General features: G+C 36.1%; 1 long non-coding RNA gene across 2 annotated transcripts; it reads right to left on the reverse strand.

Annotated features, from left to right (window-relative positions):
- Positions 1–48555: 48555 nt before the first annotated feature.
- Positions 48556–88538, reverse strand: LOC122215088. 2 transcript variants are annotated; one of them, XR_006200233.1, is made up of 4 exons: positions 88294–88538; positions 62082–62202; positions 52033–52157; positions 48556–48759 (listed from the first exon to the last, which is right to left on the reverse strand). It is a non-coding gene; the product is annotated as an uncharacterized LOC122215088 (long non-coding RNA). The 2 variants fall into 2 exon arrangements; XR_006200232.1 differs by lacking the exon at positions 52033–52157 and having other exon boundaries at positions 88294–88498.
- Between the last annotated feature and the right edge of the window lie 55641 nt (positions 88539–144179).

The raw sequence follows: 144179 nt of genomic DNA on the forward strand, positions 1-144179 counted from the left end.
TGAAAATTCTTATAGCTCTGGACTCAGGAAAAGACAAAAATAGAACAAAGCAGAATACTGCCAGTTGGTCTCACAAAATAACCTAACGTGAACTAAGAAGAAATAACTAAAATATAAGCTTTATAAAGAAGGGAACTTTTATTTTTTTACTTTGTTTTATGCTAGATCTCCAACCCCAAGAGGAATATCTGGCACGTTTTAAACAATAAGTATATCACAACTGAAGGAGTAAAATGAATGAACTTAATTATTACGACATATAGTTAGAAATTGAACATATTATTATAGATGAAACAGAAAATATAATTTAATGAAAAGAAAGTTACCAAATTCATATCACTTTGGGTTTTTATTTTTGCTTTTGTTCTGTAAGGTTGATTATACTTTCCTGAAGGTCTATATTCTTACATATTTGAAGGGAGAAAAAGAAAATCTGGACTGACATCATCCTGATTTAGAGGAATGAACTGCTCATTTATAATGTCAACTGTGACTATTAATGCATTCTGACAAATGAATTGGTTAAAATTCTACTTATACATTCCTGTTTCTCTCATCCTTTGTTAGAATCAACTATTTCCTCATTTTAGTAACTCAATAATCTACCTAATTCTTACAGAAATCCTGAACATAAATATGTATTAGCAGATTTAGTGGCATAAGCAACTTTGGCATATGGATAGAAAATCCTTTATATGGTCTCTATAACTTAAAGCTGGAAGTGTTTAGTGGTTAAAAACATGAATCTTCATGTTGAGTATATATGGGTTTGAGTCAGTATTCTCCTATAATGTGACCTGAGGCAAATAACTTAAAAACATTAAATAACAATATTTTCAAATATTAAAAATATGGATATCACCTTAAGAATGTTTTGCAAAAATTAAGTAAAAGTATGCAGTAAAAGTATAAGCATCTACCATATACTATTTAGGTGTTACAGATACAACTATGAACAAAACAGATTAAAATTTCTATTCTTGTAGAGCATTTGTTTACACTCTCATAGAAGATAAACAGATAAAAATGAGCAAAAACAATATGTAGTGCGTTAGATGGTGGTGAGTACTATGGTAAAAATAAAACAGGAATGGTAGACGAGATTTAAGGAGAGAAAGAGAATGATCACAGTTAATAACATGGATAGGAAGGCTTCACTGAGAATGTAATACTTATAAATATTTATCTTCCCAAATTTGTATGTGTGTCAAAACACAAAATTTCTGATATAAAGGATTTCCATGCTATTTTATGTTTTAATTTGGTATGGAGAAATATATGTCTAATGTGAATTATTTCTTTTCATATATATTTAGGAAAACTTCAATATATTTTCATGTTTATGTGTTAACACTTTTTATGTCATTATACATAATTTCAGACATTTGTGTATATTTTATACTTTTATTTTTATATATGTTTAATATTTTTCACAGCATTTGCACAAACATTATCTAATGTTGCATTAGGAGTGGACAACCTGATTTTACAGTTTAGTTTTTGTTAGTCATAGTTGTTTTCAAAATGTAAGTATCAGCATTTTCCCATTAGCATTAAGGAAGTTGTAGATGTGTAATGGTGCATGTAGTAGGTACAGTGAGGCCTAGGACTGTTATTATTTGAGAAGCAAAAGTGCCCTGGGTTTCGAACATTGGTGAAATGGAAGCTTCCGATGGAAATCTTCGTGAAATGGAAGGATGGAAATCTATCTGAACCAATTACTGGAGATCTAAGACAAAAGTAAGAACAAGTCATTGGAAAATCCAGAGAACATCAAGTAAAGTATTCTGAAGAAATTAAGTGCCAAGCCAGTCTAATTCAGGATAATGCTCATGGTGTTAGAAGCAGGGAGAGTAAGAGAAAGTCAAGAAGACTTTTTTAGAGTGTTGAGCCTTATCTCAAGAGAGTCTCTTTTTTTCAGTTTATTTATTTTGAGAGAGAGATAGAGCACATGTGTGGGTGCTCACACAAGCAGGGGAAGGGCAGAGAGAGGGAGAGAAAGAATCCCAAGCAGGCTCCCCACTCTTAGCAGTGAACCCTACGTGGAGCTCAATCCCACGAACTGTGAGATCATAACCTGAGTTGAAATCAAGAGTCAGAAGCTCAACCACCTGAGCCACTCAGCTGTCCTTAGGTGGTCTTTTGTATGACTTTCGCTGAGTTCAAAACCAAGGACTGACTAGGTCACATCCTAGGAGGCTAACACTCACCACAGCTCAGCCAGTTCCATGCCTGACAGGTAGAGGTGGGAGAAGTCTTGAGATCAGCATCAAATGCAAAAGTATATTGGTTAATTGTTTTTATTTTCAATACAAGGAAAATATCTTTTAAATTAATGAAAATGGAAAAAGAAAAGGAAATCCAGATGAAGCACTTTGCCACCAGAAAGAGGTAATCAGCATTTTGCTTAGCAAGGCAGGTTTAATTATGTTAGTCAATGTAGGAGATGAAACAGGGGACTGAGGTCTTATGTTGAATTAAAATTGATTGACTCTAGAATACGTCCTTAAGTTGAAGAGAAGAAATAAGTTGACCTTTGAAGCCATCAAAGTTATAAAACTTCCTTTAAAAATACAATTTTCTCTTGGGGAAATTTGATTGATCATTTCTAAGCAGGCTGTCAGCAAATGTTATAATTTTCCAATAATTTGGACAGGCCTCATCTAAAGATGAAGATTGTTGTTCAGACACAAGCAGAGGAAACATTATTTGTGACCCCATGTAGGGGGAAGAAATAATTTCCAATTTATATGCAAAACAACAAATATGTATGTATAATCCAGTCCTTCTGGCTCAATTAGTTAAAAAATAGAGTAAGACACACAGAGTTAGCAACACTAGATTCTGAGTATAATATGGGTGTTTCCAGAGGGAGCCAGCTAATTGGTAATAACCGTACTTTGCCAGCCTAGCAAGTCACACTCGAACTGTGCCATATCTCTTACTGAAAAGTGAACAAGGGAAAGCTCATGGAAGACAATGAGAGTGGAACATTGCAATACATTCCTAAATGTGTACTTGAAGCCTTACCAGACATAGGACTTAATCAAATGTTGGGTTGGCAGTAAAGGAGAATGTAGATTTCTAGTTACATTTTTATTGTATTTCTTGGAAGAGAATATGTATCACCTCTTTAATTTTTAATTCTCAATGAAGCTGTGTCCTACTTCTTTACACTTGCTGTCTCACCCCCCATTGTCTGTGTCTCTCTCTCTCTCTCTCTCTCTCTCTCTCTCTCTCTCTCTCTCACTCTCACACACACACACACACACACACACACTAAACATTAAATTTGTGCTTAAACTTAGTAGAGAAATTAAATAAAAGAAACATGACGTTCTAGTATTCATACATCTGAAAGTTAGCTTATAACGCAATCTCATTTACTTATCATATGCAAACATCCTGTGTTTAAAATTATTGCAGAAAGAGAGCATCTTTACATTTTAATGCAAGGAATATACTTAACTATACTGAGATCAATTGGAAAAAGAAAGTAGGACATCTGCAGTTGGGAAAGTAAAAGTCTCAACTAAATAGACATCTTGAAATATATTTGCATTGGCTCCAAAAGTCTACCAAAAAGTCTTCACAATTGTGTTGATGAAACTGGCTTAAGTCAGTTCCAATACTCTAAAATCTAGCATTGTCTTTTTGTTTTGATGTCAATCCTTTTTTAATATCTGGTCTCCCCTAACAGATAGGTACATACCACAATGCCAAGCTTATATCTTTTTCTGCATCTATTATATGTGTATGACTGTTTATATGTGTGTGTGAGTGACTGTGTGGAGTAGGTTAGTGGATGAGTACAATGATAAAAAATTTATTGCAGCAAACCTGGCTGACATGTAATATCTATACCCGGCAGTTGGCTTATCCTCCTCTGTAGTTTTATTTATCTATCTTGTATGTTATTAATATTTCTTACACTTGCTTGTAAGCTCTCTGCAGTATTTTGCCATTGTTTATGCTCTCAAAACACCAGCTAAAAATCCAAGAAATGCATTCCTTGTGTAATGGAAATAACAATGAACTTTGAGTATTAATATCATTAAGGTGATGTTACAGTTTAAGAAAACAAAAGTTCATATAATCATAAAACTTGGAGTTGGATTTCTTCTTGTGACAACTACTTGGGGGAAATAATTTAACCTCTCCTCACCTATAAAATGAAAACTTTTTATTAATTATTGAAGTAATTTACTTAAAATATATTTAATGTGTAAAGAGCATGATATTAAATTCATTAAGTGGAAGAAAGTTGCAGAAAACATGCCCTTTCATTTGGCAATTTTTTAAAACCCTTAGAAAATTCAAATATACAATAACATCAAGATGCATTTTACTTGCAAGTTTTAACTATTAGATCATATCCACAGTGCGCTCAATAACAATACAAGAAAAACTTAACGCATTAAAAAGTCTTGTATATTTTGATGTTCTTCAGCAGTAAAGCGAGATATTTAAGGTGTTTTTTTCATTTAATACTAATCTGTTGCCCTTGGTATTAAATGTATTATATGATTAAGATCTTATAATGTTATTCAGTTGTGCTTCTGTCATACCTTCTTCTGGCTTAGTCTTTTTAAGAGCTATCAGTCCTTGGAAGATAGCTAGAGATTTGCAGAGAAGCGGCATGCATTCCGAAATGGAATGTATTAAATACATTTGTATTTGCTGTAAAGCAAGTACAGTTTCAAGTGTTTGCATATTAGGGGTATATTTCTAGGAGCAATATTATTATTTCCTCATAGCAGTGTTAAGGTAAACGGTTATATCTGTAAACAGTTATCTGAGTGCTTCCACAAGCATCATACCATGTAATCATAGGAAGTCAGTAGGGAAACCATGACTGCTCCCATTGAATGTGTAAAGAAAATAGTGTAGTTTCATTTGTGTAAATAATCATTTGCTAAATGCTTACTCTATGTAAGGCATTATAATGGGCACTGGGAAAGGAAAATGCAGTGGTAACAAAGCCCCCAGGCTTTCAAGAAATTCAAAATCAAAATAGGGAACATATTTATGAAAATTGTTTCTATTAGGGGTGAATAAAGGCCACCTTCCTCCAGATGACTTCATATGCATAGCGTTTTGTGACAGCAAAGCTATCTTCATCCAATGCCTTTTTGCTGAGAAATTCCCCTCACCTTCTGTTTGGGATTTTTTTCCCTTTGTTTCTTTTTTCTGTTCTATTTTTTCCTTTCCCCCTACCCCTCTGTTTTCTTTCTGGCATTCCCTAGTTTCTATCCTTTCATTTCTTACCAAGATTCTCTCACTTTCTTACAACAGGGCCTATATTGAGTAGTGTTATATTTTCCATAATAACATTCTGGCTTTAAAAATTCATTTGTATATATAATGTACCATCATATGCATCTCAAATATTTTGCTTGAGGGCAGTTTGCATGCAAAGTATTTACATCAGGTATTAATATTTCAGAAGTCTATTCACCTATTAAAATTCTTTAATAAGTATACAGTTGATACTTGAGCAACATGGGTTAAACTGTGCATATCCACTTATATACAGATTATATATATATATATATATATATATATATATATATATATATAGTACAGTACTGTAAATATGTTCCTTCTTCCTCCTGATTGTCTTAAAACATTTTCTTTTTCTCTTTTTGTAAGAATACAGTATATAATACATATAACATACAAAATATGTATTTATTGACCATGTTAACAGTAAGGCTTCTAGTCAACAGTAGGCTATTAGTAGTTAAGCTTTGGGGGCATCAGAAGTTTTAGGTGGATTTTCAACTGGTGTCCCTCACCCCTCACATGAGTTGGCATCCCTCACCCCTCATGTGGTTCAAGGGTCAGCTGGATAACAGAAGTTTTGTTAATTAACATAACTAATTTTTAAATAACGTGTGTGAAATGAGCAATGCTTAAGGAGTGTTTGGTTAGAAATAGGAGGGTCTCTACCACTTTTCATGAACTAGGTATGGAAGTCTTGCAAGCACAAAAACTTCCTGCCATTGGGCAGTCATACTGGCTCTTCAGTCTTAGAGGAGACTTTCCTTTGACCCACAGGTGAAACTTGCTGCTCCCACCATAAGAATATTGTTGTGTTTTCTCAGGAATGAGCCTTTCAAATTGTATGCTCTTTTCAATGTCTAATGTTGTATTCCCTGTGATGGCAGCAGGTAACGAACTTTTTAATGTGGCCACTTGCCCATTTGCTAGAGTTTGGTCTAAGAATCACTGCCATTGTTGCTTATCCATAATGAGATTGAACAAGAAGAGGAGATTTTATGGACTTCAACTACCTGCAAACATATGTGCTAATAATATTTATGAAATTATTGGTATTTCCTAATAACCAAAGGAGATTAGTTACAGATGGTCTACCAGTTTTTAAATGAATATTTTCTTGGATGTCATCCCTCCACTCTACCTCTTCCCTCCGAAAGTGAAGGGGCTGCCCTTATCTGGTATCTTGATCTGTACTCATCATTTCAGGACTTCACTTGCCTGGTGAGAGAAAATGTACAATAAGTGCTATATGGAACTAACTATACACAATGTGCTTTTGAAGTGAAAATGTAAGAAGGATTAATGAGAAGCTATAAACAGCTTCACAGATAAGTTTATTTGAGATGGGCCTTAAATAATGAATGTGATTGCTATAAGAGTAACAGTAAAGATCATTCTGGGCAGAGAGACCAGCTTGAATGTACATGATTATTTCTAAATTCTGATTAACACAAGCTTGCAGATATTAAAAGATATGCTTGGAATCTTGTTACATTAAGTGGCGTTTCATCTCTTAAGTACAACCAGACCAAAAATTTTCCTATCTCTATAAAAATATATAATAAAATTAACTATTTTTTTAGTGTTCTCTCACATAGGGAATTGGTGTTTAGGATTGTAAGGAACTGAAGGTAGTAGACAGGATCAGTGAGGATTTTAAATGATAAGAAACAAAGGAGAGGTTTCAGAGACCTTATAAATTGTTAATACATAGGAAGCCTACCCATTCAATGATAGAAAATGGCATGGAGGAACCCACTCAGATGTGGCTCATGCTGTGCTATACATTACTAAGACCCTAAATATCTCCTGTTTTCATTTAAGTTTTACCCATCTCTCAAGGGCCCATCCAATCCTACTTTTTCTAAGCGTAATGCACTTTTTAATATTATCATCATTGCCCTTCAAATTAGTTTTAGTACCCCTAATGTATCTGTTTAATACATAATACCATGCTTTATCACTTAAGAATTTCAGAGAACTTTTATAAACACACCCTAAACTATGAAGGAGGTATGGGCAATGGTTCCTGTGAGTATATCCTTGTAGGATAATAAGACTTCATCGAATATTTGTCTATTAACAATGATTACAGAGAATCTAGAAAGTCATATTATAGTTCTTTGCCTATTGCATCTTTAAAGTGCAGATAATTTTACAATGCAATGATACCTACTGCAAATTGGTACCAATTAGAAGGGACCCTTAATTGGAATTTAATTTTAGGAAGAGAGATAAAACATAAGAAAATATTCTGAATATTTTGGGGTTTTATTCAGGAAAACAGTCTCTTAGAACTGACTGAATAACACCCCCTTTCTGTTCAGGATCACAGCCTTCTCTTATCTATTCTCAGCCCACCATCAATTAGAATGATGGATTTCTAGTGTTTCCTTCTTTTCATTGTGTGGATCCCGGTTGTGTAGGTTATTTTATTTGATGCATATAGTCACCTTTAGAAGTCAGGTGGTTCCATTATTGGAATTTTTTAATATGAGAAAAATCAGTTATTTAAATCCATATCCATAAGAAGAATGGAAGATTGCATAATTTGTACTTTAATAGAAAATAGACTTAGCATTTTATATAGATTTGCTCACAAGAAAAATGATTTTGAACTGTCAGTTAGCCTGACCTTTGATTAATCACAACTCCCCACTCATTAAAGCAGTTCTTTGAATGTACATGTTTTTCTGTAAGAGGTATGAGACTAATTTGTTCTTTAAAAAATATTCTTTAAAAAGACATGGAACTTTTATGCCCTGTCCCCTCCACAAATTTTGTTTTACATATTGTTTTTTGAATAGGGAGTATTTACAAAATAGTTACACAGAACTTTCAGAAAGAATCTCACACTTCTGTTTGTCTGTTTGATTGATGCCATGATCAAGAAGTGTGCGTTTTATTTCCTAGTGTGATGAAATTCTATCTTACTGTGATATTAATCATAGTAGCTCAGTGTTTCCCAATTTTAATGGCTAGGAAAGTTCATTTCTGAAGAACGACATAGGCAAGTTGTTAGAAACATACATACATCATTTCAGCAATTCTTTGTTCAAATCATATTTAGTGAATACCTAACAGGAAAGAGGCACTCTACTATGCATGTGTAATGCAAGGAAAAATAAAGCTCAGATGGTCCCAACCCTCATGGAACTTTGTTTCCTACCACTTGACGGTGCTTTGCAACAACTGTCTTAATTGCCTGAAAAAAATTGCATGTACAAATTTAGGAACAAAGACCAATTTGGCAAACTAATTGTTATGCTTGTGAGTATAAACCATGTATCCCTAAATAAATTGCGTACATGCAGTTCTCCTACATGGTAATAGTTTAAAAAATTTGAGGGAATTTGTTGTGTATGTTAAAGTAGCTATTGGTTGATCAAAACATTAATCCATGTAGTATTAATTCAAAGCCACCTCAGAGTTCATGTAGTCCAAACCCCAATTTTACTATAAAATTATTGCCCAGAGAAGCAAAGTGAATCATTAAACTTCATAAACCAGATTATTTGTGACTAAATGTGGCCACTTTGATGCATTACAGTGGAATGCAGTGAGAACTAATTACATCCATAATATTTGAATGACACATGATATCAGTTTATATTCCTGCCATTATGTATCTTAGCCCTCAAGTAGATAATGCAGAATTTAGTATCATTTTAAGAAGCTTGTTTTTAGCACTGATGACTTGACTCAGCAATTTGTGTTAAACAATATTTATTTAAATATATAACATTGATAATGTGCAATAAAAAATTTACTTTTTAATTTGTTTGAAAGTTCTAAATACAGATTTTTACAAATTCTACACCAGCATATTCCTCAAAGAGAAAGGAAATTCAGCCCTTATGTGCATGTATTTTCCAAGTAGAACACCAGATAACATATTTTTGTGACTTCTTAGCTCTGTAGACTCCTGATATTAAAGGAATGTGACTCTTCTATGAGCCTGCTGTGATATTACTATGAGGTTTCTATGATGGCAGGTAAGAAGTATACACACTTTTACTTCCCTGAACAATGTCTAAGTCAGAGATACCACAGTCATCGTTGTTCTCTCCACTGCTTGGTCAACCTAAAGACTCTTGAGACTTTTGCAATAGAGTGGGCTTGGCAGCCATTGTTAATGAATCATTTTAATGATAGTTTTAACATAAATTACTTGTTTTCCTCTTTTCTTTCTGATTTTTCAGAATTTAGCACTTAAGTGTGTGTGTGTGTGTGTGTGTGTGTGTGTGTGTGTTTTATGGCACTTATGTTTTCAATAGTTATTCAATGGATTTCAGTAGTGATTCAATAGCAACTCACATGCCATTTTTGTGGCCACCATGGTGCAATATATGCAGTAATTTATGTTCTAGATTGATATAAAAATCAGGTTAGCAGGTTGTTTTGTGTGCACTTAGTATCTATAAATTATTGTGTATGTTTTTTTTAACATGAGAGATCTGAGTTTGGGCTGAATGTGGGGAATAGACTTAGAGTCTACAACAGCGTAATATGTGAATATACATTGAGTTAAACGCTAAAATTAATTTCAAGGTGTGTAAATTTTGTAAAAGTTCGAAGGTGGGATCAAACACATTGGCTTTAGCAACTTCAAAGACTTTATAGAAGATATGGCACTTACATTAGGGAAGGTTGACACATTTTTAATTTTCTAAAAAGATGATAAGAAAGCGTTGATGGTTGAGAGAATACTGTAACTTTTTTTTTTTTAATATAAAGTAACTATATTCTTCTAGTAGGTGATTTTGGATATATATATATATATATATATATATATATATATATATATATATATATAAAATTTAATTTTTTCAAAAACAACAGGAGATGAAAAAAGGCATTTATTGCATCTTCACATGTGATGACCTCATTTATAATAAATTTAGAAAAACTAGAAAAATCGTAAGCACTTTTTTGAGTGTAAAGCTGTTTGTTCCTATATTATACACTTCTTCCTAACCTTTATGTACCCCCAAATATGAATTTAGGTAAAACTAGATTAAATAAATGGTAGATATGAATAATGGAAATAAAAGCAAAATATTTTGAGCAATTACTCTTGGCTAGATACTGTTAAGTAATTTCATGCACATCTCCATCTTCATAGCAGCTGAAAAATTTGAGAATTAGAGATTAAATGGCATGACCAAAATCACAAACTTAGTAATTGCCAAACCTGGGCTGGATTTCATGTTTTAGTAATTACAAAAGTATCATGGGGCTAGATACTGAATTAAGGAGGTCTGGTCTTGTTTTGTTTTGTTTTTTTTAATTTTTATTTATTTATTTATTTTTTTAATATATGAAATTTACTGTCAGATTGGTTTCCATACAACACCCAGTGCTCATCCCAAAAGGTGCCCTCCTCAATACCCATCACCCACCCTACCCTCCCTCCCACCCCCCATCAACCCTCAGTTTGTTCTCAGTTTTTAACAGTCTCTTATGCTTTGGCTCTCTCCCACTCTAACCTCTTTTTTTTTTTTTCCTTCCCCTCCCCCGTGGGTTTCTGTTACGTTTCTCAGGATCCACATAAGAGTGATGGTATGGTATCTGTCTTTCTCTGTATGGCTTATTTCACTTAGCATCACACTCTCCAGTTCCATCCACGTTGCTACAAAAGGCCATATTTCATTTTTTCTCATTGCCACATAGTATTCCATTGTGTATATAAACCACAATTTCTTTATCCATTCATCAGTTGATGGACATTTAGGCTCTTTCCATAATTTGGCTATTGTTGAGAGTGCTGCTATAAACATTGGGGTACAAGTGCCTCTATGCATCAATACTCCTGTATCCCTTGGATAAATTCCTAGCAGTGCTATTGCTGGGTCATAGGGTAGGTCTATTTTTAATTTTCTGAGGAACCTCCACACTGCTTTCCAGAGCGGCTGCACCAATTTGCATTCCCACCAACAGTGCAAGAGGGTTCCCGTTTCTCCACATCCTCTCCAGCATCTATAGTCTTCTGATTTCTTCATTTTGGCCACTCTGACTGGAGTGAGGTGATATCTGAGTGTGGTTTTGATTTGTATTTCCCTGATAAGGAGCGACGTTGAACATCTTTTCATGTGCCTGTTGGCCATCCGGATGTCTTCTTTAGAGAAGTGTCTATTCATGTTTTCTGCCCATTTCTTCACTGGGTTATTTGTTTTTCGGGTGTGGAGTTTGGTGAGCTCTTTATAGATTTTGGATACTAGCCCTTTGTCCGATATGTCATTTGCAAATATCTTTTCCCATTCCGTTGGTTGCCTTTTAGTTTTGTTGGTTGTTTCCTTTGCTGTGCAGAAGCTTTTTATCTTCATAAGGTCCCAGTAATTCACTTTTGCTTTTAATTCCCTTGCCTTTGGGGATGTGTCGAGTAAGAGATTGCTACGGCTGAGGTCAGAGAGGTCTTTTCCTGCTTTCTCCTCTAAGGTTTTGATGGTTTCCTGTCTCACATTCAGGTCCTTGATCCATTTTGAGTTTATTTTTGTGAATGGTGTGAGAAAGTGGTCTAGTTTCAACCTTCTGCATGTTGCTGTCCAGTTCTCCCAGCACCATTTGTTAAAGAGACTGTCTTTTTTCCATTGGATGTTCTTTCCTGCTTTGTCAAAGATGAGTTGGCCATACGTTTGTGGGTCTAGTTCTGGGGTTTCTATTCTATTCCATTGGTCTATGTGTCTGTTTTTATGCCAATACCATGCTGTCTTGATGATGACAGCTTTGTAGTAGAGGCTAAAGTCTGGGATTGTGATGCCTCCTGCTTTGGTCTTCTTCTTCAAAATTACTTTGGCTATTCGGGGCCTTTTGTGGTTCCATATGAATTTTAGGATTGCTTGTTCTAGTTTCGAGAAGAATGCTGGTGCAATTTTGATTGGGATTGCATTGAATGTGTAGATAGCTTTGGGTAGTATTGACATTTTGACAATATTTATTCTTCCAATCCATGAGCAGGGAATGTCTTTCCATTTCTTTATATCTTCTTCAATTACCTGCATAAGCTTTCTATAGTTTTCAGCATACAGATCTTTTACATCTTTGGTTAGATTTATTCCTAGGTATTTTATGCTTCTTGGTGCAATTGTGAACGGGATCAGTTTCTTTATTTGTCTTTCTGTTGCTTCATTGTTAGTGTATAAGAATGCAACTGATTTCTGTACATTGATTTTGTATCCTGCAACTTTGCTGAATTCATGTATCAGTTCTAGCAGACTTTTGGTGGAGTCTATCGGATTTTCCATGTATAATATCATGTCATCTGCAAAAAGCGAAAGCTTGACTTCATCTTTGCCAATTTTGATGCCTTTGATTTCCTTTTGTTGTCTGATTGCTGATGCTAGAACTTCCAGCACTATGTTAAACAACAGCGGTGAGAGTGGGCATCCCTGTCGTGTTCCTGATCTCAGGGAAAAAGCTCTCAGTTTTTCCCCGTTGAGGATGATGTTAGCTGTGGGCTTTTCATAAATGGCTTTTATGATCTTTAAGTATGTTCCTTCTATCCCGAGTTTCTCAAGGGCTTTTATTAAGAAAGGGTGCTGGATTTTGTCAAAGGCCTTTTCTGCATCGATTGACAGGATCATATGGTTCTTCTCTTTTTTTTTTTTTGTTAATGTGATGTATCACGTTGATCGATTTGTGAATGTTGAACCAGCCCTGCATCCCAGGAATGAATCCCACTTGATCATGGTGAATAATTCTTTTTATATGCTGTTGAATTCGATTTGCTAGTATCTTATTGAGAATTTTTGCATCCATATTCATCAGGGATATTGGCCTGTAGTTCTCTTTTTTTTACTGGGTCTCTGTCTGGTTTAGGAATCAAAGTAATACTGGCTTCATAGAATGAGTCTGGAAGTTTTCCTTCCCTTTCTATTTCTTGGAATAGCTTGAGAAGGATAGGTATTATCTCTGCTTTAAATGTCTGGTAGAACTCCCCTGGGAAGCCATCTGGTCCTGGACTCTTATTTGTTGGGAGATTTTTGATAACCGATTCAATTTCTTCGCTGGTTATGGGTCTGTTCAAGCTTTCGATTTCCTCCTGATTGAGTTTTGGAAGAGTGTGGGTGTTTAGGAATTTGTCCATTTCTTCCAGGTGGTCCAATTTGTTGGCATATAATTTTTCATAGTATTCCCTGATAATTGTTTGTATCTCTGAGGGATTGGTTGTAATCATTCCATTTTCATTCATGATTTTATCTATTTGGGTCATCTCCCTTTTCTTTTTGAGAAGCCTGGCTAGAGGTTTGTCAATTTTGTTTATTTTTTCAAAAAACCAACTCTTGGTTTTGTTGATCTGCTCTACCATTTTTTTAGATTCTATATTGTTTATTTCTGCTCTTCTCATGCCCAGTCTCACTGCTGTTGTTTATTTCTCTTCTTCTGCTGGGTTTAGGCTGCCTTTGCTGTTCTGCTACTATCTCCTTTAGGTGTGCTGTTAGATTATGTATTTGGGATTTTTCTTGTTTCTTGAGATAGGCCTGGATTGCAATGTATTTTCCTCTCAGGACTGCCTTCGCTGCGTCCCAAAGCGTTTGGATTGTTGTATTTTCATTTTCGTTTGTTTCCATATATTTTTTAATTTCTTCTCTAATTGCCTGGTTGACCCACTCATTCTTTAGTAGGGTGTTCTTTAACCTCCATGCTTTTGGAGGTTTTCCAGACTTTTTCCTGTGGTTGATTTCAAGTTTCATAGCATTATGGTCTGGAGGTGTGCATGGTGTGAGCTCAATTCTTTTATACTTATTAAAGGCTGTTTTTTGACCCAGTATGTGATGTATCATGGAGAATGTTCCATGTGCACTCGAGAAGAAAGTATATTCTGTTGCTTTGGGATGCAGAGTTCTAAATATATCTGTCAAGTCCATCTGATCCAATGTATCATTCAGGGCCCTTGTTTCTTTATTGACCCTGTGTCTAGATGATCTATCCATTGTTGTAAGTGGGGCATTTAAGTCCCCTGCAATTACCACATTCTTATTAATAAGGTTACTTATGTTTGTGAATAATTGATTTATATATTTGGGGGAACCTGTATTGGGCTCATAGACATTTATAATTGTTAGCTCTTCCTGATGGATAGACCCTGTAATTATTACATAATACCCTTCTTCATCTCTTGTTACAGTCTTTAATTTAAAGTCTAGTTTGTCTGATATAAGTATGGCTACTCCAGCTTTCTTTTGACTTCCAGTAACATGATAGATAGTTCTCCATCCCCTCACTTTCAATCTGAAGGTGTCCTCAGGTCTAAAATGAGTCTCTTGTAGATAGCAAATAGATGGGTCTTGTTTTTTTATCCATTCTGATACCCTATATCTTTTGGTTGGAGCATTTAGTCCATTTACATTCAGTGTCATTATTGAAAGATCATGGGTTTAGAGTCATTGTGATGTCTGTAGGTTTCATGCTTGTAGTGATGTCTCTGGTACTTTGTGGTCCTTGCAACATTTCACTAACAGAGTCCCTTTTAGGATCTCTTGTAGGGCTGGTTTAGTGGTGATGAATTCCTTCAGTTTTTGTTTGTTTGGGAAAACCTTTATCTCTCCTTCTATTCTGAATGACAGATTTTCTGGATATAGGATTCTTGGCTGCATATTTTTCCTGTTTATCACATTAAAGATTTCCTGCCATTCCTTTCTGGCCTGCCAAGCTTTAGTAGATAGGTCTGCTACTACCCTTATGTGTCTACCTTTGTAAGTTAGGGCCTGTTTATCCCTAGCTGCTTTCAAAATTCTCTCTTTATGCTTGTACTTTTCCAGTTATACTATGATATGCTGTGCAGAAGAGCAATTCAAGTTACATCTGAAGGGAGTTCTCTGTACCTCTTGGATTTCATTGCCTGTTTCCTTCCCCAGATCAGAGAAGTTATCAGCTATGATTTGTTCAAGTACACCTTCAGCCCCTTTCTCTCTCTTCTTCTTTTTCTGGAATTCCTATGTTATGGATATTGTTCCGTTTGATTGCATCACTTACTTCTCTAATGCTCCCTTCATACTCCTGGATTTTTTTCTCTCTCATTTTCTCAGCTTACTCTTTTTCAATAATTTTATCTTCTAATTCACCTATTCTCTCCTCTGCCTTTTCAATCTGTGCTATGGCTGCCTCCATTTTATTTTGCACCTCATTTATAGCATTTTTTAATTCCTCATGACTATTTTTTAGTCCCTTGATCTCTGTAGCAATAGATTCTCTGCTGTCCTCTATGCTTTTTTCAAGCCCAGCGATTAATTTTATGACTATTAGTGTAAATTCTTGTTCCATTATATTGCTTATATCAGTTTTGATCAATTCGTTAGCTGTTGCTACTTCCTGGAGTTTCTTTTGAGGAGAATTCTTCCGTTTTGTCATTTTGGGTAGTCCCTGCGGTGGCTCCAAACTGCAGGGGACTTTCCCTGTGCTGTCCGGAGAAACTTGCATTGGTGGGTGGGACCTCAATCAGACCCGATGTCTGCCCCCAGCCCACTGCTGGGGCCACAGTCAGACTAGTGTATACCTTTATCTTCCCCTCTCCCAGGGGCAGGACTCACTATGGAGTGGTGTGGCCCCTGTCTGGGCTACATGCCCACTGCCAGGCTTTTGGTGCCGCTTTGATGGGATCTGTTCAAGGTCGTATTAGAGGGGTAGATCTGCAAGGTGCACAGGGACGGGAGGGGCAGGCTTAGCTAGCTTGGCTATCAGTGGTCCCCTATGGGAGGGGCCCTGTAACACCAGGAGGGAGGCAGGCCCATCGGAGGGATGGATCCACAGAAGCACAGCGTTGGGTGTTTGTGCAGTGCAAGCAAGTTTGGTGATGGGAACTGGTTCCCTTTGGAATTTCAGCTGGGGGATGGGAGAGGGAAATGGCGCTTGCCAGCGCCTTTGTTCCCCTGCTGAGCTCTGTCCTTCCTTCCTTCCGGAGCTCAATAACTCTCCTTCCCGGTGTCCCAGAGCAGAGCTGTTGACTTTTAACATTCCAGATGTTAAGTCCCACTGGCTGTCAGAACTCACGCAGTCCAGCCCCTCTGCTTTTGCAAGCCAGACTTTGGGGGTTCTCCCTTGCCCCGCAGGCTGCCCCTCCACTGCCCTGTCTCCCTCCCGCCAGTCCGTGTAGCACGCACCACCTCTCTGCCCTTCCTATCCTCCTCCATGGGCCTCTTGTCATGCTTGGCTCCAGAGAGTCTGTTCTGCTAGTCTTCTGGTGGTTTTCTGGGTTATTTAGGCTGATGTGTGTGGAAACTAAGCAATCAGCAGGACGAGGTGAGCCCAGCGTCCTCCTATGCTGCCATCATTTTCTTTAATTTCTTAATTTGTGGACATCATTTTAATTTGAAACTTTTTTTTATAATTTCGGCTCTTAACACTTCTTGAGATGATGAATTCAATAAGGCTATACTCCTTGCTATGTAAATGTTTGTTTAGTTATACTCTCAGTCTTCTAGATGCTTGAGGTAGAGGTCTATGTAAGGTTTGCTCTGATAGGACATGAAATCATGTGTAATTTGGTGAATGTCAAATGAATGGCAAAGATACTAAGAGGTATAGAATGTCTGATGTTGTATATTAGCAAGAACTTTCATCTCAGTAATAGACTGTGATAAATTAGGTCTTGTTTACCAACTACTTTTCCCCATTATTTATCTTTTAAATGAGGAGTCTGCCTATCTTCAAAAGATAGATAAGTGAAATTATCTAGTTTAAATTATTTCTGTATAAACTTAAACACTAATGTTGAGATTTACTAAATGGGTAATACCATATCACAGCAAGGTTATGGCAATGCCTAGACTCCAAAGATTCTATCTTAATTTTATACTTTCCTGGAAAACCAAAGATTCTTAATTATTTAGTCTGTGCTTAGAGAGCAGCATATATTTGCTCACAACTCAGGTCAATTTAGTTATTTAATTGTGTGTGTGTATGTGTGTGTATGCATATAATTGTATTTCACCTTTATTTTTCCAACAGAACTCTCTTGATATCAGGGCACAAGAACTGAATAACATTCAAGATAGGAAATCTCATAATGTATTCTCATCCATAACATCCTGCATAACATATAATAGATATTTAATCAATATGTATATCATTATTTTAAAAAGGATGGCAATTTATTTACTTGCATTTTCCTTTGTTCTGTTTGAAGATGTAAAAGGAACTAGAATGCAAGATTCCTTGTGAGCAGCCTTCTCAGAAAACAGTATGCTTGTTTCATCCAGAGAGACATAAAGTGGGCTACTTTAAGCTGATAGGATCCGTGATCCTATAAAAGGAAATGTCCTTTTAAAACTCCAAGATTGATTTTATTTGTTCTAATTATAATTAAAAATAATCAATTCACAAGAGTGGCAGGTTTATTACATATTTTGTAGTCCCAGGCACTACTTATTAAGCATTCCATTTTGTAGTGCCATTTAAAAATTCTTAGGTTAGATATGTACATAGTTGCTTTGTATTAAATGATGTTGGTATTTTAAATCTATAATTTTGAGTTAAGAATTAATCCATTGAAATGATAGTTGAGAAAAATCCAATAGTAATTCCCTTAAAATAAAAAGAAGAAAACAAACTCAAGCATTTTGTTTCATCTCTTCTGTGGGCTCTATGATAAAGTAATTATGCAATCGGTAATTAATCACTTCTAGCCAACAAAAAGGGCATTGTAATTCTGGAAAATAATGCATTCTGCTAAAATGGTTGGATAATAACCAACTAAGCTTAACACAAACATGAGATAATAGAAAAGAAACAATGAAAATAAGTTGTGCTCCTCTGGGAAAACAAAAACAAATAAATTAATATGAAAATATGCAAATTAGAATATGTGACTCCTGGATGTACCTTAAAATATAGAGAGACCTGGATAAAAATGTTTAACTTGAGTATCCATTGGGAAACCACTTTCCCTTCTCCTGTTATGGATTATTATTGTTTAATAAATTAAATCTCTCAGTAATATTTTAGATGACAAAACACCATCAGCTAAAAGAAAACAAAACTGTATAGACAAAATTAAATGAACTTATGTCCTACAGTGATTTTATTTTTTTTAACAATTTTTTTTAACGTTTATTTATTTTTGAGACAGAGACAGAGCATGAACGGGGGAGGGTCAGAGAGAGGGAGACACAGAATCTGAAACAGGCTCCAGGCTCTGAGCTGTCAGCACAGAGCCCGACGTGGGGCTCGAACTCACGGACCGCAGGATCGTGACCTGAGCCGAAGTCGGCCGCTTAACCGACTGAGCCACCCAGGTGCCCCAAGTGATTTTATAATAAAATAAAACATTACCCCATATACGAAAACAATTTTCATTTTTCTACCTACCTACCAATTTTGAAAGGATAACTTCATTTAATTTCTGCATATCCCGTTTTATAAACATACAGGAAATAACAAAAGAATAAAAGAACCTACCTCAATTCTACCTTTACCCATTACTTGGTATCATGCACAGTTTACTAAAACCTTCATCATTTTAGAAGATATCCCACAGTGTTTTTGTTTGGATCAAGTGTGATCATTTGTATGTTGAACCTCAAGATTAGGTGATAGATAATGGATAGATAGATAGATAGGTAGGTAGATAGATATGTTTATTTTCCTCATTTATTTCTTCTACCCCAAAACTAAGAACCTTCCTGTCTACCATATTTGCCTTAGCATAAGAGCTTATAATTTTGGTGGGCACTGAGTAAGAATTTCTTTAGGATCAGAAATCTTGACAACAACAGACAAAGGCCAGGGAAATAACATTCCATATAAGAGGTACTAAATTAATTGATTTTTGATTGGAAATAACTATAGTTTAATATATGTACATTTTTTTCTGGTGAAAAAGTCCTTATTAATTGATCCAAGGTTCCTAGTTCATGAGAATGTTAATTTTCATGAAACATGAAATATTGAACAAGAAGAAAAATATTTTTTATATCCACTAGAATTCCTCCTCTTTTCTCCTATCACTGTCACTCCTATAAGAAGGTGTGGTGAGAGTCCATTGAAATAGAAGAAATGGTTGATTTCTCTCTACATCATGTATATGTTCTGAGAAAAATCACTTGGCCTGAATACTTATCTATAAACATTTGTGGGGAAAAGTAGCAAAAATAAATTTTTACTGTTCAAGCTGTTAATATTACTCGTAGATAGGTAGGTGGATTGGATCAAAACTCTTTCAGTACTAGACCACAGTGAAAAAAAGTTGAAAGGGTTCGTACACCAATTAATACCAGAAAGAGATCAATATTAGGCAGCCTGTGTCCTTGTTGGTAGGTTAGAGGACCATGGTAGAATTTAAAGATTAGGTAGCCCGGTCTTAAAGCAGTTTCTAAAAGATGATATAGAACTAAACTTTTGTAAGAGAGAATTTGATATGATATGACCTCATTGAAAATCAGTCAGCCGTTCATGTAACAAACATTCCTGAGCACTTAACTTTCTAGCTAGGTGTGCTGATACAAATGACTGTTATCTGAATTTCTTTGGAACTGGAGTCCAAACATGTTCCCATTATTGTACTTCTGAAGACATGTGCTCTTGCCTGATCATAAAGAGAGATTCCTGATTAGGAGCCTATGATTAATGAGATTTGGTTGAGTGTCACTTTTTGCATTTTAAAGTTTTGAAAATGCCATTAAGTCTGGTTGTAAGTTGAATGGTGAGGAAACTGATGATGTGGTAAGGAACTTAGTTAAAAATTTGAATTTCTTTTTCTTGTAAGACTTTATTTAAATTCAGGTTAATTAACGTATAATGCAATGTTGGTTTCAGGAGTAGAATTTGGTGATTCATCACACTTATGTATAACACATATAACAGTGCTCATCACAACAAGTGCCATCTTTCATGTCTATCACACACTTAGCCCATCTTCCCACCCAATACCCCTCCAGCAACGCTCAATGTGTTATTTATAGTTAAGGGTCTCTTATGGTTTGCTTCCCTCACTGTTTTAATGTTATTTTATTTTTCCTTCCCTTTCATTACATTCACCTCTTTTGTTTCTTAAATTCCACATGAGTGAAATTATGTGTTACTTGTCTTTCTCTGAATCATTTATTTCACTTAGCTTAAGACACTCTAGCTCCATCTGTGTTGTTGCAAATGGCAAGATTCCATTCCTTTTGATGGCTAAGTTATATTTCATTGTGTATGTGTATATATATATATATATAGATATATATATATAGATATATATATGTATTTATATATCCATTCATCAGTCAATGGACATTTGGGCTCTTTCCATAATTTGGCTATTATTGATAGCTCTATAAACATTGGGATGCATGTGTTCCTTCAAATCAGTATTTTTGTATCTTTTGGATAAATACCTGGTAGTACAATTGCTGGGTTGTAGGGTAGTTCCATTTTTAACTTTTTGAGGAAAGTTGAGTTTGTAATTGGATAATTGGTTGATCACATTTGTGTTCTGGTAGAGTAATGGAAGTATTCAGATTCCACTCCAACTTCTGGAATGCCTAGAGTCTTATAAATATCCCTGGATAGTTTCATATGCAATGCAACCTCTGAAAAAGTTATTATGGCCTGTACTTTTGCAAAAATAATAGTAATAACAATAATATTCAGTGAATTTACTTTCCCAAATAAAATGCACCAAATAATGGCAGAGCTATGAGTTAAACAGTTGCCTTTCTAATTCAGGTACACAACTAAGACTACTTTCAGGGAAGGACTAAAAGAAGGGTTGATTAGTCAAGAGATTTTCAATAGGACAAAGCTTGGAATAAGTCTGAGGATGTAAACTAATAGCAACATTTCAATGATTTGTGGTGAGGATATTTGATTAATTAATTACTGAATGTAAGGGTGAGAGAGCAGGAACAATTAATGATCATTACAAGCTCTATGAGTTGGAAGACTGGGGAGTGAATGAAGGAACATAGAAAAACATGTTTACTAAATGCAAAAATACAGAGATTCATTTGGGACAGGATAAATGGCCTGTGGAAAATTCAGTTGGAGGTCATATAAACCTGTCAAGTCCATGTTGCTGGATGCTTATAATAAATAAAAATCATTTGAGGATTTAATCTCACTCGGACCTAACACCAATGAAACCCTAATTGATACCAAGGATATTTGGTGTTCATTCTGTTAGTCATTGGAGTTGTGAAATAGTTTCATCTTCAGCTGTCTGGTTCCTATGGTCTGGGTGCTTTGAAATAAACAGAAACCCAATTTAAGTAATAACATTGTATAGTAACCCTCTTACTTAGAATCTGCTTGACAGATTAGCCTAGCTTGCTTTTATGTCTGTAGCCCAAGTAGTTTAAATCCTCTAAATTCCATCACTTTGGTTCCTCTGGATGCTCTTGCCCTCCCTGGGGTAGGCTTGAAATGTCATGCGGTTTCAGACACTTCTTTCAAACTATTAGTTCCTCCTTGAAAGTTAGTGTATTTCCCTCCAGTATTTTAATCTTACTTTCTTGGAGTCCTTACTTTGTCCCATGCCCACTTATTTAGGCATAGGGCATTACTCAGGAAATCTGTATGCTTATAACAAAAAGTTGCAGAAGTCAGTGAGTGATACAGATTTTGCCTTTCAGAAAAGAGGTAGCACAATTTAGAGGTGGTGGACTAGGAGCTGGTACAAGTCATAAGAGGACTCCAAATTATGACAACAGACTAAAAGAAACTAACTGAAAATCCATAAAGTCAGAAATTGCTCTTTAAAAAATTAGATCATTTTTATATTAAAGTGGCACAAAAATATCTTGAATGTTGTGATTGTTATATTCTCACTTAACTAAAAAGCTGAACTGCTTAGCAACCCTTTTCTTTTTTCATAATGGATCATACATGGAATACAAACCTTCAAAACCCATTCCCAGAGTGACTATAAGTACATGTCAAGCAAGTAGGAAATAATGTTTATTTTATTAGCATTACTTTATATTTTAATAGTAATATTTTCAAATATTTTCAACTCTACTATTTTATACTATAGTATATTCCATGGTCCTGAATATTTTCTATTGGTCATAATACAGGGAGTCGCTAAGTTTTTATCAATGTCCTTTATGGATTAGAGCAGTGAATCCTCACGTAACAAAGCAATTACATAATTTGGGTAAGTTATCACATTTCCCTGCCAATATCATAGACTGATACTGATGCAGGAGAAAGTTATCACATGAAAAAAGTATTCCCAAGAAAATTGTACATAGATATAGGTAGATTTTAATTACTATTATGCAAATGGAGTGAGGGTCACAAGTTTCAGATACTGTGGAATAAAGGAAAGCAGTGACTCCTGGGGAATAAGAAAGTATAATTTTGGAGCTCAACAAATTTGCATTCTCATTCTGGCTTTGCCACTTTCTACTTGGGTGATCTTAGACAAGCACCTTAATCTCTTTGAATCACAATATCACTGTCTTTAAAATTGGGGTAGTAATATGTATTATTATATATAGTATGAATATATATGTTTTTCAATTTTCATATTGACTTTAGAAAATATATATTATATATACATTATAATATAATATATAATATATTATAATATATATAATATAATATATATAGCTGTATATATTATATAAGCTATAAAGCTTAATTCTGTTTCTGACTTAAAATGCTTAATAAATGGCTATTTCATATTATCTTTACTTTCTCTGGAATGATGTTTTAACATGTGAGTCTAGAAAAATAGGAAGATAACCACTGAGTGGATAAAGTAAACTGGAGAGGATGTGGGAGGGAGACTAATAGGAATATACAAAATAAGCCACACCCATTTCACAGTGCTACCTGGGGCTGCCCTTGCCTATAGAAATTCTAATTGCATCTTTTCAAAAAGTTGTCTAATATACTGATTCAATTTTGGTCATTTATATAAAAATATATTTCTTCAGACTGTTAGTGTACAGTTAATTAAAAATGCAATAAGCTGACTTCTTCCTCATTGTCTTACTGGTCATGTTAAGCGTATATGAAAAATAAAAGATGGACAAAAGAAGAATAAACAAAATAACTGTAGTTTCTTGCTCTGGTTCAATTAAACTCTAATCTGACCTGTTTACCACCATAATTAGAATCATCACTTTGTCCTTCAGTGAAGGGTTCTGTAAATGTCACTATTATTCCTTCATTATTCCCAGATACTGAATGAATTTAGATGTGCAACATTTGTGTCTAAGGTAAGTAGCCTCTGACATTCCCCATCCCTGCTCTCTCCTGGACCAAGGTTGAGGAATAGTCACAGGAAAAGACATTGTATTGAGATGCAGTGTAAGTGAGTAAAAAATACAGTGTAAGAATTATTCAAGTTTCAGCCTGAATTGGGTTTTTACACCTCTTAATAAGTTTCTCTCTTACAAAATTTGCAAAGTATGGTGGCACTTCTAGTTTGGGAAGTCCCAACCTGAAAATGTCTAAGGTGAACAACTTTCCTTTGATGCCTTAATAAAATTATGTCCTCAGACTGAATTATTTACTTAGTTGACTTACATGGCCTGCCATGTTCTTACTGTATGGTAGTAAGTTGCAGAGGATAATAGATTAGGTCCTGGGCTAATTAGGAAAAGGTACAAGTTGTCACCTCAACCCACCTTTGAACTGGCCAAAATGAATCTTCCACTCGGCCTGCCCAGTCACTCTCCTCTGGGACAGCATATTATAGTTGCATGAGGACCATTACAAAAAATACCCATTCCTAGCTCCCACTCCCTAGAAGCCAGTATTAAATCAGAATTTATGGAGGTGGAGCCCAAACATGGATATATTTTTGTAAACATGTCTTTGTTTATTTTAATATGTAGTCAAGCTTGAGAACTCTTGCTATATAGTCTTAGTTCGTTTAGGTTGTACACTAGGATTTAGGGCTTAATCTAATTTAGGGCTAATATGGTGCTCGGCTTAGGCCTCTGTGCACATTTCTCTATTGTGTCTTTCTGAAGTGAGTGACAGTCATTTGTGAATGTGATTTGAGTGTCCAGGTTCCTGAGTTCCTGACACCCCATCTTTATATCTCACATGATTTATCTTTTAGAGTTCAAGCAGCAAAGCAGAACCAATGGAGGGGGGTAATTGAAATAACATAATTGCTTAGCAACGCTTTTCTTTTTTCATGATTGGATTGCTCATGGGATGTAAGCCTTCATGTGCAGGAGAGAAAGACAAAAAAGAAAAAAAAAGAAAAAAAGAGAAATCTGTATTTATATAATCTCTTTATGTATATAATATATATTTATTTATATATTTATTATCTATAAAAATTTAATATAGAAGTTTATATATGTATAATATATAAAATAAAATATATATTCATATTTTTAGGAAATTGTGGGGCCTGGCAAAGCAGTCATAACTGTCCCCACATGACTAATGCTGTAATCCAGAGGCATGACAGGTAGGAAAAGAAGATTAAGTGTAGCCTGGACCCCCATGAGCATGAGCAGAAACCCTAACAAGGATGGACTAAAACCTATGCCAATTCCTATTACTTCTGACCTAGCAAGGTATCCTGCAGAATCTGGGAATGTCTGTCATGGAGCTAAACACACATACACATCTGGCCCAGGAGTCACAGGAACTGAAGAAAGTTACAGGGGGAAGACAGAGAAATTGTAGGTCCAGCTGCTACTTCATACCATTAAGGGGAATCAGATCAGCAGCAATGAGGTGAGTGTGAGGGTCCCAGAATGAAGAAAGATTCTGCAGTTTTCTTTCCTCTCTGCCTTGTGGAGTCTCTGCATCTCATGTAGGGGGCATTAGTCCTTTTTTTTTTTTTTTAATGTTTATTTATTTTGAGAGATAGAAATAGGGAGAGAGAGAGAGAGTGCACACATGTGCGCGTGTGAGTTGGGGAGGAGAAGATAGAGAGGGGGAGAGAGAGAATCCCATTTGCACTGTCAGTACAGAGCCCATGGCAAGACCTGAATCCGTGAACCCATGAGATCATGACCTGAGCCGAAATGAAGAGTCTGACACTTAACCGACTGAGCCACCAAAGCTCTGGGTATTAGTCCCTTTTTAAAGGCCTTTTACTTAATTAAGTCGGGAGCATCCATGATGTTCTTCCTTTTGATTAACTCAAAATAGAGGATTTTAATTACATCTACAAAATACCTCTGCAGTAGCACCTGTACTAGCCTTTGAATGACTAGAAGAGGTGTGTGTATACTGCAAGAAGGCTGCTGCCTTACATTGGCCACCAAATCTCATGAGAGAACCTCCTCTGTAGTTCACCCTAACAAACATACTAGGAAGAGAATTCTGGGGAATATATTTTAGCCTAACCAAATTGACATATCATAAAACCATCATTCATAGTTTTTATGAATCAATAGATTATTATAAACTTTTTGGATGTGAAAGAAATCTCTGGTTTAGATCTATAACCACTCAAGAAATATCTGTACACCAGAGTACTTAAAAGGTACTGCTAGTATTTGGAAGCATTACTTCAAAGTTAGTAAGTGCTGCCCTTCTAAAGAGAAGTATCTCATATTGAAACCTTACTTATCTCTTATCCCTTGCTTTCTTGTTGATGTTCTTTGTGTCTTCTTTTATACAACTAATTAATAGAAGCACTGGGACTCAAAATGCCTTCTTGAGACTTAGTCTTCCTTTATGCTTCTGTCCCTAGAATAAGGAAATCAAAATGCTATTGATTTTATAGAACATTTGTAGACTCATCACAGAACTCCTGTGCTGTGCTTAACTCCACTGATATGAGAGATCTGGCTTTTTTGAAGTATGGTCAATTTGCTTCTGGGATTGAATCAATTGTGCAATGATCTGTTCAATTGCTCACTCACTGACCTGCACAGAATCAATTTGTTAGTCATGTAGATATGCCTCCCACTCTCACTAATTACTGTAAATGAGTCCAGTTTCTATTTAAGATAGCCATAAAGAGGAGGATTCAGTGAAAAAGACAAGAGCAATTTGGAAGGAAATCACTCATTCTCTCTCATTCATACAGTTGCTTGAAATGCAATTACAACTGACTAGTGAATGTGTTGTAAAGATAGGGCTGCTTCTGTGTCCTCAGAAGAAAATGATCCTAATGAAATTTATGAAATGACATTACATTTTCCTTTAGTGTCCCCAAATCTAAATCTATCCTTTTGATAACACTGGCAAAAAAATAATAATAATTCAAATACAGTCTGACAGATAGTAGCTAAGTATCTTCTTCCATCTTCTCATGTTTTTTTCAAAACTAAGTGTTTCAAATCTGGTAGGAATATGTTCCAGCTGAGTCTGAGCACATTTAAATCTTCATGTCCTGAAAGAACTTTTTGTAAGGTGGACAAAATACTTACTAGGATGAAATTAATAAGATAAAATTTTAGCGGTGGAGTTTAAAGCATAATTAGTAAGTGGAAACAGAAAAACAATTTGCTAGGCAGAACATATTTAAACTTTGCTAAGCAAGCATTTAGAAACTGGTACTCTAAGATTGCCTAGAATTTATAAAATTGTTCTAAAGTCTCATGTACGTACTTGATAGGAGGTATGTATCTTTAGATTTAGCAGACAAAGCTGTGGGAGAAGTAAAACACTGAAAAAGTCATTAACATGTATTTAAATTAGGTCCCAGAGTTGTATGGCCTGAGATAATTTATCTTAAAGTCAACTATTTACTTCTGTGGACTTAAACTGGAGTATAACATTTTATTTTCCTTTTGGGGTGTGGGGTCTATTTCATGGCAGTTTTGTTAGCCTCAAAAACTCTAATACAATGGTACATTGGAAAGAACTATGGATGTCACATTGCGTGGTATTTTAATGTTTTGATGTGATGTTTTAATATATTTTTTTTTACATTTTAAGCTGTTAGAAGAATATGTTACAGATATGGTATATGATTTAATTCATGCATTTTTTTCTTCCTAGGTCTTACACAATCAGTAAGAAAGTCCTATTAATTATTGCCCTTAATTGTTTTAATGAGAATCTATAAACTAGAAGTAGTATAAGTTCCCAGGACAGGCTCTATTTCTGCAGTTTTAAGTGAAAATGAAATTTGCTATGACTTAAGCTCAGCACAATACTTGCGGCTTGGCACCCAGTTTCTGAAAACAGCCAGCTGTATTTAGATTATTTGAAGCTGTCATCTCTCCCCTAAGTTGGGGACATGTTTTATTGTTTTATTTTATTTTTTACTTTTTTAAAGCTTATTTATTTAATTTTAGAGCGAGAGAGAGCAGGCGAGGGGCAGAGAGAGGGAGAGAGAGAGAATCCCAAGGAGGTTCCATGCCATCAGTGCAGAGCCCAACGTGGGGCTCAAACTCATGAACTGTGAGATCATGACCTGAGCTGAAATCAAGAGTCAGAGGCTTAACCTACTGGGCCACCCAGGTGCCCCAGGACACATTTTAAAAGAATGAAAATAAACCTATGAACCTAAGGGAAGAGAAGCAAAAATAATACAAAAACAGGGAGGGGGACAACATATAAGAGACTCTTAAATATAGAGAATAAACTGAGGGTTCCTGGAGGGGCCATGGGTGGGGAGATGGGCTAAATGGATAAAGGACATTAAGGAAGACACTTGGAATGAACACTGGTGTTATATGTAGGGAATGAATCCCTGGATTCTACTTCTGAAATCATTATTGCACTATATCATAGCTAACTTGGATGTAAATTAAAAAAAAAAAAAAGAAAAGGAAAAAAAATCTGGGAATATGTAGTCTAAAGCCTTAAAGGAGAATCAAATATGTATTTCCTGTCAGCCTAAATATGAGTCAGGAATACCATTTTTTTTCTTCCTATTACAATTCTGTGCCATAAAAATGATCTTAAAATATTACTTTCCCCATATAAGATTATATCTGATTTTCAAGTGTTTGATTTTGGGTAAACTAGGTGAAAGAGGAGTAATCATTCCTCTGAACTGCATGTAGAGAATCTGAATTGTGTCTAGTATATTTGCATCTCATAGCACTTTTCAAATAGATGCTGTATTGAGGTATAACATACATTCAGGCAGTTCTTAAGTGTAGTATTGCTGATCTTCACAAATTGAAATAATCTCAGTAACACCCAGATCAAGAAAGAACACTTAAAGGACATGTGGGTGGCTCAGGCAGTTAAGCATCCAACTTTGGTTCAGGTCATGATCTCACGGTTTGTGAGTTCGAGCTCAAGCCCTGCATTGGGCTCTGTGCTGACAGCTCAGAGCCTGGACCCCGCTTTGGATTCTGTGTCTCCCTCTCTCTCTGCCCCTCCCCTACCCACATACTCTCTCTCTCTCAAAAATAAATAAACATTAAAAATTTTAAAGAAAGGAAGAAAGAAAGAAAGAAAGAAAGAAAGAAAGAAAGAAAGAGAACGAGCAGTAAGTACCTCAAGAAACCGTACCCTTATTGTTCTTCTTTCAGCCATTACCCTTCTCCCTCTCAAAGAGTGACTACTGTCATGACCTCTAACACTACATATGAATTCAGCCTGATTTTGAACTTTGTATACATGAAATCATGTAGTATTATTTTTTTTAGGAGAAGGTTCTGCCTTCTTTTGCTCAATATGTTTGTGAAATTTATCCATGTTGTTACATTTAATTGTGGTTCCTTCATTCCCTCTGCTGTGCAGTATGCCATTATACAAAATATATCATAATTTATACATTCTATTGATAGACATATGAGTTGATTCCAGTGTTACTGCTACAGATTGTGCTAACATGAACATTTGTTTGCATGTCTTTGGGTAAACATATGCAGACATTTCTGTTAAGGCATTTACCTAGGAGTGAAATTGCTATGTCAGGGGATAAGCATATGATCAATTATAAAATATACTGTGAAGCAGTTTTCCAAAACAAGAGTACTAGTTTATACTTCTACCAGCAGTGAAGAATTCTTATTGCTCTACATCCTTGTCATCACTTGTATTATCTGCCTCTTCCATTTTAGCCATTCCAGTGGGTACACAGTAGTTTTACATTGTGGTTTGAATCTGCATTTTTTAAAAATTTGATTTATAAAATTGAATCCCTTTTCATAAAAAGAAAAAAAAATAAAAGAAACCTAACCTCAAAGCCAAACAGAACACTCTGTTATGATTATTGACATGATTATGCACGTTTGTCTCCTTTTCCTTCTGAGGCTATACTAAAATAATGCAAAAAATTAAAAGGTGCAAATCCACCAAGATGTGAAAACAAGATGGGGGTCATCAGCTACTAAGCGATTCAACAAATTTCCACATCAGGACAGAATAAATGGAGGCATTTTGATAAATCAAAGGAGAGGAAGCCGTATCCTTGAGCATGTGACATGATAGATCAGAGCCAATGGGAGAAGTCAGCCCAACAGAAACCTGAGAAAATTCTGAAGTGCCAGTTCCCAAAGGGTGGCTGAACACAAGACCTGGGATAGGAAGGAGAGTGATTACTTAAAGGTCTTGTATGAAGTAGTTGTCCCTTAGCCAGTCTTTTTCTTCACCTGGATGGGCTTCTAGGCAAGTATACCTGAGGTGAAATCTCCCATTTAAAAAAACTCTTAACAAACTCTAGAGACCTCTCTTATCTTTTAATAGATTTATTTTGAAACACACACACATGCATGTACATACACATTGGTGGACACATATTCATATCCAATCAGAAAACAAAAAAGAAGATATTTTAGGACTTCATGAGGGATAAAATATAAAGAGCATGAAAAATATTACCTATTCTGGAGGAAACAAATGATTTGAGTGAAATTAACTTCATAATTATCCCAATAAATATATTCTAAGAGAATCATGAAAACACAGCATCCATACAAAAATAATTCTATAGGAAAGAACAACATAAGGCTTTTGGAAACTTAAACTCTGATGTCCAAAATGGAAGAAAATTGGTAGAATCAGAATAAAGTTGGTACTTGAGATATAAATATTTGGAGGCTATGGGAGAAGTATAAGTGAAAAAAAGTAATTATCTTTTATAGATATTATCTCAGTGATTAAATCAATAGGTAACATGGACATAATGGATATAACAGTAACTACCAGAAGAAATAGCTATTCGATAGAGAAACTGGAAGTGTTGCTTTTCATTGAAAGCCTTTTTGAACTATTCAGTGTTTTAAAGAAGCACAATATATTGTTTTCATTTTAAAAACAAAAAATCATATACAAAACTTAATAGCATTTCTTTAGATATCTATATAGTACATCATAATTTAGGTTCTGAGATAAGAATTAATTGAAACAGTGATTGACCTCTATATGTGAATCAAATTTACATCAATTTTAATTTTCTGGTGGTTTGTTTGTTTGTTTGTTTAAGTACCAGAAAGTCATGACCATGAATTTAAGACTATATAACTGAGCTGGGTAATAGAGTTTATATTAACAGCATGTCACAGAAGCTGTTGTTATAACTGAATTGTTGAATTCATTCAATTTCTTCCCATCCAGCAATCTTTCTTAAACTTGTAGGATAGATCTATTTCCTGCCATTACAATGAGGTGTGGAAACAAAAGAGAGAGGGACATATATGGTTCCTGTTTCCTCTCTGTCTGAGAGATAAGAGGAAAAAATGATAGTTTTCCATATACCAGAATGAAGTAACTGAAACATGATATAGCTCTAAGAAAACTCTGCTAAAGAAGAGAAATTGTGTTCCAGTCAGGAGAAGGGTAAACTTTTCATTCGTTTCCCAACAGCAAAGAAGACAGCTGCCAAATATTGTTCCCTAAGACCAAGAATGAGAGTTTCTAGATCAAGCCCAGCTTTCTCTTTGCACTGAAAATTAGATTTCCAACAGATTTTGTATATTGTTATTTTGCTTCACCAGTTTACTGTGATATTTTAAAATATACTGATTGGAAGCATTTTAGCACATCTAACATGTAGACAATAATAGTAAAAAAGAGAGAAGAAAAAAATACATTAAAAATAACATTAAGTTCATCTGAAATGTATTTTTCATTTTTCATTTAAAGTTAATAATAAAAATAAGTGTGATGTGTGGATATCCTTGCCCAAAGTTATCTGCATAAAAACAAACCAAGTTGAGGGGCACCTGGGTTGCTCAGTCCGTTAAGCATCTGACTTTGGTTCAGGTCATGATCTTGCAGTTCATGGGTTCAGGCCCCACATTGGGCTCTGTGCTGACAGCTCAGAGCCTGGAGCCTGCTTCAGAGTCTGTGTCTCCCACTGTCTCTGCTGTTCCCCTACTCATGCTCCCTCTCTCTGTCTCTCTCTCAAAAATAAAAATTTTAAAAAGTTAAAAAAAAAAACCAAAAACGAAGTTGAGCAAAAAATGTAAAAACCCTAAGAGAAGTATGCATTAAGATAATCAAAGTCATTAGATCTGTATTAGATCAGTTAGACTAACTGGACAGACAGGGAAATGTGTAATTTTGTTATTTATGTGGTCCTCTCCAAAGAACCTGGAAATTTCCAGCTAAATAAGAAATGTATGGAATACCTACCCCATGGCCTACATGTTTTCTGATATTATAGAATTATGAAAACAGCTAGCAGAGGCTTCTTTAGGGCCTGTCTTATCAGATTTATTCTCTTACTAATTCATTTATTTGACTATTTAAACAACAAGTAGTTATACGGATCATCCTCTATGCTGGGAACTGTGCTAAGCAATGGGAAATCAGAAGATAGATGTGTTCAGTCAACATTGATTGAGTTTCAAACACTGCTTTTATCATTCTGGGGAGACAAAGAGAAGTATGAATATCCTTTGTTCCCAGTCCAGTAAGCATTCCATATAGGCTTGCAATGGCCAGTTTGTGTTGCATGAATTCATATCAACTCGTTTAGGGATCACTGTATGTTAGACTTTGTGTCTGGGCCTGTCAGGTACCTAAAGATGACCCATGATACTTTCCAAAATGTCTTCCATCTTATCTCTTTCACAAAGATGCTTACCAGAAATGTTTAAATATATTCAATTCCTTCCCATTTCAAATCAAAGTTAAACAAGGAAAAGATGAAACAACCAAAGAAACATACCACTTTCACAGCCCTGCCTTATTTGCAGGGGAGTAGGGTTAAGGCTGGTAATATTTCTTCTCTCGAAGCCAAACTTGTAAAAATATATATATTTTTCTAGACTTAGTCCATTTTTTTCTTCTCTTACTTGCTATTCCTTACTCAGTCTACCATCATTCCCCTTTGGCTCTGGTCATGATGAACACAAGTACTCCTACCAAAGTCATTAGTTAACTATATGTGGCTAAACCCAAAGCGCATATCTTGCTTTCCTCCTAACTTATCAAAAATTCCTGAAATATGTCTCATTATCTATTTCTTAAAATTTTCTTCCTTTAACTTCCATGACAGTGTAGCCTCTTCTTCCACTCTTGAGGCTCTTTCTTGTTCTGTGTTTTCTTCTTTTTTTTTTAATTTTGGAGAAAAAGCATGAGTAGGGGAGAGGGGCAGAGAGAAGAGAAGAGAAGAGAAGAGAAGAGAAGAGAAGAGAAGAGAAGAGAAGAGAAGAGAAGAGAAGATCTTAAGCAGGCTCCACACTAAGCATGGAGCCCAACGTGGGACTCTATCCCAGGAGCCTGTGAGGATGACCTGAGCCAAAATCAAGACTCAAACACTGAACCAGCTGAGCCACCCAGGCACCCTGTGTTTCATTATTCTTCACCATGATGTTGAGTAATAGAATGTCTAAGCCTCCTCTCCGGGACCCCATCTTTTTTTTTTCCCACCCTTATTTTTCTCCCTACTCCATATTGTCTATGCCTGTGGTGCAGATTACTCAGTGATGATAACTTCTAAACTATTATTCCCTGCACAAACCTTTTTCCAACCTGAAGAGTCATGTATATAACCTGATAAAATATTTTTTCAGACATTTTAAGAAAACTTCCAAAAGGAAAAGGCCCCAAACTGAATTCATACTTTCCTATAAGCTTTGCTTCTCTCTGTCCATCTTTGTAAGAGGGACCAATATTCAACAATTGCCAAAACTGGAAATGTGAATATCCTTGAAACTTCTTTTACCCTCCCTGCTTGCACATAACACATAACAAAGGCCTATTGATTTTGTCTCATAAAACTACTTTGAACCTGACCACTTCTTATCCATTGAGACCACTTTTATATGTGGTAATAACTATATTACTGTTCTCGTCATCCAATTCCATCTTGTTGAAATTTATTATCCATTTTGTAGCCAGAGGGGGCAAATGCATATGGAAATTTTATTGTAGTTTCCCTGCTTAAAATATTTAAATAGTGTCTCAAGCTCCTAAACAAAGCCTACAACTTTGCTGTATGAATCTTGGTGATCATGGGAAGCTTGTCAAATATCTGTAAGCTGCTTTATTTATCATCTCTCTATGAACTTCACACATCCAATCAGTAATTATTGAGTTTCTGATACATGAAAGACACTGTACTATGCACTAAAACACCGCTGAAAAAGACAGCATGTAAAAACTGTCATGAAAATTATATTCTCAGTGGGAAGACGTAGTGGTGCTGGTAGAGATGTCACTTTTGCAATTGTGATAGAGGACAATGCTATGGAAATGGAATCACTTTACTTGCTGTCATGAGACATCAGCTCCAAATATAAGTGTGGTTCCTCAGAACTAAGGAGAATACACTGAGTCAACTGTGAAATGAGAATTCCCTTTAGGTCTAGGCAAAGGCTTATTACTTAAGTGACCTCTATAGATTCTCCATTCCTTGGGGGCCAGTTTAGCTTCTGCAAAATAAGATGTACTTCCCAGTGAAATTGAGGTGACACCAAGCTAGTTTTTCCCCATGTTCCTAGAAAGAGAAAGCAAATAAGAACATAATTTTAAAGAGAGGGAGTTTGAAGAACCAGATTCTAAAATGGATGGGCCCTACAGAAAAAACACTATTTAATAAGTTTCTGTTTACACTCAAACTCTGTCTTGTAATGCCCCAATCTTTTTAATCTTAGAATCATAAGTCTAAGAGCTCTTCCTTGCAAACACATTCATACACAGAGAAAGAGAGAAAGAGGTGGGGGAGGAGGAGAGTGAGGAGAAAGAACAGGACAAGTAGGAGTAAAATATTAAATGCAAATATAAGAAAGATGGGAAGAAAATAATCATCAATCAGTATGGAGGCAAGCCCACACATGGAAATCTAGGAGAAAAAGGAAATCAGTATAATTGGAGTAGAGATGAAGAGATTTTGTTAGACATAAAGATTGACTTGTATTTAGGGAGCTTATCATTATTATTCTGAATGGCACATAGGAAATATGGATTTTATTCAAAAGGCAATTATGAGGTTTATAGATTTTTTAAAAGAAAGTAATAAGATAAAATCTAGGAAAACTGTTTAAAGCTCAGAAAATTAATATTTATATTAGGAGAGCCAATTGAAATTTATTTGGTTCCATTAGGGAAGCCAAGAGGCAAAGTTTCAAATTAGAAGATGATTTTGTAAGTAGCAGAATTAGAAATACTAAAGCACTCTATCAGTCTGTTCTTGTCATAGTTTTTCAATTTTACTGCTGGCTGCACCAGCCTTCCTTCCCCAAGCAGATCTTGAAAAAGACTTCTCAGTTTCACCACCTCTACCTTACTTTCCTTCTTGCTCTTTGTATCCTGGACATCTCCATAGTTGTATTTTAATCAAGGAATTCTCCTCCTATTTTTACTAATCAGTGGATTTTTTCAATGCCTGACTCAAGCCACATTTCCTCATAGAATATTTTGACTAGCTTCATTTTGAATATTATCCTTGAGGTGTTTTGTGTTTGTTCTTGTTTCTACTTTAATTATTTTATACCTTCTCCTTATGTTCACTTCTCCATAGCAACTCTTACAGTGCTGGGCACAGAAGAGTCACATAGCCTTGCAGTAAATGATGCACAAGTGATCTTGTTTCCAAATTGACCATTTATTTCACTATGTTTGGGACACTGTATGATGTCCAAAAGAATAGATGTTGTCAGGATCTTTGAGGAATTTAAGATAGGGTTTCATGAATAAATGAATCAGGAAGCAAAGAAAGGAACAATGAGGAAGCTTATTGCATTGTGTAAATCTCTTCCTGGGGGTAAATTAGACTCTAAGAAATGCTGGTGAAACTTTATTTTCTATTTAGTAACATAAAGAAATTGCATAGATGCCTGTGAGTCTGCCATGATATTGTTTCCTTACACACTTTAAAATACCAAAGAGAAGTTTTGTTTTCAATCTATAGTATTCAAAAAGGAAATTTTAAAAATACTGTTTGTTTCTTTGTTTGCTTATTTATAGCACTGGAGCCTCTGTTCCTCCCTTTATCTCTGTTTTCATAGTATTTAATGCACTCACATTTTAAAGATACATCATTTCTTATATATTCTGGTAGAGGCTAAAAGAGGACTAAATTATAGGACGAGAACTGTTAATTAATAAGTACTTGTTGTTTCTTAACATCTTCATTGACTAACAGCTGAAATACAGTCCTACCCCATTTGTTATGTTTATCTGCCATACATTTTAAGGCCCACCCTTCCCTCTGTACTTCTTCTGCCTTGCAAAAGGACAAGCTAAAAAGAAAACCCATATGCCCTAGAAGTTCAAAATATGCAAGACCCTGCTTTCTCATGAGAACTAGCACTCCAGCCCCACAACCCTAATTACCATCATTACAGAGCATTAGAATGTATTATTACAGTACATCACATTATAAGCATTGTAAGTCCCAAACCAGATTTTGGCTGGAGATTCATAACATTTCTGTGGAGTGACTACAACATGGCCTTTCTCAATTTTTAGACCTTTCTTCAAGAATGCTTATTTAAAAATTTTTCTTAAGATACATCTATGAGATTTATAATAAGGTTTGTTTTAACTTTCTTTTAAAAAATCAAAGAGAATGAAAAATAATTTCACAGGATATAGAATTATTATATGTCAATTATATTCCCTCAGTAGCTGAGGATATTATTATGCTGTCTTCTGATAGGCTTTCTTTCTGCTGAGCATTTAGCTTTCATATAATTACCGTTCTTTTTAGATATATTTTATCTCAGGCTATTTTTTATAATTATCTTGGTGTCGTTGGTTTTCTATAGTTACATTAACTTTTTTCTCAGAGAGAGAGAGAGAGAGAGAGAGAGAGAGAGAGAGAGTGTGTGTGTGTGTGTGTAATTTAGCTTTGGATGCATTAAACTTACTGAAGTAGAAATTTGGCTATTTCATTCATCCAGACATTTCCCAGATATTATTTCTCCAAATATTGCTTATGCCCATTTTTTGTCTATTGTCTCTTTTTTGGGAACAAATTACATGTATGCTGGACCTTTTTATTATATACTCTATATTTTAAATGACTGTTAAAATATGTGTGTATATGTATATATCTTTGCTTCATTCCATGTAATAGCTTACTGTCTTACTACAAATGTCCAGGTCACTAATTTCCTCAACTGTGACAAATCTGAAATTTAAGCTCAATGTTTTATTTTTACATAACTTATTTTATTTTTTAATCCTAAAATGTATTTAATTTATTTTCAATTCTGTCAGATTTGTTAGTGTTTTACACCTTTCTCATACTTTCATTTTATTTTCTATTTCCTTAAATATATAAAACCTGTTTGTATTATACTCTATAACTACAGTATTCAGCTTAGTTTTTTTGTTTTGTGTGTGCGTGTGTGTGTGTGTGTTGTTGGTTTTTATATTGTTATTGTTGTTTCATTGATGGCTTCTGTTTATGGCTGCAGGACTTCAGGTATTTAGTTGTTTTTGAGTGTGAACCTCTATTTCTTGAATTCTGTTTTGAGAATTATTTGAAATTGTGATAAAGTGTATCTAAATCTAAAGAGGACTTGCATTTGTTTCTATCAAGTGCCTGTGGACTCTACCAACTTTGAGCTCTTCGATCTCGAAGTATTTTTGGCGGGGGGAGGGGGAGAGTGATACAAACAAATATAAACCTGTGTGAATAGAGACTTAGAAATTCTCCAAGGATGCCTTCTACTCTGACTCAGGACCAAGGCTTAATCACTCGGGCATCCTCCCCATTTCCATAAAATTGGATTTTCTTTCAACTTCACTTATTGAGAGAATTGCTTCTTGAATTATTTGATTTTATGTGGGGTGCTTCAATCTGAACTCCTATTCTTTTGGGCCTCTCTTTTTGTCCCCCAATAACTTAGTTGTATAACTCATTCAAATTCTGGCTCTAGGCCACCAGGAATTGAATATAAGCCCAAAGGAAATGCTGACCTGACGTCCCTGCTTCCAGTCAGAACTCTCATTTTCTTGTAGTTTCTGTTCTCTCATGAATCCCATTATTTGCCGTGAGCTAAGGCAGGCATTAAGGTTTTCTAAAAAAAATAATAATTTATACTGAAAACTTTTGTGTTACTTTATTTGGAATGATTTCTTTAAATAGCCAGTTTGTTCTATGACCAGAAATAGAACTTCCCTTGCCATTGCTTCAAAAAATATTATAGTACCCTCTATCATTGGTGATACAAAAGTATTTTAGAGTACATGAGTTAAGTTTTATATATATGATGAAAATGGTCAATTTGGAAGCAAGATCACTTATGCATCATTTACTGCGAGGCTATGTGAATCTTCTGTGTTTTATTTTTTGAGAAGAGAGAGTGTTAGTGGGGAAGGGGCAGAAAGAGAGGAGAGAGGACTGGAAGCAGGCTCCATGTTGACAGCACCAAGCCCAATGGTGGACTGGAACTCGTGAACTGTGAGATCACTACCTGAGCCGAAGTTGGACCCTTTGAAAATCTATTTTTAAATACTCCAGCCCTGTCCTTTCACTTTAAGATGTTCATTGATTGCTTGTTGCCTTTATTGGAAGTTTAGACCTGTTAGTGTGCCCATGAAATTTTTTTAATAATCTCAATTTTCCTGAGCCTCTATTTTCACTTCTAATTTTTCCCCTCAAAGATCTGCATTCTAGTACAGATTTACTTACAATTATTAAATGTGTTATAGACTGTAAAGCCTTTGGTTTATATTATTCTCTCTACTGAATAATCAAAATCCTTCCTGTTTCTGCCCTAATCAGTTCTGCTCATAATTAAGCTTTTGACCCACTAGGCACTTGAGAAGAGGGATAGTCCCAGCATTCTCTCCAGCAACACTAGCTGTCGCCTTTGATATGTGCAAAAAGCAAACCATGTTGTCCTCTGGTGTAGCCTTGCCAGATTACAATGTCATTATTTCTCTTAAGTCCTAATAGGAAGTCCCTGTTTCACAGGTATCATTATAGACTTTAGCATGTGCCTTGTACATGGCAGATAGTCAGTAAATATTTGTAGTATTAAGGGTATATCAAAGATTCTACTTTAATGTAAGAATTATTTGGAAATCATTTATCATTCATAGTAAAAACTAACTTTTTAAATGTTCTGCAAAAAACAACCAGAAGGTTGTCTTTTTTTTTTCTTTGAGGGTTTCTTAATTGAAAATGGATCTACTTAATATAAGGCTAACACAATACTTACTAGGTTTTTTCTGTAGAGTTACAAATCACTTAGTTTTACAATTTTTTTAATGTTTATTTTTTGAGGGAATGGGAGACAGAGCATGAGTGGGGAAGGGTGGAGAGAGAGGAAGACAGAATCTGAAGCAGGCTTCAGGCTCTGAGGTGTCAGCACAGAGCCAGACACGGGGCTCAAACTCATGAACTGCGAGATCATGACATGAGCCAAAGTCAGATGCTTAACCAACTGAGCCACCCAGGGGCTGAGGGTAGCCGCTAAGGACTATAACCTTTCCCTTGTATGCAGAAAAGAGTTATAAGAGAAGGCCTGACTGCTGTTCTTTGAAAGTTCTGCTTATAACTTTGCCCCTTAGCTAGCCTTGGGAACTTAGATTTCGGGAGGATTCCCACCATCCCCAGAACTGACAAGAGTGGCTTATTTACTATGTCTAAACTATTTGTATAAACAGTATAAATAATACTGAACACCTGATTTATGCTGCATGTCTAGAATTTTTGTAAGTGCTAGGCAGAAACTGCCTACATGACCAGACCCCAACAAAGACCTGGATGCTGAGTCTTAAAAGTGCTTCCTTAGACAGATTTCACAAATGCTGTCACAACTTGCCATTGGGGAATTAAGTGCATCCTCAATGACTGAGAACCTTTGGAAATGTGAACCTGGTTTACCCAGGACTTCACCTCGTGTGTTTTCCCTTTGGTAATTTTGCTTTATAGTCATTCACTACAATAAATCATAGTCAGGAGTTAGACTATATGTTAGATCTATTTAATGAATCACCAAACTTGGGTTGGTCTTGGTGACCCCCAGTGCACCTTCATACCACCTCTTTCTCAATATTTTCCCTCTTCCCTATATAAATCTGCCTTATGTCTGCTTACCATTCTTTCTTGCCACTTTCTTTCCATTCCCTTATTCTTGCTTCTCTCCATAGAAGACAGCATCTGCTAGCTATACACTTTCCTGCAACTTAATTAATTTGCATATTAAATCTTACATTCCACTTTGAAAACTCACTCATTCAATCAGTAAGCATGTAACAGGTATTTCCCATATGCCAGGTTTCATGAAACAGACTTAGTAAGAGAGTCATCTAAACTATTCAGTCATCTAAACCTTACATTCAAATGGAGAAAACAAATTAGCAACGAGGCAGTTATTTTGTCCTGGCTATATAGTGCATTATGACAAACCACCCCAAAAGCTATTGGTTTAAAGTAACGATTTCATTTTGCTCACATTTTGTAAATCAGAAATGTAGAACGAGCTCAGGTGGGCAATTTGCCTGTGATGCACATAGTATAAGATACCGTGTCAGGCCTGGCAGATCCACCTCCACAGTGGCTTCTTCATTCATGTGGCTGGTGTCTCATTGCTCCTTCACCCCCTCTCTGTGCAGGACATCTCGCTCACCATGGATGGCCTCATCATAAATAGGCATTTTAGGTAACAGGCTAATTAATACCTGATGGACCCATAATAATGACAATTCTTATCTGGATACTGGCTTCAAAATGGCAGGAGTCAAAAGCCGCCAGGCCTCATAAGGGTATTCTCATATCTGTTATGGTGTTAATTCTGCCATAATATACTAGTCAAGTCAGTTACTAGTCCTGCCCAGATCCAAGGGGTGGAGATATAGGCTCTACCTCCTCACAGGAATATGGCGAGTCATAGTGCAGAAGAACATACGAGATGGGAGATATCGTGGCAGCCATTTAGGAAAATGAAAACTACTACACATTCTGTTGCACAACAAGTACTATACAGATTGAAAGATGACAGTTTGTCAGAAAACCAAACTGCAGCTACTCAGAACAGTGAAGTTCTGTAAAGTTTTTCCTGGAAGGTAAATTGATTTTGAAGGAAGAAAGGGCTTATCCAATGAGGAAGATAGCAGAGGTAAATGTTTCAGACTTAGAACTGAGGTAAAGCCCAGAGGTGAGAAGGAACATTTTATTTTCTAAAAATTCAACAGTTTCCAGGGACGTCTCGGTTAGAAAATAGGTGTCAATGTTGTAGTAAGAGATAAGGCTAATGCAATGGCAATGGTGTATGTAATGGGCTCTCCACAGGTTCCTAGCACAGGGGTCTGCAATCTTCTTCTATAAAGGGCCAGAGAGTAAATATTTTTGGCTTTACAGACCAAGAGGCATAATCAAACACATTGTTTAAGTAACTATATAATTATTTAAAATATAATCAGTGTAAAAATCATTTTAGCTTACAGAAATAAATAGTGGACTGGATTTGCCCCATAGGCTATAATTGTAATTGATGCAGTAGATACTTTGAACTTTATAGGCAATGATTAAAAAAAAGTTTTATTTAGGAAAAACACGTATCAGACATGAGGTCTGAAAAGACAAATTTGACAGCACTGTGGGAAGAGAGGCAAAACTAGTGACAGTGAAACTAGTTAGGACTTTGTTGAAGCGATCAGTGGATGTAATAATCTCTGAGCTAAAGAAGTACAGTAAATAGGACTGGTATTTCCTTAGAAATGCCATGAATAAGTAGTATGGAAAAAGAGAGGTTAAGGATAACTCTTTATTCTGTTACTTGTGAAATCAGCCACTACTTGTGAATTTGATGATGCCTTTTAAAAAGAAACAAAATAAGCAGAATCAGACCTGTAAATACAGAAAACAAACTGATGGTTTTTGGGGCGGGGAGGGAGCGGGGGAGTAGGGAGAATGGATGTAATGAATGAAGGGGGAGTGGGAGATACAGGCTTCCAGTTATGGGATGAATAAGTCTTGGGAATAAGAGGCAGAGCATAAGGAATGTAGTCAGTGAGATTGTATAGCATTGAATGGTGACAGATGGTAGCTACACTTGGGGTAAGTATAGCATATTGTATAAACTTGTCAAATCACTATGTTGTACACCTGAAACTAATATACATTGTGTGTTAACTGCACTCAAGTAAAAATTTAAAAACACAAGAGGGATGCATATAGCAATAATTAATTATGTTTTAAGTAGAATTAGTTTAATATAGTAACAATAATTGAAACTATAATCCTAACTGGGCTTTACCAGCTGTGAATATGTAAACCTTGACATTGTTAAACATGAATATTTGTATATAAGAATTTCTTTTTTTAGAATGTCCTTTTGTAGCCTTCTTGTAGTTCTCCCTGGTAGTAGCTTTATTTTTTTCATAGCAATTATTCTTAAACTTCCATTTTTCACATTTAGACAATCCTGTCTTTTAGTGATCAATTTAAACTCTTCCATTTAACATAATGCACTTAAAATTTGGTTAGTTCTATGTGATTTCAGGATGCCTAGATTAGGATTGATAAGGGACCTCATTTTGTTTCATATATCTTTCATCTTTGACTTTTTGAAAAGATTTTAGCTAAATGGCTCAAATCATGATTAGTTCCAGATTGCAAATAATTGTCCCCAATTACTTTCTAAAAATGCTCTGTGTGACTCAAAATAGCAGAAATCTCAGAGTTTACAGTAGCTCTTTCTCTTAAAGAGAAGATAAGAATTTGTTAAAAAATAAATGCATCACTTGCCTGGTAAAAAACATCTAGCTCCTCACGGTGTCAAATCTCCTAAGTCTAATATCCCTATATGAGTTGTAGGGAGATCCTATCAAATTAATACTGATACTAATTTCAACAAATACTGATACGTAAACTTCTCTATTAGCTTTACCACATCATCATAAATAATTTCACGGGGGTCAACCTTATATATTAAGTTTTTGGTTTGTTTGTTTATAGCTGCTATTCATAATGTAATACATGTTATACATTATCCTCACATCATCCTTGAAAAAAAAAACACAAAGTAGGTAGAAATTTATGATACAGAAGTTGTAATTAACTCACCGAACCTATAGGCCCTGGATATATTCCCTTTGATCTTTAGACTTGCAAGTTGATAACCAAAGGCCATTCATTCCTTCTTTGGCGCTGAAGTATATTCTGAGTTTAAAGATCAGAGCTTACTCACATGGAAGAAAATGAGCCAAATATTGGAGAATACGAAGTAAATACATATCTGTAGCCTAAGTATAATTTTCATAGACCAGTGCAATTTCCCATAATGAAATGATCTTTTCCCTTTTTTTGCAACACTTGAAGCAATCACCTTCACTAGTAGTTGTTGGGTGGAAGACCGTGTATCATTGGAGCAGTTAATTGATGCAATGAAAAATAGATTTGACCTATTTTTCTCAATGAAACTAAATGGAGATACTAAAAGTGCTGAACTCATCAAATAATTGTTCTAGAACTCTTGAGGAAGTCGGTAATTTATTTATTTTTATAGTCAGGACTAGACTAGTGTGAGATTTATTTTACAGTATTAAGCATATTGATCTATTAAATTTCTGTAGTAAGACATAGTCGATGTAAGAATATCAAGGATCATATAAGAAATCATGTTTCAGAATTATATTTATCTTTCAATTTTTATTGGCTACTTATTATGTGATTAGTCATCACCCATATCAAAGTTTGTCGCTTTCTCCTTTGGATCATTGCTAATTGAAATTTCTTGTCTCCCTTTCATTTAGTTGGGACAATGTAGTGTGTCCTATTAACAAAATGTTCCTCTGGAATGAAGTGATTAAAAGCAGGCCTACCTTCTCCTCTCGAAAGGCTATATGTATAGTATTAAGGGAAGGAACTACAGACACTAGAAGCTACTACATGAAAGGATATTAGTTTCTGAATGACCCATAACAAATTGCAATCTGATTAAAAAATACACCTTTATTAACTGAGCCACTGACATTTTGGGGAATGCGTATTTTAGCAGTTTCCATGATTTACATAAACTGATGCAGCTTTTCACTTGTCACTATTAGGTTAGAAATTGAGTAACCACCAACCATACTCATTTTGAGATGTGTATGAGATTTACCTGGAAAACTTCTTTTAAAATGAATATCTGGCCCAGTCAATTTAGGTTGATGGTGAGAGCAGAGCAGGCATGTGTACATCTCAAAAAAATTACATATAATTCTGATGTTCAATTTTGGTTAAGAATCACTCTGTAAGATTCTCGTCTTATGAGAAGTATATTATCCTTCACATAAATCAGTCCATTCAAATTCATTACACATGTATCTATATCACTGCCAGATTTGGAGATTTGGTATTTTCACAATTTAAAATAATTATGACTGATATCTTCCAGCTCAAAATTCTGAATAACTTATTCTGTGAGTACAAAATGCATAGGATCTATCAAAAGTAACTTCTGAGTAGATAGTTTAGACAAAAGGCAGATCTAAGCTATCATGGTCATGTGGCTGATACTTTGCTGAAAATTACTCAGTTTCCCAAGATGTGATTTAGACTTACATATCTTGCATTTACTTTCAGGAAATATCTTGCATTGATTTCCAAAGGGGAAAAAAAACCTATTTATCGTCTAGAAATATGTATTTTTTTAAAAAAAATCCCCACAAAAGCTGTAATTCTCGCATTTCCCCATCTTCTTCCTCTTCTTCAACACCCCTGATATAAAGGACATTATTACACCCTGTTATAACTTGACTGAAATGTCCGGACGATGCTCCATCTATGTATTTTTCTGCATTTGCGAGCTGCATATTCATATAGCCATCTGCAGATACCAGGTGGTCTTTGTACTCCATTCTGGACTTGAGTTTTGTCATTACTGGCTTTCCTGTTAATCCTTTCAGGAAGGTTTTCGGATTTAGGGGCAAACTCATAGCGACTACAATCAAATGCTGCAGGCTACTTGCCACAATCTGAACTGCTTGCTGTCTGTCCCTCATGACTGGAGTAGTTACAGCAGGCACATTTGCTTTCACTTTCTTAATTTCTTCAAAAAAAAAAAAAATAAATTCAAACATGTTTGGTATGATTTAACAGAAGGCAGTTTTCTTTATTTAAAAAATTTTTAACGTTTATTTAGTTTTGGTGGGGAGGGGCAGAGAGAGAGACACAGAATCCAAAGCAGGCTCCAGGCTCCAGGCTGTCAGCACAGAGCCCAAAGCCAGGCTCAAACTCAGGAACCACGAGATCATTACCTGAGCTGAACTCATACGCTTAACCGACCAAGTCACCCAGGTGCCCCCTAATTTATTTTTTAATATTTATTTATTTTTAAAAGAGAAAAAGAGTGTGTACATGTGAGTGCATCTACTCTGTCAGTGCAGAGCCTGATGTGGGGCTCAAACTCACACACTGTGAGATCATGACCTGAGCTAAAGTCAGTTACTTAACTGACTGAGCCACCAAGGTGCTCCCAGAAGACAGTTTTCTTAATCTCACATTTCATCTCAGAAACTGAGTATATTTGTTGGGGACATAAGAAGACTTGAGTGACAAGACTATATAAAACATCTCAGATGGGTCAGCAATACCCAAGGTATTCAAGAAATACCTAGATAATATACACGGACATGCAGATACATAATCCCAGAGTGTGAGCTGCTTACTAAATCACGAGAAACATTCTTTATTCATTTACTTGTTTATTTATTCATAACTCAACAAATATCTGTCGGGAAATCCTTCAATCCTATGTTTGAAGCCTACACACTGAAAATAAAAGTGACTATGGTATCTTCCTTTTATAATAAAACAGAGTTCACACAGTGTCTTTACCATCCGCTTTCAGAGAATAAGCATTATTTTCACTGTAAGCTCAGTGGTCTAGCTTCAGGTTTGGAGGAAACAAGTCATGGATTCTGAGCCACATTGGCGATAGTCCCTCAGATAGAAAGGCAGGAACTCAAGCTAAGACAAATTGAACAAGAACTAAAATGCTTATCCAAATAATGGTTTTTTCTGTTATTGGTATTATGGTTTTATTTTACAAGTAATAAAAAGAAAATCCAGCATTAGAAAAGAAACAAAGAATTCTGAAACAAATAGAATTTGGGGTTAATTTGTGTGGGTAGTTTACTAAGTGACTCTAGCTTTGTGGGTTGAAGTGCTGTGAAACAAGTTTCAATCAAACTACAGTTTGGATGCAAAAGGAAAATAGGATGAAATGAAGGAGACTTTTTTAGGAAAATAGGATGAAATGAAGGAGACTTTTTAATTTATTTTATTTTATTTTTATTTTTATGTTATTTTATATTTTTAAGAGTAACATTATTAATGAGCTTCAGATTAGTTTTATTCAAAGACATATTAAGCCTGAAGTTATTTCATTGATGAACTTTTCATGTCAAAGTTATCAGTAGAAACTTCATATTTTCAGAGTGTAGGACAGAGGATAAAAATGGTCAAAAAAGGCTTTTAGACTATGACATATGTCAACAGTATATCCTGAACAGTGTGGTGGGCTCTTCACCTAACTGTATACAAAATCAGTAGGTTTGTGTCAATTTAATTATGTTAAGTAAAATCTTGAGCATTAATGACATACTACTTTACATATTTTGGGACTAGTCTGGAACATGGTCATTGACTCCACCTGCTTTTTCTCACAGTCTTTGTTTCTGTCAGTTTATCAGGCCAGAATATGTGATGTCCTATGACATGAGATTAAATGGGATAATTCATGTAGAAACACTCTGAAAGTTGTAGACTGAGTATTAGTTTATCTACTGCGTTATTCATGAATAAGTGCGATGTTTCAGACCAGACAAGCTGTGTAACAGATCGCATTGTTATTTTGTTGGCAATGGGAATGAATCCCTGCCTAATATTCTTCACGACAAGTTGCCATAGGAGTCTATAGTTTGAAGTTAGATATTATCCCTAAAGGGAAAACAAGTGTCCTATTTGAAAATGGCATGCTCTTGGGGAAGCTAACATACCAGGTTATGGTCATTTTCATATTAGTAAAGCAGCATATTTTTCTTTCATTTTGATATTTTTCTTTGATAGCAAAACACTGAAAAAGGGTAGATCTTGTAGGAAAAGAATTGAGTAAGAAGGCATAGCAGAACGGATTTCTCTAGGGAAAAAAGGATAATGTCCAGGACAGCAGGAGGAAATTGGAATGAGTGAGTGCTGATCAAGGAGTCCAGAGAATCCCGTTTGCATCTTGGCTTTGTTATTACCTGTTTTCATGACCTTGGACATCTGTAATTTATTCTAAATGTTTATATTTTAATGGCAATATTGTGAAAGTTTTAAAATTCTAAGTAGTTGATATGTGAGAACATTTTAGAAAGCATTTGCCTCTGTGCAAAAAATATGATCATAAATAGATTGAGGCTTAAGTATTTCCCCTAAGCTTTCCACTTACACATCTATTAGCCTGAATAGTATATGGATCTTTATATATTTATTTTGTCTTTTTAAAAATTTATTATTCATTCTAAATTCTAAAGCAAAATTTATACCAAGCTTATTATTAACATTTCATTGCTTTTATGTTAAATGTAACCAAACTGTATTGAATGGTGGTAAAATCTTATTTTTCATGTAATTATTAAAAAAAAAAAAGAGGACTCAAAGGAACCTTAGTAAACATTGTTTCCATGATTAAATGCACATGAGTAAGAAAAATATAAGTTAGGTGACTTTAAAGAGAAATAGAATCATTGCAGACAAAACACTTTTTGGGTGGACAAAATGTGTAGAATTTAAGATGTAGATAATACTAGATTTTTTTGGGTTAATCTGTGCTTTGCACACATTAATTTTTAGGGAGTATCTTCTATGTGTCTAAGGATTCATTGTTTAGATTTACTATGAATTATCTATCTCTATCCATTTAAATTATCTATTATACCCCAAGCCCTAATATATTTCTTAAAATCAATGATCTGCCTTCTTGAGCAAAGACACAGCCTACATGTCCTTCTACAAGGGCACCAAGTACTGAAGGTTTGACAATGAGCACCTGCGAGTGGAACTGGACTACCCCAAATCCACCCTGTGGGTCTTCACAGGCTGCCAAGAGTGTGTGGACACAGGACTCCAATGGCCCCATGTGGCCTGTCTGCCCTTCAACCCTGATGGGTGTGCAGAGCCCGGGGTGGGCAGTGACAGTGAGAGGGCAGTGATGAGGGCCATGAGGCTGGCCCAGGTGGCAGAGAGGGGAACTTTGGGGAGGGGACAGATGAGGAAGGGGGCAGCTGAGTGTTGGTAACACACCTCCTGGTGTGTACACACCTCCTGGAGCCCATATCTCCTGGCCTGCCTTACCCAGGACCAAAGGGGGTCTGTCAAGGCCCCTCCACCTAGGAGCCTCACTCCCACCAAGTCTGGGCTTCCAGCCCCCATCCACTCCTCTCTGAGCTGTGATGCGCTTGGGCATCTTTCCGGGGCCTCTTCCCACCCACCCTCACCCACACCACCACCCTCAGGGGTCTCAGAACCCCACTGGCCTCAGGCACCCACTGCCAGGGTCGCAGCTGCCCCAGGGAGACAGGGTGCTGACGGGTGCACCAGGCACCAGGCTCAGGAGTTCCTCCCCTCCATTCCCTGTCCCCCAGGGCACTGGGAGAGGGGACACTGTGGAGAAGGGCCAGCAGCTCATCCCCTCACACAGACTGTGGAATGTGGCTGTGGAGCCCCCAAAGGAGCCCATTGTGGTCCTGGAGACTCCCCTTTTTCTTGGTTCAGCCCTAAAGGCAGAGCCACCTCTTCCTTTTTTTCCTTCCCAAAGTAAGCAGGCAGCAAGGCTGCTGTGGAAATGGTACTGTACAGCCGGCTCTGTCCCCTCTGCTTCCCCTCAGCCCAGGGCAAATGGGTCTGCCACTCAGATCCCCAAGGCCCCTGTAGGGCGAGGCTTCTCACAGGCTGTCTTGCTACCCCTCCATCCTCAGAACCAGAGAGCGAGTTAAGGGATGGGGCTTGGAGGTCCATGTCCACCCCCATACATTTCTTTCTGTAAAACAATCTGCACTGATTAAATTGTACAGCCAGCCAAAAAACAAACAAAACAAAACAAACAAAAACAAAAACAAAACAAAACAATCTAGTAGTTGGAGGCAGAAGACAAGCAGAATTGATTGGAAAATCAAATGCAGAATTGAGAGACATTTGTGCTCAAAAGCAACTTTTTCAGAAGCTCAAGAAGCTCAGCTTTGCTTTATGTGATGTATTTTTCTTCTCAAGACACTTCCTTGTCCTCTGATGTTCAACTACTCTCTTATATTTCAGTATTTCCAGTCTTGCCTTCATGGATTCTGTTTACAAAGCAAAGAGCAAGTAGTCAAAGGGAGGAATTCAAACTTTTGTTTGGTTTTATATCACTGGTTACCATGTTTACACATCCTACATTTTAGTGTCCTGGATACTATCCTTTTTTTTTTTTTTTTTTTTTTTTTTTTTTGCCTGAACTACTTTAAACCAGTGTGAATATAACCTCTGGGCTACAAAACCCCTGTTAAGAAGTCAGTTCACTAATACAGCATGCACTGAACATCATGGGAAGAGGAAGCTCCTGTTGCCTATCTCCTCATAGTCTTAGTTTCTGAAGGGCTGTCAACAATATCTTCCACATACCTCAGTCATTTCTGCTATTGACCATGAATTCAGGTCTCCTGGTTAATACTCACCTCATATGTTATAATTTGATAGATTTTTTTTTATTTTTTTATTTTTTTTAAATTTTTTTAGGATTTTAAGTCCACTTAGCTAGGATTTCATAGAGACTTCACTAACAGTCCTTAAAAAGAAATATAGTCTCTGCAAAAATAATTGAGAAAAGTCTCTAATTTAAAGTCTTTAGTAGGGGCACCTGGGTGTCTCAGTCGGTTAAGCGGCCGACTTTGGCTCAGGTCATGATCTCACGGTCTGTGAGTTCAAGCCCCGCGTCGGGCTCTGTGCTGACGGCTCAGAGCCTGGAGCCTGTTTCGGATTCTGTGTCTCCCTCTCTCTGACCCTCCCCTGTTCATGCTCTGTCTCTCCCTGTCTCAAAAATAAATAAAAATGTTAAAAAAAATTTAAAAAAAGAAATAAAAAAAATAAAGTCTTTAGTAATTTAAAAACAGAGAAAGAGAAATCTTGAGTAAGTATAAAAATATGATTTCCGGAGTCACCACGTTATAATACTCAAATGTTCAGTTTTACAACAACAAAAAATTGGAAAGGATTCAAAGATACAGGAAAATACACCTCTTTCAAAGAATCAAAATAAGTTGACAAACTCTTTCCAAGTGAACTCAGATATCAAAATTACTGGAAAAAGACTTCAAAACAACTGTCTTAAATATGCTTAAAGAACAAAGTAACATAGACAAAGAACTACAGGAAATCAAGAAAACATTGTATGAACAAAATGGGGATACTAATAAAGAGATGGAAATTATAAAGAAACAAAACAAAAATTCTGGAACTGAAAAGTGTAACGATTAAAATGAATTCATTTGGGAGTTCAACAACAGATATAAGCAGACAGAAGATAATAAATAAACTTGAAAATAGGATAACTGAAATGATCCATTGTGAGGAAAAGAAAGAAAAGAATAAATAAAAGTGGACCCCTGGGGGATACCATACAAACATACACATTATGCAAATCCCAGAATGGGAAGATAGGAAGGGGCAGAAGGAATATTTGAAAAAAATAGTGACCAAACCTTCCCAAATTTGGTGAAAGATACAAATCCACATATTCAAGTTCAATGAATAAACTCAAACAGATCCTGTCTGAACACATTATAATCAAATTGTTAACAGACAAAGACACAATCTTGGAAGCAACAAAACAAAAGTGACTCATCACATATCAGGAATTCTCAGTGAGATTAACAGCTTACTTCTTATTGAAAACCATATGTTTCAGAAGGCGATAAAAAGTCATATTCACAGTACTGACCAGAAGACTATTAACTAAGCAATTATATTCAGAAAAACTATTCATTAAAACAAAGGAGAGAAATTAAGACATTTCCAGATTATCAAAAATTGAGAATTTGTTGCTAGCTGACTTGTCCTGCAAAAAATACTAAAGGGAGGCTTTCAAGATGAAATAAAAGGACATTAAACAGTAATTTAAACCCACAAGACAAATAAATAACCTGATAAAGTTGAATACATAGTCAAATACAGAGATAAGATAAGGGTATCTTTTTTTGTGACTTTTCTTCTCTTATCTCAGTTAAAAGGCAATTGCATAAAACAATTACCAATTATGTTTCTAGGCTCATAATATGTAAAGATGAAATTAGTTTATTCATAATTTTACAAAGGGCAGTGAAAAATGTAGATATGTTAAAGCTTTTGCATAATAAAGAATGTAAATTGATATTAATCCAAACTAGATTGTTATAAATTTATATGGGAAACCATGAAGTAAAATAATTTCTAAAATATTGCCAAAGCAACAAAAAGTAAATTCAAATAGTATGGTATGGAAAATCTGTTTATCACAAAAGAAAGCAGTCATGGAGCAATAAAGAAGTGACAAAAGTGTATGGAAAAGAAATACCAAAATGCAGACATATATCCTATCATATCAGCAACTGCATTTAATGCAAAGAGCCTAAACAGTCTGATAAAAAATAATATTGGAAGAATGGATTTTAAAATATTGTTTAATTATTCATTGTCCACAAGGAATGCATATTAGATATACAGCCACAAATATGTGGAGTACAAAAGGACAGAAAAAGAGTACCATACAAACCAAAAGTATCTATCCTAATAACTGACAAAATAGACTGTAAGACAAAAATCATTACTAGAATTAAAGTAATTTCAGTTATAAAACAGCCAGAATATTAGGAGGACATAATTGCCAACACACATGCAGTTAAAAACAGAACCCTAAAATATATGGAGCAAAATTGACGGAATTAAAGGAAGTAATAGATAATTCAACAATAATAGTTGGACATTTTAATACTCCTCTTTATTTTTACCAGCTTTATTGAAATATAATCAACACATAAAAATAATGTACATTAGGGTGTATAATGTGAGTTTTTGAAATATATGTAAGTAGTGAAATGATTGCCACAATTAGCTAATGATTGCCATAGTTAATTAATATATTAGCATAATAATATCACTTTACATTTTTGTGTCTGGTGAGCACACTTAATATCAACTCTTTCTCTCTCTCTCTCTCTCTCTCTCTCTCTCTGTCTTTCTGAGAGAGAGGGGTTCGATCTCAAGACCATGAAATCATGACTTGAGCCAAAGTCAAGAGTTGGATGGTTAATTGACTGAGCCACCCAGGCACCAGGCACCCCTAAGGTCAACTCTTTTAGAAACTTTTAAGTATATAATACAGTATTATTAACTACACTGAACATGCTATAGGTTAGATCTCCAGAAGTTATTCATTCTACCTAACTGAAACTTTCTGATGTTTGACCAACATCCCTCCACTTCCCCCGCCCCCCAACCCTGGCAAACACAATTAATTCTATTCTCTGCTTTCATGAATTCATCTTTTTTAGATGCCGTATATATAAGTGAGGTAATGCAGTATTTGTCATTTTGTAGCTTACTTATTTCTCTTAGTATAATGATCTCCAGGTTCTTCCACGTTCTTGCAAGTGACACATTTTCTATATCCATCCATCTACTGGCAGATATTTAGCTTGTTTCCATGTCTTGCCTATTGTGAATAATGCTGCAGTGAACACAGGTATGCAGATGTCTTGTTGAGAAGTGATTTAATTTCCTTTGCATATATACCCAGAATTACTATAACATAAGGTATCTCTGTTTTTAATTCTCTGAGGAACCTCCATATTGGCTGACCTCATAATGGCTGAACCAATTTACATTATCAAAAATAGTGCACAAGGGTTTCCTTTTCTCCCCATTCTCACCAACACTTGTTATCTTTTATCTTTTTTTTAAGTTTTTAAATGTTTATTTTTGAGAGAGAGAGAGAGAGAGAGAGAGAGAGAGACAGAGTGTGAGTGGGGGAGGGGCAGAGAGAGGGAGAAACAGAATCTGAACCAGGTTCCAGACTCTGAGCTGTCATCAGACTCAACTCAGCGCAGGACTCAAACTCACAAGCTGTAAGATCATGACCTGAGCCGAAGTCAGAAGCTTAACTGACTGAGCCACCCAGGTGCCCCTATCTTTTATCTTTTCAATAATAGCCATTGAAACAAATGTGAGATGCTATCTTATTGAGGTTTTAATTTGCATTTCTCTAATGATCAGTGATGTTGAGTAACTTTACATATACCTGTTGAAGATTTGTATGTCTTCTTTTGAGAAATCTCTATTTAGATCCTGCACCATACTGTTGATTACTGTAGCTTTATAGTGTATTTTGAAGTCGGAAAATGTGATACATTCAACTTTGTTGTTTTTGCTTAAGATTACTTTGACCATTTGAACTCTTTTCAGGTTCCATAGAAATTGTAGAATTGTTTTTGTTTGTTTGTTTGTTTTCTTTTTTTCCATTTCTGCAAAGAATGCCATTGATTGGAATTATGCTGGGCATTACATTGAATCTGTAGATACCTTTGGGTGATAAGGATATTTTAACAATATTAATTCTTAAAATCCATGAACATGGGATGTCTTTCCATCATCTGTGTGTCTTCTTTAATTTTCTTCCCGAATGTTTTACATTTTCAGTGTATAAATCTTTCACCTCTTTGATTAAGTTTATTCCTAAGTATTTTATCTTTTCGTTGCTATTTTGAGTGGGATTGTTTTCTTAATTTCATTTTCAGATAGTTTGTTTATGTGTAGAAACACAAATGATTTATGTGACTTTGTATCCTGCACCTTTACTAAAGTCACTTTTTAGTTCTAAAACTTTTTGGTTGATCCTTTAGGGTATTCTACATATATCATCATGTCATCTGCAAACAAAGATAATTTCACTTCTTCCTTCTTTTTCTTCCAAGTCTAAGTTATACTTCCTCTTGCTTAACAATTCAGCATTTAAGTAATTTAAGTCATCAAGAGGAACCAGGATGCTCCTTCAAAATTTTGCATAGATATTTTCTCAAATATTCAGGGTTTTTTTCCACTCACAAATTTAGCCTTCCAAAAAACACTAGAATACGGAAACAATTCATCCAAGATTTTTGCCAATTTATAATAAGGATGGCTTCTTCTCCATTGTCTAATAACATATTTCTCATTTCCATTTAAGACTTGACCAGAATGACCTTTACTATCCATATTTCTACCAACATTCTGTTCAATTCTTAATTGGTTCTTTAAGAAGATTGAGACTTTCTCTGCATCTCCTCTTTTCTTTCTGAGATCCACCAGAATTGTCCTTAATGGTCCATTTACAGCAATGTAGGTTTTTTCTAGCATGCACCTCCAAAGTCTTTCAGCCTCTGTTTATTTCTTAGTTCCAAACCACTTCCGCATTTTAGGTATCTGTTATAGTAGCACCTGTATCTCTTGGCATCAATTTTCTGTCTCTGCTTTCTGCTAAAACAAAAATGCCATACACTGAGTTACTTGTAAACAATGAACATTTATTTCTCAGGTCTGAAGGCTGGGGAGTACAAAAACAAGGCACCAACAGATTCAGAGTCTTGTGAGAGTCAGCCTCCTGGTTCATAAACTGTTTATGACCTCACATGGCAGAAAGAACAAGAGAGCTCCCTGGGGTCTCTTTTGTAGGGGCTCTAATCCCATTCATGAGGCCTCAACCCTCATGATCTAATTGCTTCCCTAAGCCCCAACTTCCAAATACCATCACATTGGTTTCAACATATGACTTTGGGTGGTACACAGATACTCAGTCTGTAGCAGTTATTCAGGGTGGCTAATTCAGGGCATATTGAGACTTGGGGCAGTCTAAAAATTTAGATCTCTATTTCTTTCCATCTTAAAGTTTTTATTTCACAGTGCTTTCCAGTATCATTATTACTATAGGTTGTTCAGATTTATTTGATATATTACAGGAAAATCAAATTCTTATCAATGTCCAAATTAGTTTTCACAATTTATCTACAAATATCTTGCATTCACACTATGAATTATATACCCTATTATTACATAAGACAAAGCAAATTCTAATACTTGTGGTTAGAAGGCAGTTACCTTTAGAAAGAAGAGAGGGTCCAGGTTTGGAGTAATTTGGAATAAGATGATAGCAGTGGTCATATGTGGATCTTGAGAAACTTAACAGAACACCACAGGGGAAGGGAAGGGGGAAAAATAGTTACAAACAGAGAGGGAGGAAACCATAAGAGACTCTTGAATACAGAGAACAAACTGAGGGTTGATGGGGGGGAAGGAGCAGGATAGAGGGGGAAATGGGTGATGGGCATTGAGAAAGGCACTTGTTGGGATGAGCACTGGGTGTTGTATGTAAGCAATGAACCATGGGAATCTACCCCAAAAACCAAGAGCACACTTTACACACTGTATGTTAGTCAATGTGACAATAAATTATATTTTAAAAAAAGAAAAGACGGTAGCAGTGGAAACAGAAGAAATAAGATATGCAATAGGACTTTGGAAGAAGTGAAAATCTAGTTTAGATAATGTATATACAGCAGTGAAAGGATCTGCTGCTCATGATCATTTTAGGCAGCTCCAGGGTCCACATAATGCTTTAAAGCATGTGACTTTCAGACAGCAGCTTGCTGTTTGAGGGAGAGTCACTCTCTGGAGCAAAAATGATTGCAGAAGAGGGATACCTAGAAGAAGGGATGCTAGGGTGAGATACTTGCCACTTGATATCCCAGCAGATGTTTCAGAAACATAGTCCCTACAGAACTTTTACAGTCTCCCAAGTGTAGACTCATAACTATAGAAGAGAGGGTATTTGTTGTTATTTTAAAACATCCATTGCCTCCTTGGTTATAAAGTTCAAGCTGCAGTATTTATTTATTTATTTATTTATTTATTTATTATTTATTTATTCATTTAAATCCAAGTTAGCATATAGTGCAACACTGATTTCAGGAGTAGATTCCAGGGATTCATCCCCTATGTATAACAATCAGTGCTCATCCCAACAAATGTCTTCCTTAATACCCCTTACCCACTTAGCCCATCCCGCCTCCCACGACCCCTCCAGCAACCCTCTGTTTGTTCTTTATATTTAAGATTCTCTTATGTTTTGTCCCCCTCCCTGTTTTTATATTATTTTTGCTTCCCTTACCTTATGTTCATCTGTTTTGTATCTTAAATTCCTCATATAAATGAAGTCACATACTGTTTGTCTTTCTCTGACTAATTTCACTTAGCATAATACCCTCTAGTTCCATCCATGTTCTTGCAAATGGCAAGATTTCATTCTTTTTGATTGCTGAGTAATACTCCATTGTATATATATATACCAAATCTTCTTTATCCATTCATCTGCCGATGGACATGTGGGCTCTTTCCATAATTTGGCCATTGTCGATAGCACTGCTTTAAACATTGGGGTGCATGTGCCCTTTCGAAACAGCATACCTGTATCCATTGGATAAATACTTAGTAGTGCAATTGCTGGGTTGTAGGGTAGTTCTATTTTTAATTTTTTGAGGATCCTCCATAGTGTTTTCCAGATGGCTGCAACAGCCTGCATCCCACAAGCGGTGCAAAAGAGATCCTTTTTCTCCACATCCTCGCCAACATCTGTTATTGCCTGAGTTGTTAACTTTAGCCATTCTGACAGGTGTGAGGTGGTAGCTCATTGTGGTTTTGATTTGTATTTCCCTGATGATGAGTGATGCTGAGCGGTTTTTCCTGTTTCTGTTAGCCATCTGGATGTCTTCTTCATAGAAGTGTCTATTCATGTCTTTTGCCCATTTCTTCACTGGATTATTTGTTTTTTGGGTGTTGAGTTTGATAAGTTCTTTATAGATTTTGGATACGAACCCTTTTTCTGATATATTGTTTGCAAATATCAACTCTCATTCCATTGGTTGCCTTTTAGTTTTGTTGATTGTTTCCTTCTCTGTGCGGAAGCTTTTTATTTTGATGAGGTCCCAATGGTTCGTTTTTGCTTTTGTTTCCCTTGCCTCTGGAGACATGTTGAGTAAGAAGTTGCTGCGGCCAAGGTCAAAGAGGTTTTTGCCTGCTTTCTCCTTGAGGATTTTGATGGCTTCCGGTCTTAAGTTTAGGTCTTTCATCCATTTTGAGTTTATTTTTGTGTATGGTGTAAGAAAATGGTCCATGTTCATTTTTTTGCATGTCAATGTCCAGTTTTTTCAGCGCCATTTGCTGAAGACACCTGTCTTTATTCCATTGGATATTCTTTCCTGTTTTGTCAAAGATTAGTTGGCCATACGTTTGTGGGTCCATTTCTGGGTTCTCTATTCTGTTCCATTTTTATGAGTGTCTATTTTGTGCCAGTACCATACTGTCCTGATTACAGCTTTATAATACATCTTGAAGTCTGGGATTATGATGCATCCAGCTTTGGTTTTCTTTTTCAGGATTGCTTTGGCTATTCGGGGTTTTTTCTGGTTCCATACAAATTTTAGGATTGTTTGTTCTAGACCTGTGAAGAATGCTGGTGTTGTTGTTGATAGGGATTGCATTGAATTTGTAGATTGCCTTGGGTATTGTCGACATGTTAATGTCTGTTCTTCCAATCCAGGAGCATGGAATTGTTTTCTTTGTGTGTGTGTGTGTGTGTGTGTGTGTGTGTGTGTGTGTGTTCTTCAGTTTCTTTCATAAACTTTCGATAGTTTTCAGTGTATAGATTATTCACCTCTTTGGTTAGGTTCACTCCTAGGTATTTTATGGATTTTGGTGCAGCCGTAAATGGGGTAGATTCCCTGATTTCTCTTTCTGTGGCTTCATTATTGGTGTATAGAAATGCAACTGACTTCTGTGCATTGACTTTATATCTATCTTGTGACTTTGCTGAATTCCTGGATCACTTCTGGCATTTTTTTGTGGAATCTTTTGGATTTTTCATATAGAGTATTATGCCATCTGTAAAGACTGTAAGTTTGAATTCCTCCTGTCTGATTTGGATTCCTTTTATTCCTTTGTGTTGCCTGACTGCTGAGGCCAAGACTTCCAATTTTATATTGAATTGCAGTGACGAGAGTGGATATCCCTGTCATGTTCCTGACCTGAGGGGGGAAAGCTCTCAACTTTTCCCCATTGAGGATGATATTAGCTGTGGGTCTTTCATCTATGGTTTTTATGATCTTGAGATATGATCCTTCTGTCCCTACTTTCTTGAGGGTTTTTATCAAGAAAGAATGTTGTATTTTGTCAAATGATTTCTCTGCATCTATTGAGAGGATCATGTGGTTCTTGTCCTTTCTTTTATTGATGTGTGATGTATCATGTTGATTGTTTTGCAGATATTGAACCAGCCCTATATCCCAGGTATAATGTTTTTGAGATATTGAACCAGCCCTGCATCCCAGGTATAAATCCCACTTGGTTGTGGTGAATAATTCTTTTAATGTATTGTTAGCTCTGGCTGGCTACTATCTTGTTGAGGATTTTTGCATCCGTATTCATCAGGGAGATTGGTCTGTAGTTCTCCCTTTTAGTGGGGTCTTTGTCTGGGTTTGGAATTAAGGTAATTTTTGCTTCATAATATGAATTTGTAAGTTTTCCTTCCATTTCTACTTTTTGGAACAGCTTCAGAAGAATAGGTGTTAACTCTTCTTTAAATGTTTGGTAGAATTCTCCTGTAAAGTCATCTGGCCCTGGACTCTTGTTTTTGGGGAGATTTTTGATTACTAAATTTGATTTATTTACTGGTTATGGGTCTGTTCAAATTTTCTATTTCTTCTTGTTTCAGTTTTGGTAGTTTATATGTTTCTAGGAAATTGTCCATTTCTTCCAGATTGCCCATTTTATTGGCATATAGTTGCTCATAATATTCTCTTATTATTGTTTGTATTTCTGCTGTCTTGTTTGTTATCTCTCCTCTTGCATGGTTGGTTTTATTTATTTGGGTCCTTTCCTTTTTCTTTTTGATAAAACTGGCTAGGGGTTTATCAGTTTTGTTAATTCTTTCAAAGCCTGGGTTCATTGATCTGTTTTATTATTTTTTTGTTTGGTTTGGGTGGTTTGGTTTGTTTTTGATAGCATTGATTTCTGCTCTAATCTTTATTATTTCCTGTATTCTGCTGGTTTTTGTTTTTATTTGCTGTTCTTTTTCCAGCTCTTTAAGGTGTAAGGTTAGGTTGTGTATCTGAGACCTTTTTTCCTTCTTAGGAAGGCCTGGATTGCTATATACTTCCCTCTTATGACTGCCTTTGCTGTGTCCCAGAGGTTTTGGGTTGTGTTTTTATCACTTTTTTGGGCTTCCATGTACTTTTAAATTTCCTCTTCAACTTTTTGGTTAGCCCATTCATTCTTTAGTAGGATGTTTTTTAGTCTCCAAGTATTTGTTATCTTTCCAAATTTTTTCCTGTGGTTGATTTCAAATGTTGTAGCATTGTGGTCTGAAAGTGTGCACAGTGTGATCTGGATCTTTTTGTATTTGTTGAGGGCTGTTTTATGTCCCAGTATGTGATCTATTCTGTAGAACGTTCCATGTGCACTTGAGAAGAATGTGTATTCTGCTGCTTTAGGATGAAATATTCTGTATATATCTGTTAAGTCCATTGGGTCCAGTGTGTCATTCAAAGCCATTGTTTCCTTATTGATTTTTTGTTTAGATGATCTGTCCATTCCTGTAAGGGGGGTGTTGAAGTCCTCTACCATTATGATATTATCAATGAGTTTCTTTATGTTTGTGATTAATTGATTTATATATTTGGGTGTTTCACGTTTGGAGCATAAAGGTTTACAATTGTTAGGTCTTCTTGGTGGATAGACCCCTTAATTATTATATAATGCCCTTCTCCATCTCTTGTTACAGGCTTTATTTTAAAGTCTAGATTGTCTGACAAAAGTATGGCTACTCCAACTTTCTTTTGTTGACAATTAGAATGATAGATGGTTCTCCATCCCCTTACTACAATCTGATGGTGTCTTTAGATCTAAAATGGGTCCCTTGTAAACAGCATATAGATGGATCTTGTTTTCTTATCCATTCTGTTACCCTATGTCTTTTGATTGGAGCATTGAGTCCATTGACATTTAGAGTAAGTACTGAAAGATAGGAATTTATTGCCATTGTGTCGCCTGTAGAATTGGAGTTTCTGGTTGAATTCTTTGGTCCTTTCTAGTCTTTGTTGCTTTGTTGTTTTTGTTTTGTTTTGTTCTGTTTATATTTTTTTGTTTGTTTTTTGTCTTTTCTCCCCTCAGAGAGTCCCCCTTAAAATTTCTTGCAGGGCTGGTTTAATGGTCACTCACTCCTACAGTTTTTGTTTGTCTGGGAAACTTTTTATCTCTCCTTCTGTTTTGAATGACAGTCTTGTTGGATAAAGAATTTTTGGCTGCATGTTTTTCTAATTCAGCACATCAAATATATCCTGTCACTCCTTTCTGGCCTGCCAAGTTTCTGTGGATAGGTCTGTTGTGAACCTGATCTGTCGTCCCTTGTAAGTTAAGGACTTTTTTTCCCTTGCTGCTTTCATGATTCTTTCCTCACCTGAGTATTTTGTGAATTTGACTATGATATGCCTTATTGATGGGCGGTTTTTGTTGAATCTAATGGGAGTTCTCTGTGCTTCCTGGGTTTTGATGTCTGTGCCTTTCCCCAGGTTAGGGAAGTTTTCCTCTATGATTTGCTCACATAAAACTTCTATCCCTATGTGTCTCTCTTCATCTTCTGGGACCCCTATGATTCTGATGTTATTCCTCTTTAGTGAGTCATTAAGTTCTCTAATTCTTATATCATGTTCTTTTGCTTTAGTCTCCCTCTTTTTAAATGCGTCATTATTCTCCATAAGTTTGTCCTCTATATCGATGATTCACTGCTCTGCCTCATCCATCCTTGCCGCCATGGTATCCATTTGAGATTAAAGCTCAGTTATAGCATTTTTTATTTCATCCTGACTAGCTTTTACTTCTTTTATCTCTGCAGAAAGGGATTCTAATCTATTTTCAATGCCAGCTAGTATTCTTATTATTGTGATTCTAAATCCTGGTTCAGACATCTTGCTTGTATCTGTGTTGATTAAGTCCCTGCCTGTCATTTCTTCCTGTTCTTTCTTTTGGGGTCATTTCCTTCATTTCATCATTTTGAAGGAAGAAAAATAATAAGGTAAAAAAATAAAATTAAAAAAATTTAAAACAACACAAAAAGTCAAATAAAGGATGGTAGATCTTAGGTGTGTTTTGGTCTGGTTATTAAAAGAAGCTTGATAGAATAGAGAAAAAAGGAAAAGAAAAGAAAAAAAGGGAGAAAAAGAAAACATTTGAAAATTTGAAAAAACAAATATAATAAAATAGAATGAACTGTGATGATGAAAGTAAAATAAAATTTAAAAATTTACAAAAAGTGAAAAATATAGTAGAAAAAATTAAAGGAGAATCTTTTTATACAAAAACAGAAAATAAAAATAAAAATTTTGTCTTTCTGTATTCAAGAATAAAGAAAGAAAAAGGAAAAATAATTGAATAGATGGACCATTGCACAGAATGAAATATGATTTAAATTACCTCCAGTTTCCCCTAGAAGGCAAACTAGGAAGCACTTTATAATCCATAAACTAAGCTGATGGAGAGACTTTTGGTGTTCCTCAAGAGCACAGTTAGCCCAGTTGGGCGGGCTTAATGTAATGGCTCCTTTCTCCACTAGATGGTGCTGCTTAGCTTACTGGGGTGGATTGCCGTGGCACTTGTAGGTGTGTATGCACATGCGCAGGAGGGGTAAAAATGGCATCACCCAGCTGCCCAGTCTCCACTATTGGAACTATGTGCTCTCCCCGTCTGGCAGTCAAGAACCCCTCCTTTGTCTCTGGCCTCTGTCCACTCCCTGCTTCTTCACTGTCCGGGACCAAGCCATCAGTCTGCCAGGTGCAACCTGTCTCCAGAGTTTTATCTCAGATGGGGCTGTGTTTCACAAGCCCTCACTTCTGAGGGACTGCAGCCTTGACCTGTTCAGACCCTCTGGGGGAGGGTCTAGCGAAGAAATGCCAGCCCGCCCCCAGGAATGTTCATGTGACCGTGGTGCTGCCAATGTGTAGAGACTGCAGCCTGGTGCCAGCCTGCGTGAAAACGTTCTTGGGGTCACGTAGCATCATTATTTCAGGGACTATGGCAAATCACAACACACATCTGGCACCAGGTTTCACTTCCAATGTCCTTGTTCCAATACCAGCGAATGTTGCTGATCTCTGCTGTCTGCTGGGACCCTTGCCTTTAGTGAGGCCACACAAATTCTATCAAATGTCCTCCCAGCAGAGGAACCACCACTCCCCATGTGGCCCACTGACCCCTTGGACCTTGCTCTCTGCTCCTGGCGATTCACCCTTCCTATCAGAGCACCGCCAGGTATTGGGCTGCATAATTTCAGACTCTGTGATCCCTCTGTTTATAGAGTCTTAATGGAATTTAAACCCTCTGCTTTCTCCTTTCTTCCTTTTTTGTTCAGTCCCTTGCAGCTGTTTCTGCTCTTCTTTTTTCTCTCCAGCTGCTTTTGGGTGAGGGGTGCTTTTCCCATACTCTCCCCCGTCTCTGTCCTCTCTTGGCAAGCAAAAACAGCTCCCTGCCCTCCACGGCTTCTCTCTCCCCCAGTTCACCTCTCCATGCTGTGTACCTGCCGAGTTTTTTGGTTCAGGTTGTGCAGATTGTTGTGTTAATCCTCAAATCAGTTTTGTAGGTATGCAAGGTGGTTTGGGGTTGATCTCAAGCTGCAGTTCTCTCATGGTAATGTAGACCTGGCATGGGAGGAGGAATGGAAAGTGAGTAAGAATTAAACAAGACACAGTCCCCAATATCAGAATGCTTACTGTCTAGAGGGTGTAACAGTAAGCCATCATGATGAAGCAGGATAACTATTATAATGGAGGTGCTTCTAAGGGCAAGGGGAGCATGCACTGGGGAAGTCAGCTTGACTGAATCAGTTGAGAACGAGGACAGCCTGTAGATGATGTCATCTAGTGAGCAACAAGAGCTCTGTCAAATCTCCATGACCTGATAAAAAAGAACCTGTTCAGCAGCTATAGATGGGAAAGGTAGAGTTGGTAGCACGGAGACTCTCTGACAAAATCTGGTCTGTTGGGTATTGATGCCAAGAGTCTTTGGGCTAATCTTTTTTTAGAATACCATATAATGAATTTATAAGAATAAGATTTTATTAAATTTGACAACAATTATTTTATTAATCCACCAATACATGCACTTGTTTTTTTTTTAACCAATTAAGAAAAAATATTGATTTCTTTGGATATACCAAAGTATTATCAAGGTTCTACAAATATTTAAAAGTCCTCTCCTTTTAAAGCCTGTCATTATTGCCTAAATGTAGTGATTTATTTGAAAATGATGAAATACTTATAACAAATAATTTCATAGACGGCTAACACGCGAACTCTTCCTATGAGATGCTAAAAGTCAAATTCCTTTGTTCATATTGTTAAAAAATCACTGATGCAACAAACCTTATAGACTATAGAAAAGCAAAACTGAGACCCAGAGAGGGAGAGTGACTTGGTAAAGGTCATAATGCTAATTGGCAGACATGACATTTAGAGTTTAAGGTTGACTTCACTGAGCCTTTTTTTGAGGAAATGGATTTTTGCAGAAATCAAACAAGTAATGTGACAGCATAGAGATTTTGCTGGTGGTGAAAAGGGCTTCAGACAGGAGAGTGGGAGAGGTAGTGAATGAAGCTGCAGAGACAAGAGCAGGTGGTCTGTGTGATGTGCCTATTAGAGGTTATTTATAACCTCCTCTGCCAGCCAATGAAGTAGGATGGCATAGTGCTTAAACGGACAGATGCTGGAGTTGCCTAGCCTCTTACTATTTATGTGACCTTCATCTATGCACCTAAACTCTCTGTGGCTCAGATATCCCATCTGAAAACTGAGAACAATAAATGATCTCTTAAATCACTGTGCAGTTACAATATGTTAATTTTAGATGAAGTGCATGGCATATTGTAATCCCCAAGTTAAGATTACTCTCAGTAATTGTGGCAGTGGCCTCCAAGAGGACTGTGTGTGTCCTGATCTTTCTGGTTCAGTGGAGAATTAAGAATTATTGATGAGGAAAGCTTGAATGAGGAGGATCTCAGAGATGAAGTGTTCCACATGTAAACTTGGGATTCTGAGGAGAAAGAAAATTGTGGAGTACATGCTCCTCTGTGTCACTAGGAGATCAATTGCATACACATGAGTGGATATAATAATACAATCTGGGGAAGTATTTGTAGCGTAAGTGGAAGAAAGATGAAAAACACAGTGTCCTTGTTTTCTGTGGTATAATTGTGAAACTCTAAAATACCAGTCCTGCTAATATTTATTATAAATATATTAGAGATTATTCCATCGAGCAGACTCACTTTACAGATACAGAGCTCAATATTCAGGAAAGTAGTTTTATCAATATCACATCTTACTTAACTCCTAGAAGAATTGGAAGAGTGTGCTCAGCACTTGGCTCCCAGTCTAGAAGAATTGGAAGAGTGTGCTCAGTACTTGGCTCCCAGTCTAGTGAACTCATAGAAATACAGCTGGCCCTATCTAACTGGCATTGGCAGTATTAGTTTATTTTCATTTATGTTGATTTCCTTTCTCCTTGCTAACCCCATCCTGACCCAACAGTCTGAATTTCCTTTTTAGAGAATGGACCAAACCAGGAGGTATCAGAAGCTGGTAACTAGACAGTATCTATGGACAGGACAATAGCCAAGAATCCCTGGAGTTGAGCCTTCTACATGGAGCAGCAGGTTCATCAGGCAAACAGGATGCCAGCACAGCCACTGGAGCCCAACCTGAGACTAGCAAATAGAGTTTGTGCTACAGCATGATATTATAGAGATCTAAGCAGATGCACGGCCTTAGAAGAATTGGTGTACTGGATTATGAATAAATAATGAGAGGGTTACCCCTTCTTAAAACAGCACAACTATAGAAAGTTGTGGGAATAAGAAATAAAATAAGAACCCGGTAATTAGTAACGGGCCATAGATAACAGTAGAACCAGCTAACAGGGTCAACTAATGCTGAGCCTCAAGACCCAGCATTGGGCCCTTTACATTTCTCCTTATTTTAAGGATAGGTTGCTAAACCCAGGGAATATAGGAAATGGCAGTGGGTGACGGGCCCTCAGCAATGTCAGTTTAAGTGTGGGCAGAGTCAGGAGAGCCATTAAAGCTGTAATGTGCCTCTGGTTGGATGTCCTATGAGTTTATGATCTTGAGTGCAAGTTAGTTCAGTGATTTACAAACTGAGTTGCATACCTGTAGAGTTTCTTGGAAATACTTGTGGTCCTAAGGTAAAAGGGTCCAACATTTGGAAATCTCCTTTTTCATTCCTCTGTTATATGTTTTATAGAGTTTTATATAAATTTTATTTAAGGGTTAACAGCACTGCCAAATATAATAATCAAATTATAAAACTGTTACTGAATATCTTGACTTCCGTCTTCCCTATCATATCTTTCCTGTCCCGAGTTACACTTTTTTCAGGGCTTATTTAAAAACTGGCAAATTTTATAAATTTACTTGATCTCAAATGTTCTTAAGTGATAATAGCTTAATTCATTCATTTATTCATCCATAATGTGTCTAATAATCCTTTCAGCAACCACTGAGGAGATATAAAGCACATAAGAGTAACAATCCTGTGTGGAAATTGGCATGCAAAAGAACAGTATAGCATTGTATAAAAAGAGACAGGAATTCTATGGAGGAGCAGGCTTGCTCGTGGGGAGTTGATGCTAGGAGACAGTCAGGAACTTCCTGGAGTATATACATTGTGAGGAGGGGATGTTTGTATTAATCACACAATAAGTAACTTAGGCTCTAAGAGAAAAACATGTTCAAGGGCACATTGGGGTTAAAAAAAATCAGTAAATGAATGTCTTGTGCTGGTTACTACATTTACTCTGAAACGATGTTCCTCATCATGACTGGGAAGCTAGGTTTTGAGAACGTGCAGGTAATAGTCTTTCTGGTGGGCTAGTGGGGAAGTTGTCTTGGGTATGACCATTCCCACTAGTCTACCTCCCTTGTCTATGTCACAGCTAGCCCCAGACAGTACAACATCTTGGCTCTTGTACCGGTGGAGTTTTCTTGATTTTTCTTAAACACATAAACTACCACTTAATGTTATTTTTAAAAAAACAATTTTTTTAGAACTGTATCAGCCCAAGTGAACATGAATATTCTGGAAAAAGGCCTTGGACTATAATCCTTTAACAATAGATCAAGTAAATTGTTAGTTGGTACCATCACATGGACAACTCCAGAGGGCATCATTTACATTATTTTCACAGCAGTATTCTTGGGCCCCAGCCTCAGAAAGGACTCATCTGACAGGCGAATTAATACCTCGTAACATTCACAATGGGAGATTGTATGACATTTTGTTTTTAAAAAGTAGCAAGAATGTTCATGAAAAGTCTGATTTGGGAAGGGATGCATTCACTTATAGACATACAAAAAAGACAGAGGAAGCTTTAAAGTAGAAACTTCCAAGAAGAAGAACAGAATGGAACATACTAAGATAAAAATGAATTTTAAGAAATAAAAATGCAGAGCTGTTTTGTGGCTTGAGATGCCATCTCATCACAAACAAAATAATCCAGAAGGTGCGTGCCCCTCCTTTATGCTTTTCTTTCCCTTGGGAGCCCACTTAATATTTGTTAGATTATCAGGGATGAGCTTCACTTACACACCTGCATAGCAACTTGTGTTACTGATGAAACCCATGAGCAAAAGTCTCTCAGTGGGAAGAACAAGACGAGTCAGCAGTAATAATTAAAGAGCAAGAATGGAAGAAGTATGCACCTGTGATTTATGACTCAGTGGCTTTGGAGTAGATTGTTTTCTGAATGTTGTTTTGTTTTTGTGTTTTGGTTAGTTGCTACTTTTTTTTAATCTCCCCTGTAGTTTGAATCTTATTCATGATATTTGTAATGCCTTTTGGTCTGTGATTGCTTAGCTCAAAGAGTTAAAGCAAGGATAGAATCCTAATGGGACCAATTTAATGTGGTTAGGCTTCTGTGAAATAGACTCTGTTAATTATACCACTCCCTTGGTCCCTGGTCTCCTAAACAGTGTAACATGGTCAGGAGGATGATGGGTCTAGGTGATGAATTAAAAATCAGAACAAAAATGTCACATGAACCAGAAAACATGCACTAAAATAGCTTCTCTTTCCCCCCACCCCCACCTTTCAGAAACAAATGGGTTTAGGAAAGACATTACCTATAGCAGCAATGCAGTGAATATTGTTAGCCCACTCTGATACTGAAAAGAGGCAATAAATGTCCAACAGAAGTCTACTGAAACTGCCTTTGCTATGTTCTCAACTATCTTATGCTTCTTTAGTGTCAAGTCATGAGAATAAAAGGTGCAGCACAGGGAACATAGTCAATGATACTGTAATAGTACTGTATGGTGACAGATGGTAACTATACTTGTAGTGAACATAGCATAACATATAGAGAGGTTGAATCAGTATGTCGTACACCTGAAACTAATGTAACGTTGTATATCAACTATACTCAAATAAAAAATTAAAATTAAATTTAAAAAATTAACATTGTCCTGGCTACCACCAGAGAGTATATTTTGATTTTATCCTCAGAGACTTCAATCGGATCATAGAAAAAGAAACAAAAAACAGCAACAACTTGAAAACTCAAAACAACACGTACTATGAAACTACACAATGTAAACAGGTCACAAAAGTGAATTAGGAATCAAAATAACATCAGACTCGCAACTATCAATACCTCACAATAGAGCAATGCCTTCTACCTTCTGAGAGAAAATTATTTGAACTTTAAATTCTATATCCAGCTAGGCATGCCTGGGTGGCTCAGTCGGTTGGGCATCCAACTTCGGCTGAGGTCATGATCTCATGGTTCATAAGTTTGAGCCCCGTGTCAGGCTCTGTGCTGACAGCCCAGAGCCTGGAGCCTGTTTCAGATTCTGTGTCTCCCTCCCCCTCTCATTCTCATTCATTCTCTCTCTCTCTCTCTCTCTCTCTCTCTCTCTCTCTCTCAATAATAAATAAACATTAAAACCAATTTAAATTCTGTATCCAGTTAAACTGTCAAATAGAAGGGGAAGAAAGGCATGAATATACATGCATATTCTAAAAAAGAAGAAAAAAATCTTCTTGAAACTTTTCTTAGGAAAGTAAGAAGGTAGGGTGTAGTCCTTAAAAATCAAAGAAATAAACCACTCACAAAGAGCTCGTGTTGTATGCAAAACAGGGAACTGGAGATAGAAGTGAAGTGTGTAGACTTCACATGTCCACAGCTCTGCAGCTGGTCAAGAGAACAGTCCATCCAAAATGGTACCAGAAAACTTAGGCTCCATCCCCAAACAGTAACAAAACGGGGATGATTAACTCTCATGTGTTTGCTTTTATGGACAGTAGATTAAGACTCCTGTCAAAAAATTTATGCCTGTAATAGTGATAAGCATATAGAAATCTTTTTTTAATGTTTTATTTATTTTTGAGAGAGAGACAGACTGCAAATGGGGGAGGAGCAGAGAGAAAGGGAGACAGAATCTGAAACAGGCTCCAGGCTTTGAGCTGTCAGCACAGAGCCGATGCAGGGCTCAAACTCGGGAATGGCGAGATCATGATCTGAGGTGAAATCGGACGCTTAAACGACTGAGCCATCCAGGCACCCCTAGAAATCTTATAAAATAAGTGGTAATTATTAACTGCATGTGAAAAATGATCAAGGAAAAAAACCATATATGTAGCTCAAAACGGACTCAGCAGGGAACAATAGCGCACACTCATGATAATATAAAAAGAATATGCATTTAACAAAATAGTGAAATGCTTTCAAGGTCACCTGTTTACATGGATATAGTGTGTGTGTGTGTGTGTGTACGCGCGTGTGTGCAGTTTTTGGGTAAACTGAATTTAGTTTCAAAGTGGACACTGGGAGGAAATTGCTATTCTTCATTCTAGCCCTATTCTAAGTTTTAACTTTATAATTTATACATGTTCTACATTGATTAAAACATACAGTAAGACACTGGGCATTTCTTCAGAAGGTGTTGACTCATCCAGACTGTGGTGTTCTTGAGTTGAGGTTTTGAGGGAGTTGTATGTAGTCTCTCATGTTACATAATGTTACCAAAGACACCTGAGAATACTTGTAGAAATAGAAAGGAAAAAGGAGGAAAGAGAATGCTGATTGCCACTTCTGTGTTTATTATAATCAGCCTCTGCCATTCTAGCATGCTTGCTACAAATTGTTCATCAGTGATTCCCAAGTGTGTGCAGCCCAATAGGATCTTTTTTTTCTCTCTCTCTCTGTTTCTCTCTCTTTCCCTCTCTTTCCTTTTTTTTTTTTTTTTTTTTTTTTTTTTACTGCTGCCCATTGGTCTTCCATATCACAAATAACTTCTGGAAAACTCTTCATTGGTCCCCTTTTAAAAATTCTAAGACAGTTGTGCTTTTCTATGCAATAACTTGCTTGTTTATTTTCTATATAATTTCCTTTTATTACGTGTATGTTGGTTATTTTTAAAGACAAGTTCCAAAAGCTTTGGTAAAGTTGTGTGGCTTGGCATTTTTAGATAAATTTGCTTGTATGTTATAGCAAAGAATTTTCCTCTTGGGAAATAAATTATACTAGCAAAATTAGGATTAGGCATTTTGAGGCTATTTCTGCCTTACACTTGGGCCTTTCGAGTTGCATTATTTTTTTTTTCTTTGAGAAATGATAATGTTTAAAATGTGATTGTGGTTCTTTTTTGAAAATCACAGAGACCCGGACACCCAATGTATGATTTTGCAATGGGTTACTGTAGACGTATTTTAGAACTTCATTTTAGGCTTCTGGCTTCAGTGATTCACTAGCTTTCTAGTTGTTGAACATGTCACTATGATAACAGTTCATCTGATTTGTTACGGAACTGTGTGACCCCCACCGTCATTAACTCAATTTGAGCAACACAGATTTGTGAGGATTCAATTTATTAAGGACTTAATGTCTGGTGCACAATCTATTGTGGGAAAATATGAGGAACAACCCCATTTGTAAGTGAGATTGTAGAAGATGTGTTCAGCTAACTTAGAGGAACAAAATATCTATTGTCTCTAACACAGTAAGTGTTTCTATGAAGATAGATTCTGCTGCTAATGGGACCAATAGATATATTATAAAGAGTCCTCCTTGGAAACAGCTCCTAAGCAATGTGTTCTGGTTATCACATGATTTTGAAAGTAAAGTTGTCTTTTATCTACAGAATGTTTCCCTTCAGCTGGAAATGAGTTCTCTTTCTTTCATCCGTCAAATGTTTAATGTATTTATTTAACACAAATTTATTTGGTGTTGAGGTTACACAGATGAATGAGACATGCTGTGTTCTGAAAGTCTGTAAAACTCATTAGAAAACAGACATGTAAAAGATTGGAACCATTTGTTGTAAGTACGGCTGTTTTAATTAATTAAGGTATGATATAGCTCAAAGGAAAAAAGTGCTAAGATTTTTTTCCGAAAGAGATAGATGATATAGTGTGCTCCAGATAGGTGGGATAGCATCTACAAAACTACAAAGCCCAAGAGAACATATTTCTTTCTTTTCCTTCCTATTCTTTTCTTTACTTTTCTCTTTCTCTTTTTTCTTTCTTTCTCTTTTTCTTTCTTTCTTTCTTTCTTTCTTTCTCTCTTTCTCTTTCTTTCTTTCTTTCTTTCTTTTTCTTTCTTTCTTTTTCCTTCCTTCTTTTTCTTTCTTTCTTTATTTCAAGGAAAGCCAAGGAGTCTTTGGCATTTTTTAAAAGTGTATTTATTTATTTTGAGAGAGAAAGAAAGAGAGAGAGAGGGAGAGAGGGAGAATACCAAGCAGGCTCCTTCCGCACCATCAGCATACAGACCAATGTGGGGATCAATCCCTCAAACTGTGAGATCATGACCTGAGCTGAAATCAAGAGTTAGATGCTTAGCCTACTGAGCCACCCAGCCTCCCCCAAGGGAACACATTTCTTTCTTTTTGTTTTTTACACATTTCTTTTTTTTTTTTTCCAATGTTTATTTTTGAGGGGGGGAGGGGCAGAGAGAGGGAGACACAGAATCTGAAGCAGGCTCCAGGGTCCAAGCTGTCAGCACAGAGCTCAATGTGGGGCTCAAACTGTGAGATCATGACCCGAGTCAAAGTTGGCCGCTTAACTAATTGAGCCACCCAGGTGCCCACATTTCTTAAGTGGAAAGTAAGTACTCTCTGTACAGTGAGTAGAGAGGCTGGAAATAGTGTTGTATGCCATATCAAAAAAGGTCTCATAATACATTCTAAGACATCTGAGAATGTAAATAACAAGATGGAGATCTATTAAAGGTCTCAAATAGATTAGTAATATGAATAGAAATTCAGTCAGACAGCTCAGAAGAGTGGCTACAAGCCTGGACACAGGGGAGTAGATGGAGAAACTAAGTAAATCACATAAGAGAAAATGTAAGTCAGACCTAGGATAGCAGAAATCTGATAAGCAATTATGTTGACACAGTTAATACAAAAAGATTTATTGACTTGGGATGTAGGGATATATTTACGTGTATTTGTGTATTTATGTGGAGGTGTAAACTGTCAGGGAGAGGGGATAAAATGGTGAAGAAAAATGTCATTGATAATTACTATAAATTGTAGATTACCTTATATGTCTCTGTCTTTTCTTCTCAAATAAATAGCAAGTTCCTTAAGTCAGTAATTTTCACACATTTTAAAAATTGTGGTAAACTATAGGTAAAAAAACCATATTTAACTATTTTTTAGTGCATTTTCAAAGCTTGTCATCCCAAACAAAAACTCTATAATCATTAAGCAATAACTCCCCATTGCCCGCCTCCCTCCAGCCTCTGATAACTTTCTAATCTACTTTCTGTCTTGATGAATTTGCCTACTGAAGATATTTCATGTAAGTGGAATCATATAATTTGTCTCATTTCACATAGCAAAGTTTTCAAGGTTCATTGATGTTCTTATGTATACTGGAACATCATTCCTTTTCTAGCTGAATAATATTCCATATATATATATGTATATACATATGTATACACACACACACACACACACACACACACACCGCATTGCATATATTCATGTATTGATGGTCACTTGGATTGTTTCCAGATTTTGACTGTTGTGAGCAAAGCTGCAAAACTGCAGTGAACATTGGCATTCAAGCATCAGTGTGAGTCCCTTTTTTCATTCTTTTGGAGATATATGAATAGAATTGCTTGGCATAATTCTGTTTCACTTTTTAGGAAACCACTAATTTTTTTTCCCATATAGCCTACATCTTTTTACATTCCCACCGACAATGTATTCAGGTTCCAATTTCTCCACATTCTCATCACCACTTGTTTTTTCCCTTTAAAAAAAATTATAGCCATTCTAGCAAATGTGAAGTGGTATTTTTTGTGCTCAAGGTATCTGTCTTGAATTCAGCATATTGAATATGTATGCTTATAAAATTACATGTGTGTACAAATTTATATTTTATATACATGTATCTATATGTATAAAACTATATATTCAGAATTATATACACATGTATACAATTTGATCTTTAATTCAAATCAGACTAATTCTTATGGCCCAGAAATTCTTCCCCTATGTGTATGCTCAGAACTAATTTGTAACATTTTTAATAAGCAGCAAAACTTTTCTGGCTGTTGAAAACTAAATTGTGGTTATTCATGGAAGGAAATGCTACACAAGAATGAACTAGCTACTGCTACTATAACTTCAAAACAATGGGGGAAACAGCATGCTGAAAGTAAGAAGCTAGAGAGGAGGGAAGATGGCGGCGTAGGAGGACGCTGGGCTCACTGCGCGTCCTGCCGATCACTTAGATTCCACCTACACCTGCCTAAAGAACCCAGAAAACCGCCAGAGGATTAGCAGAACGGAGTCTCCAGAGCCAAGTGCAGACGAGAGGCCCACGGAAGAGGGTAGGAAGTGCGGTGAGGCGGTGTGCGCTCGACGGACTGGCAGGAGGGAGCCGGGGCGGAGGGGTGGCTCGCCGGCCAAGCAGAGCCCCCAAGTCTGGCTGGTAAAAGCGGAGGGGCCGGACGGACTGTGTTCCTACGGCAAGCGCGACCTAGTGTCTGGGAGGTCATAAGTTAACAGCTCTGCTCAGAAAGCGGGAAGGCTGGAGGACAAAGGGAGGGAGAGCTGCTGAGCCCCCAGACGGCAGAGCTCAGCTTGGCGGGGAACAAAAGCACTCGCCAGCGCCATCTCCCTCGCCCATCCCCCAGCCAAAATCCCAAAGAGAACCAGTTCCTGCCGGGGAAATTGCTCGCTCCGCGCAAACACCCAACTCTGTGCTTCTGCGGAGCCAAACCTCCGGCAGCGGATCTGACCCCTTCCCGCTGCCACAGGGCCCCTCCTGAAGTGGATCACCTAAGGAGAAGCGAGCTAAGCCTGCCCCTCCCGCCCCCGTGCACCTTGCCTACCCACCCCAGCTAATAGGCCAGATCCCCAGCAACACAAGCCTGGCAGTGTGCAAGTAGCCCAGACGGGCCACGCCACCCCACAGTGAATCCCGCCCCTAGGAGAGGGGAAGAGAAGGCACACACCAGTCTGACTGTGGCCCCAGCAGTGGGCTGGGGGCAGACATCAGGTCAGACTGCGGCCCCGCCCACCAACTCCAGTTATACACCACAGCACAGGGGAAGTGCCCTGCAGGTCCTCACCACTCCAGGGACTATCCAAAATGACCAAACGGAAGAATTCCCCTCAGAAGAATCTCCAGGAAATAACAACAGCTAATGAACTGATCAAAAAGGATTTAAATAATATAACAGAAAGTGAATTTAGAATAAAGTCATAAAATTAATCGCTGGGCTTGAAAACAGTATACAGGACAGCAGAGAATCTCTTGCCACAGAGATCAAGGGACTAAGGAACAGTCACGAGGAGCTGAAAAGCGCTTTAAACGAAATGCAAAACAAAATGGAAATGACGACAGCTCGGATTGAAGAGGCAGAGGAGAGAATAGGTGAACTAGAAGATAAAGTTATGGAAAAAGAGGAAGCTGAGAGAAAGATAAAAAAATCCAGGAGTATGAGGGAAAAATTAGAGAACTAAGTGACACACTAAAAAGAAATAATATACGCATAATTGGTATCCCAGAGGAGGAAGAGAGAGGGAAAGGTGCTGAAGGGGTACTTGAAGAAATTATAGCTGAGAACTTCCCTGAACTGGGGAAGGAAAAAGGCATTGAAATCCAAGAGGCACAGAGAACTCCCTTCAGACATAACTTGAATCGATCTTCTGCACGACATACCGTAGTGAAACTGGCAACATACAAGGATAAAGAGAAAATTCTGAAAGCAGCAAGGGATAAACGTGCCCTCACATATAAAGGGAGACCTATAAGACTCGTGACTGATCTCTCCTTTGAAACTTGGCAGGCCAGAAAGGCTTGGCACGATATCTTCAGTGTGCTAAACAGAAAAAATATGCAGCCGAGAATCCTTTATCCAGCAAGTCTGTCATTTAGAATAGAAGGAGAGATAAAGGTCTTCCCAAACAAACAAAAACTGAAGGAATTTGTCACCACTAAACCAGCCCTACAAGAGATCCTAAGGGGGATCCTGTGAGACAAAGTACCAGGGACATCACTACAAGCATAAAACATACAGACATCACAATGACTCTAAACCCGTATCTTTCTATAATAACACTGAATGTAAATGGATTAAATGCGCCAACCAAAAGACATAGGGTATCAGAATGGATAAAAAACAAGACCCATCTATTTGCTGTCTACAAGAGACTCATTTTAGATCTGAGGACACCTTTAGATTGAGAGTGAGGGGATGGAGAACTATTTATCATGCTACTGGAAGCCAAAAGAAAGCTGGAGTAGCCATACTTATATCAGACAAACTAGACTTTAAATTAAAGGCTGTAACAAGAGATGAAGAAGGGCATTATATAATAATTACAGGGTCTATCCATCAGGAAGAGCTAACAATTATAAATGTCTATGCGCCAAATACCGGAGCCCCCAGATATATAAAACAATTACTCATAAACATAAGCAACCTTATTGATAAGAATGTGATCACTGCAGGGGACTTTAACACCCCACTTACAGAAATGGATAGATCATCTAGACACACAATCAATAAAGAAACAAGGGCCCTGAATGATACATTGGATCAGATGGACTTGACAGATATATTTAGAACTCTGCATCCCAAAGCAACAGAATATACTTTCTTCTCGAGTGCACATGGAACATTCTCCAAGATAGATCATATACTGGGTCACAAAACAGCCCTTCATAAGTTTACAAGAATTGAAATTATACCGTGCATACTTTCAGACCACAATGCTATGAAGCTTGAAATCAACCACAGGAAAAAGTCTGGAAAACCTCCAAAAGCGTGGAGGTTAAAGAACACCCTACTAAAGAATGAGTGGGTCAACCAGGCAATTAGAGAAGAAATTAAAAAATATATGGAAACAAACGAAAATGAAAATACAACAATCCAAACGCTTTGGGACGCAGCGAAGGCAGTCCTGAGAGGAAAATACATTGCAATCCAGGCCTATCTCAAGAAACAAGAAAAATCCCAAATACAAAACCTAACAGCACACCTAAAGGAAATAGAAGCAGAACAGCAAAGGCAGCCTAAACCCAGCAGAAGAAGAGAAATCATAAAGATCAGAGCAGAAATAAACAATATAGAATCTAAAAAAACTGTAGAGCAGATCAACAAAACCAAGAGTTGGTTTTTTGAAAAAATAAACAAAATTGACAAACCTCTAGCCAGGCTTCTCAAAAAGAAAAGGGAGATGACCCAAATAGATAAAATCATGAATGAAAATGGAATGATTACAACCAATCCCTCAGAGATACAAACAATTATCAGGGAATACTATGAAAAATTATATGCCAACAAATTGGACCACCTGGAAGAAATGGACAAATTCCTAAACACCCACACTCTTCCAAAACTCAATCAGGAGGAAATCGAAAGCTTGAACAGACCCATCACCAGCGAAGAAATTGAATCGGTTATCAAAAATCTCCCAACAAATAAGAGTCCAGGACCAGATGGCTTCCCAGGGGAGTTCTACCAGACGTTTAAAGCAGAGATAATACCTATCCTTCTCAAGCTATTCCAAGAAATAGAAAGGGAAGGAAAACTTCCAGACTCATTCTATGAAGCCAGTATTACTTTGATTCCTAAACCAGACAGAGACCCAGTAAAAAAAGAGAACTACAGGCCAATATCTCTGATGAATATGAATGCAAAAATTCTGAATAAGATACTAGCAAATAGAATTCAACAGCATATAAAAAGAATTATTCACCATGATCAAGTGGGATTCATTCCTGGGATGCAGGGCTGGTTCAACATTCACAAATCGATCAACGTGATACATCACATTAACAAAAAAAAAGAGAAGAACCATATGATCCTGTCAATCGATGCAGAAAAGGCCTTTGACAAAATCCAGCACCCTTTCTTAATAAAAGCCCTTGAGAAACTCGGGATAGAAGGAACATACTTAAAGATCATAAACGCCATTTATGAAAAGCCCACAGCTAACATCATCCTCAATGGGGAAAAACTGAGAGCTTTTTCCCTGAGATCAGGAACACGACAGGGATGCCCACTCTCACCGCTGTTGTTTAACATAGTGCTGGAAGTTCTAGCATCAGCAATCAGACAACAAAAGGAAATCAAAGGCATCAAAATTGGCAAAGATGAAGTCAAGCTTTCGCTTTTTGCAGATGACATGATATTATACATGGAAAATCCGATAGACTCCACCAAAAGTCTGCTAGAACTGATACATGAATTCAGCAAAGTTGCAGGATACAAAATCAATGTACAGAAATCAGTTGCATTCTTATACACTAACAATGAAGCAACAGAAAGACAAATAAAGAAACTGATCCCGTTCACAATTGCACCAAGAAGCATAAAATACCTAGGAATAAATCTAACCAAAGATGTAAAAGATCTGTATGCTGAAAACTATAGAAAGCTTATGCAGGTAATTGAAGAAGATATAAAGAAATGGAAAGACATTCCCTGCTCATGGATTGGAAGAATAAATATTGTCAAAATGTCAATACTACCCAAAGCTATCTACACATTCAATGCAATCCCAATCAAAATTGCACCAGCATTCTTCTCAAAACTAGAACAAGCAATCCTAAAATTCATATGGAACCACAAAAGGCCCCGAATAGCCAAAGTAATTTTGAAGAAGAAGACCAAAGCAGGAGGCATCACAATCCCAGACTTTAGCCTCTACTACAAAGCTGTCATCATCAAGACAGCATGGTATTGGCATAAAAACAGACACATAGACCAATGGAATAGAATAGAAACCCCAGAACTAGACCCACAAACGTATGGCCAACTCATCTTTGACAAAGCAGGAAAGAACATCCAATGGAAAAAAGACAGTCTCTTTAACAAATGGTGCTGGGAGAACTGGACAGCAACATGCAGAAGGTTGAAACTAGACCACTTTCTCACACCATTCACAAAAATAAACTCAAAATGGATCAAGGACCTGAATGTGAGACAGGAAACCATCAAAACCTTAGAGGAGAAAGCAGGAAAAGACCTCTCTGACCTCAGCCGTAGCAATCTCTTACTCGGCACATCCCCAAAGGCAAGGGAATTAAAAGCAAAAGTGAATTACTGGGACCTTATGAAGATAAAAAGCTTCTGCACAGCAAAGGAAACAACCAACAAAACTAAAAGGCAACCAACGGAATGGGAAAAGATATTTGCAAATGACACATCGGACAAAGGGCTAGTATCCAAAATCTATAAAGAGCTCACCAAACTCCACACCCGAAAAACAAATAACCCAGTGAAGAAATGGGCAGAAAACATGAATAGACACTTCTCTAAAGAAGACATCCAGATGGCCAACAGGCACATGGAAAGATGTTCAACATCGCTCCTTATCAGGGAAATACAAATCAAAACCACACTCAGATATCACCTCACGCCAGTCAGAGTGGCCAAAATGAAGAAATCAGGAGACTATAGATGCTGGAGAGGATGTGGAGAAACAGGAACCCTCTTGGACTGTTGGTGGGAATGCAAATTGGTGCAGCCGCTCTGGAAAGCAGTGTGGAGGTTCCTCAGAAAATTAAAAATAGACCTACGCTATGACCCAGCAATAGCACTGCTAGGAATTTATCCAAGGGATACAGGAGTACTGATGCATAGGGGCACTTGTACCCCAATGTTTATAGCACCACTCTCAATAATAGCCAAATTATGGAAAGAGCCTAAATGTCCATCAACTGATGAATGGATAAAGAAATTGTGGTTTATATACAAAATGGAATACTACGTGGCAATGAGAAAAAATGAAATATGGCCTTTTGTAGCAACATGGATGGAACTGGAGAGTGTGATGCTAAGTGAAATAAGCCATACAGGGAAAGACAGATACCATATGTTTTCACTCTTATGTGGATCCTGAGAAACGTAACAGAAACCCATGGGGGAGGGGAAGGAAAAAAAAAAAAAAAAGAGGTTAGAGTGGGAGAGAGCCAAAGCATAAGAGACTGCTAAAAACTGAGAACAAACTGAGGGTTGATGGGGGGGTGGGAGGGAGGGTAGGGTGGGTGATGGGTATTGAGGAGGGCACCTTTTGGGATGAGCACTGGGTGTTGTATGGAAACCAATTTGACAGTAAATTTCTTATATTAAAAAATAAAAAAAAAAATGAAAGTAAGAAGCTACATGTGAAATAGTATGGGCAATGTAATGCTACTTACGTTTCAAAAATAAGCAAAAATATATCATGTTAGAAATAGGGACAGATTTTTTTTTTCCTTTAACCTTAGGTGGCTAGTGCCCGGAAGATGCTATAATGAGTGGTTTTGGAGTGCTGGTCATGTTCCGTCTCTTGATCTAGGTGCTGATTCCTTCGGTGTGTTCACTTTTTCAATATTCATCAAGTTATGCACCTAACAATTTTTGCACTTTTCTTTATAGACTTGTTGTAATTAACAAAAGAAATAAAGAGACAAAGATGCAATAGTTTTCTAGTTGATACAGGAAAATTTTCATGGACTTTTTAAAAAATTGAGTAACATGAATTCAAACCTTCGCCCAGTCCTACACCAGACATGGGCATGGAGTATTGTATATCAAATATCAATGCCTCAGTCAGTATAACTGTAAGACTGGGGAATATATATTTCCATGAAGTGTGTTTTAATGATCCATATGATGTATAGATCTTATTTATGCCATTAATACACATTTATAAATGCTGTTTCCCTCTCCACCCACCATATTTGTTATGCTGCAAAGCTGAGGTTATTGTGTTGAGTAGTTAAAATGATGAAATTATAATATCATCTTGCAATCAGATAGAACATTAATAATTTCTCTATTTAACAGGAAATTCAGAGAATCTTTTCATTTTCTTATTCAAAATAGCCAAAATATGTGCATATTCTTTTTTAAATGAAAGTTTTTTTTTATGATTTCATGAAGTATCATTAACTATAACTTATAGAAAGAAAAAATTTATATTGGGAATTTGACTTAACATAGTGAACATACAGGTAATAGATGTTAAAAATACATCAAAGAGAAATTATAAATTGAGTTTCAACTGAAAGATACTAATCCAGTATTATTTTCTCCACAACTGTTATTGTGCAAAAAAAAACAAAAAAAAAAAAAAACCAAAAATTGGTGTGTTACATAAAATGTAAGTTTAAAAAGTCCAAGAAAAATCATGGTTATAGTAACTAAAATATGGTCAGTATATAAAGGTGGCCATATAGTATTGCCCCAAGAAACCAAATAAGGAGCTTATCATAGTAGAATTGAATTTAACTTGGTTGTTATAGATGATAGGGCTCCTGAAAGCACTTTTAATATTCTAATTTCTAACATTCCACACTATCTCATTTAACTCACACACAGACCTATACTGTATATATGACACATGATAGTGTTCCAATTTTTAGATATAAAAACTGAGACCTGGATAATTAAACTTTCAAAGACCCCACAGTCAGTAAGGCAGACTTTGAGCCAAGGTCTTCTTATTCCTAAGCAGTTTCTAGTCAGCTGTAATTCCTGAGTTTTCCTATTTGGAACTTAAACACCTTTTGGCTCATTAAATATGCAGGTTTTTAAATCACACTCAGTGAGCCCCCAAGGATTCTGAATAATTAATGCAGATTTCTGCGACAGGAATCTGAATTTTCACCAGTTGTTGATTCTATAGTGGTTACTCTGTGGATCACATTTTGAGAAACAATGTTGATCTGGTCTTCATTTTTTTTTTTTTTTTACCTCAATTCCTTGCCTTGTGCTGCCCAGTGCTGCAGACACTGGCAGGAGATTACATGGTGAGAGGAAGAGAAAATGGAGTGTCCTGCTGCCCCACCTCACCCTGTGGCCCTGACAGTCCTGGTATATGTTTGGGTAGGGTCTTCACAGTTCCACCTCCCACCTGAGGGCTACACACTGTTTCCATCTTCTACCAGTTGACTCTTGAGCCCTGGGCTCTAGGAACTCCTTCCCTTTGTCCTTATATTCCTAGGAGTGAAAGTTTCCCTTGCTGTTGCTCGTGTTTGGGTTGCGATACGCTCCCCTTTTTGGCTTCTTTGCTGTTCCCTCAGGATTTGAACCAACTCCCTGTGCTAAGTGTCATCTATTTTAAATACTAAGAGTGAGTTTCTCATTTCCAGTTTGGACCCTGACAGATACAAGTGCCATGATTTTTGTCCAAATGAAGCTAATTTATGATTCTAAATGTCAACTGAGTCAGTTGATCTACCAGCAGGGTCACGAGAATCTAATTGGTCACATGGAGCCAATCTAGGAGTATAAGGGTTAAACAGAAATGTTCCTAAGACAGATCCTACTGAATTAGCAACTACGGACTTTATTTGTTCATTTACATATGTATTTATTAAAGTACAAAGTTAGTACTAAGGTGGATAAAAGACCAAAAATATGGTGAAAGTCCTGGTTGATTGTTCTTGCTCACTAGGATTGCTACACAAAAGCAAGCTAATGAGAAAAGATTGAAAGACTGGAGGAACTAGGTTCATTAAATCTTTCAGGAGTCCACCATCATAGTTTGTCTTGAGACTCCATGGAGGAGACATAAATTCAAAACCCCAAGCCTTTTATTTTTAATTTCTATTTTATGCGGCAGAGAAGATACTAGACTAGAAAAGTGAAGTTCTTGCTTCTTGTCCCAATTTTGTCACCAACTCACTGAGTGACTTTGGGAGTCACTTTCCCATGTATAAAATGAGTATGGAGTAAGGAGATCTGTTCCTATTACAGAGTATGATTCTTGCTTCTTTTTTGCCTCCTTGGGCAATAAGAAATATTTACCATAAGATCATTCAGTGTTTGTGAAATATGAGACTGTTGAGCATGCCAACAGAAACAAATTAATTAGCTAAATATCCAGTAGAAGATACGCTCTTTACAGAGATTTCTTTCTCTATAGTAATCAGTCCTTTCCCTACTACATTAGCCAGACAACTTGAATTGAGCAGACTACTGATGCAAATTCTTTGAGAGATGATTATATTACATTTGCACCCAAGATGTTTTATTCTAGAGTAAAAGGACTGAGCTTTATACATGTTCATCTTTGAAATGCATTTTTAGGAAATATATTCAAAGCAAAGCTTTGAGAAGATTTAAAGTTCCCTTAATTTATTAGTCATGGTGCACAAAATGTAACTAAATGTAAAATAGTGAGTTTTCTCATTTATCGTTTGGATTCACATATCAATTTTAATTTTTTTGAGTAAATTCTCAAAATTAACAGTGAGGAGAGGACTGAAGAACAAGTGAAATATTCTTCTGTATAGGGAGAAACCCTATATACTGTCAGCTAACCCTGTGATTTCCCTAATCTGACATTTTACCTGGTTTAGGTCTCTGGAATTTTCAGAGGGTCTGACCCATTCAGCATCACTGTTCATTTTTCTTATTGAACTATCAATTTCCTTTGGCTTCTCTAGAGCTTCCCTTAACGGGATTAGTTCCATCATCCATTATTATTCTACCTAGTTTCTCATTATTATTTTACACTTATCATCTTGCTTTTCATGTTCTTTAAATCTCTACCTGTTATTATCTTCTTCTTGACATTGTAAGGGGAAACCACACTGCGCTATTGTCCCAAATGCTCCACTGTTCACTCTCCACAACTGCATCTTCTAGGTAGCGAAACTGTTTATACTCCACTTGGAGTCAATTATTGTTAACATTTTGTCATATTTGCTTGAGTGTCATGTGGGTAAATGTCACTTTTCATAGGCCATATATTACTACTTAATTATTAATTTTCAAAATGTAATGTCACTGTTCATCAAATCTATTTGTGTGTGTGTGTGTGTGTGTGTGTGTGTGAGTGTGTTGTCACTTTTGAGTGAATCTTATTCCTTGTAACTCTCTCTTCCTTATCTCCAATTCTGTTGCCCTTATTTGATACTGACCTCCAGGAAAAGTTCAATGCTCTACTCTGTTAAACTCTAAAATTTGCATAGTCACCTCATGATTAGTTTTAATTTTTCTGTGGACACACTTTGATGAGCTAACTAGAAAAGAATTGCTGTGGACCTTTGGGGAATATCTTCTCTTGTGCTGTTTTGTGTTCCTTGGTTTGCATTTTTTTTTTGCATTTAACTTTCCTCCTCATTGGATTAGCAAAATCTGTAGTGTCTAAAGTAAGACCGAAGCAAGCATACTAAGAAGGAGATGTGACATATAAAAGAAGGAATTCCTGTAACTCTATATGATTCATCACTGTTACCTGAAGACTGGATTATGGCCTGGGAACACTGTCTTATGGCAACATTTTTAAGTAATTTTGTTTGTAGCATCCTGTCAGCATGCCTCTAAACTTAAACAGGCATGTAAGCAGTTTTTCAGTGTCAGGGGTTCTGCCAGCAGCCAAACATATTTTGACTAGAGTGCTTACCTCTTTTGTATTCAGGTGTGTTCATTTTTGTTGATGTTTTTCTCCAGGATTTAATCCTTAAGCGCAAAAGTAATGTCATCTTCAAAATTCTAAACTTATTTTTTTTTGTTCTTTGTCCCATACTCACTGAGTGACCTTATTTGTTACCACTTCCTCAACTACTATCTCTAGGTCATTAAATTCAAAATCTATAATTGTAATCTGATAACCCTCCCATGAGATAAACTCATTTCATAGTGCCTACTGGACATTTCCATCTGCAAATACAGTAACATTTAATATTCAGTAAGAGAATTTAGTCTTTTATAAGTAATGTACCATTTCTCCCCCAATTCTTGTATTTATTTATATCTTAATGATACTACAGTCCAACAAGTACCTTAGAATTACAAACAACAAAAAGTAGCAACAAAAAACAATGTACAATATGTCTCTCAACCCTATGTAAATAGTCACATATTTGGTCAATTGTATTTTAGGTGTATCTTTATTTTTCTTTTCTTTTTATTTTTTATTTTTTTCCTCCATTTTGTCATTTGATACTTTTTTTAGTATGAAAGTTATTGTCAAATTGGTTTCCATACAACACCCAGTGCTCATCCCAACAGATGCCCTCCTCAATGCCCAGCACCCACTTTCCCCTCCCTCCCACTCCCCTTCAACCATGAAGCCATTCATTCACCAAGGGTCTTCATTTTCTTGTGCTTGAGCCTCTTAACTGCTCTCCATAGAAATGGATTTATGCCCATTCCAAACCATCTGTCACATTGCTGCCATTTTTTTTTCTAGATTAAAGGCTTATCACATCACTTTTCTGCTTAGAAAGAAAATAAAGAAATGAACGAATACTTTTTTTTGGCTTTCCATTTCCATAGTCATAGGATAAAACCTTTATTCCTGTTCCTGACTACATTTATATTCTCATTTCTTATTATTAGTATAACAGTGAATTTCTCTTCATCACATTGGATAAATCAGACTAACTTTCAGATCAGTAGCTTTGTATTTGCAATGACATTTGCCCCAAATGTCATTCCTCCCTTATATTTATGGCATACTCCTATACATTTTCCAGGATTTAGATAAAAGTAGATCTTCAAAGGATTCTTCTTTAGCAATTGGAGAGAAAGTTAATAGCTCACATATCACATTCAACTGATTTCATGCTAATGACAGATCATACTTATTTAAAGATATTTGGAAATTTAGGGGCACCTGAGTGGCTCAGTCAGTTAAGTGTCCAACTTTGGCTCAGGTCATGATCTCATGGTTCATGGGTTTGGGCCCAGCGTTGGGCTCTGTGCTGACAGCTCCTAGCCTGGAGCCTGCTTCAGATTCTGTGTCTCCCTTTCTCTCTGCTCCTCCCCTGCTCACACTCTGTCTCTGTCTCTGTCTCAAAAATAAATAAACAACAACAACAAAAACCTTTAAGATATTTGGAAATTCAGATGTAAAGATACCACGTTTTCCTTCAACCCATTTACCCATCCTGGATTTATCCAGTTGTAGCAAAAGTCTATTACATAGCCTATACTAGATAGATTATTTATTTATTTATTTATTTATTTATTTATTTATTTTTAATGTTTATTTAGTTTTGAGAGACAGAGACAGAACACGAGCAGGGGAGGGGCACAGAGAGGAGACACAGAAGCCCAAGCAGGCTCCAGGCTCTGAGCCATCAGCACAGAGCCTGACAAGGGGCTTGAACCCACGAGCCGTGAGATCATGACCTGACCTGAAGTCGGAGGCTCAACCGACTGAGCCACCCAGGTGCCCCAAGATAGGATATTTATAACCACACACCTTTAAGTAGAGAAAACCCTATTCTATGACCAAAAGGAATTCTCTTCAATCACAGAAGTGAGATACATTTAAACAAACTTTAAAAGCGTATATATACACAACATAACATCATACAGATGGTATCAAGATAGCTTGGAAAAGAGAGTAATCATCTCTCTTTGGGGTATGACCAGGGAAGGACACCTGTCAGAGGTGATTTCTGATGATAAATATAAAGGATGAATGAGCTTGAACCAAGTATAGGGGACAGCATATAGGATATCCCAGGGACAGAAGCAATATCTGCCTGTTGAGTTAATTGTTATTTTCTATTCAGTCCTTCAACCAACATTTTTGATAGCTATTATATGTAAAGAACATGTGATATTAAGGATTTAGACATACTCTTGAATTCAGAGTTCACTGTCTAATATCATCACTTAGTATCTAAAAGATATATATCATTCAGTAATGCCCAAATGGTGGGAAGCAACTTTCTTCCCTCCTAATGGTTGGTATGATTTAACAATGAGGCATCAAACGTACTGCAAGCAATTCATTATATGATTGTCTCCCACATTAGCTAACATGAAATTATCGGAAAAAGCTCTGAAACACCCAAAACACACTAAACTACCAAAACAAGAAAGTGATGTCCTACTGGTTGAAATCCCCAAAAGGTTTATTTTCCCCTGGAAGCATGAAGATGAATGGGCTTTCTGATTTTCATCCCAGCACCTGTTCATTCCATTCACCAAGCTGCTTAATCATGTGCTTCAGCCAAAAGAATGACAGGCCATATTTCCTAATATGTTTTAGTAGTTAAAATTACAAAATAGTAGATATAGTAGATGTGATTTATTTGACATAGCAACTATAATTTGGGACATTCCCAAATGTTCTGTGGGTTATTTTAGGCAAAAATCATCCTCTGGAAGGTGGAAATGTTTTTGTATGAATCCAGTCAAATTTTGACTGGATGCTCTAAAAGCTAGGAAAGAGAAACCGTTGTTAATAAAATAGTAGGGTTTTTTTTTTTTTTTTTTTTGCCATATGCATGTAGCTACTTTGTTTAACAGTGAATTTCTTCTTATATTTTTTCATTGAATAGTTAAGCTGGTTTGCATTCCCTAGACAAATGCTTACTGACTTGAAACTACCTTTTTAAATGTGTGAGGCAGTCACTTTGGCCTGGTAGGAATTAGAGCCCATGTTCAGTTTTATACATTTCATTGTCTGGTCAAGTTCCCGTTGTGTGTGGAGTTTCTCTTGAAGTACATGAGAGCATCTATATAAGAACTGACATGGGAGTGCCTGGGTGGCTCAGTTGGTTAAGCAGTTGACTTCAGTTCAGGTCATGATCTCACAGTCTGTGTGTTCAGGACCCACGTTGGGGTCTGTGCTGACAGCTCAGAGCATGGAGCCTTTTTTGGATTCTGCATCTCCCTTTCCTTCTCTCTCTCTGCCTCTCCTCTGCTTATGCTCCATCTTTCTCTGTCCCTCAAAATAATACATCAACATTGAAAAAATTTAAAAAGAGAGAGAGAACTGACATGGCTTAACAGAGAGAACACCAAAGGTCACAGGCAAGATTCTGCTCATGGCAGGCAAGTACTTTCGGTCTCTGAGAATAGCGTGCCAGTTATATTTAAAGAATGAGAAGTAGACACACCAAATAAGCACAAAGATGTTCAGTCAGTCTGGTGGGCTCTGATGATTTGTCCCCACTCAAATTGTCCCATTATAGTTGAGCCAAACTTTTATCAAAATGTCTAAACACAATGAATAAAATATCCCGTTGCCTTGTCAGATGAGTTATAATTCAGTAGTAAACCTACTGTTTGGAGCACATAAGAAAATGTTGGTTTTTTTTTAACTCCCATTCTTTTGCATCATCTTTCTTGCTGTATTACAAAACTATGTTCACTGTACTTTGAAGGTGACCTTCCTATAAATTAGTCATTGTTTGTCTAACTCCTCGACCTCATTAAAATTCTGAAAGCTCCAGTCTAACCAAATTTTGATAATGCCACACAGATTGAAGTAGGAGTTAGAGGCAGTTCTGAGTATTCTTTTATGAGGAGCAGTTAAGGATAAATGTCACATACTTACCAAATCATTGCAAGTTGCAAGTATCTTTAGCAGCTACAAATTCACCTACACACACACACACACACACACACACACACACACACACACATTGGAGTGGCTGTTGTTATTTTTTTAGTAACTTTGTTTTGTCAGATGAGAAAATGCCAACAAATTAGAATATAACCTACAACTGTACATTATAAGCATCCCAAACTTAACAATAATATTCAACCTATAAACAACATGTCAGATTTGATTATCTTATAAAGGGTAGTGATTCCTAGGAGGCCAATCTGAAAGCTGTCTTCTCATTATTCTGACGGATAAAGGTGATAGACGGTTAGTACTGGGTTTTGTCCTCTCAGGTGACAAAGGGAAAGCTTGCCATTGCAGTCCCTTCTTTCCCACTACTATGATTTGGCCTGTTATTTCAAACAGGGAAGTCAATTAACTCAGTGGTTACACAGCATTAATGAAAGGTTTCTGGACAACCTTTGCAACAAAGATGTTTTGATTGCCTCTCTACCTAAATATATCAGTTTATTTGTATCTTCTTTATAATTCCCCATAAGAAGATCATGGCCCAGAAATTAGTTGCTTATCAAGAGTTAATCTAGGAGATTTTATGGAAGAGAAAACATGTGATTTTTGAAATCTGAGACTGGTGCCTGTATTCTCTATCCCCATCAAACACCAAGTGATCTTTCTGTTACTCGCTCTCTTGTATACAGAGGTAGATATAGAGGAGAGATTTGAAGAAGAATGAATTGACAGTGATCTCTCTGCAGGTCCTTAAAAATGCATTATACCTCGTACCTAAATGTGATTGGTATTGACCTTCAACAAATAGGATTAAATTCATAAAAGACGAGCTTCTTCCTTCCTAACAAAACCTGTTCACAAAGAACTGACCTGTGCTGGAAAGAGGCCTAAGTGCAGAATTAGATATTACCAATCTGATCCAAGATGTTGAATGTTATGACCTTGGACACATCATTACATCTTTCTGAGGCTCATTTCCTACATTAGTAAAATCCAGATATTGGTCCAGCTCCCTTCTATCTTCAACTCATTATGGCTATGTAATTATATGAACACATTTTTACATGGGCTTTCAATTGATATTTTATGCTCTCATTATCACATATCAACTCACAAATAAAGGAATGTGATAAATTATATTATCTGTTAACAAAAATTAAAATAAACTTTTGGGGCACATGGGTGGCCCCATGGTTTTGGCTCTGGTCATGATCTCATGGTTCATGAGTCTGAGCCCTGCATGGGGCTCCATGCTGCCAGGACAGAGCCTGCGTGGGATTCTCTCTCTTCCTCTCTCTCTCTATCCCTACCCTACTCACACTCTCTCAAGATTAAAAACAACGACAACAAAAACAAAACAAAACAAAACAAAAAGCAAAACAAAAAAAACACAAAACTTAAAAACGAAGAAACAGACTTTTAAGGGTCTTGCCCACCACCATCCTTCCCCACCAAGAATGCTTAAATCTGCCCACCAGTAGTGACATTGGGCTTGGTCACATGACTTTCTTTAGCCAGTGAAATGTGAGTAAGGATAACATTAAGCTTTCCATGTGAAATTCATAAGCTTTATAAGCCAGCATGTAGTTTACCACATCCCTTTTTTCTCTGCCAAGAGACCAGTACATTCTAGATTGAGTATGTTTTTTCAGCCTAGGACTAGAGTGAAGTCAGTTGGAGCAAAGGCACATCTGACAGGCAGTAGGCACATGATTAAGCAGGAAATAAGCCCTTGTCATTGTAAACCACTGGGATTTTGGTGTTATTTGTTTCCATTGCATAATGTAACATAAGGTAACTAATCTATAGTTGTCTATTTATAAGTAGTGTTCTGCATTTTCTACTTGTCTCAGATTACATAGACATGACTATTTCAATAAATGTATTACTCATATGTCAGAATTAACCATTATTTTTATTATATTAGAAATACCTGTGGTTCCTGTTTAGGATGTTTTCCCCTCCTCTCCTATCCATGCTTCTTGGCCTGATCCACTCACTCCTGCCCCGTGAATATTTGTTGGGTTTGGACAGTGGGTTAATAATAGCAAGAGCCAGAAATTCAGGAAGAGTAAGAGGTCAGTCAGGTAGGTGTCCCCTCCCCAGCCTTCTCCCTCACCATTATGACAGAGGCTGCATTCCACAGGACAGATCCTGTGAGATGGCCGTCCCTATTCTAGGGAGATGAGCTCTGTCTAGGCTCCAGTGACCCAGTTCCCTCTCTTCTTCTATCAGGCCTAAGGTGGTAAATGGCTTCCACTGCTGCCAGTCTCTGGAGGCTTCACTACCCCATGTCTATGCCTTCACCTGCTCATACCTCCTGAATAGCTCCTCAATAATTCTATTGAGTTTGATCTTCAAGCCTGAAGTCTGTTTCCTCTGGGAAACTCAGTACTGTAGTGCCCTATGGATAGTTATTCTTTATGTAGATGAAACATACATAAATAGTATGTTCTCTTTAAGAATGAAATTGGTTTTGAGGTGCCTGGGTGGCTCAGTCAGTTAAGCATCTGACTCGGTATTTGACTCAAGCCATTATTCCAGGGTCATAGGATCAAGCCTGCATCTGGCTCTACACTTGGTGTGGAACTGCTTAAGATTCTCTCACTCTCTCTCCCTCTGCCCCCCTCACCCGCCTGCGTGCTCTCTAACTAAAAAAAAATTTTTTTAAAGAACAAAATTAGTTTCCGCTCTCATTATTCAAATGGATATATTTGAATGATATCCATATTTAAACTTTTTAATCAACCCACTCAGATATATATCACCATTATGTGTCTCCTTTAATCAGATATGCATATTGTCTCTCAATAAAAATTTCTGCCTCTTTTTCACTAGGATTATGTTTTAGATACGTCCATGTATCTTTCTATGTTCTATTGTAGTGGGAATAGGATTTCATTAAATTTTATTTTCTAACTTGTGATTTCTGACATAAAGACACACTACTTTATATAACTCTATTGCGCCCAGTCACTTCCAAACACTTTCCTAAATCATTTTATATAAAATAATTATGGCTTTATTTCTATTCTTGTTTCCACGTCATATTTACATGGGCTAGAACTTCCACAACAGTGACATTTAATGTAGATGCTTCATAGTGATTAAAAGAAAAACCCTAATCTTGCCGTAGAAATGGGAACTTCTGTTTTCCTACAAAATCAAGGTCCCTTACACTCTTTTCACTCTTTCCTTGAGAGGAATAACTTTCCCATTATGTGAAAATAGTAAAACCTTCATGTTCCTTGGGCTGTGGTTCCCAGATGACAGAGTCTCATCGTTGAGAAGGCACTGTGGGCGCTGCCCTGCTAGAACATGGATCTGTAAAGCAGACAGTGACCTCTGGGCAGCTGGCTGGTTAATGTATTAAGACTGCATTATGACCTAGATTTCTCCATACATAGGTACTAAAATCTAAGATGAGAAAATAAGATGTCCCTACTTTGGCATTGGTCCCAGTTATATTCTCCAATCCAGTTTAAATTTGGTAACCTATTCTTTGAGAGTCTTCATTCAAAGAACCAATACCCCATCCACATTTTATTCATGATATTTATTTTCTTTATAAACACCAATCCAGCCTGAGAGAAGTAGTAACTAATTTGTTCCAACACACAGCTGCATTGTTATATGTCTGATTTTAATAGACAGGTCTTTAGCATTTGACTGTTCAGCACAAAATGACTGTAGTATAGCCTGATTCAAAGCCCTTACATAATTTCCTATAGTAAACATCTCATACTCCTATTACTCTGCCTTGCCAAATGATCTCTTTAGGTCAGATGCACCATTTTGTACATCTACATTTATTTTTCCTCACCTTCTACTCCATCTGTCTGGCATGTCATCCCTGGTATGTTTGAATTTTTTTTTCAAAATTTTTTCTTAAAACTTTCCTTAATTATTCTTGTAAGGTAATTTGCTGGGTCATGTTAAAATTCCAGTGAAGTCTGAATACCACAGGTACACAATAATTACAAGAAAAAAACAATTACTCTATCTAAAGTATATGAAATGTTTAGTATGATGCAAATGGCGGCTAAGGAATATGTATGTGTATTTATATATACATATGCCTACGCACATCTGTGCACATACATATATTCATTTGAAAATACATATACAAACACAAATATTACATATAATCACATTTGGTATTTACAACATAGCTGCAAGGTAGATAATTTTTTTCTATTTTGAAAAATAGAAACTTAGATTAAAATATTAAAATTAATCATTATATGTGATTTAATTTCATCTATTGACCAAAACAAGCGAAGTGTAAGAAGTTTTTCTTTTTTTATGCTAGAAAAACAAGTTTTACATTATATGCAAATGGAATATTTAAATGCATTTTTGCTGCACCCCACTTTACCTGGTAAAAATTTATCATAAAGTTGCGCAAAGCTCTGTTTGAGGAATTTTAAATGATTAGTGATATTTCTTGGGCCAGAGAGATATTAATGTATTAATTAAGATATATTAATAAAGTTGAGAGTATCTCTGGGAATAGAAGGGATAGACACAACAAAATGTAATCTGTGTGTTGATATAAAATACATAATGATTTTATTTGCCTGCTTTGTAAAAGCCATTAGGGAAGTGGCCAGTGAAAGTTGTTGACTGCCTCGAAGGGAGAAATGGACAGAGGGTCCATTTACCGCTGTCTCCAAGGGCTTAACGAGCAAACATGTCTAGGCAAATCCATTTGAAAAAAAAGTGCTTCAAGGGAAGACAGGCAGTTACCTAAAAGTTATCAAAAACAAAGTACTCACTGCTGGTGGCATTTTCTCCTCTGGAATTCTGTGTTCTGGAACTATTATTTTGACAGAGAAGACCGTGTCCCTGAAATCATTTAGACTGATTTTCATAGGACTATATGTAAATGTAGTTATGAAGGGATTAATCAGCCATGTGCTCAGAGAATTTGAGGGCAATCCTGGCTGAAGGGTCTCTGTGCAGCTGCCTGGGCAGATTCCCAGGTTGCCAGTGTATGAACCAATTTTCATTATTTAGTAGTACATGTCTTTGCTGTTCCTAAAATTCCAAAGGATCTGGAGAAATGAGAGATGGTTTATTGAGGTGATTCTTTGAATTTCCCCTTTTCTGTGGACACTAAATTCAAATACTCTCTAAAATCTGTCATTACAGCAATTTTTAAACAGTGTTCTTGAATATTGCAAAACAGGCAAACATGAAATAGTTTACCGCCTTAAATTCTTAAGAGAAATGAAAAAAAATATGAAAGACAGAATTGCTTCTCTCCTTATACAGCATTAATAATCATAATAAGAAGTATTCCAATTTGGCATGCTGATGTGTTTTTTTTAGTTTTTAAATTTTTTTGTGTTTTAGAGAGAGAGCACGTGATCAGGGGAGAGGGGCAGAGAGAGAGAGAGAGAGGGAGACAGAATCTTAAGTAGGCTCCACGTTCAGTGCATAGCCTGATGTGAGGCTTGATCCCACAACCCTGAGATCATGACCTAAGCTGAAATCAAGAGTCTGATGTGCAACCAGCTGAACCATTCAGACACCGCTTTATGCTGATATGTTTGAGTTGAGGAATCAAATTATTAGCTTCTGCACTGATGAAGTGAAGGGAATATTAGCCCTTAATAGTTTGGTTGGATACGCATTGTCATCTGTTTAAGTAATTTGTTATGATCACAATTACCCTGGCTGCATGAATGACTTTGATCAGTGGGATGGTGGCTAACATGACCTTAATGTCCCCATCAGCTTGACTAAATTTTAGATAGGTTTCTTCATAATTGTAGGTTCCTCCCTCTTAGAGCATATGCTTCAGAATACTTGAAATGCAAATTTTGTTCTCTGCCCCTGAGAAGTATAAATCTTAAAAGCCAGTTGCCAGTTTTAAGATGTAGGAATATCTTTCTCAAAGACCTGGGAGCTTTTTGAAACCTAATCAAGGAAGATAGTAGACCTACCTCCCAAATCTCTGTGAATGGGTAGGAACCTAACTTAGAAGAGCAACAATTAACAACCACAGGTGGCCTAATCACACTGACCAACCTCCCAGCTAAAGCACTCTAGTACCCTTCCACTAGCTCACCCCAACATTTAAATATGCTTCTGCCTTTTGTTTGAGTAAAATTGAGTTTGGTTTCTCTCCCTTATTGCAATACTCTTAAAGTTTCCTTGCCTATTTAACTCTGTCCAGGGCAATTTCTTTGACAATGGCTAAACGACGTGTAAACATGCTTTAAGAATAAGAAGGGAGTCGATTCTGGCACCTGTGATTTCAAAATGGACTTTCTTTTGCTTTTCAATCTCTGAGCACCTAGTTATAAATATTTTTCATTCTTTCTACTCTTATACTGACCAAATAAAAGCTGAGAACTTACTGTTGATAATTGAAATCAAATTTTATAGTTAACTTGGTTCTCATGACCAAGCGTAATCTTAGTGATCTAGTCAAGCATAAGATGGTCTTGATACCAGTAGAAGTGAATTCAGGTCATGCATACATCTTTCTTCTAGAATTGAGAAAAAAAATAATCATAATTGAACTACTATTCTAATTCACATGGTGACTGTTCTTCTAATTTTGACATGTAAAAAATTCAGGATACATATATTGACTTGTGTTTCAAAGAAATTTCCCTCGTTCCTATAGACTCAATGAAATAAGGTGGCAGAAAAGAAAAAAAATGTATAAGTGATATTCTGGGCCCAACATATACATAAACAAATCTCTTATCCAGCATGATTGCCAAGGATTCTTAAAGGTCACAAACCCAATGTACAATCTGCTAAGGCCTGACTTTTTTACTGCCAGGTTTATTAGCAGAAGTGACAACAAAATCTGTGAATCCAGAAAACCTTAGTTAAAATCATAGTTGGTGGCTAAGCAAAGTTTTCCCAGAAACTTTCCACCAGAATGAGACCATAGAAGAGAGATCCCAGTGGCAGATTGGGAAGGGAAAAGAATAAGACTCTAATGTGGGGAGAAGAGTAAATTAGCTGACCCTGAGCAGTGGAGTTTTAAAGGATGTCTATTACTGTCTTTTTATAAACTATTAAAATTTGAAATATAGGCATTGAAACTCATAAAAAGAGAGGTTGATAAATTGTTGGAATAATAGTCCTGAATTTTAAAATCTCTCTTCTAGTTCACTAACAAGGGAGTCTATATGTTTCTATTTTAATTTTGTTTAATGTTTATTTATTTTTGAGAGAGAGAGAGAGACAGAGTGTGAACAAGGGAGGAGCAGAGAGAAAGGGAGACACAGAATCCGAAGCAGGCTCCAGGCTCTGAGCTGTCAGCACAGAACCTGACATGGGGCTCGAACTCACAAACAGTGAGATCATAACCTGAACCGAAGTCGGACGCTCAACCGCCTCAGCCACCCAGGTGTCCCTATATGTTTCTATTTTAAAAGACGGAAGATAGACTAATTCACCTTAAGAACAGCTATTTCTTGGGATTATCTAGTTAATGGATAGTTTCCTCACTTTAAAGAGAAAAAGAGTAGGCTCTGTCCTCTGACCCAGGAGGGCCTTACACATAGAATATGGATTCATCATGTATGAGCAAATCCTCTTCATCCCAAAGGGGAGAGTAGAAAGGTCCTTAGCCAGAAAACAAAAAAAGAGTTGTAACTGTAAGCACATGTAGAAGGCAAGTAAAATCAAGAAAGAAAGGAAGCATTCTTCCATAGGTTTGCCAGACCCTGGGAGTACTGGGTTATCTGAGATTAGGTAGGGGAAGACAGAAATCCCACAAGTGGCTTCTACCACCTAACTGCATGGAAACAGAAATGAACACGATTCCTATTACTTTGGATTGCATTGGGAAGAGGACCAGAGAACTTCATTTATATGATATTGACTGAGTGTGGTTTTAACTCTTATCTACGGCAGCCAATTCACAGTGTTGGCTGTTCAAGCACAGACAACCTTCCAAATCCCTCAAATGAAATCACTAAGAACCAGTCATACTTCTAGTTTAACATTATATTTGTATCTAAATTCAAAAATAAAAACATCATTGTGTCATCCTGTATGTATTTCAAGACCAACAGGCTTCATCAAATTTAGGAGAAAGGATGGCAACCAAAGAGACAAAAACATCATTATCAGCCTTTGCTTGGAGAGTCCTGGAACCAGGTACATCTCTCTCGGGGTGGACTAGGGATGCAGAACTCGATGGCAGTGATGATCAGTGTCAAGCCCAGACCTAATATTTCCTAGGTATTGTTGCAAGTGAAGTCTGTCCCTCATTTTTTTTCATCCTAATGTATGACTTCCTAGCACCAAATGCTGACTCTTGGTTGTTGTTGTTGCTGTTGTCTATCGTGTGTAATACTTCCAACCTTGAAACTGAAAGAGTCAGCTTCAGAAGTCTGATTTAATATACTGCCTACATTGTTAGCGAAGAATGGTCTGTCTGTAGCCAACGTAGACCTGTATAGCTGGTGCTGATTGGAGTATAGAACTTTTGCCTGAAGTCATGCTAAAGGCAACAGCATGTCCAGCCTTGTTTCCAAACCTGAGCCCAGGTGGCCAGAGCAGACTCTGCCAACTCTAATCTCACTGTTTCAAACTGCAACTTTGGCCTTAGAAGTAGCACCAGATCTAGCAGAGTCTCAAAATAGGATTCTATTTTTCTGTTGTATGGTTGGCAAACAGCTGTTAGACAGATTTGTTTCAGGCAGTGACAATAAATCATTTTTCTCTGTTTAAAAACAATTTAAGTTCTTATTCTTAACTCCTTTGTTTAGGAAGAGAGGCTGAACCTTTAGGAAAACCTTCTGGCTTAAGCTAATATGTTTGTGAATCAAATATCCATGAAAATAACACATGTTGAGGCTTCTTATATTTACATTGTTTTTCTTTTAAAGCATAAATGAATGCAAAGATGTACTGTTGAAATTTTGAAATTTGAGTTTGGAGTTTCTGATAAAATCAGGAGTTTCCTTGGGAGTGACCAGTACCTCCTTTCTGTAGCTTCCAGTGTTTAATATGGAATAAAGTTTCCTTTAGATAAAAACTTACAGATAATAATTTCTGTTACTGCTGCTCTGAAGCAGCAGACCAGGAACTTTAGTTTCACAATCATGAAAAATTTTCATCATAATATTCTGTACAGTAAGTTGAAGTATGGGAAATTGTCATATTTGAATATTTTGACTTTCAAAAAACAGGAATTTCATACTCTTCAACCTAATCAATATCCCTGAACCCATTTTGCTGAAGGAAAAACTAAGGAATAGAGAGTCTAAGTAGCATGCTCCAAAAATACAAAGCCTGAAGTTAATACAACTAGTGTTCAACGAAGTCTCTTTTGAGTTCAAACTCTACCAACTTGAGGATCCAATGACTGGAGGTTCAAGCCTGAGTGTCTATTTATTTCAGAACCCTCAAGCTGTCATGGTTTCTGCAATCAAATCAATTTGGTAAAAAATTCAGCCTTGCTAGAGTAAGAGTCCTGAGTGAAGGTTAGATTTTTTTTTTTTAATTGGAGTATAAGTGACATATTAGTTTCAGGTGAACAACATAATGATCTGATACTTGTATACATTGTGAAATGATCACCATGGTAAGTCTAGTTAACATCCACCAGTATACATAGTAACAAAATTCTTTTTTCTCTGGATGAAGACTTTTAAGATTTACTCTAGGTAACTTTCAAAAATGTAATAATAGTAATATTAACTGTAGTCGCCATGCTGTACATTACATCTCCAGGCCTTATTTTGTAACTGGAAATAATGCCTTTTGACATTCTTCACCCATTTTTCCCTTCCTTCCACCCGCACCTCTGGCAACCACCCGTCTGTCCTCTTTGTATCCATGATCTTGTTTTTTGTTTTCTTTTTATTTGTTGGTCTTTTTAAAAATCCTTTTAAAGTTTATTTATTTTGAGAGAAAGAGGGAGAGAGAGAGAGTGTGTGTGCACCAGTGGGGGAGGTGCAGAGAGAGAGAGAGAATCCCAAGCAGGTTCTGTGCTATTAGTCAATGTGGGGCTCGATTTCACCAACTGTGAGATCATGACTTGAGCTGAAATCAAGATTTGGACACTTAACCAACTGAGCCACCCAGGCGCACCTATTTGTTGATCTTTTAGATTCTACATATAAGTGAGATGATGTTATATTTGTCTTCCTCTGACTTATTTTATTTAGTATAATGACCTCAAGTCCATCCGTGTTATTGCACATGACAAGATTTCATTCTTTCTTTATGGCGGAATAATATTCCATTGTGTGTATACATCGCAACTTCTTTATCCACTCATCCATCAGTGGACACTTAGGTTGTTTCCGTGTCTTGGCTGTTGCAAATGATGCTACAGTTAACATGTGGGTACATAAATCTTTTCCAGTTAGTGATTTCATTGTTTTGTATATATTCCCAGAATTGAATTGCTAGATCATATGGTAGTTCTATTTTTAGGTTCTTGAGGCATCTCCGTTCTGTTTTCTACAGTGGCTGCACAAGGGTTCCCTTTTGTTCACATCCTTGCCAACATTTGTTATTTCCTTTTTGATAATAGCCATTTTAACATGTATGAGATGATATCACATTGTGATTTAGATTTGCACTTTTTGATGATTACTCATGTTGAGCATCTTTTCATATACCTTTGGCCATTTTTTTTTTTTAACGTTTATTCATTTTTGAGACAGAGAGAGACAGAGCATGAACGGGGGAGGGGCAGAGAGGGAGGGAGACACAGAATCGGAAACAGGCTCCAGGCTCTGAGCCATCAGCCCAGAGCCTGACACGGGGCTCGAACTCACGGACCGCGAGATCGTGACCTGAGCCGAAGTCGGATGCTTAACCGACTGAGCCACCCAGGCGCCCCAACCTTTGGCCATTTTTATATCTTCTTTGGAAAAATGTCTATTTAGATTTTCTGTTCATTTTTAATCAGATTGTTCTTTTGCTTTTAAGCTGTATAAACTCTATTTTTTTGGATATTAACCTTTTGTCTTACTCTGTGAACTACATGGAGTCAAGCCTTTCTAGCTTGGCTTTAAGGCAGAGAGCAACTCCCTCCAGGATCAGAGAAAGGAAAACCAATATTCCCAGAGAAAACAGGCAGAAGGCTTCTTGGGCTGCCATCTTGCTGGGTTTTGAAAAACAGATAGGAGTTTGGAATGTTGGGGTCAGGAGTTTAATCTTGGTGCACCCGCCTTTCTGAGTGTTAGTGTGATCTGATCTAAATAACATTTAAATAAGTTTCCTCAGTGCATACCTTTGGCTTTTCATATTTTCCTCTTTTCTCTCTTATCCCTTTCAGTTCTAACTTGAGGCCCTTTTTATCATATTCCTGCATGATCACAGTTAAATGTGACCAAATCTGAAAACTACCAATTGAACAAATCATACAACCAACTACATATGAAATATTGTAAAAGGCGGAAGTATGGATAATCCAATATATAATAATATCAGTAGACACTTTTAGTTATCTAAACAGAATGTAAAGATAATAAGAGCATCTAAATCTGTCTTTCTACAAAAAAAAATCATACTCTCTTTGGATGGTTTTTATTTTAAGGCTGCAAAATATTTAAATCTTTGTGTTCATTAAAAATAGTATATCATAAAACCAAAAGATTTATCTATTAAAAATGGATTAGATGTGTGATTTAGCATACAAATTGGGAACTGATAAAGTTAGATCTATTTGTTTCTTTAGCTGTTATCTCTGAGCCAGTTCCTAATGAACAGATTTCCCAAATAGTATTTATAGCATGATACTGTTCATGTGGAGATTAACAAGTGTTTTCTGTGGGGAAACTAAAAATGGCCCTTATGTTTGAGAAATACCAAATAACTCATCCCCCCCTTTGAGAGATCCACATTATATGACATGTTAAAGTCTTTGAAATTTCCCAGAGGGGAAATAGACTGTGTAAAAGAATTTAACCCATGGTACTACATTCTTATTGCCAAATCTCTGTCCTTGGTGATTTATTTTTTCCTTCGTAGAAGATTTATTGAAATTTGTTGGACCTTATTTTGGGTTAACACTGAGTCAAGAGAGGACGATATGAACCATGATCAATCAGAATATTTATTAAGCAATGATTATGTTTAAAGCCTTCTGCTACCTGCTCTCAGTGAAACATATGTTTAATAAAATGTTCTTGCTCGGAAGTTGTTTACTTTCTCAATAGGACAGGTAGACCTTTCTATGGGTTAAAATGTGTCATCCAAAAAAAGTACTGAAGTTCTAACATTCAGTATCTGTGAATGCAACTTTATTTGAAAATAAGGTCTTTTCAGATGTTCTAGTAAGATGAGATCATTAGAAAATGCCCCAGTCTAATACAACTTTGTGAAAAGGGGAAATTTGGGCATGTACACAGGGAAAACACCATGTGAGGATTGGAATTATATTGCCACAAATTCAGGAAGTGTCAGAAGCTAGGAGAGAAGCCTGGGACAGCTTTTTTTCCCAGTACCTTCTGAGACAGTGTGGTCTTGGCAACACCTCGATCTCAGACTTGTAGCCTCCAAAACTGTGAGGCAAATAGCCGTTGTTTCAGTCTTTCTGTTTATGGCACTTTGTTATAGAAGCCCTGAGAAACTAATGGCAGGCATCTTCACAAAACAGAAACTAAAAATATCGCTCATTGTCTCTGTCAAATGACTCAAATAGGCAAAGGTTGTGAAAGGAGTTCAGAGGAAGGATGCCAGCACGAAGAGCTAGGTGGGAAGAGAAGGCTGAGGAAGGGAGGAAGGGAGGAAGATGCTATTGGTTACCTACTAAGAACTCAACTTCATCCTTTTTTTCCTTGCTGACAGAGCCTGTCTTCCCAGTTAGTATTGAAAACACTGAATATTTGCTTTTTTACCTACTACCCTCCACTCTCTACTCTCTCCACTTGCACCCAGAACAATGGCTTATGATTCCCTGCTGGCCAATGGGAAGTGGGAAAAAGTCTTCAGGGGCTCTGGAAAGCCTTCCTCCCTAGCAAAGGGACATATTGAAGGGAATGCATTGTTTCTTCTTTGCTCTGTATGGTTATAATTACAGGAAGCTGGAATCTCCATACTGTTTGTGCTCCAGTGGGGGAAGAAACTGCTGAAAGACAGATGATAACAGACATGGAAGCACTAGAGTTCTTGGAGACACCAGTATGGGATGGCCCCCAACTCTTGGCATACCTTGCAGCCAGACTCTTTATTCATAAGTTAATATGACCCCTTAACCATTTTACTTTTAGTTAAATATTATATTACTTACAGAGATAAAGATATTCTTAGTGATATGAAAGAAAAGAAGGAACACAGAACAACAGGAGCATGGTGTGATCTGGAGGTAAAGGGCTCAAACGATCTTCAGAGTCCATGTGAAATTTCTTAAAAAGTTTTCCTATTTGAGGATCTAACTTGAATGCCCCACCCCCTTTGAGACCATTGCTGACTTGCATCCCTTCATTTTTTGAGCTCACTCCCTCTTCCCAAACCTGAGTTACCAAAACGCTTAATCTCTGCCTTCTTAAAAGTTCGTTGTCTTTTGTCTGTGTGTTATAATTGCTAATGTATGAATTTCTTATCCAGCTATCTGTCACATAACTCAGTTCAGCCTGGTACCATGTAGGAACTCAATAGACTTATTGTGTGAGTGAATGGATGAGTGAATAAGAATGAATAGAGGTTTCTTCATTATTTCAATCATACAGATGTAGACAAAATTATTTCAGTCCAAATAATTTCATGTTTCTGTTTTCTGTACCAGGCACATTCCTATGTGTTGGGGATAGAGCACTGATTTCTGGCTCTATATATAGGGGAAAGCTGTTGAGTACCTCCAACATGACTAACTTGATCAGATTTTGGCAGAATTTTTGAAAATGGTTTGCTTGTGGGACACCTGGGTGGCTCAGTCAGTTAAGCGTCTGATTCTTGGTGTCCGCTTAGGTCAAGATCTCATGGTTTGTGGGGTGCCTGGGTGGCTCAGACAGTTAAGCATTTGACTTTGGTTCAGGCCATGATCTCACAGTTCGTGAGTTCTAGCCTGGCATTAAGCTCTGTGCTGACATCTCAGAGCCTGGAGTCTGCTTCGGATTCTGTGTCTTCCTCTCTCTCTCTGCCCCTCCCCTGCGCTCTCTCTCTCTCTCTCTCTCTCTCTCTCAAAAGTAAACAAACATTAAAAAAAAATATTTCATGGTTTGTGAGATTGAGCCCCACATCGGGCTCTGCACTGACAGCAGGGAGCCTGCTTGGGAGTCCCTCTCTCCCTCTCTCTCTGCTCCTCCCCTGCTCACACACACACACACACACACACACACACACACACACACACACACTCACACACTCTCTCTCTCTCTCTCTCTCTCTGCCTCTCCCTCTCTCTCTCAAAATAAATAAATAGAAAATGGTTTGCATGAGAACTGGTTAGGAGAAAGGAATGAGCATGATTTCATAATAGCGTTGATCATGGATGATGGAATACTATCAAGAATCAGTAAAGGGGTGCCTGGGTGGCTCAGTCGGCTAAGCGTCCAACTTCAGCTCAGGTCATGATCTCACAGTTCATGAGTCTGAGCCCTGTATGGAGCTCTGTGCTGACAGCTCAGAGCCTAGAGCCTGCTTCAGATTCGGTGTCTCCCTCTCTCTCTGCCCCTTCCCTGATTGCAGTCTGTCTCTCTCTCTCTCAAAAATAAATAAACATTAAACAAAATTAAAAAGAAAATCAGTAAAAAAGGTGCTAAGAATAACATAAAAAAGGTGAAGGAGGTAGCATGGAGTTGGTGAATAACTGGAGACAGAAAAGAGAATTTGTCATTGTGTATAGATTTTTTGACTCAGGTTACTAGATAGTGACTAGGTGAGATAAGTAGAAAAGAGAGAGCAAAGTTTTTATTACAGATGGGGAAGACAGGAAGTTCAATTTCGGACATGCTCTGTCTGTGTGCCGGGCTGAGGCTAGAACATTACATTGGTTGACATCAAAGAACACTGGATATCCAGGTAAAAGTGCCTCGATACTATTCTTCAGGCAAGAGGGAAGAACTTTTCATGGAATGTTTGGCATGTAATTCTCTTACCTAAGTTTTTAAGTAAAAGACACTTCTAATTCTTTAGGGATATGTTAAAGGAAACACATAGGTCATCTGAAAGATAGTGGTAAATTTCATGTTATTAAGAAAGTTTGGTTTCATTGCTTCCTACAGCTAGTGGATGATGTGGATTAATATATAGAAGCAAAACAAAGAAAAACCTATATGCTTTGTTATTAGATATATAACATAGTCAGGGCTCTTTCCTAGTAAATATTCAAAACAAGTTCTTCCTAATAACCTCAATAGAAGAAAATGAACGTGGATATCTTTATAGTATCCCATTTCTGGTATTATAACTAAAGGTCAGTTGTCATATTAGCTAGCATCTGATATTTCAAGGATTTTTAACTTATCAAATAATGTCCATCAAAAATTTGCTATGTCATTTTTTGGCTTGATTGTAAAATGTTTTTATTGTATGGAATATGTATACTATGTTGAGTTTCTATATGTGGAATATGTATACTACGTTGAGTATACTATGTTGAGTAAAGAGAATAATGCCATCCGAAACCTGGAAGAATTTGGGGATAGCCTCTTTTTTTAAAACTTAAGTCTAGAAGAAGCACTTCACACAGATACTTAATTCATTTTAGCATTTGTCATTTAAGAATTAGAATTGCACATTCACAACAAATTCCTGGTAGATCATCCACTAAAGGCATTACTATATGAAATATTCCCTTGTAAATGTTTAAAAAAATGTCACTTCTGTAACTCCAAAGGAAACAGTGTGTTCGAATAACAAAGACAGTCATTCAAATGAAACTCAGATGAAATAAACTGATACAGTTTTTCAAAATGAAATCCCACTTGTCCAGTCCCTCATTTTTCACATGATACAAAGTATGAGGGTGGTAACATGCTGAACTCAAAAAGCCAGGATAGAAGAGCTGGATGAGAAATCTTGTATAAATTAGTATATAAATTTAATATAATTTAGATAACAGGTTGGAAAATTAAGTTCTTGAGAACTGAAATGTTATGCCTGGAATCAAAACACATACAGTACGTACACAGAGGGGATGCAAATACCACCATAGCACAGTACATCAATAATGCAGGGTTGCGGGGGGGGGGGGGGTGGGTTGCAAACAGAGGATCAGCAAAGCGCACATGGTCTCCTGAGCCCTTATCCTCTACGTAGAATGATCCAAGCAAATGTCATATTTTACTTCACTGATTAAGCTGGAAGTCGAAGGGTGGCAGGGTCACCCAAACATTATTGTATAAATTTAAATGAGAAGACCTCACATGGTTGAGCATATTGCCTCATTGGCAAGATGAACATACTGCTTGAAGAGGTCAGTTGTATTAGGAATTTTGCATTTCAGGGCTAATATCAGCTGGAGACTAGCCAGTTCATTTCTAGGCTCTCTGAGAAGTGAGAGAAGTCTTTTAGCCAACAATAATTTGGTCTCTACACTAGACTCTAGGAATAATTTTCTTTTAAAAAGTTTCATATCTCCCTCATCTTTCCACCTTTGTGCCTACCATATCTTCTAGAAAATAATTCCTCATTAAATGTTAATATGAAAAGTAAAACAAGCTTTGATACATACAAATTTAGAGAAACGATTATCTGATTATGGAGTTGGCCTCAGACTAGTTCCTTTAAAGAGTAAAAAAAAGAGAGAGAAGAATAGATAAAATAAATGATGCTTTCTTGTCTCTTCCAAGATAATACACAGGTGACAAAATAAATTATTATAATTTTTAATGTTTACTTATTTTTGAGAGAGACAGATTGTGAGCAGGGGAGGGGCAGAGAGACAGAGGAGACACAGAATCTGAAGCAGGCTCCAGGCTCTGAGCTGTCAGCACAGAGACTGATGTGGGGCTGAAACCCATGAGCCATGAGTTCATGACCTGAGCCGAAGTCAGCCACTTAACAGACTGAGCCACCCAGGTTCCCCAAATTATTATACATTGATTGCATGGTGGAATAAGAGCTAGGCAAGGAACTTGTAGATAATGAGACCAACATGAGAAATCATGAGTATACATGAGGAACAGCAAGAGAGCCATGGCTAGAATCAGTGGAAAATAACACTGGAAACTTTGGGAAGGGACATATAAAAAGCACTAAAAGCCCTAAGAAGAGATAGGATTTAATATGTATGCGTTTGAAAAAAAAAAAAAAAAAAAGAAAAGAAAAAAGCATATAACATCCAAGCAGAGACATGGCAAAATATAAGTGATATATGAAAACATCTAAAACAAGGTGGGCAAAATATTAAATATAGTGTAATACACACTTAAAAATGTGGTATATACATGTAAATGTATTACATGCAATACACTGTATACTATATGAGTATAGAGTACACAGTATCCAAACTAAGCTTATATATGAGATATATACATACATATATCATATATATATATATATATATATATATATATATATATATATATATATATATATATATATATTCTAGTGTAAAAACACGTATATGCTGGGCACCTAGGTGGCTTAGTTGGTTGAGTGTTTGACTTTGACTCAGGTCACCATCTCACAGGTAGTGAGTTTGAACTTTACATCAGTCTTGCTGCTGTCAGCACAGAGCCCACTTCAGATCCTCTGTCCTTCTCTCTCTCTGCCCCTCCCCTGCTCATGAGCACAAGCTCTCGCTCTCTCTCAAAATATAAATAAACATTTTAAAAAATTAGAAAAGAAAGGTGTATATGCTGTAATTTATACTTTTTGTGTAACATCTGTAGCCATATACATATACATAATACTGTTATACTATCCAAGAAAAACTACATAGTAGATAAATTGCAATTATATGTATCCAGGCTTCAGAAACTAGAGTGTACAAAATCATAATGAGTAGCACAGTGCAAGAAATGAGACCAGCTTGTTTCCCTGCATTTCTCCTAAGATATTTACTGATTAAGAAATAGTGGCTGGGGCACCTGGGTGGCTCAGTCAGTTCAACTCCCAACTCTTGATTTCAGCTCAGGTCATGATTTCACGGTTCGTGAGTTCGAGCCCCACATTGGGCTCTGTGCTGACAGTGCAGAGCATGCTTGGGATTCTCTCTCCCCCTCTCTCTCTCCCCCTCTCTCTCTCCCCCTCTCTCTCTCCCCCTCTCTCTCTCTCCCTCTCTCTCTCTCCCCCTCTCTCTCTCTCCCTCTCTCTCTCTCTCTCTCCCTCTCTCTCCCTCTCTCTCCCTCTCTCTGTCTCCCTCTCTCTCCCTCTCTCTCCCTCTTCCTCTCTTCCCCCCGCCCTCCCTCGCTCCCTCCCTCCTTGCCTCTCTATCTCTTTCTGCCTCTCCCCCACTTGTGCTCTTTCTCTCTCTCTCAAAATAAAAAAATAAACATAAAAAAGTAGTGGCTAAGGGGCTAAGCTCAACAGTATTAAGGAACTAAGGGGACAGAGACTCAACTGAAGACTAAAATATCTGGTAAACACGTAGGCTTCAGTTGTTGCTGTCCAAGAATTGCCACCGGAAAGGATTAGGCCAGAGCTACATAAGCACTAATAATGATGTAACCCAAAATATGAATTTCACCATACAAATTTCAATATGAATTTCACCATAGTAGTGTATTCTTATCTCAACTTGTGCCAGAACAGGAAACTGTTTCTGGGAGAAGGTAGCACTATATAACACTTTATATTGTTTCCCCAATTTGATAGACATCTAACTTTCAATTTAAAAAATGCATACCTGGAAACAAAAATAAATAAATAAATAGATAGATAGATAAATAAATAAATAAATAAATAAGAGAGTAAAAATATGACAGAAATAGGCCTATGGGAGATTCAGATAATGAAGTGAATAGATAAAGATAGTAGAATAATTGATTAACTTTATCAAGAAATTAGATGAAAAATTGAGAATTAAGCAGAAAAAGGAAACTATAAAAATGATACAAAGGAAAGTTTGTATGATCCAAATGAAAGGAACATAACGTTAGTGATATTTAGATTTCTGCAGCTGTATGTAATAGCAGATCAGACAAATATGAAGAGTTAATATGCAGAAGTATGAGTTAGATGTTAGTTGAAAATGTTGGATTGAAGCTTGGAAAAAACATTGTGGCAGAAGAATGAAAAATATAGATAATACAAGATATCTGTACATATGGCATTGAAGTTCTGTAAGGAGATGAGAGAGAATACTGTAGAAGCCTATTTATGAAAATAACTTACATTTAGAACATGAAAGGATATTTTTAAATCATAAAGACAACCAAGTTATTTACCAAAACTAATGAAAATTGAACAATTTTGCTACTTTGAAATTTAACACTTTTGAAAAAAAATCATAAAAATATAAAACAAAACCAAAAAACAGATTATAGGAGACTACATATTCAGTGCAGCGGATACCAAAGGATTCATATCCAAAATATATACAAAAGAGAACAAAGAGCAAAGGAAAAATAATCGAAACTAAAACAATCTTTGGATTTTCACTGGGATTCTAAGTTTCATCAGTTCATGCCTTTTACCAAACTGTAAAAAATCAGCAAATACATGTTTCCTTTCTTTTTTCTTTCTATGACTCCAAATGTAAATATTTTAGACTACTTGGGAATGCCTCACACATCTTTGTGGACTGTCCTTTTTTAAAAAGTATATAGTTTCTAGAAGTAAAAGAATTTCCATCAAATATAACTTAAAATTTACATTTTTAACCGCTTTGAAGTGTAGAGATTATTAGTATTACACTTCATCTTAGCCAAAAGGCAGGGAAGTGATAGAGATTGTTAGTATTAAGTACATTCACATTATCATGCCACCATCACCATAGTCCATCTCCAGAACTCTGTTGCTCTTGCAAAACTGAACTTTGTTCCAATTACACAGTAATTCCACACCCCTTCCCTTTAATGCCTGCATCCAGCATTCTACTTTCTGTATCTATGAATTTGACTACTTTGGTTACCACATAAATAGAATTATGAAGTCTTTGTCTTTTGGGGGTGGACTTATTTCACATAGTATAATGTCCTCCGAGATCACCCATGTTTGCAATTTTGTCATAATTCCCTTAATTTTTAAGGTTGCATAATATTCTCTTGTATGTATACACCACATTTTGTTCATTGATTTGTTGCTGGATATTTGGTTTGCTTCCACCTTTTGGCTATGGTGAATAATGCTGCTATGAACATGGGTATTCAAATATTTTTAGAGACACTGCTTTCAATTTTTCTGGATAATATACCAGAAGTAGAGTTGCTGCATCATATGGTAAATATATTGTTAATTTTTTAAGAAAGCATCATATTATTTTTGAATCATAGTGGTTTCACCATGTTACATTCCCACCAGCAGTGCACCAGGATTCTAATTTCTCCAAATCCTCACCAACAATATTGGTGTTCTGATTGTGTGTGTGTGTGTGTGTGTGTGTGTGTGTGTGTGTGTGTGTGTGTTTTAATTTTTGATACTAGCTGTCCTAATGGGAATGGCTTGATATCTTGATATTCATTGTTATTTTGATTTGCCTTTCCCTAATCATTAGGGATGTTAACCATATTTTCAGGTGGACGTTAGCCTTTTTATGTATCTTCTCTGGAGAAGTGTCTGTTCAAGTCCTCTTTTAAATTGGGTTACTTACTACACTTTAAATTGGGTTATTTACTACATATTGTTGTAGGATTTCTTTGTTTCTAGATATTAATCCCTTGCAAGACATACAATTTGTAAATATTTTCTCCCATTTCATGAGTTACCTTTATACTGTTGATTGTGTCCTTTTGTGCACAAAAACTTTTAAGTTTGATGTAGCACAGTTATTCTATTATTTCTTTTGATTCTTGTGCTTTTGGAATTATATCCATGAAATTATGACTAAAGCCAATATTATGAAGTTTTCCCTTATGTTTTTCTCCAGCAGTTTTATTTCTTGTTTTTAGACCTTTGATCCATTTTGAATCATTTTTTAAAATATAGGGTGTAAAGTAAGAATGCAACTTCATTCTTTTACATGTGCATATGCAGCTTTCCCAATGCCATTTATTGAAAAGACTTCTTTCCTCATTGAAAGGTCTTGGGAACATCGTCAAATTATTTTTAACATACATATGTGGGCTTATTTCTGGGCTCTCTGTTCTGTTTCATTGGTCTTCATGCCGATATCATGTTGGTTTTGTTTTTGTTTTTGTTTTTTCTTACTGTAGATTTGTAGTAAGGTTTTTTTCCAGTTTTTTGAGACACAATTGACATACATCATTGTATAATTTTAAGGTATACAGCAAAATGGTTTCACTTACATATATTGTGAAATGATTTCTCCAGTATGTTTGGTTAATGCCCATCATCTCATATAGATAAATGGAAAAGAAAAAAGAAAAAGAGAAAAACATTCTCCTTGTGATGAGAACTCTTAGGATTTACTCTCTTAGCAGCTTTCATATGTATCACACAGTAGTGTTACTGTAGCCAACATGTTGTACATTACATTTCTAGTACTTATTTATCATACAACTGGAAATTTGTACCTTTTCCACCTTCCTCTAATTTGCCATATTCTACCTCTCGTAACCACAAGTTTGATCTCTTTTGCTATGAGTTTTGTTTTGTTTGCTTTTGTTTTCTTTCTGTTTTAGATTCCACATATAAGTCAAATCATACAGTAGCTGTCTTCTTGCTGTATCTGACTTATTTCACTTAGCATAGTATCCTCAAAGTCTATCCATGATGTTGCAAATGGCAGGGTTTTCTTGTTTTTTATGGCTAAATAATATTCGTGTGTGTGTGTGTGTTTCACAACTTCTTTATCCATTTACCTATTGATGGATACTTAGCGTATTTCCATGCCATAGCTATTGTGAGCAATGTTGCTATGAATATAAGGGTGCAGATATATTTTTAAGTTAGTGTTTTCCTCTCCTTTGGATATATTTCTAAAAATGGAATTGCTGGATTATACAGTACTTCTATTTTCAATCATTTGAAGACCTTCCAAACCATTTTCCGCAGAGGCTGTACCAGTTTGCAGTCCCATCAACAGTGCACAAGGCTTCCCTATTCCTCACATCTTCATCAGAAATTGTTATTTCTTGGGGCATCTGGGTGACTCAGTCGGTTGAGCATCCGACTCTTGGTTTTGGCTCAGGTCATGGTATCATGGTTCATGAGAACAGCCCAGCATCAGGCTCCATGCTGACAGGGACTCTCTCTTTTTTCTGCCCCTACCCCACTCTCATGCTCTCTCTGTATCTCTCTCTCTCTTAAGGTATATATAATAAATATAATAATGTAATACTTATTATATTAAGTATATATGATATACTTAATATAATAAGTATATATAATAAATAAACTGAAAAAGAGAAATTGTTATGTCTTTTTTGATAATGGCCACTCTTAATCAAGATGAAGTGATATCTTGTAGTTTTGATTTGCATTTCTCTGATGACTAGTGATGTTAAACATCTTTTCATGTGTCTTTTGGCTACCATCTGTCTTCTTTGGAGAAATGTCTATTCAGGTTCTCTGCCCATCTTTTTAGATTTTTTAAAATATTGAGTTGTGTGAGTTCTTTATATATTTTGTGTATTAACACCTTATCAGTTATATCATTGGCAAATATATTTCTCCATTCAGTAGGTTGCTCAAATGGTATTTTTAAAAAATATTTGTCCAAAGAAGGAACTACTTGCAAGATGGTTGGTCTGATGCTAACTTCTCCACCACTATTAAAACAATGGTGTATTAAATATCACTTTGCCGTTATATGGAACAGCCCAAGTAGAAATAGGGAGTATTCATGTACAATGGGAGTACAGGAAATATTTTGAAAAAATATGGTTAGTCTAATTTTCCTAATGTTTATAATTGTCATTAAACACAAGTTAGTTCAGATGAAAGGACAGTTTAATTTGCTGATGTTTTCCAAATTATTTGATTCCAGATAACAAAATATTCTTGATGTATATATAATTATAACGAAGGAAGGAGGAAGCTATACTGATTTGATTTTAAAACCAGTACAATTTAACAAGACTTTATAATTACCATAAAACTTCTACATCCTTTTGAAAATATAGTAGTGAATGCATTTCTTGATAATAGAGTAATCATATGACTAGAATTTTCTTAGTATCCTGAAAGTGCTTTAATGAAATGATGTCCATATCAACTTCAAGGCATCAAAATAAACATTTCCAAGAAGTGTAATAACAGGGATGATCTAGGTTTGAATTCATGGTTTCTGGAATAAATGTATTTTCCATAGAGCCCTATGCTAAAATTCAGATGTCAGAATGTCAGTGAGCTTGGTTCGCGGTACAGTTTTGATTTGTAAATATAATCAGCAGTTGACATAAAAACTGAAATATACTATTTCATACTACAGTTCTAAAGTGTCACTAATAGTTACATCATGCGGTCTTTTGACCTGATTTGAATTTCATTTCTTCTTGCTGATTGTGTTTGTATGTAAGAAAGATTTTTTTTTAATTTATTCTAAATGAAGTAACTACATGTGTCATAGTATTGTTTTCTGTCATCAATTTTTCTGTGGAAAGTTAGGGAAAAGCCATTTTCTACTATTTTGTTTGTCATATAAAAAAGAATTTTTTTTTAATTTATAATGATAGTCAACTTTTCCAAGACCATTTTTTTTACCTGTGGTTGCCAAAAGATGCCTTTCTAATTTTTAATTTTAATTTTTTTAATTTTGGAAACAGAGCATGAGCTACAGAGAGGAGCAGAGTGAGAAAGAGATAATTTTTTTTTAATTAAAAAATATTTTTGTTAATGTTTATTTTGGAGAGAGAGAGAGAGAGATAGTGTGTGAGTGGGGGAGGGGCAGAGAGAGACAGGGAGACACAGAATTTGAAATAGGCTCCAGGTTCTGAGCTGTCAGCAGAGAGCCTGACGTGGGTCTCACTCTTGGAAATGGTGAGATCATGACCTAGGCCGAAGTTGGATGCTTAACTGACTAAGCCACCCACGTGCCCTGAGAAAGAGAGAACCTTAAGCAAACTCTACACACAGTGTGGAGCTGTACCTGTGGCTGGATCCCACGACCTTGGGTATGACTTGAACTGAAATCTAAACTGAAATGCTCAACTGAGCCACCAAGTCTCCTCAAAAGATGCCATTTTTGACCCTTGGAAAAGCTGTGGAAATTGTTTTGTGGCTATACCCACATATGATACCATAAATTGTTGCCAAACTGAGGTTGCTTGAATAAATATGATGGGCAGATATAAAGCATTCATTGAATACTTTCATTTGCAAAATTTTAGAATTGAGAGTGATATCAGACAGAAGTGTTCGCTGATGTGTGGATACTATAGATTGGAAAAACACTTGTGGAGATTAAATGTTTAAAACACCAATAATTTTTAAGTCCATAGGAAATGAAGAAAAATATAATTACAAATTTTAATAAGTACATTTAGAAAACAGAGAATTATGTAAAACAAAGTATAACAAGCTTGTTCCTTCCTTGCTCTAATAATAGGATTAAGAAAGTCTTCTGGGAAGAAGTGATCAGCTTTTTTTAATTAAGTTTTAATTTTTAATTCCAGTATAGTTAACATACTGTGTTTATTAGTTTCAGGTGTACAATATAGTGATTCAACAATTCTGTACATTGCTCACCATGATAAGTGTACTCTTAACTCCCTTCACCCATCTCCCCTCTAGTAACCATCAATTTGTTCTCCATAGTTAAGAGTCTGTTACTTGGTTTATCTCTCTCTCTCTTTTTTCTTTTATTCATTTGTTTTGTTTCTTAAACTTGATATATGAGTGAAATCATGTAGTATTTGTCACTTACTTCACTTAGCATTATACTCTCTTGCTCCATCCATGTTGTTACAAATGGCAAGATTTTGTTCTTTTTTTATGGCTGATTAATAGCTTTATCTCTGTTTACTTATTTTGTTATGAAGGAACACATGAGGTTTCTGGAACAGAGGCAAAGATGTTACTTTTTAATAGCAATACATGCATCATCTTCCCATGCCTCAAATTTTCACTTCAAGGCAATGAGTGGAGGGAGGGCAGATGTCACTCTTCCTATGAAACATGAGTTTCTTGCACCACAGGAAAGTAACACAGAGAATATTAATCTGGAAGCATATATGGAACCTGGATGCCTGTCCCCTCCCTACTGAAGAGAGTGACAGAAACTTTTGTTGCCTAATGTCTTACATTTCTTTGAAGGATAAATGTATGCCTTTGGCTCTCATTACCTTTTGAAATACAAGCACTCCGAGGAGATAAAAATCTCCCCAAAGAGTTGTTACTATAATTTGTTTCCATGCTTTTTAGTCATCCTTTGACTTCCAAGACTTGTCCTTTATTCCAGATTGCTATTAGTTTTTTGCTGAGAAAGCCCTGACCATGAATCAGCTTGAAAATATTCATATATTTCCCATAAGAGATGATAATGTAAGATTGAAATAATTATAAGGGCCTAATAAGAAGTTGTGTGAAAAGCAAATCCTTCCACGATGCAATAAGTTCAAAGGCCTGATGTTAAAAACAAAAACAAAAACAAAAATCTAGGTGTTTTCAAGGAATGTAAGAACACTAATGTAGTTAAAGCAGAGAAAGTAAGTATATTGAAGTGACACTAGTGAGAGCTAAGTTACTAAGACCTGAAGGGGATGTGTATGGACAGAATGAGATAGGTAGAAGATAGAATGTCTTTCTGATTACCTATAGGATATCTCCCATAGTAGAAACCAGTGGGGATCCCAATTAAATATATCTAAAAATAAATATATATATATTTTTATCCCCAAATTCTAATTCACTTAATAGCTGTAGTCAAATAGTACCTGTTTCCTCCCTGCCACCACTCTATAAAACTACAGCAGTGTATAAAGATACATAAATATCCTTCAGAAAAAGTTAACCACCTGCTTGAAATCCTTAAAATCTACAGTTTTTATACTTTCCTGCCTTATTTGATTGCTGCTAACCTCACTTACATTATCTGCTTTTATGCCCCTCCCAGCCAGTGCTCAGCGAACATTTATTGTTCAAGTGATACAGTTTACCATGTGTATTTATTATTTAAATGGCATATATCTGTTAATTAAGATTTTAGGCTCTACTTGAATCATAGCTTTTCCTCTGCTTAGAATATATTCCACTTATATTAATCTAAACAATACCTTTCAAATTTTAGATCAACTACCACAGCTAGCTTACTGTGTATAGTGGAAAATCAGGGTTTCCTGATTTCCTAGCATGTTCCTTGCTGTATTTTCTGAATATTCAACTAGACATGACATTTGTAAAAATAATATTCTCTTATTTATTTTAACTTCAAGACCATTCTCACTTCCAGACACCTAAAAAGTGTCAAGAAATGTTTGTTGAATGAGAAAGTAAATTAATATCTAAGTAAAATTTTCAGTTGGACAAAGGATGAATTTATTAGACATCTAATCTATGTGCCATCATTGTGTGAATGGCACTGAGAGATCAATATTTTTTTAATCAGAAATATTAATGGTGTAAAACACCTTTTACCAACAGCTTTTGTCAAGAATTTATGTGTTGATGAAATTCTGAACTATTTGTTATTCTGAATAAAAATATGATTAACTTAGGTGTTTCACCTATTTTAATAAATAATATGAAATATCATTGCTCTTTGTACAGATACACTACAGTTTATTCATTCAGTTGTTGGTACACTTATGGGTTACATTTTTTTGAAAGCTATTACAGATAATGTTTTTTATGACCAAGGTTCTACATATATTGGTGGACATGTGCATGATTTTCTGTTGGCTATTATCCTTTGGAGTTCCAACACTAGGTCATATAGTATCAATATGGCCAACTTGATATATACCAAAAGTGTTTCCCATGATACCATGCATGTTTATGTTCCTGTCAGTAGTAGAGGAAAACTCATTTATTTTAATTCTCAATTTTCTAATTACACTAATGTTTTGAGCAGATTTTATATATCTCTTAAAGTATTTAAATATCCTGGGACATCTGGGTGGCTCAGTCAGTTAAGTGCCTGACATCAGCTCAGGTTTCATCTCACAGTTTGTGAGTTTGAGCTCTGCATCGGGCTCTGCACTGACAGTGTAGAGCCTGCTTGGGATTCTCTCTCTCTCTCTCTCTCTCTCTCCCTCCCTCCCTCCCTCCCCCCCCCCATCTCTGCTCCTTCCCCACTCACACTTTCTCTCTCTCTCTCAAAATAAATAAATAAACTTAAAAAAAGGTATTTAAATATACTCATCTTTGAACTACCTGTTCAGTTCCTCTTCTATTTTATACTTGATTTTTCCTTAACTTTGTAAATATTTGTATATTCTAAATATTTCATTTAATTTTTCCCATAACAACAACACTTGCTATTTATTTCTTCTAAACTTTTGCTTTTATATTTTAAGTTTTTTGTTTAAATTACAGTTAGTTAAGATACAGTATAATCTTAGTTTCACGTGTACAATATACTGGTTCAACACTTCCATACAACACCCAGTGTTCATCACAACAACTGTACTCCTTAATCCCCATCATCTGTTTCACACATTTCCTATCCACCTCTCCTCTGATAGCCATTAATTTGTTCTCTATACTTAAGAGTCTGTTTCTTGTTTGCTTCTCTCTCTCTCTCTCTCTCTCTCTCTCTCTCTCTCTCTCTCTCTCCCCCCCCCTTTGATCTTTTGTTTTGTTTCTTAAATTCTGCATATGAGAGAAATCATGGCATTAGTCTTTCTCTGGCTTATTTCACTTAGCATAGTACTGTATAGCTTCATCCATTTCATTACAAATGGCAAGATTTCATTCTTTTTTGTGGGTGAGTAATGTTCCATTGTGTGTGTGTGTGTGTGTGTGTGTGTCTGTGTGTGTGTGTCTGTGTGTGTGTGTATATTTCACATTTTCTTTATCCAGTCATCAGTTGATGAACACTTGGCTGTTTCCATAATTTGGCTATTGTAAATAATGCTACTATAAACATTGGGATGCACAATCCAGCAATTGCACTACTACATATTTGCCCAAAGAATACAAAAAATCCTAATCCAAAGGAATATAAACTTTCACTTTTAAAATAGTGATGGATTAATAGGAAGTTGAAACAATAGTACATGTAAGTCCTGTGTACCTTCACTCAGTTTTTCCCAGTGATTACATCTTACCTCATTATAGTACAATATCAAAAACAAGAATTTAACATAGTACAATATATGTGAATAGTACAATGTCATTTTATTACATGTATAAATTTATTGAAATACCACCACAATCAAGGTACAGAACTATTTTATCACCATAGAAGCCTCATTAAAACTGAGCAGTAGTTGGAGTGCCTGGGTGGGTCGGTTGGTTGAGCTTCTGACTTCAGCTGAGCTCGTTATCTCACGTTTGGTGAGCTCGATCCCTGCATCAGGGTCATTGCTATCAGTGCAGAGCCCACTTCAGATGCTCTGTTTCTATCTTCTCTCTGCCCCTCCCCTGCTTATGCTCTCTCTGTCTCAAAAATGAATAAACATTTATTAAAAATAAACCCTGAGCTGTTAAAAGCTCAAACTCTCCACTAGACCTCCTCTGACCTGCCACCCCAAGCAAGGAGGAGAAGGCTGCTTCATTTTCCTCAGGTGAAATGAAAGCCCAAGTTCCTCATCTGGTCTCATTGACACTATGGGAAGGAACCCTTTTTATTGCCAGGATGAATGGAAGTCCCAGTTCTCTACTTGGCCATCTCAGACACTACTGGTGAGGAAATTGGGTTGTTTTATTTCAGCTTGCCAAGGTAGATGTCTACACTCTCCACTCAGCTTTTGCCAGCATCACTTGGGTTAGGATCACCATTTTTTCCATTGGATTTGGTTGGAATAGAGTACTTTTTGTATAAAAGTTTTGGCTGTCCCCTGTTATTTTTATTTTTGTTTGTATTTTTTTGGCTAGAAAGAATATGTATTCAAAACACCATTCTCCGAGTACCTGGGTGGTTCAGTAATTAAGCATCTGACTCTTGATTTCGGCTCAGGTCATGATCTCAGGTTTCCTGAGATCAAGCCCCATGTTGGGCTCTGTGCTGAGTGTGGAGCCTGCTTAAGAATCTATCATGGGGTGGGGCGCCTGGGTGGCTCAGTTGGTTAAGCATCCAACTTCGGCTCAGGTCATGATCTCACAGCTTGTGAGTTAGAGCCCCGCAGTGGGCTCTATGCTGACACCTCAGAGCCTGGAGCCTGAAGCCTGCTTTAGATTCTGTGTCTCCCTCTTTCTCTGTCCCTCCCTTGCTCATGCTCTCTCTCTCCTTCAAAATAAATAAACATTTAAAAAAATTTTAAAAAAAGAATTCTCTCTTTTCCTCTCTCTCTGCCTGCCTCCTCCATTTGCTCACATGCACATGCATTTTCTCTCAAAAAATTTTTTAATTAATAAATATTATTACAAAAGACCATTCTCACACCATCACTCTGCAATGTCAGTTTTTTCAATGATAAACTCTCCAATTTTTTTGCTTCATTATGTGTCTTTGGTCTATTTATTTTATACACATCTTACTTTCTTAATTCTTTAATAAATTTTGACTTCTCTGAAATTCCTTATATTAATTTTGATCTAAATTTTTTAAATTTCTCTCAATGTTTTCAGTTTAAATATCCGGTACACTTTTCTTAGAATGACTCTTCGTCCACTTAATTCCTTCTCCTTTGTGCTTATTTTCCATATTGAAGTTATTGGCAATATGAGAAATACACTTATGGAATGGAAACTCAATATTATAAACATTTTCCCAAGTTGATTTGTGTGTTCAATGAAATCACAAACAAGATATAATAGATTAACTATTCTATACCAAGACAAATTTTCAGAGGAGGATGATTGAGAGTTAGATATTCAGTTTTTCCCTTAATAGTATAAAAAATAATAAACATCATTGAAAATGTATCCTTTCATATTTCAATCATCTTTTGAAAACATCCTTGTATTTATTGGTATTTTAAATAGAGTTTGGTTTATTTTGAAATCTATAGTGACGGATTGAGAGAGCTTCACTTTTTTTGTTAAATAATTTATCTGTTCCCCACAAATGAAATTAATGATGGAAAAAATAAAGCTTTATGAAAAGGGGAGTTAGATTTTGGAAGTAAAGACTCCTTCTTACCTCTACCTTACTCACTGATGTGAATAAGGTTTTTTGTACTTTTCCTGGCTTTGGGGTTTGGCTGATGTACTATAAAGGTACACTCTGATGGATGAGAGTTTTCAGACTCCAGCTGAGAATAGATGGAGAGAGCAGTGCTTAACAAGAATATACACTTATGTGGAGAGCCAAGACAGTACCTCAGAAAAATAATGACCATACTTCAATCCAATTTGATGTTCATTATGTAACAAGGAAAAGTATTTTTAATAGAAACTCAAGTAAGATATAACCTTATATTTTTTTAGCTTTCTCTTTTAACAATTCTTAAGTTTCTCTGGGATGAGTGATTTCTTCCTTTAGATTTGTGTTTTTATAATGGATAATTCACTATTTAAACTTAGATATACACATGAATACATTATGGGAAATGTCACTGGTAAGACAGACAAACTGGAATGTAAGCCAGGATATCAAGGTTTTGGTATCACCGTTGTACAAACCGTATGTGCCAACATACAATCCTTACAAACCATGTTGTATGGGTTTGAGCTAATCAGCTAGTATTCATGGGACTCACTATTCCAATGTATAACATGAGAACTTGGATGATATAAACAACAAAGTACCTTCTGCTTGAGAAAATCCATTTTTTCACTTCCTTCTGAGAGTTGTAACCATCATTCCCCAAACTATTTGCTCCCAGTTTAAAATATACTGTTATACGGATAGGAACCAGTAATGGATTCTTTTATTCCTTTTACAAATTTTAAAATTAAAAAAATGAAATCAGTAAATCATGGTGTAGCATAAATAATGCTGAATCAAGATTATAATAGGAGTAGACAATTAATAGCTCCAAATAGATAATTGAGAGAAGCTTGACCTTCTTCTCTCTCATTTTTAGTATGGTTTCTAATCTTCCTAACTTCTAATACTACTGTTCACAGTTTGCCATAGAGATCTTTATTAATTCTTTCACTAGTCAATTAGCCATTTTTATCAATTCATCCAGAAGTAGTTCTTGAATCAACCATTTTTTAAATTTATAGCATATTCATAGAGTTCCCAGCATTGCCAAAGAAGATTAAGGTAGAGGGGTGTGTGTGTGTGTGTGTGTGTGTGTGTGTGTGTGTGTGTGTTTGAATGAGAGAGAATTAATATAAGAGTAAGCTACAGGTATGGAGAAAAAAAAGGAAATTGATCTCATTTATCTTCCTTCCCATTCTGTCGTAGCTCCTTCATCTTCCTCCCACCAAAATGTAATACCAGTACGATTTAGTGTTTCCTAGTAGGAAGAAATGTAGTTTCACATTCAAATTCCTCAAACCAAGAAGCAATCAATACACTATGCCAGGTATGCTGTTCTAGAAGAAAATTGTTTTTGTGCTTCGTAAAGGAAGAGCAATGAGTATCTGTATAAAGAAAAAATCCAGCCTTGGAAGTGACCACATTTATCTTTCTTCAAGAGGGAAATTAAAAAAAAAAAAAAAAGTTAACTTTAAAAAATGATTAACTTAAGACTCGTTCATTGCCATTTTATATGGTCCTTCTGAAGAAAAAAAATGTCAGTAACCTACAGAGAAGGTGAGAAAATGTCAAGTTAAGCTCATGAAAAATGTGGGTGTTGAGTACATTTGAATCATATACACAAATTGGTTTTGAATTTATGTATGGGTGCCTGGATTATTCTATGTGTGCTAAATATGCAATAGGATGAGTAGGAGTGGAGACCTAAAGTAAAGTTAAGGCATAATAGTTTCTAGCTTGTTAACACTAAATTGACCTATAAAGAAAGCATTGAATCTTAAGATGAGGTAGGACCCAGTCCTTCAGGAACAAAAGCATCATTAGGCCTTTTGTGATCTCTCTAATACTTCCCTATATGCTGATATGTGAGAGACTATTAGATAAGTTTGCATATGGGTGAATGACTTCAGGGATAAACAACATTTTTAGAAACGATGTGACAAGTTGAGAGTCACAACTGAATTTGAATTTGGGGTAAAAATCTTTCCCCAAAGTAGAATTCACCCTGAGGAAATTGTGAATCTGGAGCTTCAGAATTTGGGAACATGGCTCATTCTCAATACTGTGTGCTGGTGATTATAATGTATTTCAACACCCAATCACTTGAAATGGACTTATATTAAAAAGATAATACACTGAACAGCATGTTTTCAATATCATATTAAGTGTATTTGGGTATAAAAAACGTATAGTAAATCGAAACAGCTACACACCATTAAACTTTTTTTTTTTTCTTTTCCCTAAACCACATTGGGCATGTAGTGCAAACTGACAGAGTTGGAAGAGCTTAGAGTACTGGAACAATTTGGGATGGGGGGTGACGGAGGAGTGAAGGCCATCTCAAGAACTCCCTGCTAATAGAAACATATGAGGGGACTTTGATAAATTACTCTAAAAGGAAAAGAGACAGAGACTGAGAAGTTTTTTGTATTTCTTCCTCAAACTAATCAAAGAGATGATATCATTAGTTACATGGGCTTAATCTGATTTATTAGTAATGCTATGTCCTAAGTAACCTAGTTCTGTTTCATAGATCAGCATATAACAAGCAGGGCCAGGATTAGGGTGAGGTTGACAGAGGTACTTCCCTTGAGTACAAAATTTACTTCCCTTGAGTACAAAACAAGCAGGGCCAGGATTAGGGTGAGGTTGACAGACGCACTTCCCTTGAGTACAGAATTTACGCAGGAATCTAGATAAATAATAATTAACACATTTTTAATGCAAATTAATGCAAAAAGCTCAAGATGAGCAAAAGATCACAATTTGAATTAAAGATAAGATCAGTATATGCTTATGTATGCATTCTAAAGTGCCTCACCTGTCTGATTCATGAGCTTGCTGGCCAGTGATCAAGTCCTCATCCTAAATGGTTTTATAACTTCAGAACATAAAAGCACAATTTAAAATTTGATACAATTTCACTGTTTCCTTATATGTATGTTCTCAGAATAGCATGCCTGATCTTCCTCCATTACAAAGAATCCACTCTGTTAGCTGCAATTCTAAGGCATATTTAGGGAAAATCAAGGCACTTGAGGAACCTCTTAATATGCTCCCTCTCCTTAATTTTCCTTAATTTTATTTCTTTCCCTTCTGGCTTCAGTTATTGCTGTTTAGAATACTTTTTCATTCTAATTGTTGTCCTCAGTTATAGAAAATATCAGTACGTGGTCTATTTTTATCTCTGACTGCTATTATACTTATTATTTTGGCTTTTGTGTTTAGCAGCTTCATAGTCTTGTGGATAGATTTGGATTTGTTTTATTTATCCTGATTAGGATATATTATTTTCATGAGAAATAAAGATTCATACTTTTCAAGTGTTCTGGGATGTTTCCAGTTATTATCTCATCAAAATGTGGTTGTCCTCAGCATTTTTAACAGAGCCAGAACAAATAAATAGTAACATTTATGGAACCACCAAAGACCCCAAATAGCCAAAGCAATCTTGAAAAAGAAAATCAAAGCTTATGGTATCACAATTCCAGATTCAAGATTCATTACAAAGCTGTAGTAATAAAAACAGTATGGTATTGGCACAGAAATTGACACATAGAGCAATGGAACAGAACAGAAAACCCAGAAATAAACTCACAATTATATGGTCAATTAATCTTCAACAAAGCAAGAGACAATATCCAATGGGGGAAAAACAGTCTCTTCAACAAATGGTGTTAGGAAAACTGGAGAGCTATATTCAAAAGAACGAAAGTGGACCACTTTCTTACACCATACACAAAAATATACTAAAAGTGAATTAAAGACTTAAATATGAGACATGAAACCATCAAAATCATAGAAGATAGCACAGGCAGTATTTTCTCTGATACTGGCTATAGGAAGATTTAAACAAAGCAAAAATAATCTGCTGGGACTACATAAAAATAAAAAAGCTGCACAGCGAAGGAAACCATCAACATAGGCAACCTACGGAATGGGAGATGATTTTGCAAATGACATATCCAATAAAACAGTAGTATCCAAAATATGTAAAGAATTTATACAAACCAAATAATCTGGTTAAAATTGGGCAGAAGACATAGACACTTCTCCAGAGAAGACATACAGACGGTCAACAGACACCCAAAAAGATGCTCAGCATCACTCATCATCAGGGAAATGCAAATCAAAACTACAATGAGATACCACCTCACATCTCTGAGAATGGCTAACGTGACAAAAGGCACAAGAAACAAGTGTTGGCAAGGATGTGGGGAAAAAGGAATCTTCTTGCACTGTTGGTGGGAATGCAAATTGGTATAGCCACTGTGGCAAACAGTATGGAGGTTTTTCAAAAAGTTAAAAATAAAAACTACCCTATAATCCAGTTATTACATTACTGGGCATTTACTCAAAACACAAAAAAACCCCAGTAAATCAAAGGGTACATGCACCCCTATGTTTATAGCAGCATTAATTACAATGGCCAAATTATGGAAATAGCCCAAGTGTCCATCAATAGATGAATGGATAAAGAAGACACAATGGCATATAATTCAACCATAAAAAAGAATGAAATCTTGCCATTTGCAGCAACATGGATGAGCCAGAGAGTATACACAAAACAAAATAGTCTTAGAAAAACAAATACCATGGGATTTCACTCATATGTGGATTTTAAGAAACAAATGAGCAAAAAGAAAAAGAGTGACAAACTAAGAAATAGACTTTTAACTCTAGAGAACAAACTGATGGTTATCAAAGAGATGTGGGTGAGGGGATGGGTGAAATAGGTGATGGGCCTTGAGGGGACACTTGTGATGAGCACTGGCTGATGGATGGAATTGTTGAAGCACTATATTGTATATGTGAAACTAACATAACGCTGTATGTTAACTATACTGAAATCAAAAATTTAAAAATAAAAATAAAGAAAATAAAGAAAAAAAATGTGGTTGTCCCTGCTTCTGTTTTATTGTTTCCTTCTGGATTTACACACACACACACACACAACACACACCACACACACACACACACACACACACACACACACACACACACACACAGAGATTTTGATTTTTTCATCTTATAATCTGTATCTCTTTAATTTTTATTCATATCTTCATGTTTCTGTGAAAATAATAACATATTAGTCATTCACATTTATTGTAATCTCTCTCTAATCTATTCATAATAAATCCACTAGGATTTGATTTCTAACAATTAAAATTTTCATTTCTGTAAGTCTTACTCTACATTATATTTGCCAGTTCGTTCCTGATGGTCTCTTATTTTTTATTCACTTACCTAATTTCATACTTTACTTATTTTAGAAATAGCTCATGTTCCTTATCCTGCTTTAAGTATGCAAAGTTATTATTTCTTCTCCTCCTTTTCCTCCTTCTCCTTTTTTTTCTCCTTTTTCTCCTTTTTCTTCTGCTTCTTCTTCTGCTTCTGGTTCTGCTTCTGCTTCCCCCTCCCCACTCAACCTTTTGTGTGTGCTTGATTGTTTTTGATTATGACCTGAACCTTTTTGGTTTTTTTTTCTCTTTAAATGTTTACTTATTTTTGAGACAGAGACAGAGTGTGAGTAGGGGAGGAGCAGAGAGACAAAGGGAGACACGGAATCTGAAACAGGCTCCAGGCTCTGAGCTGTAAGCACAGAGCCTGATGCAAGGCTCAAACTTGGGAATGGCTAGATCGTGACCTAGGCTGAAGTTGGAGGCCCAACTGACTGAGCCACCCAATTGCCCCTGAACCTTTTTCCTTTTAATCTGTGGAGCTCCTGTGGGTCTATTCTGGGGGGAGAAGAGTATTTTCTTCTGGGAACCACAGAGGACTATTAGCCAGGAACTACTCTGCAGAGAGTCCAGATCTAATGTGAAGGCCCCAGATTCAACTGTCTCTTGTTGCAAACCCAAGTCTGCATGACACAAAGTTTTATAGGCCTGTTTGTCCTCTGGTTGAATCAATTCTTTTCATCTGCCTACAACTTGGTCTTTAGGTCTTAAGAATGTATATTTTGGAGGGCATCTTCTATCTCTCAGTACGAAAATGCTACAGAGAATGTGTCATATCCATGACAAAGTTGTTCTATAGTCAGAGGTGCCTCCAGGATACCTGGCATAACATAAATAAGTAGAAGACTGTTGATGTTCCCTATATCAGATTTGGCTATATTTAGTTCATTTTGTTTGTTGGTTTAATGGAAATTCCTCTATTGAATAATTTCAGTAAGTTTGAAATTCAGTATTTCTCAACATACTTAGGTATCAAAATCACCTATGCTGGAATTTATTCCAAGGATAGTTATTTAGTGAAAGTCTAATTCTTAAAAAGTTAATTGGTGGATTTACATTCATAATATTTTATGTTTTCAGCCTAAGTAGTTTATCATTCAGTAAATTATTTGTGTCCTTGAGACTTCTAACACAATTCTGTATATTTGAGAACATTGTGCACAACGTTTCTTCTCTAATTTTTTGTATATCTGTAAATTTCTCAACCTTAATTATAATTTTATGGGTTTTTGTGATTTAAAAAAATTTTTGGATTGATTGAAAATTTGCCTATTTATAGAGTTGATGCTAAGCTTTGTCAATCCCACACTTCCCCTCTTTTTTTAAACTAGTCCATATACTCTTTAGTAATTTATTTTTCCAGCTACAAATACAATTTGGTTTACTTTCCATTATCTTGTTTTAAATTATTATTTAATTATTTTTTTTTTTCTGAGCTTTTCTGAAGTCAGGCCATCTAAGCTTTAAGTAGCAGTACAAATCCTGGTTCCTCTACCCGCTGTTTCTGTGACCTTTGGCATAGTACCTCTCTGTTCCTCAATTTACTTTTCTGTGAAATGTGATTGATAATAATATACCTACCTCATAGGGAGGTTATTAGGATAAAGTAATAAACTGAAATATAGTAGTGCCTGACAAACAATAAAATCTATATAAATACTAAATTTTATTATTGTTATTACCATTATTTTTGTCCACATGTTATGGGAATCTCTTTTTTTTTTAATTTTTCTTGATGTTTATTTATTTTTTTGAGACACAGAGAGAGTATGAACGAGGGAGGGTCAGAGAGAGAGAGAGAGACAATCCGAAACAGGCTCCAGGCTTCGAGCTGCTGGCACAGAACCCGACGCGGGGCTTGAACTCATAGACCACGAGAGCTGAGCCGGAGTCGGACGCTCAACCGACTGAGCCACCCAGGCGCCCCTATTATGGGAATCTCTTAAATAAGTATCTATAGTTTAGCTTTAGTGTTTTCTGTTTTTGCTATTAGTTGCAGTGTTAATTGCACTGTGGTTAAGTAATGGATTCTATGCTATTCTTTTTAGCAGTTTATTTTGATTTTTAAGTTGTGCTCATATATGATGTTTTTTAAACATTAGTTTTATAGGAGCTTGGAAAGAATGTACTGTATATGTGTGTAAATCTACATAATTTAGATCTTGTCTATTACTACATTCTTTGTGGTAAAGTTCTGCTTACAAATACCCTGTCTCCTCAGTTTCAAGACACATGTGGCATGGAGATAGGAGTAGAATTTGTACAACTAGCTCAGGTCAATAAGCTGAGAGTTGTGGTGATGTAGGTTATGTAACTATTAGGACCTCATCAAGATAAAAATCTTCTTCTTCACAGTGAAGGAGACAGTTAACAAAACTAAAAGGCACCTGACAGAATAGGAGAAGATATTTGCAAATGGCATATCAGATAAAGGGTTAGTATCCAAAATCTATAAAGAACTTACCAAACTCAACACCCAAAAAACAAATAATCCAGTGAAGAAATGGCAAAAGACATGAATAGACATTTCTCCAAAGAAGACATCCAGATGGCTAACAGACACATGAAAAAATGCTCAACATCACTCATCATCAGGGAAATACAAATCAAAACCACAATGAGATACCACCACATACTTGTCAGAATAGCTAAAATTAACAACTCAGGCAACAACAGATGTTGGCAAGGATGCGGAGAAGGAAGATCTCTTTTATACTGCTGGTGGGAATGCTGGCTGGTGCAGCCATCTGGAAAACAGTATGGAGGTTCCTCAAAAAATTAAAAATAGAACTACCCTACGACCCAGCAATTGCACTACTAGGTATTTATCCCTTGCATATACAGGTGTGCTGTTTCGGGCACATGTACCCCAATGTTTACAGCAGCTCTATCAATAGTAGCCAAAGTATGGAGAGACCCCAAATGTCCATCGACAGATGAATGGATAAAGAAGATGTGCTATATATACAATGGAGTATTACTCGGCCATCAAAAAGAATGAAATCTTGCCATTTGCAACACTGTGGATGGTACTAGAGGGTATTATGCTAAGTGAAATTAGTCAGAGAAAGACACATATCGTATGACTTCACTTATATATGAAATTTAAGATACAAAAGAGATTAACATAAGGTAAGGGAAGCAAAAATAATATAAAAACAGGGAGGGGGGCAAAACATAAGGGACTCTTAAATATAGGGAACAAACTGAGGGCTTCTGGAGGGGTTGTGGGTGGGGGGATTGCCTAAATGGGCAATGGGCATTAATGAGGACACTTGTTGGGATGAGCACTGGGTGTTATATGTAGGGGATGAATCACTGGATTCTACTACTGAAGTCATTATCGCACTATATGCTAACTAACTTGGATGTAAATTAAAAAAAAATAAAGACTTAAGCTTAAGTCACTCAAATTCTCTAGCCTTCACTTTTCTTCCGTAAAAAATTAGAGGAATTTTTGTATTAAAATATTGTCAAGATATCAAACAGGCTGAATCACTGAGTCAACATATGGGAGACTGTGGCTTTGGAGAGTCACCGGGTCCACAGAGGACTGAATGAAAAACAGTCTTTTGTTTTATTTAAACCAGAAATATTTTGGAATTGTTTTCTGAGGTAATATAATCTGAATATACTCACAGCTTGAAATAAAATGAAGTAAATATACTCACAGCTTGAAATAAAGTAAAACACAACTTGAGTTGGAACTTGAAGACACAGCATATTAGCATTCCTGAGATGAGAGGAACCTGTTCCTTAGGGCAGAGGGTACAGGTAAAGGTGCTGGGGAAAGGCTGTACACATCAGCCTGGCAGCATCCTAAAGGATAAAAATTTGTGCTGGTCAAAGGTGGCAAGAAGACTGACCTCCACCAAGGACTTTCAGGATTTTACCTCGACAATTCTGCTGGACAGAGAATACAGTGGAAGTCAGATGCAAGAGAGGAGCACAGGTGTGATAAGATGGACAGGTTTCCTGTCTTTACTCTCATCTAACGATATGATTTAAGGTGGTTGATTATAGCTTGCTAAGGATTGCTGCTTTTCAGAGAAAAGCAAAACTGTACAATTACTACTGACTATTGATTTTAGTACTGCAGTTACCAAGAGAAATTATAAGTCATAAGTCAATTATTCATCAAAGCCCTAAAGAAATATTCTACACATATCACATACTTAAAAAAAAACAAACTGTGAGGTTTCTTAACCAATTATGTATGCATTAATAACCTTTATCCCAATCCAGAGAAAAATACACAGAAAAGAATACTGTGAGTCTGTCTCCTTTCTGAATCTAGATATAAACATCCTAAATAAAGCATATCCAAATTTAGTACAAACAAACTAAAACTGATGTCCTTAATATCATCTAAAGTTGGGTGCCAGTTGACTTTCCAAGGTCCTTACTGCTTCATAGCAACCCTCCAAAAGGCCACTCAAATGCCAGATGACCAGGATATTCAGGAGAGTCCAGTGCTGCTGTGGATTTTTATACTTATAAAATTCTGTGGACTAAAATTGTTAACAAAACAAAACCCATTAAACTAACAGGTCTTTGAATAAATAATCATCTTCCATATAGGTAGACTGACTTAATGTAGGAATGTTGAGTTTGTTAAATGAACAGTGAAATTGCCAGGAACTCTCAAGAAAGACATAATTACATGGGAATATGTCCAAAAAAAGTGGTATTTCAAAAGACAAAGAGGATATTAAAGTTTATAAATAAGGAAGACCTCTTCATTCCAGAAAGAGATGGCCAAGAAGTGTATGATCTGAAACTTTGGATTAAAACAAAAAAATTGTACAAAATGAATACCAAGTTGTAAATTATAAATTTATATTTTTCTTGCCTTTAAGTATAATATGTTTTAATATTTCAAGTAAATTAAAACAAGATGTAAGGGTAAAGGAAAAATTTTTTCGTGAAAAATGATTTATTGCTTTTTGTTCTACACATCAGACTCCAAAACTTTCTGTGGATAGACATAATGAGCACGATTGAGAGTCTTTGCTGTAAGGGTGGCAATAAAGGCAACACCTAACACATTCTCAGCAACATGGGCATGTGCCCCACCTTTAAGACATGCAGAAATATCTACCCAGAGCTGGTTGTTGAACCTTTAATGAGATTCTACTATAAATGTGCTTTGTATTTACAAATTTTTCAAAATCAATATTTTGTTCTAAGATTAACCAGATTGTAAATCTTTAGCCCTTCCTCATATATGTAGTATCTTTGTATTGGGTTGACATCAGTCTTTTGAATAAACACCTTAGTCTCTAGTTGATGGCTACCAAATATAACCTTGGCTGAGTTAGCTCATAGTGAATATCCCAATATTTCGCCCAAGAAAGGAAAGTAAATTTTTATAAGCTGATTTAAGTAGAGCTCTTACCAGGGTGCCTGGGTAGCTCAGTTGGTTATACCTCTGACTCAGCTCAAGTAATGATCTCACCATTCATGAGTTCAAGCCCCGTGTCGGGCTCTGTGCTGACAGCTCAGAGCCTGGAGCCTGCTTCCGATTCTGTGTCTCCCTCTCTCTCTGCCCCTCCCCCACTCATGCTCTGTCTCTCTCTCTCTCTCAAAAATAAATAAACATTAAAAAATTTTTAAAAATGTCTTGAAGGAAAGGAATTCTGTCAATCAAAACCATTAACATTTTTGAGACAGACCTGATCTTATGGATAAAATATTCATGAGCAAACTTAGCATTGCTCCTTACTTTCTATGTGATCTGGAGTAAGTCATATAATTGCTCTGAGAGGTCATCTTATTCAGTTGCCTTTGAGATTGCATGCTATAGCTGAATAGATTTTATTTAAATTATTTTATGGCAACTTTGAAAGAAAAAAAGAAGAAAGGTATATTTAAGGGAAGTGACCTTTAATATGCCATATAAATACTCACCCCAGTTAGCCTTTAATGGAATGCCAACAAGTGATTATAACATTCTAGTATAATTTTATTGTATTCTAATTTTAGTAATATGATACTCTTCATTGTTCCTATGATTAACAGTAATCTCTTAGGGCAATTGTTTGAATTTTATTAAAAATTAGGGTTCTTTTTAAATTTTTTTAAAATCTTTATTTCTTTTGGAGAGAGAGACAGAATGCAACCTGGGGAGGGTCAGAAAGAGAGGTGGACATAGAATCTGAGGCAGGCTGCAGGCTCTAAGCTGTCAGCACAGAGCCCGACGTGGGGCTCGAACTCACGAACCTTGAGATCATGACATGAGCCGAAGTCAGATGCTTAACCAACTGAGCCACCCAGGTGCCCCTAGGGTTCTTTTATTTTCATATTGCATACAGAGCTAAAAGAAAGAGTTGTATGTGAATGTATGTGAAAGTCTGTGAAAAGAGTATACAGGTGGAATATTTGAGATCATTATTAACCCAAGAAAGCTTTGAAACACAAATAGGAATACTTTAGTTTAATGCCTCACTTGGGAGCTATGTGCCAGAATGCCCTAGCAACAAGAGACTTAATGTGTGCATTTGAGGTCACCTAGCAGTGTGTTATATCAGTGAGCTTCTGCTACTAAAATCTCCCAACAAGGGGGAGGAATACATAGCATATGAATTATTATTTCCAAACATAGTTATGGATTACTCAGAGGTTCAAAATAAATGTGCTTTAGGAAGGGAAGTATAATCTTGAAAAAGTTGAAGTAGTATATGAGTGCTGTCAATAATATTTTATTCTTGATTTACTTCTTTGTCTCATTTTACCCAGCCCCTTCCCTTTCCACTGTAGATTATTTGCCTTGAAGCCCCAAATCTATTAAATCATGGCCAATATCTTACCAGCTGTTCTTGCCAATAGGAAACAAGGGGTGCAATCCATTAAAAGCAAGACATTCAAGGCGCTTCTGGGTAGTTCTGTCAGTTAAGTGTCCAGCTCTGGATCTCAGCTCAGGTCATGATCTCACAGTTCATGAGATTGAGCCCCACATCCTCTCTGCACTGACAACACATAACCTGCTTGGGATTCTGTCGCTCTGTTTCTCTCTGCCTCTCCCCCACTAGTTTGTTCTCATTCTCTCATTCTCTCTCTCTCTCACACACACACACTCTCTCTCTCTCTCAATAAATAAACTTAAAAAAAGCAAGACATTCAATAAATAGAGCTATTAGATCAACTCCCAGTGATGCCAGAAATGGTGCTACTTCCCAGATCAGTAGAGATAGTTTTCTCAGGTTCTTCTTTCACTCCATCTCTGTCTCATACTTTAAATATATTTTCCCTCTTTGGCATAGTTTTTAATTAAAACTGTTCCCCACACCCTTTCTCCCTATTCTTACCCTCAGGAATCTATACTCTATAGGCTCCCTCATGCATTGGCCCAGGAACCTTCCAAATTCTGAACAACTTGATAAATTCATCATTATGGAGTACTTAAAATAATATTGTCTCAAAGTTAATGTATAAACACTTTGGTTATGATGTGAAGTATCAAATTATAAATGTTTTACCATAGAATGTTTATAAGACTTATAAAGGGGTATTCCTTAATTAAGGAGCCAGTGTAGACTTTTGAAATAAATGTATATGAACATAAGTATAGCTGTGTGGTTTTGGATGAGAATTTGTATACAACTTTCTTAGCCAAACTCTAAAAGAGAAATGGATTGTGTTATGCTTCACTTACTGATATGCTTTCTCAGTGTTGGTGCCGCTTGAATAAGAACACTGTTGATGGTAATACTGTGTCTAATGTGATTGCTTTTCTAGTTAAACCAGCATATGGAAACACCATATGGAAGTCAATACTTCTGTCAAATAAATCCTACCATCTCCCCATTGAAACTGAGAAAAAATTGAAATATCAGATCTAGTATAATTTTTAATGTAGTTAGAACAACAACAGAAAAAGAATATTCCTAGAAGTTGCTCTGTTGACATAGTCATAGAAATTACTTCACACCAGAAAAATATTTGAATACTCTAAATATCCCCAAATAGTGTGACCTTCAAACTCTGGCATGCTCAATGGAATAGTATACAGACATTAACCAAATGATAACATTTTGTCTGATAATGGAATATGACTAAAGTATGACTGTACTTGAAGAACACATCTATGCGTTTAGAAAAATAAATCAAAGAAAATCAAACCTTAAAACTTTGACCTGATGAATCACCATGGCCTTTTGGACTCATGCACTGTGTGTCACCACCTGCCTTAACATGACCTAGCTATTAGTACCATGAATTGAGATGGCCCGTGTCAACATGGCCATGTTACCTATTGTTAATTATTTGGTCCAGGTAAACTTTTCCTGGGAAAGGCAAATCTTGAAACCAATAAATAACTGTTTGCATTAGGAATTTCATATACATCAGTTACCTTATATAGCAGTCTCCTCGGAAAGCAGCTCACGTAAGAAGCAACACTTTAATTTTCAGGACTAACTTTATTTAACAGCCTCGTCTTACTGTGTCTACCAATCATAAAGTATTGTATCAGGAATTTCATCCAATCCCCAGTAGTTCCTCTCCCTGCCTTAAATCACTAAGCCCAAATTTCAAATCCTATAAGTATTCCCTTTGGCTCCCCACTTCTTAGACACTACTGAGTGTCTTTCACTTTGCCAAGGCCTTATTCCTTGTAGCTATAGCAAGTTCTAACAAATTCAGTTCTGTACTACTATGTTGCATGTTTGGAGGATCTCAGTACAATTTTTTTTGAGACCAATTAAAAAATTTATTCTGTTTCAGCTTTGAGATATAATTGACAAATTAAAATTGAACATATTTAGGGTTTATAATGTATTGATTTGACATTCAGCATTGTGAAATGATTACCATAATCAAAGCTAATTCACATAAACATAACTTCACATAGTTACTTTTGTGGGTGAGAGAGAACACTTAAGATTTGTTCCCTTGGAAAATTTTAAATATACAGTGCAACGTTATTAACTGTGGTCACCGAATTGTACAATTAATCTCCAGAACTTATTTATCTTGTAAGTGAAATTTTGTGCCCTTTGACTAACATATCCCCATTTCTCACACTCTCTCAGTCCATAGAAGCCCCTGTTCTACTCTCTGCTTCTGTAAGTTCACCATTTTTAGATTCAGTATGTAAGTGAGATCATACAGTAACTATCTTTGTGTGTCTGGTTTATTTCATTTAACATTATGTCTTCCAGATACCATCCATGTTGTCACAAATAACAGAATTTAATTCCTTTTTAGGACTTTAGATAGATAGATAGAAGATAGATATAGATATATATGTGATATGTATATCACATGTATATCACATGTACATACATTAGCACATGTTCATATTTTCTTTATCCATTCATTTGTTTTTGGACACTTAGGTTGTTTTTCCATATCCTGGTTGTTGTGAATAATGCTGCAATGAACATGAGAGTGCAGATATTTCTTTAAGATACTGATTGCATTTCCTTTGAATATATACTCAAAGATGTGATTTACTGAATTTAATGGAAGTTCTGTTTTCAATTTTTTTGAGGACTGCCATATTGTTTTTCATAATGACTGTACCAATTTACATTCTTACCAGCAGTGTATCAGGGTTCCCTTTTCTTCACATCCTTGCCAATACTTATTATTATCTCTTGTCTTTTTTAATATTAGACATCCTAATATATATGAGGTAGTATCTCATTGTGATTTTGATACGCATGTCTCTGATAACAAGTGATGTCAAGCACTTTTCGTATACCTGTTGGCAATTTGTGTGCCTTTTTTTGGAAAAATGTCTACTCAGGTACTTTGCCCAGTTTTGATCAGATTTTATTTACTCATTCACTTATGCATGCATGCAGGCTATTGAGTTGTTTGCTACATGGTTTGGATAATAATCCCTTATATGATATAATGTTTTCATATGTTTTCTCATACTCCATAGGTTACCTTGTCATTGTAGATGGTTTCCTTTGAAGCATTTGTGCAGAGGCTTTTTAGTTTAGTCCCATTTGGGGTTTTTTTGTTGTTGTTGCTTTGTTGGTGGTGGTTTTCTTTCTTTCTTTCTTTCTTTCTTTCTTTCTTTCTTTCTTCCTTTCTTTTTTTTTTTTTTTTTTGCTTTTGTTGCCTGTGCTTTTTGGTCTTGCCCAGAAAATCATTGCCAAGACCAATATCAAGTACCTTTTCTCTATGTTATCTTCTAGGAATTATATGATTTCAGGTCTTATGTTTAAGTCTTCAATTTTGAATTTTTGTGTATGGTATAGGATATAGTTATAATATCCTTTTATTGCATGTGGATGCCCAGTTTTCCCAATAACATTTATGGAAAAGACTGTCCGTTTCTCATTTGTATTCTTAGCACCCTTGACATAGATTATATATGTCATTGATTATATCTGTATGGCTTTATTTCTGGGCTCTCTACTTCCTTGGTTAAATTTATTCTTAAGTGACTCTTAAATACAGAGAATAAACTGAAGGTTGACAGGGGTGGGTTAAATGGATGACTGGCATTAAGAAGGGCACTTTTCGAGATGAGCATATGTGTCATATGTAAGAGATGAATCATTGTGTTCTACTCTGGAAGCCAAAACTACACTGTATGTTAACTAACTTGAGAAAAAAAATTCTTAAGTATTTTATTATTTTAAATGCTCTTATAAATGGGATTATTTTCTTAATTTCCTTTTCATATAGTTCTTTGTTAGTATATAGAAACACAACTGATTTTTATAGATTTATTTGTTTCCTGCAACTTTACTAAGTTCCTTTATTCTAACAGTTTTTCAGTGAAGTCTTTGGATAATATTTATGTATATAACTTCATGTCATCTGCATACAGAGATAGTTGTACTTCTTCCTTTCTGGTTTGGATGTCTTTTATTTATTTTTCTTGCCTAATTATTCTAGCTAGAATTTCTAGTACAGTATTGAATAGAAGTGGCAAGAATGGACATCCTTATTCTGCTCTAAGAGGAAAAAAATTCAGCTTTTCACTATTGAGTATATTATCTGTGGGCTTGTCATACATGGCCTTTATTATGTTGAAGTACATTTTCTCCATACCTAATTTGTTAATGGTTTTTAGCATGAAAGGATGTTGAATTTTGTCAAATACTTTTTGTGCATCTATTGAGATCATCATGTGAACTTTATTCTTCATTCTGCTAGTATGATGTATTACATATTGACTTATATGAGCTGAACCAACTTTGAATCTCAACGATAAGTCCTCCACTCAGTCATGTTGTATGATCCTTTTAACATGGTGTTGAATTTTTTTGTTACTATTTTGTTCAGGATTTTTTAAATTTTTATGCATTAGGGATAAAAGCCTGTAGTTTTCTTATAGTGTCCTTGTCTGGTTTTAATAAGTGGGTATCACTGACCTCATAAAAGGAATTTGGAAGTGTTCTTTTGTTCATTTTTTAGAAATTTTGACAATAATTGATATTAATTCTTCTGTAAAAAGATGGCAGAATTCACACTTGAAGCCATTTGGGCCTAAACTTTTCATTGTTGCAAGGTTTTGATTATTGAGTAAGTCTTCTTACTCATTATTATCTTTTTAACATTTATATTTCTTTGAGTTAGTCTTGTTAGGTTATGTATTTCTAGGAATTTATCCATTTCTTTTAGGTTATCCAATCTACTCATGTGTATTGTTCGTAGGAGTCTCTTAAAGTTTTTTAAAATATAATTTATTGTCAAATTTGTTAACTTACAGTGTATACAGTGTGCTCTTGGCTTCAGGAGTAGATTCCCATGATTCATGGCTTACATGCAACACCCAGTGGTCGTCCCAACAAGTGCCCTCCTCAATGCCCATTACCCCTTTTCCCCTCCTACTGATCCCCCCATCAGCCCTCAGTTTGTTCTCTGTATTTAAGAGTCTCCTGTGGTTTGCCTCTCTCTCTGAAACTATTTTTCCCCTTCCCTTCCCCCATGGTCCTCTGTTAAGTTTCTCAAATTCCACATATGAGTGAAACATGATATCTGTCTTTCTCTGACTGACTTATTTCAATTAGCATAATACCCTCAGTTCCATCCACATTGTTGCAAATGGCAAGATTTCATTCTTTCTCATTGCCAAGTAGTATTTCGTTGTTTATATAAACCACACCTTCTTTATCCATTTATCAGTTGATGGACATTTGGACTCTTTCCATAATTTGGCAATTGTTGATAGTGCTGCTATAAACATTGGGATGCATGTTTGTTTGTTGTTGTTTTTGTTTTTTGTTTGTTATTTTTGTATTTCTGTGGTATCAGTTGTAATGTTTCCTCTTCCACTAATAATTTTATTTATTTTAGCCCTCTCACTTTTTCCTTGCTAGTCTGGCTAAAATTTACTTCTCATTGTGTTCAACTTTTCAAAACAGTTACTATTAATTTTGTTGATTTTTTCTACTTTTTCCTAGTCTCTAGTTCATTTATCTCTGCTCTAATCTTCATTTTCTTCTTTCTACTGACTTTGGGCTTAGTTTGCTCTTTTACTAGTTTCACTAGATTTTCATTATTTATATGAGATTCTTCTTTTTTCTCAAAGTGTGCATTTGTAGCTCTAAAGTTCCCTCTTACAACTGATTTTGGTATATCCTGTAAGTTTTGGTATGTTGTGTTTTCATTTGTCTCAAGATATTTTTTTTTATTTTTCCCTTTGATTTATTTTTTGATCCACTGTTGTTATTCAGGAATGTGTTGCTAAATTTCCATTTGTAAATTTAAAAATTTTCAATTTTTGTTAATTTCTAGTTTGATGCAATTATGGTCACAAATGATACTTCATATAATTTCAATCTCATTTAATTTGTCCACACTTTGTGACCTAATACATGATCTATCCTGGAAAATGCCATGGATACACTTGAGAAGAATTCTGCTATTGGATGTGATGCTCTGTATATGTCTTTTAGGTCCATTTTGTCCATAAGGTTATTCAAGTCAGTGTTACTTTACTGATTTTTTTAGGTCTATAACTAAGATCATATGAGCTTGCCACTTGAGCATGGGACTGTCTTCTCAAAACAGTTCTTCGTCAGTTGGATTCCACCAGGGTTTCACAACTTCTTAACTATTTCTCAAAGATCCCATAAAGGCAATTTTACCTGTGGATGGCTGCCAACTTATTGTTGCCATGAGAGAAGACAAGTAGAAAACTCCCCTCCTCTCTCTTGCTGACATCAACAGAATGTTGAAGGCTAATCTGCATCCACTATCTGGCCTTTAAAGCATTCTTTTAAGTAAACTTCATGCCTAGTGAGGTGTTTGAATTCATGACCCCAAGATCAAGAGTCCCATTCTCTAACTACTGAGCCAGCCTGGTGCTCTGGACATTTAAATCATTTGATCAAGGTTATCAGTCCCATTCCCTCACACCTTCCAAAATTTCCTGATTTTATTTCATTATATTTTTGTGTCCTTGGTCCCAACTCTTTGCTCTGTATCCAAAGTCAATCTCTATTTTGGTCCAAATATATTTAACTTTCAGTGTGATTATCATGTATTTTTTTTCAGTTCCACATACATTTTTTCAAAGCTCATTCCTCTGGTCTCTGCAACTTTCATTGTCTTTGATGAAACCTAACTTTATAATCATATCTTTGGATCCAAATTCCATTATAATATTATTTTTCCTTCCAGTCTGTTCATGCCAGACATATTGCTTAAAAAAAATATTGCAGATAATTTTCACTAAAGTGAATGTTGACAATTAGAAATATAGTTCAGATAATTAAGCCTGTACTTTCTTAAAATTAATTTCTCCATGGATTAAGGAACTCTTCCACACTTTGCATGTTTCAGTCACAACAGTGTAATTATCCTTGTAAACAATACAAGTTCCTGCATTGTTTACATAATGAATTTGATTCTGTGATTTGGTGATGAATTTTTGTGTCTTATTATCCCACAGTGCCTTGCTTTCATTACCATTTAAAAGATTGGACTATTCTCCCTTCCTGTCTTTCACCTTTAATTCTCTTATTACTTGACCCTTAAGTTCAAACAAATGTGACTTTTTTTCCGGATAGTTTTATTAGGGGATAGAAAAAATACCTGCAACAATTCATGCATGTCACAACTTTACTCTCAAAATGAAAAGTTCTTGAGAGCATAGTGATGTCTTATTATGTCTTGACTCTCCCAAAATAAACTACCTGTTAAAGCCTATGCTGGATGTCCATGGAATTGATTAGGCAGCACAACTCATATATAATTATAACACCATGAAAGAATACTAAGAAGATTCAGAAACAGTTTTTCATGACTGCTTCTAATTTTATTCTTCACTCCACCAGTCACCCCTTCAAAGTTCCCTGAATAAAAGAGAATGAAACTTACTGTATCTCGTCGGCATAGCTCCTACCTTCCACTTGGCCCTTATCATGGAAACTTTCATTTAAGAACTTCTATATTTTTATAGAAATTAATTATTTCTCAAATCATTGTAGTAGGACTGGTAAAGCACTAATGGAGATATGTGTAAAACACTAATAAAGAGCCATTAATTCACAATGCTTGGCCTAACATTAAAAGAGCCAGAAATCTCACTTCACCCTCCTGATTTTTAGTGATAACCACCCACCTTTTTAAATGAAAGCAATATATTTTTTTTCTTTTCATGAAAGCTCCTCAATTATTTCTATATTTGGGAATTAATATAGTGTATTCCAGACAAAAATGATGTTTTAAAAACTTATTTACAGTTAGCATAAAATCAAACACAAACCAGCCAGAACTAATCTTTGTTCATTTATTTCCTTAGTATAATTTAGAAGCTAAACTGTGTTTGTTGTAAGTTATGAAACTGAACAATAGACAAAGCTATTTGTTTTCAAATTTCATTTAAAAATGAACCAAGTATGGATTACTATGCAGGGGAGAAAATTGGTCTTCTCTATATGAAACTTGAAATAAAACTTAGTAAAGTAATTAGTCCTTACTTTAATAGCCAGGGAAATCAGTTTTGGAAAGGGCATTACTTTTGTGATTTTATGAACTCACATTTTGTTTTAGTTATAGTTGAGATTTGCAAAAATGCACTGCCAGATGACTATGGAGAAAATGGAAATGAAAAGAAAAATGTGGGGCCATTTCTAGATATTTTGCACAAAGATTTTCTGCTTAGTAGAATTCCACCAGTGTATTTATAGTTTAAAGTCAAGACTGCTTCCACGAATATTTGTTGTAGGCAAAGGGATTTGTAAAACAATTTTAATATTAAATTTCACCAAACAGAAAGATGGGAATCACCTGGTAATTATCAAATAGAGATAAAATTATTTTGTAAACTAAAAACAACTTGTATTATGATTTAATACATGCTTTTATATGCATTATAATCCCCATAAAAATTACTAAAGTGGATATCACTTTATTATGACTATTGTCTCTAAAATTAACTTAAATGATGATTATTTAAGAATTAATATAGAAATATTGCCTTTTATACATGTAAAACATGATTTATGTCCAAGTAATTCTTTTTGTCTGCATGATACACCTCTTTTCTTCAGTGCCAATTGGACCTGTAACAAAATTTCTGTAGATCTAGACTGTACCTAAATATGAGTTATAAAATGCAATAATGCATAACCGTAAATCCTTACACATTATTTAGCTTTATTCTAGATTTTTAAGTGTTGACACAGGCATATGCAGACTGTACCACTCCTCCATCCTGAGCAATTAAAGACTGCAATCCTTATATCTCCAGAAATGCCTTCAGACATAAATATTAGATGTTTCACAGATTTCTTTACTGGGATTCTGTTAAGTCCTTCACTTTATTTCAGTTCCTACCAAAACTGGAGTCTGTTCTTGACCACGATTTAATTATCTGAGTACAGTGTCTCCCCTCTTTGACCCAAAGCTGGCTATTGCTTTTAACCAGATAGATGATCTTAACTCTTACCACCAGTGTATTTCTACTCCCCTGTAGACATGAATGATCACTGTCTGGAAGGCTCATCTACCATTACCACATGTCCCATTAAACTCTTTAGATATTAATACCATCTTGGATTATACCCTCATTTGCTGCACATACTTTCCGACCTTTACCTCCAATACTTGGTTACAGCAAAACTACTTTTCTGATGGCAGTCCTTCCTAATTTTCTAACTTTTTCTCTTACCTACTCTATCTTGTCCATTCAGTCAATTTGACCCATTTACTATATGTCTTGTTCTTAAAATAAAACATAAAGCATTAATTTTTCTTTACCGGACAACAGCCTTTTACCACTCTATACATTTTCTGTCTGCCCATTTATTCTTGTTATTTTCTTCTTTCAAATTAGATTTCTAGTTTCATAATCAAATCTCTTTTTATACACTGGATTCTTTTTTTTTTTTCTCAACATCTTCTATTTCTCCCATTTCTTTACTGAGCTTTGTCTCCCTACTTATTATTGAACCTATTAGTATTTCAATTTTACTATTGTAGAAGGTCACAGGGAATTCCATACTTCAGAATTTGCTCCATAAAATGTCACTAGTTAGACTTGCTCCTGTCATCCATGGTGGAAAGGGTTTATGACGCACTGCCTAGAGCCCAGGTTTTCTGCTGCTTGCTATCCACTGAATGGTAGAGGTAGCAGAAAAACTCATAGCTTTTATTTAATTATGGTAATACTTTAGACAAGCAATATGAAATCCTTCTTACTGTTTTTATCTAAGAAACTAGAAAAAGTAAGAATAAGGTAAAGTATCTTCTATTTAAATGGAAGAAGTGAATGAAATGGTGGTAAAGCTATATTTCATGTTCATCTTGCTGTTTCAGCACTCATAAATGATAATTTCTAGTCTTTCCTTGATACACGTTTTTCTCAGTAAAAACAGTATACTTGTAGGATTTGAGTGGTCACCTTTGAATGAAGAGGTCTTTATATGGTGATAATTTTCTAATATGAAAACTTTGAGTTTCCATCAAATGTCAGCAGTTGTGAACTGTGGAATCCATGTTTTCTGCTGGAGGAAGAGTCATGAATCTGCACTGTTCTGGATACCCCACTCTTGCCTCATTACTGTCTTAATTATAAGACTCAACCCAACTTCAGTGTTTCACTCTGATATTGTATATTTCTGAAAAAACATAAGCTTATATGAGAGTAGAAATTTTCGGAAAAGTACATTAAAAACTTGCCCCGTTTCCAGAACTTTTTTTCTTGCCAAGTTACAAAAATAACTTTCTGAAACCAAAGCTGAGGCCCTTCATAGTTATGGATCCTCATATTAGTGGCAAATATTTGTCATATCCTTAACATCTACAACTCTTTTTGGGAATAAGAAAAACTAGATTATATTGCTGGGCCTGAAATGCCATAGGCCTGAAATTCCATGTGATCACAATTTCAAGTATCAGACTATTCCAATGACAGTATATTACACTACATCAATTTACATGAGATATTCAAAAACCTTACACACCTGTTTGATTAAGAATTTAGGAGGCTTCAGAATCCCAGCCAGATAAATATAGTCTGGTTCTATTTGACCTGTGCAGTGTCTTCCATTTTTTATCCCTGTAGCTTTGACACAGGATTTGAATGAGCTCCAAACCAAATCTTTACCATATTCTTTTGTAACATCTTAGTGTGTGTTCTTCATTATTTTTTGCTTCATATGAGCTCTCAGAAGAGAGAGTTAACTGTTCAGTAATAGAATTCTGGGCCCCTTTTCTTTTGGTTAAGACACCTGTTATGTTTGTATTCATATCAAATGCCTTAGGTTGTAATACTCATCACCCCAAGACAAACAAGGGTATCCAATGTTCACTTCCTCTGGAAGAGGTTCATATCTATGATTAAGATGCTGTGGTACTTCAAACCCTATTCGCTTCTACTTTGATTGTTAATCATACAGCAGTTCTAAAGCAGTTCTACATCATAATAGATTGTACTGAGATTTACTTCTACAGAAAGAATATAACTCAGATCTATAACTTTAATCTGAGTTAAAGTCAATAAACCTGAGTTAAAGTCAATAAACTAAGTGTAGGAATTGTTAGAAATAGACCTATTTTCAAACAAGGAAGGGACACCTCACAAAAGATGGCATTTTGGGGTAGTTCTGATTACTCTAGCAGAGGATTTGGGACAAATATAGAAATTCAATTACTAGATGAGGTGTGGCTGAATTAAATGAAATATTTATTTTTCCTAGGAGTTGCATGGTAATCAAATAAATATGTCATGCCTGCCAGTGGCTGCTTGATTAGAGGGAATCTCCCAACCCAACAGTGATGGGACCATGCATGCATGATTAACATAATAATTATGGAGCTAAACCTGGCCAGTCACAATGACCCTTCCAGAGAAAGGTCAGTACCCAGATAAGAGAGCCTGACATGATGGAAATATTGACTTCATTAAAAAATCATGTCAATAGCCAAGTGATCTTAATTAGTCCAAGAAAACTGTGTTAGTAGAAACTAGTTGGGAGAAATATATGCATCATGGCAGCTTAATATGCCCCTCCTTACTGTCCCCTTTTTAAATGACTGATTAGATATCCATCCACAAACAAAAGTGCCCCTGGGAGTTGTGGGATCCAGCACCATACCCCAAGGAACACAGGAGGAATCTTGCCCACCTGTGTATCTGGTAAGAAGCAGACAGACCTTGGTAAGGACTGAAAACCAGGAGGAGCTGTGAACAGGCCCTAACCCTTCTTGGCTGTGACTGAGGAAAACCTGGAGAGTCTGACTTGGGCAGAAACCCACAGATGGAAGAGAGTTTGTAGAAGTCCAGCCTTCTTGAGTGGTGATTCCAGCATGCCATTGGAATGTGTCATCTATCTATCTATCTATCTATCTGTCTATCTATCTATTGAGACATGGTAAGATAAACTACCAGCATCTCCTTTGCCCCAAGGTGACACTGTATGGGGCTTATCTAGGAGGTGTCAACCCCTTCTATTGAAGAAAGAACAATAAGTGCTTGGCTACCCCTGCTGTGTGGGATGCTTTTGGAGAAAATTGTTTCTTTCTGGCAGCACCCATAGCACTGAGGTGGGACCACCATGACTGGTTAGAGAGTCAGATAATAACATCAAAGGGCATTAAAGGGATATGATTCCCCCTAATTGCACCTAAGATTCCAGCAGGAATTCTGCCCACACGCCTCTGAGAGATCTCACCCAAGTATTCCCTCACTGGGACTATTCCATATACACAAAGTTTTAAATCCACACCTCCCCTCACTCTGTGGCCAGTTCCATATATACACTCTTGAGTGTGAAAGCAAAAGCAAATTCCAGTAAATAGGGAGTTCCTATAGAAAAGAGACCAGAGTCTTTGGACAAGTGATAAATGACAAACTTAAGCTGTAGTGTCACCTTCTGGAAGACAAGAGAGATTTCTAGTAGCCAACCAGTGAGCCATAAGAACCAAAGAAGATATAATAGCTTAAGAACTCTGCTATAAGAGGCACCTGGGTGGGTCAGTTGGTTTTGGCTCAGAACATGATCTCATGCATGGTTCATGAGATCGAGTTCCATGTTGGGCTCTGTACTGACAGCCCTGCTTGGGATTCTCTCTTTCCCGCTCTCTCTGCTTCTCCTCCGTTTATGTTCTCTCTCTCTTTCAAAATAACAAAATAAATAAACATGTAAAAAAAATAAGATAATTATGCTGTAAGAGGGAGTAAGAAGTGAAGAGCAGGTGTATCCATAGAAGGTTGGGGTAAACCCTAGATATAAGAGAATGAATTAATAGTATATCCCACCTGAAGACAACTAGGAAAGATTTGAGGAGGTATCTTTTTCTACAGATGTGAAAACAACAATGCAAAATGATGAGGAACATGAAGAATCAAGGAAACATGTCATTATTAAAAGATAATAATAATCCAGTAATCAAACTCAAGGTCATGGAGTTTTGTGGCCTAGGTGATAATGAATTCAAAATAGCTATTTTGGAAAATTAAACAGCCTATGAGAAAGAAGAGAAAAATCAGGAAAATGAAAAATTTAACAAAGAAATAGAAATCATAAAAAAAGAACCAAACAGAACTCTGGATCTGAAAAATTCAGTGAATGAAAATTTTAAAAATGCAGTAGAGAGCATCTATAGTAGAATAGATCAGTGGAAGAGAGAATAAGTGATCTAGAGGATAGTAACTTTGAAAAAACCCAATCTTAGGAAAAAAGAAAAGAATGAAAAAGTGAAGAAGACCTAAATGATTTGTGGAATTCCATCAAACATGCAAATATTTGAATAATTAGGATTCTGGAAGGAAAAAAAAGAGAAAGTTTACTTAAGGAACTAGTAGATGAGACTCACATCCAAGTTGAGGAAGCTAATAGATCACCCCATTATATTAATGCAAAAAGAGCTTTTCCAAGACACATTGTATGAAACTTTTAAAACTCAAAGTTAAAAAGAAACTTAAAAGCAGCTAGTGTTGGGGGCGGGGGGAGATTCTAACCAACAAAGGAAGCCCTGTTAGGCTATCACGGACTTCCCACCAGAAACCCTACTGTTGAAAGTAGAATGACATATTCAAATTGTCAAAATTAAAAAATTGTCAGCTGATAATGCTCTATCCAGCAGTTATACTTTAGATAGACTTTCTCAGACAAACAAATGGTGAAGAGTTTCATTACCACTAGAACTACCTTGGAAGAAATAATGAAAAGAGTTCATTATGAAATGAAAAAATGCAAATTAGTAACATGAAAACATATGAAAGTGTACAACACATTGGTAAATGTAAATATACAACCAGATTTAGAAAACTTTAATTCTGTAATAGGTTAGTGTGTCAACCACTTAACCTATAGCATAATGGGTGAAGGGAAAGAGTATTAAAATAACTATAGCTACTGTAACTTTTTAATGAATAAACAATTAAAAAGAGGTAAATTGTGACATCAAGTATATGAAAAAGGAGAATAAAAGGGTGGAGCATTGGTATACAATTGAAGTTAACTTTCTATCAGCCTAAAATTATCTATTTTATTTATAAGATCTTTTATGTAAATCTCATGTTAACCACCAAACAAAAACATACCGTAGATCCACTAAAGAGAAAGAGAAAAAGAGCATGGCATCAGGGAAAATTACCAATTTACAAAGGTAGGCAGAAACAAGGGAAAAAAGAAACAATGGAAATATAAAACAGTTGGAAAGGAATTAATAACTTGGCATTAGTAAGTCCTTACGTACTAATAATTACTCTAAATGTAAGAGAATTAACTTTAAATTTTAAATCTAAAGGCATAGAGTGGCTAGATGAAATTAAAAAAAAAAAAAAAAAAAAAAAAAAACAAGACCCAACTATATCCTGCTTATGAAATACTCACTTCATACTCTGGGCACATATTAGCTCAAAGTGAAGGGCTAGAAAAAAGTATTCCATACAATATTTTTGGTGGAAACCAAAGAAAGTACAGTAGCTGTCCTTATAGCTGATAAAATAGACTAAGCCAAAACTGGGTGAAGACACAGGGAAGATCTTTATATAATGATAAAGTGGTCAATTCATCAAGATGTAATAATCATATACTATGTAGAGAAAACCATAAAGACTCCACACACAAAAAAATTAGAACTAATAAATGAATTCAGTAAAGTTACAGGATGCAAAATCAATATACATAAAATCTGTTGCATTTCTGTACAGTAATAATGAACTATTTTTAGGGAAAATTAAGAAAACAAACCCACTTACAGTTACATCAGAAAGAATAAAATATGTAGGAATGAATGAAACCAAGGAGTTAAAAGACTAGAAAACTATAAGATATCGATGGATTGGAAAAATTAATATTATTTAAGTGTCCATAATAACCAAAGGAACTTACAAATTCAGTGCAATCCTTATGAAAATACCAATGACAATTTTCACAGAACTGGAACAAATAATCCTTAAATTTGTATAGAACCATGAAAAATCCCAAATAGCCAAAGAAATCTTGAGAAAAAAGAACAAAGCTGGAGGTATCACACACACTGATTCAAAACTATACCACAAAACTGTAGTAATTAAAACACTATGGTACTGGTACAAAAACAGAAACCTAGATAAATGGAACAGAATAGAGTCCAGAAATCAACACATTTTTATTTCAATTTTTGTTTTGTTAATCATCTACAAAAGAGTCAAAAATGTACAATGGGAAAAAGGTAGTTTTGTCAATAAATGGTAGTGGAAAAAAATACATGCAACAGAATGAAATTGGACCACTTATTATATCATATACAAAAATAAACTCAAAAAGGATTAAAAACTAAATGTATGACTGTAAACCATAAAACTCTGAGGAAAAAACATAGTAAGCTCTTGGACATTGGCCTGTGTACACACACACACACACACACACAAACACACACACAATCTTTCTTAGGCAAGGGCAACAAAAGCAAAAATAAACAAATGGGACTATATCAGGCCAAAACCCTTTTACACAGTGAATAAAACCATCAACAAGAAGAAAAGGCAACCTACTGAATAGAAGAAAATATTTGCAAATGATATAACAA

Source organism: Panthera leo, chromosome A3 (assembly GCF_018350215.1).
Source record: "Panthera leo isolate Ple1 chromosome A3, P.leo_Ple1_pat1.1, whole genome shotgun sequence".
In the NCBI taxonomy this organism is placed as follows: Eukaryota; Metazoa; Chordata; class Mammalia; order Carnivora; family Felidae; genus Panthera; species Panthera leo.